General features: G+C 34.7%; 1 protein-coding gene across 1 annotated transcript; it reads right to left on the bottom strand.

The window, feature by feature from the left end:
- Window positions 1–36,469: 36,469 nt before the first annotated feature.
- On the bottom strand, window positions 36,470–113,752 carry ICE1 (interactor of little elongation complex ELL subunit 1). Its single transcript, XM_031946109.1, is given in 21 exon segments — window positions 36,470–37,590; window positions 38,823–38,921; window positions 41,672–41,681; window positions 41,683–41,720; window positions 50,899–51,005; window positions 51,691–51,881; window positions 60,338–60,498; window positions 63,984–64,152; window positions 68,148–73,088; window positions 81,732–82,171; window positions 83,911–84,000; window positions 86,058–86,117; window positions 86,209–86,248; window positions 86,552–86,634; window positions 88,724–88,761; window positions 90,476–90,552; window positions 96,133–96,244; window positions 97,495–97,513; window positions 98,705–98,739; window positions 101,216–101,274; window positions 113,570–113,752. Coding segments are annotated over 21 exon segments (7,035 nt in total). The 5' UTR covers window positions 113,654–113,752; the 3' UTR covers window positions 36,470–37,408.
- Between the last annotated feature and the right edge of the window lie 30,427 nt (window positions 113,753–144,179).

The raw sequence follows: 144,179 nt of genomic DNA, 5'->3' as shown, positions 1-144,179 counted from the left end.
TGTCATCAAATAATTGAAAGATTCTTATTTGGAGGAAAGGTTAGCTTGATTTTCCTTGGCCCAAAAGATAGAATTAGAAATAGTAAGGGAAATATTGGTATAAGGGAAAGAAACTTAAGTTGAGTCCCAAATTGAGATACTTTTTCATACTTTCTGGGTTGTGACATGGACAAGTCACTTAATTTCAAAGATATCAATTTTCTTATTTATAAAATAGGAGTAACACAAATTTTTAAGAAATCATAAAATGCAAAAATAAAAAAATTATAATAATTAGCACTATCTAAAGATAGAATAATAAGTGGAGGTCTTCAAGCAAAGGAAGCATGGCTAATTATTGGAGGTGTTATAAGAGTTTAGTTCCTGTTTAGGACATGGGTTGACTAGATGGCCTGTACAATTCCTTTCCATTCTAAGAGTCTGTGCTTCTGGGGCAAAACTGGCCCCTGAATTAGACTTTGCAGAAAGAATGGGACATTAACAGATAGAGATGCAGGGTTTGGTAGAGACCATATAGGTGGAATGGTCTGAGAAAAGACGAGCAGAGAAGAGAGAGACTGGTGAGCAAAGAAAAGCCCTGCCTGCATAAGACATTGCTTCAGTATATGAAAGGAAGTGGTCACTGTGACTCAATACTGCAAAGGTAAGATGGAATTGCCACTCAGCTGCCAGTGTCTTTGATGACATTACCCTTCTTCATCTATTTTCATAACATGTTCAAATTCAAAAGTTTACTCTGTTGGCAGGAGAAAATTCCATTCCCTTTGCTTCTACCATAAACATTTTTGTACACTCAGATGAGAATTTCCAGGAGCAATAAAATGCGCAGACATTACAGAAGAGCTTTAACGTATTCCTCAGCCTACTTTAAAATGTATAAGTAACCATCAGGACAAATATTTATTCTTGGAAGGAGGAATGGTTTCTGAAACTACTTTGCTGCATATTGATTTTTATTATAGCACTGAGAGTTATTCAATTTTACTGCATTTGGCTCTTTTTGATTTATTGATTTTTCAAGCAAGTTATTGATCACAGGAAAATGCAGATAAATTAAATTAAACGCTTAGAGTCTAAGTAGCTTTTTAAAAAAAATTCAAAGATAATAGCATTTCCTTCCTTCACTTGGAAGCATTTGAAATGGTAGGCCTATATGTTCATGGCAACATGCCTCTGGAATCACAGGAAGGACCTGATTTCAAATTCTGCTTGATACTTGTATGATCTGAAGCAAACTATTTCACTTCTCTAAGGCCTCAGTTTCCTTATCTATTAAAGGAAAGGACAAGATGTAAAAGGAAAGGATTGGATTTGGTGGCTTCTACAGCTGCTTCCAGCTCTCATTCTGCTACCTTCTTCCTCTCTATCCTATTAGTTTTGAAAACCTACTCGCATTGAGAATGGGTTGAATAAGGAACAACACACACACACACACACACACACACACACACATACACACATATATAATATATATATATATATATATATATATATATATATATAATATGCATACATACACACACACTTCAAGAAGGGTATGGTTCTCTCCAAAATTTATAAAGAAATAAGGGGTAAGAGAACAGAAAAAGGTAGGGTAGAAGGATGTTTAGATCAACTGGAATGGGATAAGGTATGTATTATTAATAGGAATGGGATAAAGAGGGGAGAGAAAGGGCAGGAGAAGAAAATGAGGAAGGCATCCATGGGTGAGAGTCAGTTAGGTAACAGCAAGATAAGTTAATGAGTAGCACTAAAGTAGAAAAGATAGCCAGGATAGGAAATAAAAGATATTCATAAACACAGTAATAAGGATGAGTAGTAGAAATTGTTAGGAAAAAAACAAAAACTAAGGCTAGAAATCATTGATTTCAGACAAAGTCAAACTTAAAAGATTCAATCAAGAGAGAAATCGATGTTATATGTCAATTATATTAATAGTTTTAGATGCATATCAATGTGCATATGTATATGTACATGTGTATGCACGTATATATGTATTTGTATGTATGTATAAATATATCTGTAACTGTAGCTTGCTTGAGGAAGGGGGTTGAAAGGGAGGGGAAATAAAGTAAAAAGTGAACAGAAGAGAACAAAAGAATAACCTATAAATAAGTAAAGAAAAATGGATGGTCATGAATATAATGTCTTCTATTATTATATATGCTATCTTGTAATGAAAATTTATTGTTACATGTTTTGAATCTTCTATATATTTTGCTTGGCACATTACCATGATTTTTTTCTTTTTTTGTCTTTCTTTTTCAATTTTTTTTCTCATTTTGCATTTGTTATAAATACCAATTTTTTTTCCAAAAAAGATGAGATCCTCCTTTTTTTCCAATAAATAAACAGCCTATCCAAATTTGACTTAAACTTGAAAATCATATCCTCCAGACTAATAATCTTTAAGGGATCAGATTAATAGAATTCCAGCCCAGTCTCCTCTCTTTCCTCAGTTTCTGAGAAGAAACAAGTGGCCAAACTTCTGGCTCCCTACTTGCTTCCCTTTCTGGCAGGAAATAAAGCTTCTCTGAGAAAGGTGATAGAAAAAGAAGCTGTCTCCCCTCAAGCCAGGCAGAGATACCTCAATACTATATATGAGGAATAGCTCTCAGTACTATTTGAAAAGCACTTTATATACATTAATTCAGTTGATCCTTCTGTAAAGTAGAAGCAATTTCATCCCTATTTTACCAGTGAAAAAGATGAGAATGAAAGAAATTAAGCAATTTTTCCCAGTGCTACATGGCTAGCAAGTCTCTAAAGCATATTTCATTCCTGTGTCTTCCTCACACTAAGCCTACTCACTGTGCCCATTGTCTCCCATGTGGTATAATCTGAAGAATTCCAGGAAGCCTTCCATATGGTACAGCGGAGAAAGTACTATATTGAAAATCAGAAATCTTGGGTTCGAATGCCAGATCCTTACTTACAACCTATGTGACTTAACCCTTCTCAGTTTCAGTTCTCTCACTTTTAATATGAAACTAATAGACTGAAAGATCTCTTTCATTTCTAGACCTATGATTCAATGACAGGATTCTCTTCTTCACTATGATCCCAAATTAGTACTATTAACAATCCAATTACTTTGAAGACTGCCATTTCAAGACTCTATGAAAAAAAAAGCACACATTCTTGAGAAAAGCAATACATTAAGTCCTAAAAGATGTTTTGGAGGTAGAAATAAAAAAAAAATTGGCAAATGATTAGAATCTGAATAGATCTGAATAACTGATTTGAACTTAGTATTTAGGAAATACAAGAGATTTTTTTTCTTTTTTTTTTTTTCTTTCTTTTTTTTTATTTAATAGCCTTTTATTTACAGGATATATGCATGGGTAACTTTACAGCATTAACAATTGCCAAACCTCTTGTTCTAATTTTTTACCTCTTACTCCCCCACCCCCTCCCCTAGATGGCAGGATGACCAGTAGATGTTAAATATATTAAAATATAAATTAGATACACAATAAGTATACATGACCAAAACGTTATTTTGCTGTACAAAAAGAATCAGACTCTGAAATATTGTACAATTAGCTTGTGAAGGAAATCAAAAATGCAGGTGTGCATAAATATAGGGATTGGGAATTCAATGTAATGGTTTTTAGTCATCTCCCAGAGTTCTTTTTCTGGGCATAGCTGGTTCAGTTCATTACTGCTCCATACAAGAGATATTTCTAAAATAGACTTTGTTGCTAGGATTGTAAATCTCAGCTTACATCTCTGAAAGACAGGTAGACATAACACTAACTATCCTGTTGGATTAGTTGGATTAATTTAATCCAATTAAATTGATAGTTTAAATGCTCAGTATACTTAAACATAGGAGTAAATAGTGTTAAAGTCTTCCCTAAAATCTGGAGGAAAATATTTGTCCTCCTTATAGAGGATAAAACCTCAGGTCTGAGCATCTTCTTCGTAAAATGGATTAGTGAGACTAGGAAACGACCCAATGATTTCCCTCTAAAAGCAGCACCTGATCCACACGTGGTCCCTTGCTACTTCCCATTTCCAGCTCAGTCTTCCTATCAGTTGCCTCATGATATCTTAGGGACTCTTCATCAATGGCACCTTATGTCCCGAGATCCCAAGGTTTTTTCATGGTTTCCTCCATAAAATACATTTGCCTTGGTTGTCAGAATTGCCAATTATGACTTTATGACCAGAACCAAGAATAGGCTCTAAGTATTTCAGGGTTCTCAGGGAGATTGCTCCTTAGGAATTCAGGTTCCTCTTGCTCCATTCCTGATCACACATTTCCCAGTCTTGATCATGCCTTCTCCATCCATCATTTACCTAAGGAAAATGAAAGAAAGAAGAGAGATACTGGAGGAAAGAGTGTCATGATTTGAATATAAGGATTTATATGATCAATGGGGAAAAGGGGGAGAAGAAGGATAGCTGAGGTTCTGGAGCAGATGTGACAGCAGGATAAAAACCCCTGACAGGAGAATCACACTGTGACTTCCCCTCCCTCTCTGCCACCTTGAGCCCTGTAACAGTCCATTAAATATACTCTTCATTAGACCTTGTAGCCACTATCTTCAGTCTAGTTACCATTTTTCCCATTTAGCCCTGGGCTAATTACAGCCCAATATAATTACACATGCCGCACTGGGCATTTCCAGCTGCAGCTGGAAAACAATATGTGCCTTTTAGGATGAAAATGAAAGTCTACCCAATGAGATGTGTGCCATGGGGTAGAGGAAATGGAGTGATTACTTGAAACAGATATTGTGACCTGTTGTGGGAGTCAACAAAGGGCTCCCCTGGCTTACATCTTTGTGTGTGTGTGTATGTGTGTGTGTGTGTGAACAAAAAGTGTGGTTTCAAATGGGAAGGAGCAAGGAGTTCTATATTCCATGTAGCAATTTAGGGCTATGTTCACACTCGAACAATTAATCAGATAATTACTATAATGAGAACCTGGTCTTAATCATACTGCCTATGTTCACACTAGAGCAATTAACTAGGTAATTGTACTATAGGAGAGTTATACACATTATTATTAAAATGCACACAAGCCCAGAGATTGTGGTTTAATAATTTTGCAGCATACAACCATTCTTCATACCAAAATTAATGAACAGGGACATCAGGAAGAGTTATGTGATGAGCAATAAAGCACTGTATTTGGGGAAAGATGCATTAGCAAATCTAAATTTAGAACTGTGAATGCCAGAGCCCTCTATGTGCCAGCTGAAAGATACCTTCATCAATCATCTGGAAGGTTGTTTCACCTCTTCCCCTTTTTATCCCCTCCTAAGTGACCTTCCATATTAGACCACCTGCTCCCTCTGAGCTGGGATGCTTTGGTTGGTGCATAGGGAAATAAGAAGTATTGCATTTTTTTTCCTAGAGGATCATAAAGGGACAGTTTTCTTCTATCCCCAGAGAGGAAATAGGCTGATGGATCACATCATTCGAATATAGCATGCTTCTTTCCCTCAGGTAATTAATCAAGAGACTTGTTCTGAATCTAGACTGAATCCTTTAATCTTGATAGGCATTAATCAAAGGGGAGGTACCAGAAATGGAAAAGGGGAGTGAGTAGATAAAACAAGGGACAGACAAATAGTTTAATCTCCCAGCCTAGTGGTCGCATGTTTTTGATCATGCACCTCCATCTGTCAAATATTTTGGAGCATTCATCTCTAATGTGTTTATTTACTCATTTATGAATTATATACACATACCATTTTACTAATATACACTATGTAACTTATAAAAATGGAAATTTAAAAGAATAAGGTCATATTTGATCCTGACGTCAATATGAAGCTACTGGAATATACTCAATAAGGTAATATGACCAGACTTGCTACCTAAGAAGATCTTTCTGACAGCTGCAGAATGAATTAGAGTGGGCAGAAGTTTGTCAGGATGACCAATTAAAAAGCTATTTCTATAATCTAGGCAAGAGCTGATGAGAGCCTAAACAAGGGCTTTGGTAAATAGAAAGGAGACACATAAAAGATGTTTAGAGGTAGAAGAAACAAAATATGGCAAATGATTAGAGGTGAGGAGTAAATGAGAATGAAGAATCAAAAATTAGTCTGAGATTGCAAACCTGGGTTACCAGTTGGATAGTGGCTCCCTTGAGAGCAGACAGAAAGTTTGGAAGTGAGATGGGGAAAAGTTAATGAGATCAGATTAGAGATATAGATCAAAATGCATCTATATGCAGATGAACTCTGTCCTAGCCAAAATAGCAAAAGGTGGGAGGATATTAGATAGTATTCTATGCCTGGACCATAGAGTCTGCTGTTTGAGAGGCTTTTAAAACAACCACTGATCAGGAGGAGAGGGAAGAGTGTTTTTTTTTTGAGGAAAGGGGATTTTCACAAAAACACTCTTATGGCAACTGGCATGAGTGCCTGAGTAATGATTTATACCAATCCTGAGGAGGCGAAGAAAGGATGTAATAGGGAATGTAGGAGAGTAAGGATTGTGTGGTTACATTGGAGAGGGAACTCGTGATTAACTATGGCGGAAGTTGGATGGGATATTTCTTTCTATGCCTCAATAGATTGAGCATATATCTTGGGCTAAAATCAGTATTTTAGGGCATAATCTCCAAAAGTTGCTCTTTTTTGCAAATATGCTAATATAGTCATTTATTTCCAATTGGACCCATAACTATAGTAATAGGATAGAAGGGGTTGTTCCAAGATGGGTCATTTGATGTTATAAAAGGTTAGTGCCTGAAATCCTGTTGGTCAGCTTCCCCAAAGTTGAATAAATCCTTCATTAACTGGTCAATGTTATATAAAGTTACAGACTGTTATTTTAGTTGTTGTTCAGTCATTTCAATACTGACTCTTTTTCGTCCTATTTGGAGTTTTCTTGACAAAGATATTGAAGCAGTTTACCATTTAGTTTTCCAATGCCTTGAACATATTTGTCAAGTATAGTGGCTAGCTAGACATTATGCTAGCTGAGGTTAAATCTTCACCAATTCTATTTATCTGTCTTTGCATTTGCCCTGACTTCATTGCTATGAGATAATCTGTCTCTCCTATGGGGAGAATTAAAGGCCCCAGGGTTTCAATTCCACTCCCCACCTCAGATTCCTCAGAAAATAAAATAAAATTTTGACTTTCTTCTTTTCAAGCAGTGGATTTGAAGGGAGAGGACAAAGAAGTAAAGAAGGTGCCCAGAGTATAAAAATAAATCAGGAATGGAACATTATATTTTATTCTCACACAAGAAAAAGTCTTTGTCAAGATATTTTGACACCCTGTTTCCCAGCGCCAAGACCCAGCAAGCAGGCTATGCCTAAATCTGGCAGAATAACAAACCTTTGCATTCTGGATGATCTTACCCTCCGGCAAAGCATATTGCTTTAACCAAAACCAGGTTTTCACTGAAGAAGCTTTCCCTGTTTCTGGTTAAGCAGAGACCTGAAAACCAGAAGCAGGTGATTCAGTCCATCTTTTGACGTGCTCACAATCCCTATTTCTTGTAACATGTAAGTGAACCGAACCAGGTACTGCTCTCCTGTTTCCACCATGCTAACTCTGATTCTGTTTGTGACTGTGAGACTATCAATTTGGAGATTGTTCCTACAGGGCCCAGAAATGACAGCATTGCCCATCTAGGAGCCTGCCTTGGGAATAGCTAAGAATGATTATTCCACGGTCCAGATAACTTATGTATATAAAGCACTACTTTGCCCCAGCATGTTAAGCCCTCCTTCTCAGGAGAGCGGTTCTGTTTGCAAGCCCCTTCCTCACTTTGAAATTAATTAAACTTATGTTTTTATGCTGATAACCTGTCTCTAACCTGCTCTGTTCAGCTCTACTCATTCCCAGGCTAGACATATTCAAGAATAATCTCCTTAATAGACTGAAAGCCTTCTTCAGGGTCACTTAACATTTCATTTATGATAGTGCAACACTTAGGTCATTTGTTTCTTATACATCTATTAAAAGCAATATCTTTTATTTGGCTTTTCAATAAGTCATAGAATTTCAGAATCAACAGGAGCCTCCGTGGTCATACAGATCAGTCAATAATCTAAATGAGTTTTCATCAACATACCTGACAAGGGGTCATCTCTCTGGAAGACCTCCAAATGACAGGAAATCTGCCATCTTTTAAAGTGACCTATCCTGTTGTTGAAGAGACCTCATGTTAGGAACTTTTTCTTATTGTCATTTTTCTGGCAATCAAACCTAAATTGCTTCCTTGAAACTTCCATTTATTGTTCCTGGTTCTGCTCTCTGAGGCAAACAGATCAAATCTAATCCCTCCTCCCACATGTTAGTCCAGAACTCATTATTTGAATCTGGTCATCAGATACTTCTTTTGACAGACAAAACAGAATGGTTCCTTCAACTGTTACTAATATGACATGGACTCTTGGCCCTTCACCATCCTGCTTGTTTTTTTCTGAATCATCTCCAATACATCAATAACATTCAACTGTAGCATCCCAAAGAGAATAGAGTATTTTAGATATGGTATGGAGGAGCTGCCATCAGTTTATTTCTGGGAGTTGTGTCCTCTTAATGTAGCCACAAAAGGGTCACAAAAATTCAGATTCAATTTGAAAAATGACTACTCAGTAAACTCTCCAGTTTCAAATGTAAACTCCTCTAATGGCATTTAAAGTCCTTCACACTTATCTCCTTCCTACATTTCCAAAATTTTTATATTTTATTCCTTTCATCCATTCTATAATCCAATGACATTAGTCAATGTACTGTTCCTTACACATAGTCCTCCATCTCTGATCTGCCTTTTTTGTTGCTGTTCCCTGTACCTAAAATGTTTTCCCTTCTCACTTCTTTAATTTCCCTGCTTTCTTTTAAGACTCAGCTTGAATCCCACCTTCTTCCAGAGATCTTTGTCATTCACTCTAGCTGCTAGAATCCCCCCCCCCTTCCTTTGTGTCCACAAGCACATAACACAATGCCTTTATTAAGTATTTAACAAATGTCTCATCCCATTTAGACCCATCTCATATCTTTCCATTGTTTTTTTGGGCAACTGAACATCTTTATTCTTTAGAGATTATTGCAATTCTATGAATTATAGCTATCTAGAATGACTAAAAGAAGAACTGTATTTTTAAAAAGGAACTTTGTCTGTAGGCAGCTGTTGGGAATTCTTGAAAGGGCTATATAATTTCCTCAGTGTGATTTATTTTCTTCTTATCCTATTCAAGCTTAACATGGTCTACCTTAACTCTGTCCCCACCCAAATCTTCCATTTTTCAGTTCTTCTATTTCTTAAATGGTTCCCCCATTCTCAGGCTCTCATCTCTTTAATGAAGAGGATTCTTCAATGAAGAGTAGTCCATAAATTTGCTTTTTAAAATATTTTGATAATTTTATTTCAATATATTTTTTTTCTGTAATTTGATATGCTTTACTTGATAAATTAAAAAAAAAAAACATTATTCCAAGAAGGGCTCATACATAGGCTTTACTAATCTTCCAGAGGGGTCCATGAAACAAACAAACAAAAATGTTAAGAATTCTTTACCTAATTTATTCTTCATACAGTGATCAAAATATTCTTCCTAAAGCCCATGTGTGACTATGGTAATCCTCCACTAAATAACTAAACAGATAAATAAATAATGTGTGTATACATGAATATATACAAATGAGTGCCTCGTCATACATGTATGTATGTATATAGGAGTGCGTATGTGTATATATACATATATTATACACATACCAACATAGAGTAGTTGCTTAATAAGTATATAACAGGTTTTGAGGTTGATCTTTTATTACATGTAGCTTGAATATGGTGGTGACCCATTAGACTCCTCCTTGATTAATTACCATATTCATTCTCATCATTCCAAAATGTAAGGTAATCCAGAAATATCCTTGAATGTTTATTAGTTATTGAAATTTCTAACCTTTCTTATTAATCAATCACTATTTAGTCTTTGAAGACAGGAATTATTTTTGCTTCTTTTTGTATCCCTAGTATTTAGCACAGTGTTAGCACATAGTAGGTCCTTAATAAATGTTTATTGATTGGTCAATAAACTGAAGAAACTGTTTTTTCCCTTCATTAACAGTTAGTCATCTGTCTATATAATGTATTTCCTGATCTCCATGATTTAAAGTTACCAGCTATAAAATTTATTAACAATAAAATAAAGGTAGAAATAGTTATATTTCAGCTATGAGAAAAATCATTGCCAAAGTTGCTTTTAACTGACACAATAATTCATGACTTCTGATAACACAATCCTACAAAGTCTGTTTTTTCTCAAATAGTACTTAACATATTTCAATAATTCACCTAATAATATTTCTACATAAAATACTAGTTTAAAATACCCTCAAAAAAGAAATACTTTTCATTCTTTTTTTCTCTATATTTCACTCAATCTCTTTTTAGCCATGATGGGTTATATCTTTCCCAGTGCTCTAATCTCTCAAGATTGAATTGCCTCTTAGAAATATAGTAACAGTGTAACCAACAGGTAGCATTATCTGAAAAGACTGACTTTGGGGCTTTTTGGTTTCTTCCTAGGCATGGAAACTTTTCTCAGACCACACCTTCCTCTTCCCATTGGGCCACCCTTGTGGCATGGCATTCCCTTGGTTCACATTTCTACTCCACCTCATTCCTGAGGCTGGAAGTCACTGTCTAGGAAGAACTGGTACAATGTCATGTGGTTCATTGATATTTGTATTTTTGACATGTATAGGAGTTATAGAAAAATCAAAACTACATCTTTTTATTCAGCGCAACCTCAAGATAAAAGGAAAAATCCCTAGTGCCTCCCCCCTCCACACAAATCAAAACACAAATAAAATGAACAAATAAAAACTACTAAGCTTTGGGTTCAGTTTCTTTGATTCTTCTCAAATTTATGTGTCTGTGAATATACTTCTTTGAGAATCTCTCTCCCAGGGCAAGGAGAAAACGAGTTGTCCATTGGAAACCACAATTCCCAGAATTCACACAAGTAGCCAGCTGAGGGCAAAGTTTAATTGTTCAGTCATATACAGGTGCTTGTTTTGTTTTGATGGTGATTGTCGTAGTTGTGCTATAGGCCTTTTGGTTGTCTGATTAAAATCTATAGATCTCTTCTAAAAGCAATATATTTAAATTCATAAAACAGAATATGTAGGATTGGAAAGGAAACCAATTATACTGAAATTAGTATGTAAATTTTCCTCCTCCAAGTTCACAGAACCCAGAAATGTATCCATGGTCCCCTTAACTGTCTGTAGACTTTGGTTAAGATTCTTTTCCATTTAACTTTTGTTTAGGATTTCCTCCATGGCAATAGAAAATACGTTTGTATGTAGTAGAAATAAGAAATAAGAATACTGGATCCATGGTTTCATTATTATAGGAAACTCCCCCTACCCATGTAGGATAGTGCCTTCTCTTCACTTTATAGTCTTAAAGTTTTTTTAGGACACTGGGAAGTTAAATAACTTCCTCAATATGTGTCAGAGGTGGGAGCCAGGTGTTTTTGGCTCTGGGGCCAGCTTACTATCTACTATGTGATGCTATCTCTATAGGCTTCCCTAGCTTACTTCAAATACCAGTTTAAATTACATCTTGTTCAGGTCAGAACAAGACTTTCCCCGTCACTCTTATATTGCCTTCCCTCTGTTACCATTCCAATTTATCCCATCTATATTGTCTTTTCCATGAGAATATGAGCTCCCTGAGGGTAGGAACTGCTTTTTTGTCTTTTCTCATCTCTCCATGCCTAGAACAATGCCTACCACATATTAGTAAATACATATTGTTTCTGTGTAGTGTATGTACTGTATAAAAGTTTGTTGAATTGGTGAAACTGAATATTCCTGTGCTTTGAGCTAAATTTCAAAATTATAGTTACAGTAATATCCATGCTGTGAGCATGACAAAAAAGAATGCCTTTGAGCACTCCGAAGTTGTGAGTTCTTTGCAAAGATACATCATTCATTTTTTATCTTTTTTTTGTTTGTTTTTTAAATAGCTTTTTGTTTTCATAATATATCCAAAGACAGTTTTCAACATTCACTCTCGAAAATCCTTGTATTCCAAATTTTTCTCCCTCCCTTCCTCCCCATCCCCTCCTAGATGGCAAGAAATCCAATATGTGCTAAACATGTGCAATTCTTATATAAATATTTCCACATTTATCAATACATCATTCTCATAAACACTCTATATTTCTTATATCATCATTGCAGCTCCAAGACAGAAAGTCACAGAGACAAACCACTTCTAAATGACTATGTCAGCTTTCTAGATGAAAACTGTCTTTCTAACTAGATCAAGAGATTATATAACTACAATCTAGAGTCAAAAGAAACTAATATATTTTCAATATTTAATGCTAGAGTTGGCAAACTAAAAGTTACAATTATTTCAAAAGATCTGAATCTCTCCTTAATATTCCCACACTGTTCCTTTCTCCTCTTAAAAGAATAGAACTCTCTAAGGAATCTCATTTATAAAGTATTTTACAAAATACTTTGCTCAGTCACTAGACTGGACTAGGTAATTTCAAATGATCCCTTCAAACTCTAATAATGGCTCATATTTATATAGAACTTTAACATTTTCAACACATTTTGCCTACTTTATTTCACTTGAGACTCACAACCACACTGTTGGGCCAATTTGGTCTCATTTTATAGCTGAGTAGCCTGAGTCTGAGACAGATTGAGAGAGGATGGATCACACAGGAAGTCAATTTCTGAGGTGGAATTGACATCCAGGACTTTCTGATTTCATATCCAGTCTCATACCTACTATGTGATGCTGCTTACAACATTTTCTAAGAAAAAGTAGATGATACTAATATTATCCACATTTTACAGATGAAAAACAAAAGACTTAAAGAAGTTATGCAATTTAAAGTAAAAAACTCTTAAAAATAGAAGATTAGCATTTGTCCCCTAATCCACAGGGGATAAATTTCTGGTCTAGAATTTTCACTAAAGTGTTATGAGCTCAGAGTTGATGTTCTTTGAATTATATCACTTTGCATTTATAAGGACACTATCTACATATGGGTGTTGCTACTTTTACTGAATTATTTAACATAGGCAGTATGTAAACAGACATTGCCTTAGATCTTCATTGCTATGCACTAATTAAGCTTTGTCTGGTCACTGACGTTCTCTCCATATATAAAATACAAGGATCTAACTGACACTCCATGTTACCTCTGTGACTTTGCACTGAACCATTAGTTCATCCCTGTCACATATTCCTTCCTTCCCAGAACTTTGTAGAGCCTTTGATGACCTTAAAGCATTTCTTTTAACACAGTTTCTCTTTATTTTATATCTGTTATTGACTTCCACCCATTAAAAAACCTGTTTTTATTTTATACATAGATAGATAGATAGATAGATAGGAGACAGACAGATAGATACTTGTCTTCCTCAATAAAATGTAAGCTCCTTTGGGGTAAGAACTATTTCATTTTTATCTTTTTTATCTTTGAATTTATAGTACCTAGTATAGGGCCTGGCACAAAGAAGGTACTTAATGCTTGTTGATCAGTGAATTTAATAACAGTATCTGAGTACCTTTATATTAACACTCCTCATACATTATTCCTCATAAAAGACTCTCTTTTTCTTATTAGAAATGTTTTAGAAGGCATAGTTAGATGAGTTCACAATCAGATGGAAATTCATGATAAAATTACTTCTTGGGTCTCTTCCTACTCCAAGACTCCATTAGATTGAAGGCTCCTTGAGGATATGAACAGTCTTTTATCTCTTTTACACACACACACACACACACACACACACATATATATATATATATTACTAAGGCACTTTCTGAAGTCACTCATTTTACTGAATCAGGGACATTTTTTTTTCCTGAGGCAACTGGGGTTAAGTGACTTGCTCAGGGTCACACAGGTAGGATGTGTTAAGTGTCTGAGGCTATATTTGAATTCAGATCCTCCTGACTTTAGGGTTGGTGCCACCTTGCTGCCCCAGGGACATTAATTTAAAAAAAAATACATATATATATACAGTTAAAAACCAGTCAATAGGCATTTATTAAACACTAAATACCAGGCATTGTACTAGGTGCTAGGATATACAAAAAAAGTGTATTTCCTTCTTACTTATAGCTCTTAGACTGCTTAGCTTCCTTCAAGGCTAAAGGGAAGTATTACCTTTTATGGGAAAACATTCCTAATCCTAATTAGTGTTTTTATATACCTTGAATTATCTTGTATTAGTCCCCAATAGAATATAAACTATTTGAGGGTAGAAATTACTTCTTTTGTTTCTTTGTTGTCCTCCCTTCTTTCACCAAATCTCACCCCAGCACAGGGATTTCCATATGGTAGTAAATATTTTTTAATTGGGAGGAACTGAATCAATCCTGTGGCAAAAGGTTCCTATCCAATGTCCTAGATTCCAAGTAAAATTGCAATTGTTATCTAGAATTGCCTGTAACCCTCTGGCAAGTACACCAAAAATTGGAAGAAGAAAGCACAAATGAAAAAATAACTTGACACCATATTAATGAGAATGAAAACACTAACTGAAAGCAATATTCAATGAGTTTATAAATGATTCATTTCTTTCTGCCTTGCCCTTTTATAGAATTTTAATGATTTAAAGACAAGGAAAAAGAAGAAGAAAGCAAGTTCTGGTATTCATATAAGAAACCAAAATCTTAACTTAAGATTTACTACATACATCCAATTTATGCCAGCATAGGGGATTATGAAGATTAATGTAAATTAAAAGGAAAATACATGGAAAGGGTTTAGAGTTAAGTTCACATTAATGTTGTTTCTACAATGCTAGCATTTCAAAGTCATACCAAAATTAAAGTTATGCATTTCACAACTGCATTATGAACCAGAAAATCGATTTCTTCACCACTGAAAAAGCAGCTAAACTAGAAAGATGCATTTTAAAATATTCTTGATTATTCCCAAGATGGTACCAGTAGCAGATCAAAGTCTTAAAAAAAATAAAAAAGGTCAGTCAGGCTTTTAAAATTCCATTTTCTGCTCCATTGCAGATATAACAAACAGGTTTTCAATATGCAAACAAAAGATGGCCCCTGGTTATACAAATTCATAGTAAAAGTTGTTCCAACACTTCCTGAGACCTTAATCCACAATATATTTTCTTCATTGTAGGTACAGTAACTGCATTGCAGATGGCCTTTCATTCAACAGCATTTTTTGGGCCTATTTCTCCAGTAGAAGGAAAACTATGAAACTAATATGAAAAAATATCTCATGAGATAGATGATAATCACCTTTTGGAAGTTTTTTCCTCCCTTCTTAAATATTGAAACAGGGTTGAGTGTTTAATTTACTCCAATAGCATCTTCTTTAGCACATAGAACATTTCCAAGTGACAGAGACAATATTTTTTCCATGTTGTTTGCTGCTGCAACAACAGAATACAATTCAGCTTTTGTGAAACCATTTCCTCAGTAATGAGTCCTGAATACTACAAAGGCAGGACAACTTGATTGGTTTTTTTTTTCTCTGTTTTGACCTCTTCCTTCTCTGAATCTTCTTTATTTTAAAAATTAGTTTTATATTTTTTAATTTATGGAATAAAAACAAACATTTCCATAGCATAGTATAACAAAAAAGATAATTGCATATGAAACAGCGAAATAGAATTAAAAAAAAAATATAAGCCCTGATTTGTAAGATTTGCCAGTTTCTATGGTATAAATAATCACAATGGAAATTTAACAATTGGTTCCTGAGACTCTTATGAGCTAACTCTAGCATACTGCTGTGTGGGTAGAGGTGGGTACTGAAAGAGACCACAGAGGCCATTTAATTCAGCTTCTTCTTTTTATAGAAAAGAAAAAATTAGGTTGAGAATGTTAAATGATTTGCACAAATTAGCACAATATCAGAGGTACGGTTTGAACAACAATTTGAACTAAAGTACTTTAAGTCCAGAGTTAGGATTCTTTCCACTAAACTTAGTGTGATAGCCTTCAAGGTCCCTTCCAACAGGAATATGGACTTGTGTGATTGCTCAGTAAAAATCCAGGCCTCCCCTCCCAATAGGCACTCAAGCAGAAAGAACATTGCATTGGTTTCAGGGAAAATCATCACATACTAATGGAGTAGGAAAGTCATTTTATCTTACAAAACTTGTTTCCTCATTTGTAGAAAATGAAAAATTTAGCCATGCTAATAAATAATAATAATAATAGCTAACATTTATATATCCCCTTATATCTTGTAAAACTTTATATTTATTATCTCATTCAATCCATCTTTGTCAATATGCCAGATATAAGATGGAATGTCAGAATTTGCATATATCTTATTAGTATCAATTTGCATTTTTGGTATCAAAGTAATTTGAAGCATTTTAATATGGTTGTTGATATATTCATTTCTTTATTTGAAGTCTGATTCTTCATATTCTTTGACCACTAACTTATTAGAGAATGACTCTTGCATATATATATATATATATGTATATGTATATATCAAATTTCTATACAACGGATACCCAACTCTCCCATCATAAGGGATGAAAATATAACATACACATAGAATGTCAGACCATGAAGGAACCTTAGACATTATTTAGACCAAATCCCTGAGTTTGTAGATAAGGAAATTGAAGATAAGGAAGGTGAATGTGATCATGACTTACTTTTATTAGGAGTCTACAGATATTGACTTCTAATAAAGCATTTTTCCATTCTATGGAAATACTTCTATCCCTCAGTTCCAACATCCTACTACACTCCAATTCAAGTCAACCTTTGAAGCCATGTTAAAATAGATTGTGAATCTAGTGGCATAGTTTATAAATATATCACTCATTTCTAAAAGCTTACCTAGCAAAATGAAATGTTTCCACATTGGATTTAAAATAATCTGAAGACTTTCACTAAAATGGAAGGGACCTCAATTAAGTTTTAAAACATTTTCTAATTCATCTACTTTAAGGAAATTACACAGTTTTTAATTATAACACCATAGTGAATGGGTCTTATTCGAATGTGGGGGAAAAAATTAGACATTCCTTTTGTAAGATAGCTCTCTCTTGGGTTTTCTGATTTTCCATGTGCTACTGTTGCCTCCCCCAGAATCAATACTTCCTTGTTAATTCAGTGGCATAGTTCTGTTGCTGCCAAATAAACTGAGAATCAGGCCAATATTATGTCACTGAAAACAGACTTTTACAATCCACTGAAATTGAAGTCAGTTTTGGTTTCCATTTCATAGTGAAGTGAGTTTTGACAATCATGGCTTTTGGAAAACCTAGAAGGAGCAGTCTATACATGGCCATGTGAGCATGATTACCCAGGTAATATTGCTTACCACTGAGTCAGCTAGGAACCAGAAAATTAACAGACTGGATAATCAGCATTTTTGAATCATTTAAAAGATTCTTTTTGCTTTGGATAGACTACTTGTCATTAGAGATGAGAGTTGAAGCAGCTTCCCAAGGAGTGTGTACATGGGGATGGGAGAGTGGAAAAAAATTGTGACTCTAGTTTCTAAATCTAAATAGAATATCATTTATCTAATATGATAAAGAAGGATGGAGTAATGGGTTAAAGAGGATATCTTCAGTTTCCTAATAATTGTGTATAACATACCTCACATATGAGAGCACTACATTTCTTCTTAAAATCATAAAGCAAGATAAATCTTTTTAAAAATATTTTAAATATAACTTAAATAATCAACAAAAGATTCTAATCGAATGCCAATTCTTGATGAGTTATATATTGAGGTATCTCTGCAACTCCTGGTTTATGTTCTTATTTTAGAAAATGTAAATATAACTAAGAAGAAATATAGATTAAAATATAATTGCATAAATTTCCATCAGTCAGGGAGAAGAGCTGATTTCCCTAGTAAACTTCTACCAATACAGATTTGTACTTATTTTGTAATTTACAGAATTAGAGAATTGCCTACAACTCCACAACATTAAATGACACACAAGGTCACACACTCTGTATATGTCAGAGACAGGACCCTTAAACTCTAGGTCTTTCAGGTTTTGAAGCCAGATTTACATCTACTATACTAGGCTGACTTATCATGCAAATAGTTGATGTCAAATGGAGCATATGAACAAGGGTCCTCTGACCTTTGTGCTCTTTCTATTGTACATGCAGAGTGTTTTGGTGACTGCTAAATTTTGTTTACAAATATTTAACCAAAATAAATGCTTTCTCTGACTCTGATTCATAGAATGTTATTCTTGAAAATCAAAGTACTAATGGTCTCTGATAGATGAATAAATGAATGGATGGATAATGGATAGATGGATGCCCAATTTGCATAGCAATGGATCCCCAGAAAAGATGGTAACCACTGTCCTTGATGTTGTCATTTATAATTTCCCTGCCTCTTCCCTTTTTTCTCTCCTTCAGCCAATTTAGCCAACCTCATCTGCACTTTTTAACCTTAGGCCCAAGGTTAATAATGTCCAGAGGAAAGAGAGGGAAAAGTTCCCAAATATTTCTCCTTTATTCCCTTTATCCCCTCATTGTTATCTCAGCCTATTCCAGAAAGATTTGTTTCTTTGGCAGCATTGTCTCCAAGCAGTGTAGTATCATGGAAAAACAAAAACAAAAATACTAAACAATGGGTCTTGAGTCAGGGATGTGTTGGCTTTTGTAAATAGAGTGCTCTTATCTCTGTGAGTTCTTTGAGAGCAGAGATTCCTATCTTTCTCTATCCAGCATTTAACAAAGTATTTAACACACAATAGGTACATAACAATACTTGTTGGCTAAATGACTGCTACTGACTACCGGTATAATGTTGAATGTAAGATAAATTATCTTGAATTTAATTACTCTGCCTGTAAAATCAGAGAATTAGACTAGATAGCTTTAATAGTCCTTTCCAGTTCTATTTTTCTGTCTCATCTTCTCATTCCACCACCAAAAGGCCTTGCCTTGTATTTTTTCTTACAGGTCCCACTGTACTTCAATTTTAAAATTAGAGGTAATTTTAGAGAAGCTCCATGCAAAAGATAAATACTTTCTATAATATCCCTGACAAGTGATCATCCTTCTGCACTTCACCCCCAATTAAAGCGAACTTGTTATCTACCAAGGCAATCCTTTTCCATTTTGGACAGCTTTAATTATTAGGAAAATTGATCTTCTGTAACTTCTATGTACTGTTTCTAGTTCTAATTTCATTTGTGCATGGACATTCTATAACTGGTTTCAGTAAAGTTTCAGAGAAAATAAAAAAATGAAAAAATTGAGATAAAAAGACATATGAAAAGTAATCAAAAATAGATTTTAAAAGAAAAACTGAATTAGGAAAACCTAGAGTGGAAGCTTTTTAAAATAATTAATACATTTGAGATAATTCTCAAATAAGATTAAGAAACATGAAAGAAAAAGAAAATTAAAATTACCAAAATCAGAAATGAAATCAGTAAAATAACAAAATTAAAATTAAACAATATGTTTTGTTACATTGAATTAAAGTTAAGAAAACAGTGAGAAAACTCTTTGCATAACTAAATGCTAACAAAATTGAAAAAACTGTTAATGGTTGGTTACAGTTAAATGGGCAAGTATGAATGGAAGTTTATTGTCAGTCATTGCTGATTCACACCTAATAAGTGCCATCAATGAGAATATGTATGGGCAGAAAAGGAGGTTGGTTAGCCAGGTGGAAAGGACTTCTGACAGTGCTGCACTGGCATCCATGAAAATTGGACCTCCAACATATTGGGCAGATCTATGAAGCATTTATGCAAAGTCATAGATAAGCTTTTCCTAGAATGAAAAATCATGAAGAAGTTTCAAGTTATCTCAGTGCAGAGAGTATCCACCGCAACACAATATGCAATCAAGCATGACAATATATTTAGAAAATCCAAGAGCTTAAAAAACAATTGATGGATGATCTAAATGACTTGAATAAGAGCACAGAAAATCATCCATATTTTTATATCTCAGTAACAGAAATGAAGATCATAGATTTAGAGTTGGGATAGGCCTTAGATTAATTCAAATCTTCTCAGTTTAAAAATGATTAAACTGAGAATTAGAGAGTTTAAGGAGAAAAAATAGCATTAATGATAATAAAAGATGTTAAGTGCTTGGACATTGAACTAGTAAAAGTGCACAAGATTTATTTTAAAATAATCATAAAATAATTTTGATAAACATAAAGGATGGATCAAAAAACTGGAAGAGCTTGAGTTAAGACAATTAAAAATGCTAACTGTACCCACATTAATCAATAGAGTTAATATAATTAAAATATGGTAGAGCTTATTGGTTCTATCTCTGTGACATTTCTTGCATCTGTTCCCTTCTTTTCATTTAAACAACTACTATCTAAATTTACATCTTTAACATCTTTCTCCTAGATTGTTTTAATAGCTTTTAATTGATCTATTTCTATTTGCTCTTCTCTGACATTCCAATTAAACAGGCATCTTGGTGTTCCTCAATATCTCCACTCCATCACTTTGCTTCTGTACAGGAAATGTTTGGAATTCAATCTCTCTCCATGTCCTCCTCTTGACATTCATAGATTCCTTCAAGGTTCAGCTCAGGTGGGAAGCCTTTCATTATTTCCCCACTTGTTAGTGCTCTCTTAATCCTCCAAGTATCAGGTATATACATTTAGGCTTATGTGGTCTTTGCTTCCATTCTACTCTTTTACTAAGACCTTTGAGTGCAATGACCTTTTTTTCCTACCTTCAACACCTAATACAGTATCTTGAATAGTACAAACTTAATAGATGCTTCATGATTCAAATGAATTGGTATTTCAGTGTGGAATATTACTGCAGTATGAGAAGTGGCAAATATGGAGAATACAAAGGAATATTGAAAAGCTTATAAAAAGTGTGATACAAAGTGAAGAAAGTGGAATAAGAACAATTATCATATTATGATTATATAAAACAACATCCTAGCAACAATATCTGATAGTATATACAAAAGAAAAGAGATCAGAAGAAAGAGAAACAAATATATTATCACTGTTGTTATTATACTAAAGCCAAGATGTACATTATCTTTATACGTCAACTTGCAATAATTTATGGTTTATATATGATTTAATTTTATTTGAATATTTGCTTATGCTGATGATTATTCTATTTACAATATACTTTTTTTTTTTTTAAAAAAAGTTAAATCTAATCAAGGAAAGCAATAAGTTGGGAAAACATTTTTGTATTTAAGGATTCTGATAGAGGACACATTTCTAAAATATATAGAGAATTGACTCAAATTTATAAGAATTCAAATCATTCTCCAATTAATAAATGGTCAAAGGATATGAACAGAGAATTTTCAGATGAAGAAATTAAAACCATTTTTAGTCATATGAAAAGATGCTCCATATCACTATTGATCAGAGAAATGTAAATTCAGACAACTCTGAAATACCCCTACACATCAGTCAGATTGGCTAAGATGACAGGAACTGATAATGATGAATGTTGGAGAGGATGTGGGAAAACTCAGAAATACATTATTAGTGGAATTGTGAATACATCCAGCCATTCTGGAGAGCAGTTTGGAACTATGTGCAAAGGGTCATCACACTGTGCATACCCTTTGATCCAGCAGTGCTACTACTGGGCTTATATCCCAAAGAGATCATAAAGAAGGGAAAGGGACCTGTATGTGTATGAATGTTTGTGGCAGCCCTTTTGTAGTGGCCAGAAACTAGAAACTGAGTGGATGCCCATCAATTGGGGAATGGTTGAATAAGTTATGGTATATGAATGCTATGGAATATTATTGTTCTGTAAGAAACAACCAACAACAGGATGATTTCAGAGAGGCCTGCAGAGACGTACATGAACTGATATTGAGTGAAATGAGCAGAAGTAGCAGATCATTGTAAATGGCAACAACAAGATTATATGATGATCAATTCTGATGCATGTGGCTCTTTCCAACAATGAGATGATTGAGGCCAGGTTCAATGATCTTGTGAGGAAGAGAGCCATCTACACCCAGGGAGAGGACTGTGGGAACTGAGGGTGGATCACAACATAACATTCTCATTCTTTTTTGTTGTTGTTCATTTGCATTTTGTTTTCTTATTCATTTTCTTTCCTTTTTGATCTGATCTTTCTTGTGCAAAAAGATAATTGTACAAATATGTTTACATATATTGGATTTAACATATATTTTAACATGTATATTGGATTACTTGCCATCTAGTGGAGAGGGTGGGAAGAAAATTTGGAATATAAGGCTATAAAAGGACTAATGTTGAAAAATTATCTCTGTAATTTTTTAATATATATTTTGAAAATAAAAATAAAATAAAATAAAAAAGTTAAATTTAAATTTAAGTTAACTTTAGCTATTGATATCCTTTCATACCTGGAATAACATACTTCATGTAAATTGTAAACTACTTAGGATTTGAGAAACTGGCTTGAGAATCTAGCCATTATTTCTAACATTACTTCAAAGGGAAATGGAGTTTCAAATATCTGACTTTACAATCACTTTTTGAAGTCCAAACTGTTTAATAAATTGAGGGCAGCCTTTAACTCAATTTACATTGTTCACCTTGTACATGAATGGGGAGGATGGGAAGAGGACATGTTGGAGGAAATGAACTATAATTATTCTGTTCAGTTTCTTTGTGTATTTGTGTATTCTTTGTGTCTTGCTTCCTTACTTTCTCCATCTGACCTCTCCATCCACCCACTTAAAAAATTCCAACTGAAACAAATTGCCATTACCCAAATGACCTTAAAATGGAAGAGAGGCAAGGATGGTGGAATTAATGACTACATAAAACTTTTATTTTGCCTGAATTGGGGTTTAAAGCATGTCTAGTTCCTTGCTAATTCTCTACACAGAGTTCTTTTAAATAGCTAATTTTGTAGATGGAAATTCTATGTTCAATTCAACTCTACTGTAAATGAATGGCTTTATACAAGTTGTTATCATTGGATTTTACACACACCACTACCCAATTCCAATCAATTTAACAAACATTTATTAAATACAAAATATGCACAAGATTATGCTAAGCTCTAGGGAAAATGAAGAGCATCCCTAAGACCTCTCTCACAATCTTCCAATATTGTAGAGGGTTATGACATACACAATAATATGCGATGAATATATTAGAGAGGTACAAAACATTATTTGAAGGCTTGAGAAGGGAAAGGTAACATTTTGCTCAATCAAAAAGTATTTACTAAATGCCTACTATGTTCTAGGCTCTGTGTTAGAAGCCCAAAATACAAATAAATAGTGAGATAGTCATTGATTTAAAGATAATTCATTTTGGAACAATATAAATCATTCACAAGTAAATGAATGCTGAGTGTAGACACATAACACAAGATGTTTTTAGGGTGGGAGCATTAACCGCAAAGGACCTCTTGAAGGATATCACTTGGGCTGAACTTTGAAGAAAGCTAGGGGTCCCAAAAGATAGAGATAAGAATGCTATTCCACTTACATTGGAAATGAATAGAAGTGGCAAATAGAATTTTATGAAGAAAACAAAAAGTAGGACAAGTTAACTGGCGTGTAGAATAAATGATGTAATTTATAGCCATCAGAAAAAGATGGGCTGAAGCCAGTTTGTGAAAGACTTTGAATGCCAAAAAGAAGCATTAGCATATTATCTTTCGGCAATATGGAGTCCTTGAAGCTTCTAGAGTAAGGGAATGAGATGGTCAGATTTGTGCTTTAGGGATTAAGCTTCAGAGGAGGAGCATTTTCTGAAAGTGAAAAGGAAAAAGGAGAATATTATATTAAGAAAGAACAATGTGAGTGAAAATAGAGGATAGGGGATGGCTAAAAGGGAGGGGGTGGAAATGGGCAAAGCATAATTGGAACATGGCAAATGTCATGAGTATAGCAAAACAGTAGAATTGTACCTAAAATGTATTAAGCACTTAGGAAATGTTTTTCAATTTCTTCCATGACTGATTAACTCAAATGTCACCTCCTCCATAAAGTGTAAGAAGGAGAATTGAATTATAAAGCAGTAGACTCTCACTTTGCATGCAGAGGGGGTGGGAAGGGATTGGTAATCACGTGAAATGTGCTTGAGTGAGTGAAGCCCTTTGTGGAAGAGGTTAGGGAGCCTGCTCCCTGATTTGGCTAATGCACAGACTTTCTGTAACTGGTTCAGGTTGACTGGCCTGCCGATGTGGAAACCAACTGTTAATTGTGTAGCTAGAAATGGGCGCTAGTTGGCCAAAATTAAAATAGTCCTCAAATAAAATAGTCCTCATATTTGCATGGTTATATTCCAATAAAGAGGTAAGAAATGTTGAGTGTTCTTAGTGCGAAGAGGCCTTGAGCATTTATCTCCCCACTATAGCTGCAGGGATGTGGCCTAAGGTTGGTTTAATTATGAATCCATTCTTTCCAAGAACCAAGGTCATACAGGAAATATAGGGAGGATATGTTTACAATTTATATTCTTGCTATTTCTTTGCAGTAAAAACTTAAAAAAAAAACTAATAGATGTTAATTGGTTAATGGGAACAGAATGCTGACCACTGGAGCTTAACAGAGAGAACACACTAAAAAGAGGCAAGAAAGCTATGCTGATCCCCAAGGGTACCCCTATCACTCTGAGGGAGAAATATAGCTGGTCTTATTCTATGACTATACATAGGAAAAAATACAGAGTTAGAAAAAGTTACTTAACCAGGGTTACATAATGAGTTAGACTCAGAGATAATACTGGAACATGTATTTCAGAGAACTTTATATTACGCTATGGTTTAGTAGTGAAAGGTACTGAATCCCAAGAAAAGGAGTTCAAACTATTCAGCTGGCAGTTTGGAGCTATTGAAAATTTCTGAGAAAGGAACTCTAGAAACAGTTGTATATCTAAAAAAAGTTCAGTTTGGCAGTGACATGAAGAATGGATTGGAATGGGGAGAGAACAGAAATATGAAGACCTGTTAGGCAGTCAATCCTGTTATCAAATTATCTTCATCAAAAATGATGAAAATGGTGCTCAGTAGGAGAGGGCAAAGGAGAGCATGGGTTAGAATAAGAGAAATGTACAGAAGGAACCCAGACCAGATGTCACCTTTCTGATTTCCCAGAAATTCAATTATAAGATAAAAGGGCATTTTCACAAATAATTTGTGTACAAGCCCACTAACAAGTACATTTCTAAGTTAAATCATTTGAATTTCCTTCTTGTAGCTATTTTTTGTTTTATAATTATAATATGTTTATTGCATTTATACAAGATAAATATAATCCTGGTGGTCAATTATCAAATTCTTGTCCTTGATAAGAAAAAAAAGCATGTTTTTACTCTCATCATACACAATAGAGATGGAAATTTACATTGGCTTAGGATCAGAGAATCCTCTTCTAGTCAGATTGAATTCCAAAGAATGACTTGAAATAAATTAGGAATGAGGAGAGCGGTCTCTTATTTATTGGGAGTATAAGAGTTTTGCCAAGAAAGAATATCATCTCCTCAAAAGGATTCATTGTTGCTTGAAATGTTTATGGTAATTTTATTATGAGATTTGCTGCATCTAGTAATACTATCTTTTTTTTTTTTTTGGTTCCAAATTATTTTTTTATTAAAACTTCTGATTTTCAAAACATATGCAAGGATAAATTTTCAATGCTGATCTTTGCAAAACCTTGTATTCTAAATTTCCCTCCCCTCCTCTAGAAAGCAAGTAATCTTATATATGATAAACATGATAAAACATATTTTAAATCCAATAAATATGTATACATATTTATACAATTATCTTGCTGCACAAGAAAAATCAGATCAAAAAGGAAAAAAAATGAGAAAGAAAATAAAACACAAGTAAGCAAAAAAAGAGTGAAAATGCTATGTTGTGATCTATACTCAGTTCCCACAGTGTTCTCTCTGGGTGGAGAGGGCTCTCTTCATCACAAGATCATTGGAATTGGCCTCAATCACCTCACTGATGAAAAGAGCCTCATCCAGTAGAATTGATCATTGAATAATCTATTACCATGTACAATGTTCTCCTAGTTCTTCTCACTTCACTCAGCATCAGTTCATTTAAGTCTCTCCAGCCTTTCTAAAATCATCTTGCTGATCATTTCTTACAGAACAATAATGTTCCATAACAATCACATACTATAACTTCTTCAGCCATTCTATTGAGTTTCCAGTTTCTTGTCACTACAAACAAGGCTGCCACAAACATTTTTGCACATTTGGGTCCCTTTCCCTCCTTTAAGATCTCTTTGGGATATAAACCCAGTAGAGACATTGCTGGATCAAAGGGTATGCACGTTTTTGATAGCCCTTCAGGCATAGTTTCAAATTGCCTTCCAGAATGGTTGGATCAGTTCACAACTCTACCAACAATATATCAGCATCCCAGTTTTCCCACATTCCTTCCAACATTTATCATCATCTTTTCCTGTCATTTTAGCCAATCTGAGAGGTGTGTAGTGGTACCTCAGAATTGTCTGAATTTGCATTTCTCTGATCAATAGTGATTTAGAGCACCTTATGACTACAAATGGTTTCAATTTCTTCATCTGAAAATTGTTCACATCCTTTGACCATTTATCAATTGGAGAAGAGCTTGAATATTTATACATTTGAGTCAATTCTCTATATATTTTAGAAATGAGGACTTTATTAGAACCCTTGAATGTAAATTTTTTCCCCCAGTTTATCTAGCAATACTATCTTGAACTTAGGTCAATCAGATAATTTTCCTCCTATTTCTTTTGTTTGGAATTCAAAGCCCTTCATAATTTGCCCTCTCCCACCCCTTTTCCATTCTTCTTACACCTTCTACCTTATAACTGTACTATAATCTAATGGCTCTTATTCTCTTATTCTTTGAACAAAATATTCTATCTCCTGAGTCCAGGAATTTTTACAGGATTTCCTCCATGATTAGACTACTCTTTCTCCTCATCTTTATCTCCTGGGTTCCCTCAAGTCCAACACTTTCCTGACTCCCCCTTAATTCTAATGTCTTCTCTTTTTTGATTATTTCCAATTCATCCTGAATATATCCTGTTTATATGTAATAGTCTGTATGTTGTCTCTCTCATGAGACTGTGAGTTCTTTAGAGCAGGGACTGACAGGCTTTGTCATTCTTTGTATCTCCATTGTATAATACGGTGTCTGGAACACAGTAAGTGCTTAAATATATGCATTACTTTAGATGTCAGAGCTACGATTTACTGACCTAAAAGAAAACTATGCTTGTCTGTGGGAAAAGACTATTTTCTTCCCAAGGAATTAAACTTCAGTTTCCATTTGAAAGTCCTGCCACTGTTTGCACTCATAGAAAATTTTCCTTTGTCCTCAGGGATTCCGGGTTTCTCCTAAACTAAAGTGGGTGAAGAGAGGGAGGGAGAAAGGTGGGGGAAAGGGAGGGAGGAAAGGAGAGAAAGAAAGGGAGGGAGAGAGGGAGGCAGGAAGAAAGGAAGAAAGGGAAGGAGGAAGGGAGGGAAAGAAGGAGGGAGGCAGGAAGAAAGGGAGGAAATGAAAGAGGAAAGAAGGGAGAGAGGAAGGAAAGGATAGAGGAAGAGAGGGAGAGGAGGGAGAGAAGAAGAAAAAGAGGGAGGGAGAAAAGGAGGAACAGAAAGGGGACAGACAGACAGACAGAGAGAGAGAGAAAGAGAGAGGCAGAAAGAGAGAGAAAAGGAGAGGGAGAGAATGAAGGGGTGTGTGTGTGTGTGTGTGTGTGTGTGTGTATCTTCTTGGTTGAGTGTTTTTGTTTCTTAGCCAAATCTGTTACCTAATTTCCAAAACAATGCTGTAAGATTTTTAAAAATTTGCTTTATGAAGACTTCCCTTCTCTAATAGCATGTATAGTTTAGAATGGACAGTAGATTATATAGTCTGGTATCAATTTGCCACTGAATACAAAACCAGTAAAAAAAAAAAAAAGTCATTTTTGGGGAGGAGAGGATTGTGAAAAGAGTGAAAATTCCACTTTTCTTTCATCAAATTCAATTGTACTTGTGCCTACAGGTTTCTCACCTACACAATTTTCTAACCTATATTATTAGTAGCTGTTTTGCTTCATTGAACAAAATGATCGGCAGATAGTGACAGCCATATACATGGCTCATGAAAATGTTTGAGTGTATTAAGAGGCAAATGTCAAGCTGAAAAGCAATTAAATATTACTGAAAGCTCATTTCACTGAGGCAGGAAACAACTTCTGTTTATAGCATTACCTTTCAACCTTAATTCTGGTGGGGGAGAGGGGGAAAGAAATCTCAAGATATTTTTTGACATTGGTTCTGGGGTAAGACGACCTGGGTTTGTATCCTAGCTTTGCCATTAGCTGTCAAACACCTAAACCTTGCTTGACTTGGAAGAAATTGGATGTGTCAAATGCAGCCTACAATATTCCCTAGTGCCAGTAGAAACATTTCTGATGAACTAATGTTCATCTGTTCTATTTGAGTCTGATCTATTGTTCAGTTGTGACCAACATTTTGTGACCCCATTTGGGTTTTTCTTGGCAAAGATACTTGAGTAACCTGCCATTTCTCCCTTCAGCTCATACAGTACAAAACTGTAATGTGTTTTACATAAAAAGATGTGTAAAAGTGTAGCAGAGTTAAGTGACTTAAGTGACTTTTAGTCCAAAAGCTAGTAGCTGAGGCTGGATTTGAACTCAGTTTCCTGGCTCCAGACCCAGTACTCTATTGACTATGCTACTAGCTGCCCTTTTGAGTTTGATACCATTGGACTACATGACTGATAAAGTTCTTCCATGTCACAATCTGATTCTGTGATTTTTCTGGAGAAACTTGGGACTGGGGTTGGGGTAGAGGATACATAAATCTAGTCAGTTCTTCCACATCACAAATATGTGTTGCCCAACATACTTTTCTATGCACAAGAGCACATTAAAAACCACAGAGCTTATGGGGAAAATGGGGCTAGGGAAACAATACTCAAAAACTTCAGTGACCAGGAAAAAAAATAACACAATAGGAACCTAATAGAAATGGAAACACAGTTTTATCCATGTTAAGCTTAGAACTACATAAACCTAAATAAATAGTATTCAGAGTCTGCAGCCTCTGGGTACTACTTGAGCTGCATTCCACAGTACAAGAATGAGCTGAGCAGGTTGCAACTTCAATACTTGGGCAGGAGGATCAAGGAGAAATGGAAGAAGGTGGGATGGTGGTGCAAAATAGGCCTTTGCTACCCACATTTTCTCTTGTGCCAAAATTTGACAATAAATCCAGCACTTTACCCTGAAGTTTACTTATGGAAGTGGGCATAGGAAGGGTTGCAGCTTTGAGTTATTGTGAAATGATGTAGTTTTCTGTATTCTTGAGAGAGAAGAAATATGAAAAAAAAACTAGAAATGTGCATTATGGTCAAAATAGTCCCTACTATATCAATTGCATTGGAACAAATTCCCATTTTACAAACAAAACAAATAACAAAAAAAGCTTTATAACAAAAATAACTATGTATATGTGTGAGAAAAAAGGCAGAGAGGAGAGTCCACAGGGGATAGCTGCTAGGGAATAACAATAAGAATGAATCTATTTGAATGAATATTATTACCTTATTTTAAAAAATCTGTTGTTTATTTTTTAAAACTTCTTTCATTGAATCAATATTGTAGTTGGAAAGATAACTGCTTATTCATTTTTATCATAATAAGTTTTTTTTTTTTTTTTTTTTTAACATTTACACATAAGACAGCAGCAACCCTGCTTCATTAATGCAGCATTGATCGATTCTTAAGGTCTTATTCATGTCATGGGAACCTTGGACAGCAACATCCCTCCCTCTTTTGACCACAGAAAGTAGGATTGAGGATATAGGTTATCTTATATCTCACTGGAATAGATTACTTTAAAAACGTTGGCACATTTCATGCCTCCTGTGGGTTTTTGACCACTAGTACTGAAGATACATTTACAATCCAGGACTGAAGCTTTTAAATAAGCCACAGCATAAGCAAAATGCCATGGCTTATTTTTTAAAAAAATATGTATGAGGTATATGAACTGATTTATTTTACATGTGGCCCATGTATATGTTCCTCTCTCCCTATAATTAAGAGTAATTAAAGGAATATTTTACTTAAATGTAAAATTTAACAGCATTGGTCCCAAAAGTAAATGGGCTGCCCTAAGGAGGTAATAATCTCCTTTTGAGGCAGCTAGGTGGTTTAGTGGATACAGTCCTAAGTTTAGCATTAGGAAGACCTTAGTTCAAACCTGATCTCAGATACTTACTAGCTGTGACACTAGGCAAGTCTTTTAATGCCCGTTTTCCTCAATTTTTTCAACTGTAAAATGGGAATAATAGCACCTACTTCCTAAAGCTAATGTGAGGATTCAGTAAGATAATATTTGTAAATAGTTTTTAGCATAAGTGCCAGTTGCATATTAGGAACTTTATTGTGTTTTTGTGTGAAGCAATTGGGTTTAAGTGACTTTCCGAGGTCACAGCTAGTAAATGTTAAATGTATATAGTCCCATTTGAATTTAGGTCCTCCTGACTCCAGGGCCAGTACTCTATCTACTGTGCCATTTCACTGCATGTTTATATTATTTATTTTCTTCATTCCCAATAATGGTCTAAACAAAATACTAATGAAAAATTATATATACATATATACATACATATGTTATGTTATATATATTTAACATAAATCGAGTATTTGAACATAAGAAGGTTTAATATTTATAGATATCCCTTTTCAAATCTTTACATAGAAAAGTAATCACCTTTTATTTAATATTTTTCATCTGGATCTTTACATAGTAGGGTTGTTTTAAAAGAGGCATAATTGTACTGATGTTTTTACTGAAGTGGAATTTCCTTGAAATAAGTAATCAAAAAGGGCTTAGATAGCTATCTTGTTGCAAGATTTTCATTTTAAAGATGTATTTATGACCTTGAGGAAATCACTTACTATATGCATGTCTGTATATTGATCTTCAAAGTGAGATGGTTGGACTGGAAAATTTTAAAGGTCCCTTTAAGCTGTATGTATTTTATTCAATGTTAGTATCTGAAGAAAGGTCCCGAGATGCCTAGCAGATTTCAACATCTTACCCTAATTAGACTCACATGACCAACCAATTTTATATACTGTATTTCCTTCTTTAAACACATGGAATAATTTATGAGGACCCAGAAATAGGATACTTAGGATTTATTAAAACAAACAAACAAACAAAAAGTGAAGACTACCACTCATATTTGCAGGGTCATTGGCCAAAACTTACAAAGAATGATTTTTAATGTCCTAAAATTGGTGCTAATAGATTTCTTTTTAAACAAAAATCTTTTCCAAAACAACTTTTTAAAGACCAGTTTAACTTGAGCTAAGGTGCCTCTAGTCATTTTGCAAGTATTTGTTTTGTATTTGGCGTGAGCACCCTCTACTGGCAAAACAGTTTTTGGCATCCTCCCCTTTTTCAATGTTAAAACAAATGAGCATTGATAATTATAGTGTATCATTTCAAGATTTTTTTTAATAGCTTTTTATTTACAAGTTATATGCATGGGCAATTTTACAGCATTGACAATTGCCAAACCTTTTGTTCCAATTTCTCCCCTCCTTCCCCCCACCCCCTCCAATGGCAGGGCCACATGTTAAATATATTAGAGTATAAATTAAATACAAAATAAGTATACATGTCCAAACCATTATTTTGGTGTACAAAAAGAATCAGACTCCGAAATATTGTACAGTTAGACAGGGATTGGGAATTCGATGGAATGGTTCTTAGTCATCTCTCAGAATTCTTTTGCTGGGCGTAGCTGGTTCAGTTCATTACTGCTCCATTAGAACTGATTTGCTTCAACAAGATTTTTTTTTAAAGAAGTAATTCTAAAGTAGTGTAACGAAGGGCAATTTCTACATCTGAAATAGAGACTTAAAAGATATAGTGTTAGAGACAAAAAATAAATTTCTGATCAATGTTCTAATTTTAAATGAAGTAGTTGCTTACTTCCATTTGTTCTTATTTTCTTGTAGCAGTTTCACTGGTACTGACCTGAATTTAAACTGTGCCCTTTGTGCCTACCTGAAATTATGAAATGACTGAAGCAGTCAACAATGTGTCTTCTTCTCTAACATATGACATTGAATGACATTAATTTGAACAGTTTTCAGACTCAAGATGTGCTTCCCTCTCCCTCCTTTTCTCCATCTTTCTTCCCCTATCTTTCCCTCTCCTTTTTTTTCCCTTTCCCTTTCCTCTTTACCCCTTTCTGTTTGAGGTCCTCTGGCTATCCTCAACCTGGTTGGCCCATCTGCTAAGAGGCTTTTATAAGGATGGCTGCTGTACATGCTACAGCTTCTTAGAGCCACAGGTGGGAGTGAGATGAAGATGAACATCAAAGGTGGATGAACAGCCCTGAAAAGGGCTCAGTCAGCTCTCACAGCAAAAGTTAGTCCTCATTGAACATCCCAAACACTTCCTGTGTATTTCAGCATCTTATCTTAGAGTTATATGATCAACTGATTTTATATACTGTATTTCCTCCTTTAAACATGGAAAAATTTAAGAGTCGTCAGAAACAGGCCATTTATGATTTATTGATACAAACAAAAACTAAAGACAAACACACGTCTTCAGTTATTGGCCAAAAATTACAAAGAATGATTTTTTAAAGTCCTTAAATTGGTTGAAATAGATTTCTTTTTAAATAAAAAACTTTCATAAAGCAACTTTTTAAAGAGCAGTTTAAGTCAAGCTAAGATGATACTTTTAGTCCCTGAAGGAGTGAGTACATTCCATAAATTAAGGTTAGCCTCTGCAAAGATGAAGTTGTAGGAAAAAGGATGTCACATACAGGAAACAGGAATCAAGCAGGACAATTTCGAAGAAGCATAAGAATGTTTGTAAAGATTTGAAAGGGGATATCTGTAAATATTAAGCCCTCTTATTATGTTCAAATACTCAATTTATGTTTGAAAGAGAGTAATATGTAATAAACCCGGGGAAAACCAATGGTACTTGAAGAGAGGAAGAATATCAAACAACAGTCATATAAGTGCTTGGTGTTAGGGATACAAAGAAGAAAGTCATATCAATCCTTTACAACTATCAGTTCATCAGCTGTGTGGAGGATTGATTGTAGAGAGAAGTTGCAAACATGGATGTCATCAAATAGAAAGGAAATACAATAATCCAGGAAAAAGATAATGAGAGCCTGAATTAGGGCAATGATTATATGAGCAGAGAAAAGGGGATGAATGTGAGACCTTTACATTATGAAGGTCATATGGACAAGACTTGGCTTAACTGGTTGTTGGGGAGGAAGGGGAAGAGCCAAGAACGACTCCCAAGTTGCAACCTGGATGACTGGAAGATGGAGCCCTTCACAGAAATATTGCTTAGGAAAACTGCCATACTGCAACAAAACATCTGATGTCTCAGTGATTCAATGGTGTTAGTTTCATCAGTTAATGAAATGAGCTCTGGTATGGAAGACATGAGTTCTAGTCCAGACTTAAAAGTTACTGGCTATGTGTCATTTGTCTGCCTCAGCTTTCTCATCTATAGTGGATGCAGTTAGTGGCAGTGCAGAGAGTTGTGGGAACCCCTTCTGGTCGCGCAGGTCCAGCGTGAAAAGAATTCATGAACCTGAAAAGTTTGACTGGCAAAAGGGAAATTTACTGTTGCACTGCCAAAGCCAGCTTTGCTGGGAAGACAGACTTCTGAGTAACAAGGTCCTGGCAGAGAAATAACAAAAGGTTTTCACTGAGAAGAGCGGGCAGGAGTCCTGGCAGGCAGCTATGCCAAGGAGAGAGGTTCCTTGACATGGCATAATTCTTACTCCTGACTTCTGCAAGTTATGTCTTTTTTTATAAAAAAATCAATTGAATGAGATTCTTTCAATGTAGCCACTGTACCCAAGCCTAGATTGCAGGTGAATGAGACCACTTAAGTTAAACTACTAGGAGTGGTCCGGGACCAATTTTCAGCTCAATAGAGGGTGCAGCTAGTCCCACCAAGATAACAGAATGAAGCCACTTTATCTTGATTGCCTGAGGCAGGCCTGTCCCAGAGAAGTTTCTCAGAGTTCACCTCATGGCTTCCCCACCATAGTCAGGGAGGACAGTTTTGGGTTCCCTCCATCATACCCACCTCCTATTTCCTTCTCTATTCTTCTATACTCTAGGTAAAATACATCACGGGCAGCAAGATGGTGCAGAGGAGTGTGCGCAGATATAGAGGACTGAAGTTAGGAAAACAAGAATTCATATCCAACCTGAGACACATCCTAACCTGTGATCCTAGGTAAGTCGCCTCCACCTGTTTACCTCAGTTTCCTCATCTGTAAAATGAGCTGGATAAGGAAATGGCAAACCACTTTAGTATCTTTGCCCCCCTCCCACCCCCCAAAAAAAGATCGCAAAGAGGACACAACTAGCAACAAAATAGAACTCCTCCAAGTGATATGGCATGAACTCAAAAGCCCTTCACTATCTGGGCTGTTGTCTTCTGGACAATTACACTTCTCTTAATCCAATGCCCAGAACTAAACCCTGTAGCACAGATAGGATCTAATAAAAGCAGAGTATGGTGGGACTATTTACTCCTTATTCATTAAAATTGGCTGTCATCAATGCAACCCAGAACATGTTTGTTTTCTTTGGCTCTCACATCAGTTTGTTGTTTCATAGCTTGCAATCCAGTGCAACCCTTTACAATGCTTTTTCAAAACAGTGCCTTATGCCTCTTGATTTTTGTAAGCAGGTTATCTCTACCAAACTGATAAATTTCATCTTATTAGATTTAGCCTAATGCTATATTGCCTATAAAGATCCTTTTGGCTCCTGTCATGCACTGTTAGCTATCCTCTAAGCTTTGTGTCATCTATAAATTGGATAAACATATCATCTCCTTTTAGTCTTATTATCACTTTAAGGAATTTAATTGGTTACTGCTAAGTTATCTCAAAATATATTGGTCAGGGAATGACTAAATGTCTGTGAAATATAATGGAATGTTCTCCAAATGATGAATTATGAATACAAAAAAGCATGGTAAGCTTACACTAAGATGTTAAGGGAAGTAAACAGAGCCAAGAAAATAATATACACAAAAGACTACAAAAATCTAAATGGAAAGAACTACAAAACAATTACCATTACAGAATTACAAAGAACAAAGATAGTCCCAGAGAAGGGACATAGGAAAATACCCTTGCACCCAAACACTCCTTTGCAAAGCTGGAAGATCTATAAGTATGGGATATTTCATATTATTTTAGACTTTTTCAATGTATTTATTGTTTTAGTTATTTTTTTCCTTTTATCTCTTAAAAATAATTTTACTTCTATGGGATGGGTCTCTAGAAGGAGGAAGGTGAGAGCTATGGGGAGGAATTTAAGAAATAGAAAATTGAAAGATACTAAAAAATTAGTTTTAAAAATGTATTACATTATATGGTGATACATTACATATAGGTATCAAAAGGGAAATTTTAAGTAACAGATTTGTAGTTTCACATGATTGTTTCCAGTTCTATTTGTATATAAAAATGTGCTTTTTTGGGGACATGCTTAATTTTAGAATTAAAAAAAATTAAGAAAAAAGTGCCCAGTTAAAAGTCTTGATATGTGTTGATAAATGTGAGATATAGCAATTTTTCCTTGACTTTTCAACTAAGTTTTTTTAAGTGTGTGTATGGAAATAAGGGGCCAGTTTTCACTGATGAAGTACCCACACCAATGAAATGTCACAGATTTCTTTAATTGCTTAATTAAATGGATATAAAAAGAATTATATCTCTTTTGTTTAAATACGTGTGTGTGTGTGTGTATGTATGTATGTACCTGTCTGCCTGTCTATATATCTCCATTTGATACCTAGTTGCCTAGTTGGCACAGTGGATAAAAACACCAGGCCTGGAAACAGGAAGACCTGAGTTCAAGAATGGCCTCAGACACTTATTAACTCTGTGACCCTGGGCAAATTACTTAATCCTGCTTACTTGAATTTTTTCATCTGTAATATGAACTAGAAAAGGAAACAACAAACCACTCTAATATCTCTGAAAGTTCAAATGGGGTCAAAAAGAGTAAGAACCAAAATAACAACATATGTGTGTATATATACATTTAACATATATATCATCTTACAAACCTTAAAGTGCTATATAGATGCAATACTGGGTCAGGAAGGGGAGCACAGTGGATAGAGCACTAACCCTGAAATCAGGAGCACCTGGGTTCAAATCTGGCCTCAGACTTTAACACTTCCCAGCTGTGTGACCCTGGACAATTCACTTAACCCCAACTGCCTCAGCAAAAAAAAAAAAATTAAAAATGCAATCTGAGAAATTAGTTGTTGGATTGTATTAGAAACTAGTAATAAAAAAAAATTAGTAGTAGTAGGATTAGAACTAATATTAGTTCTAATTAGTATTAAGTATCAAAAGCAACTGGTGTTCCATATAATGAATAAATGATTTTCTATAAAAGTTTCTGTGTTAACCACCTATTTTCAACATTTCTAGGAATAAAAGACAAGTATTTTTCTTTATTAATACAGACAGTTTGCATGGTTCATTTTGTTTTTATTATAAAAAACAACAAAGAACATGAACATGTACAGGCATTTTAAGAAATGAATACAAGACAAATCAGAACCATGGTGAGTTATTAAACCCCTTTTCTATATACAAACACTAAAATTCCCAAAGTGGGAACATCATCAAATGTGAAACACATTATAGCATTATACTGTACATATAAAACATACACAGAGATCTACTGGTTATCTCTGAATCTTTTATATACATGTAACTTAATACATAAAACTGCATTTGAAATTTAGTTTTGACTTCTCAGATGCCCTTTCCTACTACAATAGGATGAAACGGAACAGTTTTACCGAAGTTTACAAATGAGGAGAAAATAAGTTAAAATGAATTTCTGGCAAGAGCTTTGTCTTTTGTTCTCTCCAGAAGCCCACCACAAACAAAAAATACAGTTTTGTAGCCCATCTGTAGGCTCAGTAACGGAAGACTTTGCTATCCAAGTCTTTTTTAGCTATATAATTCTCTATCTTGAGTGCATAGTCCAGAAACTGTTTTGGTTCAAGAACCAATAGCATTTTCATTGTTTGATTAAATTTAAAATGTCACATATATATATTTTAAAAGCCAACACTAAAAAAGATACTTTCTGCAGCAAAAAGGGCAAAGTTCAAGTTTCTGTTATCTGATCATAATACAATACTTCAACCCATAATCATTTAAAACATGTCAAGCTTCTATGAAATGTATATTCAATAATATGATAATTTTAGGAAGGACATGCCTTCTAGAATAAAGTTATTTTAACTTTTTCTTTTTTGTCTATAGCAATAAGGAATGTCTGTCTTTTGCCTGGTTTTGTTGCTGATATTGCTTTGATCATTTCTGAATTGTATCAACCAACTCTTCTGATAAAGACAAAAAGGCACTTGGACAGATGCAGTGTCTTTCTTCTCAATGGTTTAGCTGAGTTCTGCTGCACACAACAAATTGATTTCAGCTAAGCAGCTCACAACAGCAGATGGGATGTTCTTTGTGGTCACTCTTGTCCAATTTTCTAGTACCTTGGATACTTCTGCGGGATTGCTGGGACTCAAGTCACAAAGAGCATATACAGCTGCTAACTGAATACTCCAGGGCACATCTGGAAAGAGTTTTAGTAATTATTATTTAGGCTCTGGAGGAAATGTATTAAGAATTTTCAGAAAATTTACATGACAGCCTATTCATATAATTTGGATACTATGAAATATAAATTCTTTCCATAAATGAAAATTAAATAAAAAGACTGAGGAAAAAAAAAATCACAATTAATGAAAGCAATAAGGGCTGCAACAATCCTAAGATGATGTGACAAAATCTAAGAGGCATTTAGGTACAGTTATCAGAATACTATTTTTGGAATCAGGGAAATATTTGAATCCCAGTTTACCCACAAAATAGCTGTGTGATTTGGGGCATTTATCTTTCATGTACTTTACTGTAAAAAGAAAGTAATTAGATGACCTCTAAGGGTCTTTGTTTGCAGCTCTAACTCTTATGACTTATCTATGCATAGTTAGAAAGTCTTGATCTTGGATATCTCAGACTCTACTCTTTTTGAGACTTAGTTCATTTAGTTCACTGTACTCTTACAAAGAGGAAGGAAATAAGTACTTGTTAAGTGGCTTAATATTATATGCCTAGAACATGCTAAGTGCTCTACAAACAGAGGCAGAAGTACATAATATCCTAAAAGAATCAGAGGGAATTACAGAGATATAGAAAACACCATGAAGCTATATCTAAACTCTTAATCTGATCATAACTTACATGTGAGACAATCATTGTTTCATGGAGAGGGAGTATAACTAAATGTCTGAGGACCAAATTCTACTTAGCTCCAAATTTGCTTAAGACCATGAACTTGTTTAATCTTTATGCTTCAATTTCTCTTTACTCAAAACAGATCATTTTGCACTGGCATCACAGAGTAGGCAAAAGGATTACTTTGAACTCTGAGTTCTTCCCATGAAAAACAAATACAAAATATAATATATATATATATATATATATATACACAAATACAAAATTATTTAAAGGATATCAGCAAAGAAAAATATATTTATAAAGATTCTGTAATATATGAGAGACTTTTGATTGATCAAGATTTGAGTTCTCATTCTTAAAATAAAAAGACATTTCTATGCTAAGAGAACAGTGGGAATTGAGTTTTTTAAGACTATGGTTTCAAAGAAAAATAAAATGTATTACAAAAATCCTATATGGTGATCTTGCTGTTTTTCTAGCCTAATTTCTCTTCTGTAAAATCACTGCTTATCAAGAGATAAGACTTAAGGTTAAGGAGTGTAATGATTTTTATAAAACCATGTTTACCTTCTTCATTTGAATGCTGTATAAACATACAAATCACAGAACTGATATTTTTCACAGCAGAAGAAAATCCTTCTTTCAAACCTAGTTGGCCTAAACGACCTGTAAGAAAAAAAAATGACATTAAAGATATCTTTAATTAAGTATTATTAGCTATTTTCATTAAGAATTCAAAACTGTTATCTTTATCTCTTTTTCCATCATTCCTTCAAGTCTTCCTTTGAAGTACTGTCACATAACAGCAAACAAACTAAAATGATCATATCCACAATTGCATTTACATTCTATAAGGAAAAAAAAGATCACATGATAGAAAGACAGTTGAAAATAATGCATCCATATGTCCCTTTCAATCCAGTTAAATCATTCATTACCAGCTTAAGCCTACCTCCTATTGGTAAAGAAGGAAGAAAACAGAAAAAGAGGACCAATCTCAGGCATCTGATAATGTGACCTACACTTCAAGACATCATTATCATTCTTCAGACTGCTTCCTTTTCTAATCCCTCGGTTACTCTTTAAATGAAGGTACTCTCCAAAGCCTTTATCTTTTTCTCTTCTCATATGGCTGTCACTTTACCATGGTGATCACATTCATTCCCAGGGTTTCAATTGTAATCTTAATGTAGTTAACTCCTAAATCTCTACCCAACACTTTCCTCCATAACTTATCTTTTTTTTTTTTCTCCTAACTGTATAATTCCCAACCAATGGTCTGTCTCCACATCAAAAACATATCCTAAACCGAACTTATTTTCTCTTCCAAAAATCTAACCTCCTACTTTTTCTTATTTCTCTTGATGGCACCACCTGCCTCCTAGGAACCTGTTCATTTGTATTCATTCTTGGTAATGAGCTCCCTTTCTCTTGTTCTGAAATACATATTCCTTCAATATCCAACTTAAGTATCACTTTGATTATTAAACCTTCCTTCACAATGCTAGGAATACTATTCTGTAACCTCTAACTAGAAGTGTTTTCTCTTTGAAAATATTCTATTTGCCTTTCATTGTAGCTTTTTGGATACATGTGCTTTCCTCCTATTAGAAATGTGAGCCTTAAACAAACAAAAAAACAGGATAGATATATGCTCAGTAACCTCAGAATTTAAAACCATTCCTTGAACACAAAAACTTAATGTCTGCTGAAATAAAAGTGCTTTAAGACACATTTAATACACATTTCTCTCTCATGTGGCAAGGAATGCTTACTAAAAGAGATTTGATTTATATTTCTTAAGTTGGAGGAAAATATGCTTCAGATATGCCAAAAAGAACAAAACTATCTTTTGTTCCATTTTATATTATAAAAATAAACTGAAGTATAATTTTTAAGATATGTTATAGCATTTCAGCAACTGTTTTGTTTATTGTATATTTGTTCCATAGAAAACTGCTTCAATCAAAGGTAAAATAATGTTTTCATCGACTTCCTCCAACAATTTGTACCCTTTGGTTTCTTCAGCCTGCTTTTTGCTGTTTGTTCTCAAAGGAGTCCTAACATGAGGGCAGAGGTAGATGTGTTTGCTCAACTTTGACAAATTTCTCTTTTTGGGGCTCCTCCTGTTTTCTTCAGGACCCACAAAAATATATCTAACTTGCATTAAAAATAAAAATACTTCTAAACATATCCAACTTATATTTTTAAAAAATTCCTTCTTTCAATTCTTACTGTACCTTAAGGTACTGTTTTAGTATGTATGAAACCCTGTATTGTCCTCTGTTTTGCATGTGTTACACCCATCTCTCCAAAAATAACTTCTTGAATATAGGGCACCTTTCTATTTCCTCAAGAATTAGAAAACGATTTCCTCACAAGACCAGAAAGTGTTGTTGTTGTTTTTTTTTTTTAAATATATAGTTCTTTTCATTTAAGGAACAATTAAGATAATAATCCTGTCATGCAATCTTTCCTGATGTTCTTTTTAGCCCCACCTCATATAAAAGTTATTGCTGCCTTCTCAAATTTTCTTTTATTTCTTTCTATTCTCAGCAGCCGTCTAATAAACATTTTGAACTAATTGTTCCAAAGGGATCCAAAATTCAACATGTCCAAAATAAAAACCATAAAGACTTTCCTCCAAATCTATTCATCTTCTGAACTTCTCTATTTTTGTTGAGTACTGATCTTTCCAATCATATATCCTCAATTTTTGACTCGATTATCCACATACTAAACCAGTTACCAAAGCCTGTCATTTCTATTTCCACAAATTTTTTCACATATCTACCCCTACTAGCATGTTGTCACTATCTTAATTCTCATCACTTATTACCTAGTCTACTGTAATAATAACTGTATCCTAATTGGTCCTACTCAAATGCCTTCCATCTTCAATCCAACTACATATAGTAGCCACTCAAGTGATTTACATAAGCACAGGTATGATCACTTCACACTTTCTATTCCTATTGAAATAGTCCCGTGGCACCTATTACATCTTGGAAAGGATACATATATTCTTTTTGAACTTAATAGTATTATTAAATGAAATTACACTATTAAGTTATTCATTTTTGCTACTCATCATAATACCTGACAAAAATTATCAAATAAATATCCAATTGATACTCAAAATGTATAAAGTTCAGATTACTATGAATACATAAAGTTGAAATAGAAATATAGTCTATTCAATTGTGGGTACTGTCAACTCCTTAATAATCTCATGTATTAAAAGAATGTTTTAAAAATAAATTAAAAGAATATTAAAAGATTTGTCTGCTTTTCTACTCTAATAAATACATTTAGAAAATGAGAGCAAAGAGATTAAGTATGAAACAGTGAATGAAAGCATAATTATGAGTTTGCAAATTTTCTAAGATAGTGTAGGACCAGAGGAAAATGATTACCTCTTTTCCAATTGGGTAATGCTTGCTGGAAGAGGCAGGATTTCATAAGCTGTTTGAATGAAGCAAAAGAAATGAATAATTGTGAAATGAGGTGTCTCTGAGCATCTGATGTAACCTGATATAAGGCTCAGAAACAAGATGAGATGACTGGATGGAAAATGAAAATGTGCCTGTGCTAAACAAAGTGAAAGAACGAAATATCAGAAAAGGAAGAAAGTTAATCTTGTGAGATGTGAGACCAAAAATAAAAAAATAAATAAAATAAATATATAAAATAAAAATAAAGAAATAAAATAAAGAAATGTGAGACCAAAGATAAAGTTCTTTAAACATCAGTTTGGTTGGATTTTACATTATGTAAAACAAAAATTTTAAGAATGACACAGCAAAAGTGATAGACCTTGGAAACAATAAAAAGGAAAGGCTAGTGGGCATTTGGGCATAAAGGTTTGGGGAGGAGGTGATAACCAACTTTGAGAAGAGAAAACCACAAATTTAATGATTCAATCCAGTGAATATCTATGAATTCATAAGTTAACAATGATGGCTGAATAAATTTCATTCTTGTAGGTTTGCAGTTTGATTTAGCTATTTAGCTAAGTTGAACAAAAGATAGGATTTTTCCAGTTTTTTTTGTTTTTTTTTAAAGAGCCATTTCCCTCTACCTGGTTTTTGGCAAAGCACAGTTTAAGTATTGCAGGGATGTCCCTCCATTTTCTCTTTATTTCCAATGACTCATGGCCCATTAGATATTATTTAGGTTATATTTTGATTTTAATTAAAGTATGTTTCTTATAAGCGGAGGTCATGGTTTATTTATATTTCTTCTATATCCCACGCTTTCCTAGTATATTAGCAGACAAAGAGACATTCAAGAAACAACTGTTGAATGAAATTGTTCTTTTTAAAAACTTTCATTCAATTTTCATTGTGTTCTATGTCTGTTGTTAACATAAGTTAGCAGTCTTGGGATCAGTCTTGGGATCTTTTTGATGCTCTACTATTAAACAGTCCCCCTATAAAATCTATAAAATAAGGGTAAAATGGATTAGATCTCCACCATCCCATGTAAATGCTCTGAAACTCTATGATGCAAATGTCAGTTAAAGCATTTCAAATGTTAATCTTCAACTGATATCAAAATTGAAAGTGTTCAAAAAGAATTTTTTAAATCAAATAATCTTATGTAGCAATTAATTAAAATGAATTTTATTGTTATTTCCACTATTTTGTGGTAAAATTCTGAATTATTTTCCATTAATATTAGTTTTTAAAAATGTCCAATCAGTACTCTACTGCTAAAATTACTAATTCAGAAATAAGATTTTTCAGTCAGTCAGTCAAGAGGAATTTATTAAGTATTTACTATGTGTCAAGCATCAGGCTAAGCATTGGAGATAGAAAAGCAAAAACACTATCCATATTTCTCCCTTAAAGGGGCTCATTTTAATTGAGGGTGACAAGTAGGGGGAAGAGAAGGGGAAAGAGAAAAGAGAAAGAGAGGGATGGGGAAAATGGGGGGATAGAATGAGGATAATTGAAGGGAAATCTTAGAGGGAAAGGAGGATAGAGAAGGGACCAAAGGTCTCCTATAGAAGGCTCAGTTTGAGCTCTCAAAAAAAGCCAAGGAAAGAAAAAAATAACTAAGAAGAATAGCATTCCAGATATGGGGCATAGTCAATACAAATATAACAGAAAAATTAACTGTGATGGATGCAAGGAGGCCAGATTTCATGGATTACAGTGTGTAGAAAGGAGTAAGGTATGAAAAGACTGGAAAGATAGAAAGGAACCAAATAATGCAGGTCTCTAAATATCAAAACAGAGCTATATGTTTGATCTTGAAAACATCTGAGAATCACTGATAGGTTAACATGGTAAGACATGTGCTTTAAGATCCTTTTCGCTGATGAATAGAGGATGGACTGAAGTGAGAAGAGAACTGAGGTATGTGACTATTAGAAAGTTATTGCAATAGTCTAAGCATAAAATGACAAGGGCAAGCACTAGGGTAGTACTGTGTGAATGAAGAAAAGAGTACATGTAGAAAAGATTTTGTGAAGGAAAAAGTAACAAGATATGACAACAGCTTGAATGTGTGTGTGTGTGTGAGAGAGAGAGAGAGAGAGAAGAATCCTGGATGACATGAAGATTGAAAGTCTGGGTGACTGGAAGGATAGTGGTGTCTTTGATAGTAATGGTAAACTTAAAAAGAGGGAAAAGTTTGAAGGAAAAGAGAATGAATTCTATTTAGGACACAATTAAGTTTGAGAAGTCTACATGATGTCCAAACAAAATATACAAAAGGTAATTGGTGACTTAAGTCTAAAGTTTGGAAGAAGGACTAGTGCCAGATATGTAGATATTAAATTCATCTACAAGAAAGGACAGTTAATCCTATGGAAGGCATTAAGATCACAAAGTGAGATAATGTAGAGATAGCAGAGAACATCCAGGCAGAAGCCCCAGGGAACATCTAGTTAGTATGACCTGAATGAAGATGTAGCAAAGGAGACTGAAAAGTAGCCACAGGGGTAGGACAACCAGAAGAAAGGTTGTGAAGACCTATAGAAATGAGAGTATTATGGTTAAGAGGATTATGAATAATGTTGAATATTGAAAACAATTTAAGAAAGATGAGGACTTAATTGTTATTAGATTTGGCAATTAAGAAATCAATGGTAACTTTAGAGAAAGCTATTATAGTTGAATGATTGGCTAAAAACTTTAGAGAGTAAGAGGAAATGAAGTTAAAGGAGAGATAGAAGATATAGCTAGATAACTTTAGCAGGAACAGACACCAATCAAGCAATAACCAGTAGGAGGTAAGATCACAAAAATCCAAATAATCTCTTTTTCTGAGAAAAGAAGGTGATTGACAGTTTTGGGATGCAGATAGGTTAAGAAAGACGACTAAGAAAATCAGTGGTGAAATTGGAGAGCAATTTTGGTTGAATGATAAGGAAAGAGATTGCAAAGTGTGTCAAAACAAGAGGGTCAACAGTTAATGGGACAAGGTGAAAATTTCTCAAAAAGCTGATGAGATGGAGTGGGTCAGACCCTAGGCCTGCAGGTCTATCACATGATCCCTATTCTCAGAGTTCTGTAAGGCAGAAAATTTCAGGCCTTAAGTCAGGAAGTTATGTGACTCACAGGAATTAGATATCATTGCTGACCACTGGTCAATGGTTACTTCCTTTTCAGTCCATTCAATGAAAGCAAGTCTTTTGCTATTTAACTAACTCACTATTTCTGGTTCGTCCCCAGACACCATGCTGGAAGATGGGCTGAAAGGTTCTGTACCTGCTCAGCTGGTCTGTGTGGACCTTTTCTTGTAAGGACTAAATAAATGCTTCCTGTTTGAAGTTCTGATAAACAGCACAGAGCAGGGGAACTCTGGATGGCTACTTGATGGGGAGAGATCCCTCTCGGTTTAGGAATCCGAGTTAAAAGGTCATCTCTGTGTATTACAGGATCCCAAACCATGAGATTGGAGCTGCTCTCCCCAGAGAGAGAGAGGGGAAGAAGCAGGGCAAACCTTATCTTTGGAGCAAAAAATCTCAACTACCACCAGGGAGTGCACTTGATGAAATATTGCTGTTTTGTGTGGAGAAGGGACAGTCCTCTTTCATATAATTTTTGTTCTATGTCTGTTTGTATCTTTGTGCAGTATGTTGGTGACATATCTTTTGTGAGCTAGATTTTGCTACCTGGAAAGATTTAAAATGCAGCCAGCAAAAAGAAGAACTTTTATGCTGCAGCTAGAATGCTGGGAAAGATTTCTTAATACCCTTGACTCCCACCTTAAAAGGGAGAGGAAAAAAAAGGGGAAAAAAAGCCTGAATTTTTCCTGTGGCCTCTAGCTCTGCCAAACCGGGGGGCAAGAAAATAAAGTTAGCTAATTTTTTAAAGCAATGATTGGAGAGTTTGGCAATTGGTCATTTCAAGATTACAAAAATGCTCAGCATAAAACAAAGGTTATATAAATGTTAACTTTATTAGATTTAATTACCTCACATTTGATGATTTTTATATAGGTTTTTAGGTGTGACTAACATATAATACCAATATTGAGATAAATTAATTTTGTATGTATATTAAGTAATTTGGAAGCAAATTCACCTAAATTAAGAGCTCCATGAGGAGGATAGTGCATAGTAAATGGGACTAGATGAAGCTTTCTCAAAAAATTCTAGAGTAGGTCAGATCTCAGGCTTAAGTCACATGATCCTTATTCCTACAGAATCTACAGAGACATAAGATCAGGTTTTGGGCCCAGATTGCACAAGTCACATGATCTCAAAGTCTAGAAGTCTCTAAAGGCCAAGACACTAGATCAATGACAGGAAGTGATGTGACCCACAGGGAGCAGAAAATATTGGTGACCATTGGTCAATGATGGTTTACTTCCTTTAGTTTATCCAATGAAAAGACTTGAGTCTTTTGCTATTTAAGCCCTGCAAGCTTCTGGCTTGTCAGGTAGAGCACATGTTGGAACCTGACATGCTTCCCAGGTGTGCTTGGACCTCTCCCTGCAGGGACTAAATAAATGCTTTCTTTTTGTACCTGAAGATGTCTCTGATTAATTAATTTGGGGAAGGGGGTCTAGTACCTGTCCCACACAATAGGATAAAGGGACATGTGGGAGGAAGGGTTAACTGAAAGAAAAAGAAAATAAGTCCTTTCAGTTCAGTGCAATTTGTTATTTGAGATATGATAATAAAAGCAAATGTATGTAAATTGTAATCTCTTTGCACAGTGTTAACATAAGATTTAAGAGTTTGGGAACTTTGGGAATATCACAAGGTAGAGTATTAATTTTTAAAATAACTTCTTAATTGATGCTGTTGTGCCATAGTTCCCTTTTAATATCCTGACCCAGTTTCCCTAATTGTCCTATTTAGTTACTCTGCCTCAGATTATAACCATTCCCTCTTAATGTTTAATGGGATAAAGGTCTTTATCCATTTTAGATGTCACTAGAATATCAGGAGCCTCTCCACCAGTACCTCCCATTATGTAATCCTAGGTGCCTCACCCCCATTTGGTCATCCCCATCCAGGTACCTCCCCCATTATGTCATTGTTCTTGTTACCTTATAAAAGAATCTTGTTATTCAGGGCTGGATTTTTTGAGATGATAATCTCATTCAGCCCTGGGACCAAACATGGATCCATTTGGTCCCAGTAAATCTCTCCATTTAATAAACTATTAAATTGTTCTCTAATCTCTGTCTTGCTCAGTTTCTCCAGCATCAATGCATACAATAAAATTGTAAGCAACTATAAATTATATGAGAATCCTATCCATTTTTGTGATAGGCTATGTTATTTGTTTATGTTTATTGTATATGTATTATGTTTATTTAGCTATCACTTATGAAAATTGTGAAACTGCTAGCAAGTAGGAGTTATTGTCATAATATTGAAACCTAAACTTGTTAAGGATTATTGATTTGATAAGTTGTTGTGAGAGAGAGGCAGAGAGAGAGACAGAGAGGAGATATGAGGGCCCAGAGGAGCAGGATGGAAGGAAAGGGCAAGTTCTTTAGTAGATAGAAGTTGCCATTTGCCAGGAGGAAGGGAGCACACCATGAAGTTGGGGCATGTCTTTAGCTGGAAACTAAATCCTGAAAGGGACTTGGCACCCTAAAAGAGTTAGATATAAGGACAAGACTTAGTGGAGTTAGGAGAATACCACATGGCAGGGGGAGAAAGAAAAAGATTCCATGAGGGGGAATACCTAGGCAGGCTGACCTAGGGGAGGGCAATAGCCATGGGATAGCCCAGGGGTAGTGGGATTTCTGGTTGGACAGGCAGGGGTAGACTTCTGCCCCCTGCTTTGTTAACTTGCCAGGTTTGGAAAAAGGTTGGTTCTGAGTGTAGAGTTCCAATCTCTTCATCTTTAGCTTTCTGAAGGTTTTTGATTGAGATTTTTAGTAGTTAATCTAAAATTTAAGATTGAAAACTGTATAGTAGTTATTTGTGATGCTATGTCAAAGATTCCAGTGTGCTCACTGGTTTAAGCAGCAATATCCTGTCACCCTATTGCTTATGCACTTAACCACCAGAATAGTTCAAGATTTCTTAGCTAAAATGGCTCCTGAAAGCTTCCACTGATGTGCGGGTGTTGGTTTTAAATGGTAGAGGGCAGGTTACAGTTGATATTGAAGAGATAGACCAGCCTGAAAGCCTAGATAACAAGGATGTCCTAATGGAAAAAATGTATCAGGATTGGTGTGAGAAATCTTCAAATGTGTGATATAAAGAGGAGGAACTAAATGAACCAGGTGAAGATTTCTCAAAAAGTCTATGAGATGGAGTAGTTCAGACCCTAGGCCTGCAGGTCTATCATGTGATCCTTATTCTCAGAGGTCTGTAGAGCACAAAAAGTCAGGTCCTAGGTCTAAGCTTCAGGAAGTTACATGTCCCACAGGAATTAGATGCTATTGCTGAACACTGGACAATGATTACTTCCTTTGCAATCCATCCAATGAACCCAAATTTTTTGCTATTTAACCAATTCACCAATTCCAACTCACACCACATACCATGCTGAGCTTGCTCAGCAGGTGTGTTTGGGCCTCTCCTTGCAAAGACTGACTAAATGCTTCCTTCTTGGGTATCTGAAGATGCCTCTGAGTAGCCAGTTTGGATAAAGGGGTCTAGCACCTGTCCTACACAAGAGGAAATAAAATCTAAATTTAGATAGTTTTTTCAAGCAATTTCAAACTTCAAGAAAAAAAAGAGAGAGAGACATGAAATTATCTAATGGGGATAATAGGATAAAGTGATACATTTAATTTTTTTTAAGGGTGGAAGAGAAATAGTTATATTTGTGTTTAGCAAAGAAGGAACCAAGAGAAAGAGAATAATATCAAGGATACATAAAGAAAAGTTTGCACTGACAAAGAAGAAGCTCATCTCTTCATGCAAGACAGGAAGAAATAGTGGGAAAAGGCTTTTGATTGATGTGATAATAAATGGAGGGGAAAAGAGGGAACACAATTCCATAATTTTCTCCAACTCTATTCAGCACCACACTATTCAGGAGTGAAAAATACAGATGATGGGAATAATCTCAAGGCTGCAGTTTACAAAGATAGCTAGTCAATAGGTCAAAGGGATGTGAAATAAAATGTAAAAGGATCTTAGTGATTATACAACCAATCCTTGTTTTACATATGAAGGAACAAACAGGTGATATAATTTAAGAGATGGCAAAAATAAAACCCATGTCTTAACTTCAAATTCAGTGTATTTTGTACCAAATAAAATGAATTTGTATTCTCTAAACTAATGTTGTTTGAATTCACAATCCTTAACAATTTCATCATTTGCTAACCAAGTTCTCTGGTCAATGTCAATCCACTCCGTGATGCAAAATTTAGACAGTGTTTCTTCTTTAAAAAATTAATTTAATAATTCTACTAAGTTCCCAAGATTGCTTTAAACTATTATTTGATGCTTAAGTCAAAACAACAAAACTGATCAATTTGACTCTTACGGGTCAATCTAGCTTCAGACTTCATTCTTTAAATGAAAGTGTTCTTTCAAAAATGACAAAAAATATATTTGGAATATTTACCAAATCTAATGGCATTTTCTGTTTTCTTAATTCCTCTGCAGGATTTGACAATGCTGACAGCCCTACCCTTCTAGATACTCACTTTATTCTTGTATTTTCAAGACATGGCTCTCTAATTACCTTCCTACCTGTCCCCCTGCCTGCTTCTGCTGTCTCTTTTGTTGGAACACCATACATATCACTTCCTCTAAGTGCATGCGTGTGTGTAATAAATATGTACCCAGCCCTATTCCTTCCACTAAATGACAAGCATACATGACCAAATGCAAGCTTGACATTTTTATCTAGAGGTCCTGTGACTACCCCAAACTCAACCAGTTTAAAACAATTCATTATTTTTCCTCTCAAATTCAGCCTTCTGATCATGTATATTTCTACTGGGGACATAATTTTCTTTCCAATTGCTGTGGTATACAGTAAATTTTGCTTTATCCCTGACTCTTCCCAAGTCAAATGATTTTGATCTGCACAACATTTCATATTTCTAACCTTACAAGGCCATCAAAACAATTCAAGGCCTACCTAGTCTCCTCTTCTTTCCCTCCCCAGTGCATCCACCCCACTTAGCTACCAAAATAATTTTTCTTAAAGCACATGTCATTTTCTTGTGCTATGTATGAACTACCAAGCTTCTAAAGTACAAACGCCTCTATTTGTACGTTAAAGCCCTTCATTCCTATTCCTAACATATCTTTCTAGCCCTAAAGTATTATCCTTCACACAATCCAGCCAAATTAACCTTACAAAAATTATCATAGATGACAATCCACTTTCCATTTCCATGCCTTTGCATAGGCTAAAGCCTAGAAAGAATTTCTGCCTCTGATTCAAAGAATCCTTAAAATATAGCTTTAACAATACTTTCTAGATTGTGGTGGGGAATGTGGATTGTATAGGATCCATGGAATAATTTCCTAAGGCAACTACAATGAGTTAAAAGCTAGTACAGTAAGCTTCCACTGCTTGAGCTCTGTAAGTAGAAAAATTTTTTTATGGCCCATGAATGATGTAACAAAAATCCAAATGGCCCTTCACAGAAAAAAGGTTCCCCAGCCCTGTTCTAGATGAAGACTTTCTTGACCTTTCCCTATCCTTCTAAATCTAATATTGTCCTCCTCAAACTTTCATACTTATTTGTATTTTCTTTATATTTATATCAGCTGTTTTCAGTAGTTCTGACTTATGTTTTCTTGAAGCAGTATGAATGAGTGATCTCTTTCAGTGCCTAATCCCTTATAATCCATAGTAAAGTACTCATTTCCCTTTATAACTCCCTTAATCGTATTCATAGATGTATCTCCTCTCATCACTGAAACAATGTTTGTCTTTTTTCTCCCTTTCTAAATTCCTCTCTTAGTTTCTTTATCCATGTTTCCCCTAAATTTTCTTCTTCTTGAGAAAACACAGGTGCTATTCTTTCATATATAGACAGGAAAATGAAGAAAGGAAAATAAAATGTTTCAGAAAAGTAAATATGTTAATTCCAAAACAATTTAAACATCTTAAAATAAGCCAATACAAAAGATAACCCCCCAAATGTAGGTTAAGCTTAGAAACAACTTACATTAATTAGAATTTTTGCTTTAGGAAAAAAAAAATCACATGAAAGAAGCCAAATGCCAACATGCACAAAAACTCACCAATTAGCCTGAGTATCAATGCCACAATAATATCTGGAGTGTATGCGATGTTCAAATGTCCTTTTCTATGCTTTATCCACTTATCCATGACAGGCCATAGCTCTTTACTATGAAATCAAGAGACAATGAAAGAATAGACACTCCAAAATTTACCAAATGAAGAACCCATCTTAAATAGATAATAAGTTAAGAATTACTCTAAAATACAATATTAAAGGGGAAAAAAAGTTATATTAGTTAGGAAAAGCACTCTTAAATCTAAGTTGGTCTCCCATTTCTAATGGCTAATAAATGATCTTCAATTACTATTCTTAGGTTATATTAGAAGCTGTTGCATGGCTGTCTAAAAGCACAAGCACATTTATACTATGAAACAAAATTATTTTCAGGAAGGCTAAAAAAAAGTAATTTTGCAATTCAAATAATTTGAAATAGATATAAAATCCTCACTATTCCAAAGCACAATAAGGTAAAACATAAGGTAAAGAAGTGCTTTTCCACTTCATTGGTTTTGTAATTTGAATTTCTATACATTAAGTGCATTATAAGCAAAATCCACCTGTATTATATGCCCTAGAAAAGAGTTTATCATTCACATGGAATAGTCAATAACAAATCAACAAGGATTTAGTAGGTGCCTATTATGTTTCAGGCACTAGGCTAATATTATACACAATAAGGATGACATTGCTACCTTAAAAAAAATTAATTTTGCCTATGAAGTAACTTTCAACTGAGAAAGAACTAATTTTATTATTTTTATTTCTATTATTTAGCAAAGCAATAACTTACCTTATGATATTATCATGTGTCCAAACCCATTTCTGATGACAGCAGAGTAGATCAAGGGCAAATATATATTCCCACGTGTCATCATTTAGATCTTCACCAAATTTCTCACTTAAGTGAAACTGCATTTTAGGACATAATTGCATTGTCGAAAGCAACTTGGAGATCATCATACTAACATCTAAGGAGGAAGTCTGAGAAACGGAAAAAAACAAAATTTCAAACTTGCAGAGATAGCACAATATACAACTCACTGTTTAGGATATTACTTCCAAACATCGAAATAATGGTCAGATGATTGATCAGTTATTTGATTAAGAGTCCCTACTTTCAACCTTTTCATAAACAGAATAATTTAAAAACAGGAATTATGTTTCTTACAATAAATTAACCTTAGTAGAAGTAAAAATTTTAGAGGCAGCAAGATGACACAGTGGATAGAGCACCAGCCCTTAAGTCAGGAGGACCTGAGTTCAAATCCAGCTTCAGACACTTAATACTTCTTATTTGTGTGACTCTGAGCAAGTCACTTAACCCCAATTGCCTCAGCAAAAAACAAAAAAGAAGTAGTAGTAATAAACAGTTTAATTTCCATCTCCAATCCCCACCATCTGCTATTAGAATGACAACAATATTTGCAGGAATCCAGTGAGACATTTAAGATGTTTTTTCCCCTACAAAGCAAGAGAGATTGATCTAGAAAAGATTGTGCCATAAAATGACTTGTACTCAATTTAAAACATACACTGAGACTTTAAACTATTTTATCTTATAGAATAATCCTTATAGATGCTAACCAACTATGGGGTCATTTTCAAGTAATTAGCCAGACAATCACTTAATATGGTAACCTAAAAAAAATTATTTTAAAGTTTAGTTTTGTCATGGTTGCATAATCAAGACTAAGTCTGGCAATGTCAACATCTTTTAATATTTCAAGTTAGAATGCTTTATTAAAAAATGAGAATGTAATATGTTGGTAGGAAAATCATGCTTGTGTTTTATAATGTTTTTCTAGTTCAGTATGATCTATATACATGGTTGTCCAAATCAACATCATTTAACTGCATTATCAACACATTATAAATTGCATAAGCCTGAAATAAACATGACTGTCTACTTAATACTTTTGTCCCTTTCAAACTAAGTGATCCTTCTCAAATAGTTTTGCTCAAAATAATATTTTTAAAATCTAATATTTTATATTATATTTATATTAATTCATAATTTAATAATATTTATAAAATTTTAAAATAAAAAACAATATTTTCAAAGCACCAAACAATAACAGTAATTGGAACAGGTCTAGTAGTGATCTAACCATACTTTTATAACAACATCTTCATGTGACATATTTTTAAGACAGTTGTTTTCAATAGGCATTCTCCAGTGGCCAGATCAGTGTGTTCTTCAGCACAGCTCTGGGATGCCCCATGAGTCATGGCAACATCAGTGCAGCACCAGGTAAATAGCCAGGGTAAACAAGCCTGACAAAGTACTCCTTTCACCTTGGGATAAAGGCTCAAATTTAAGAAAGGAAAAAGGCCAAAAAAGAAAGGATGGAAGGAGAAATGGACAAAAACCAACAAAAAAAGAATCTGCCAGGAAAAAATTAATATGGTAACAAGAAAGACCAAGACACAAATTCAGAAGAGAACAACAATGTCCAAATACCTGTGAGTAAAATCTGAAAGAAAAATGGAAAGTGATCTCAAAAGTAGAAAGAACTCATGGAAGAGCTAAAACAGGAGCTTAAAAATCACAAAAGAGAGAAAAGAAAAATTGGGAAAAGAAATGAGTGATGTAAGAGAATTATGAAAAGAGTCAACAGCTAGGAAAAGTACTTAAAAAGTAAAACTGATCAAATGGAAAAGGAGATATAAAAATCCATCGAAGAAAACAACCCTTAAAGAATATAACTGGCCAACTAGAAATGAAAACACAAAACCTAATTGAGGAAAACAACACCTTTAAAGTTACACCTGGGTAAGTGGAAGTTAATGACTGTATGAGACATCAAGAAACAAAAATTTGAAAGAATGGAAAAAATGGAAGAAAATATAAAATACCTCATAGGAAAAACAACTGACTTGGAAAAATTTTCCAGAAGAAACAGTAAACAATCACTGAATCTACCTGAATCACTGAACTACTTGAAAGCCATAAGAAAAAGGAGGACAATATCTTGCAAACAATTATCAAGGAAAATTGCTCTGATGACCTGGAATTACAGGGCAAAATAGATACTGAAAGAAATTCACCAATCACCTCAGGAAAGAGATACCAAAATAAAAATTCTAAGGAATTTATAGTCAAATTTCAGAGCTAACATGCCAAGGGAAAAAAAAATACAACTGCAAGTGGCCAGAAAGAAACAATTCAAATATCTGGGAGCCACAATCAGGATTACACAAGACCTGACAGATACAATATTAAAGGAGCTGAGGTTTTGGAACATGATATTCTGGAAAGCAAAGGTGTTAGGACTACAACCAAAGAATCATTTCCCAGCATAAGACGCTTAATACATCAAAGGAAAAAATGGCCATTCAATGAAATAAAAGGATTTCAAGCATTCACAAGGAGACCAGAAGTAAACCAACAACTTGACCTCTAATATTAAGATCCAAGAGAAGCATAAACAAAGTACAAAGGGAAAAAAAAAGAGATCCAATAGAAATAAACTGGTTATATTCTTACATGGGAAGAAGATATTTATATTTCTTAAAAATTATATTGCTACTAGTAGCTAGAAGCCACATACAAAATGTATGGGAATAAGATGAATTTTTAGAATGACAAAAACAATTAAGGGATGAGAAAGAGGAGTACACTGGATGCAGAAGAAAGGGAGAAGTGGACAGGTATAAATTACTTCACATGAATAAGTGCAAAAGACGTATTACAGTGGAGAGAAAGATGGAAGAGTGGGTGATGAGCATCGCTTGAATTTAATTCTAATCAGTATTGGCCCAAAGAGGTATACAATCAGTAGGATAAAGAAATCTATCTTACCAAACAGGGAAATACAGAGGAGGAGCTTAAGTAATGGAGATGGGGACTAACAGAAAGGCAGATCAGAGGAGATGGTAAAGAGAAGGAAAACAACTGATGAGGAAGAAAAAGGTAAGAAGGAATAAACAGGAAGAAGAATAGGATAGAGGGAAGCAGAGGTAGTAGTAATCATATGGTGAATGTGAATAGGAGAAAATCTCCCATAAAATGGAAGCTGACAGCAAAGTGGATCAAAACCCAGAATCCTACAATATGTTGTTTGTAAGAAATACACTTGAAGCAGAAAGACAAACTCAGAGAAAAGCTAAAGGGCTAGAATAAAATTTGTTATGCTTCAGCTGAAGTAAAAAAAAAAAAAACACGATACTAATGCACTACTGGTGATATTGTGAAATGATCCAACCCTTCTGGAGAGCAATTTGGAATTATCCAGCAATACCACTACTAGGTCTGTTTCCCAAAGAAATCATAAAAAAGGGGAAGACATACATGTGCAAAGATATTTATAGCAGCCCTTTTTGCATTGGCAAAATATTGGAAATTAAAAGGACATTCATCTATTGGGGAATGGCTTAATAGATTGTGATATATGAATATAATGGAATACTATTGTGCTATAAGAAATGATGAACAGGCATAATTCAGGGAAAAAAGAATAAAGACTTATATGAACTGATGCAAAGTGAAATGAGCAAAACCAGGCAAACACTGTGTACAGTATCAGCATCATCAAGCAATAATCAACTATGAATGACTCAGTTCTTTCAGCAAAACAATGATCCAAGATGAGCACAAAAGACTCTAAAAGGAAAATGCTATCCACGTCCACATAAAGAACTGATGGACTCTAAAGGCAGATAAATGCATTAAAAAAAAAAAAATTTATTCTTGGATTTTTTTTTTGGATCTATTTTTTCTTTCACAACTGTGACTAAATGGAAATACATATTACATAATAACACATGTATAAACTACATTAAACTTTCTACCATTTTTGTAAGAGGGAAGGGGAGGGGAGGGAAGGAGAGAAAGATTTGTAACTCTTGTAAAAATGAATGCTAAACAGTTTCTTGACATGTAACTGGGGAAAAAATAAAATAAGACAGCCAGTCTGGGCTTTCACCAATGACTATATTTTCTAATATTAGGACTGCTAGGAAATCAGAACATTTAACTTGGCAAAGCTGTTTATGTTTATCTTTGTTTCTAAGGCAGAATTTTATGCTAAACCTACATCAGATATATTAGGAACCTTAATGGGTCAATAAAATAAAATAGCAACCATTAAGATGTTAGCACATTTATCTAAATAGGCTAGCAAATGCATTTTTAGGCAGGAGGTATGTTATCTTCAAAATGCTCAGAGTAGCTCCTCATTAATAGGTTAGAGGCTTAGTGATGAATTTTTTGGTCATAAAAACCAATAAAACAAAAACAAAATACAAAATGGAGCTTAGGCTTATGTGAGAATGGCAAAATAGCAAGAAAGGAGAATAAAAGATGTTTAAGATCATAGTTTTATGATGATCTAAAAATATTAACTTAGTTGTTTTTTCTCCCCCCTAAATGTGAGTTATTTTTAAAGGCCAATGAATGGACACATTCCTGGAGGAACTCTTATTACTCTAGACATTCTCAAAATATACAAAAAATGAAGACAAAGAAAGTTGCAGCTAAACGAAAACATTATCTGTGGAGAGGAAAATGGAAGAATCGGCTGAACTGCTTCACAAGATCATAAATTTAGAGCTGGAAGATATCTTAGTTTTACTGTTTAAAGAAATATTTGTACTTCCTCAAAATGATCACACATATATGATTTGAAAAAATGACAAATGCTGGTGGAGATGTGAAGATGCTAATGAACTTAGTGGAGTTGTTAACTGATTCAACCATTCAGGAAAACAATTTGCGATTGTACCCAAAGGAGTATAAAATTATGTATACCCTATAATCTAGCAATATCACTACCATGTCTGTATCCTAAAAAAATAAAAGAAAAATGAAAAGAATTTACATAATCAAAAATATTTATATTAGCTCTTTTTATAATTACAAAAACTGGAAATTGAGAGACAGTCATCAGTTGAGGAATGGATGGAACAAAGTACAGTGCATGACTGTGATGGAATAAAATTTGTGCTATGACAAGCAGGAAGGGTTCAGAAAAACATGGAAACATGAACTGATGCAAATGAAATAAACAGAACTAGAACACTATACACTGTAGCAATATTATGATGATGATCAACTGTGAAAGACTTAGATACTGATCAAGACAGTAATCCAAGACAATAAAGAATTTAGGATGAAAAATACTTTCCAGAGAGAGAACTGGCAAACTCTGAATGCACAGTGAAGCACACTTGTTTTTTTCCCCTACTTTATTTTTCTTGAAGGGTGCAACATGGCTAACAGACATAGATTTGAAAAACTTTGCATGTTGATATAATATTGATTGCCTCCTCAATAAGTAGGAGAGAAGATGGAGAGAAAAGAATTTGGAACTCAAAGTTTTTATAAATATTTAAAATTCAGAAAAAAAAAATCACAGGAAACACGATTAGTTATATCAAAGACATTCAAATGATAAAACTTGGAAAACAAATGTTTGAAAAACGGAAGACATGTAAAGCTTTTTATAACCACCTCCTTTTACTATCAATGATCATCACAAATTAACTATTAATAGAATATCCCCAAATGTGTATAAGGAATCCTAGTGAGTAAGAAATCTTAACTGAGTCTCAGCCATGTTTTTTGTGTAACTCTTTGTGCTGAGAACATGAGAACTTACTTGTAGGTAACTGATGGAATGACAGGAAAGCACAAAGAATTTGGTAGAGCACTCTTCTGGTGAATTAATAATAAGAATCCTTTTTTTGTAGGCCTATTTACTCCAGAAATCCAGCCAGTTCCTTGAGTAAAACGTAATCTTTTTAAAGGAATGAACAAATATTCTCCTTGGTGGGCTTCCTATGATGGAGCCTTCTGTACCTGGGAGGCTTCTCCATCTCAAGAGACATGTATCCTAGGCTGTTTGACTCTGGGCAAGCTATTTAACCCCAATTGCCCCAGGAAAAAAATAAACAAACAAAAACAAATAAATAGCCAGACAAATAAATAAATAAATAAGTGCAGGAATCACGTATCAAATGAAAATACTTAGCATAGTGTTTTCTTTGTTCTCACCCTCTAAAAACCTTTTAGCGGAAAGGGATTTTGAAAACTCAGCTAGGAAGTACTTGTACAGCTTGCCTAGCAATGGCACCCATTCCAGACTCTGAAGACCTGTGACCATAGAGTCTCCCAGCCAAGAAATTCAGATGTTGGCACTTCCTCGACGTGGTTATGATGTATGTTGTTGCCTTTCTTGTTATAGTGTCTTTATTGTTATGGCAGCCACTTTGTTAATTGTATATTACTTTTATGCTTTGAATTTCTTCTTCCCTTATGTTTTATTTAAATCAAAGTTCTGAGCAGTAATAAACCTGTCCCTACTCCCTTTAAGACTATACCTACTGAATGTGAATTCCAAACCTAGATAGATTAATCTCACAATGTGACACAAGAAGTAGAAATGTTGCTGTGGAGTTGCCTCAGTCAGTTCTGACTGGGACCTCATTTGGGCTTTTCTTGGCAAAGATACTAAAGTGGTTTGTCATTTTCTTCTCATTTTATATTTGAGGAAACCGAGGCAATCAGGACTAAGTGACATGCCAAGGTCATGTCAAGTGACAGTAAGTATCTAAGCATCTATTAAGTTACCACCATGGATCATACACTATGCTGGCGGCTGGAGAAATAAAGACAAAAAAATGAAATAGTTTCTGACCTCAACAATCATATATGGGATCAGAAGAAATGACAGATAATAAATAATTAACATTAATAATTATAATAATAATAAATCATAGTATTATTGACAAAATAGCATGGGGGTCATGGGGAGAAGTGTTTGGGGAAGAGGAAATCAGACAAGATTTCATGAGTTCAATCTTTAAAGAAAGGTGTGTCTAAGATGGAGGTGATGGGGCAGAGAATTTCAAGCATGAAGAATGAGCATTTTAAAGGCACACAGAAGAGACATGGACCATCATGTGTAAGGAATAGCAAGAATACAAATAATGTAAAAAGACAATTAATGGGCTTGAAAATGAAAGATAAAATGGAGCCAAACTGAGGATTATGGGAAGAGGAAAAAAAATGATTATAATTTAAGCAACTTTATCCCCACATTACTGAAGAAAAACAAAAGAAGAGGAAAGGGATGAAGTACTGAAAAACTTCATTTCAAAAAGAATCTCCTTTTATTTTGACTTCATCTAGCATCTACCCTTAGAATAATTGACCTATTATATATCTTATCAAGAGATCTCTGTATAACTGAGATTTTATAAATGACTGAAGTTCATAATATACAGGATCAAATGATCTTATATTTTAAACAAGAAATACTTTAGAACTATCTACTTCAACTCCATTAATTTACAGATGACAAAACTAAAGATGAGAGAAGGTCACTGACATGCCCAGTCATACACCAGGTTGTCCTCAAGACATCTCAGTTAAAATCTGGTATTCCTTTTACTCTACATGTCTATTTCACTACATGTATTTCTAAGTGTATAAATGCAAAATCATTCAATAACAGCTTTCTAGCAATTCAGATATATATTATATTTTTGGCTGAGGTAATTGGGGTTAAGTGATTTGCACAGGGTCACATAGCCAGGAAGTGTTAAGTGTCTGAGACCAAATTTGAACTCAGATCCTCCTGACTTCGGGGCTGGTGCTCTATCCACTATAATATATTTTTAAAGAGAGAAATCTCTACTAATAAAACAATTTAAAAGATTATGTTTATAAATTTGTTCTGAATATCCCATGTGTGACAAATTTCCTTAAAACCAATAAAAAAAAAAAATCATGCAATGATGAGAAAGATCAAAATTAATACAGGATAGGGGAGACAATCTGCCAAGTTCAAATATTAATATAAAAACCAAAGATATTGAGATTGAGAGGTATGTGTATTATTAAAAAAAAACAAGAAAAAAGAAAGACATCATTAGTTTGTCAATAGAAAACCACAAAGTCATGAGATTTATGTAAAAACTAAGTTTGTTATAAGAGAAATTAACCACATGCAGAACCCACAAAATTCAAAGTTCACCCTTACAGAAGTTTGCATATTTATGACAAGGATACAAAAAGGAGGAAAAAAAATGAAGGGGCATGGGATGGGAGGGGAAAAATGGGAAAAAGGAAACATCTCCTAAATGGGAGGAGTAAGACAATGGCAAAAGCCACATTCTTTTGGGAACTGCTAGATTATGGAGAGGGACCTAAGTTAAGTAAGAAATTTCCCAATCTAGCACAGACTGGCTAGTGCTTGTCTTGCTTACCAAGGACACACAATGGATCCAGCTTGGGATGCAAATAGTAAATTATGTCAGCTGGCCACAGGGGGAGCAGGGGGCTTTGTCCTTGATGCATTCAGAGACTTCTACAATGCTCTAGACACAATATTCTGGCAAATATGACAACTCAAAAAGACCAGTTCAGGGAATCCTTATAGCTCTTCACAGAAGCAAGTTATGGAATTAAAGAGTGCAGTAAAAATACAGCATACCTTTTCCCAATTGAGATATGTAATCAAACAGTTCAGAACTTCTCCTTTAGCACGTTGTCGGACAACCAGCTGCATTGCTTTATTAATCACTCCTTGGAAGGCAAATATATCATGCCATATGTTTGCAATAAACAAAGTTAATTTATCAGATTCTGGAAAATCTAAAGGGGAGACATAAAAACAACAAGAAATCTTTATAACTTATCAATTATACAATAATTACAAACAATTTTCCTTTCTTTATTTTTCTTCTAGCACCCAGGATTTAGGGTTAAGACACCTTCCCCTCCCCAATCTTAGACAATCTTTTCTTTTAAATAAACTTTTCTCTTAAAAATGAAAAGAAATGTCAAAAAGTCAATTTGCTTAAATAAATTGATGCAGGGACTTAAACCACATTTAGACAAAGTAGAAGGCACCCTACCAATTCTTTTCCAAAAAGACTCTTTTGGAATGATGTACAGTAGGAAATAAAATTATTTGAAAGATAATTTACTTTAAAAAATCTGTCTTCAAAGTAGATCTGGTGCATACACAAGGGAAACATGAGTGAAAAGTAATTAAACTAGAGCATTTAATGTATTGTAATGTACTTAACACCATGAATCATACACTATGCTGGCCGCTGGAGAAACAAAGACAAAAAAATGAAATAGTTTCTGACCTCAACAATCATATATGCTGTCAAAAGAAATGACAGACACATAAATAATTAATGTTAATAATTATTATAATAATAAATCATAGTATTATTGCTAGAATAGCATGGGGGTGGCAGGGAGAAGTGTTTGGGGAAGAGGAAATCAGAAAAGATTTCAGGAGATGGAGGTGATGGGGCAGAGAAATTGATTTAATTATCTTCACCTTGAAGAAAGTTGGAAAATAAACTCTATATACTTATAAAAGCTAGATGTATTTTTTTTCTTTTGGCTGAGACAACTGAGGTCAAGTCACACAGGGTCACACAGCTAGGAAGAGTTAAGTGTCTGAGGCCAGATTTGGAACTCGGGTTCTCCTGACTTCAGGGCTGGTGCTCTATCCACTGCACCACCTAGCTGCCCCCAACCAGATGTATTTTTTAAGAGTTTCAGTTCATTACGATCAAACAAAGTCTCATTTTTAGATTATGTAAAATAAGCAGATTTAGAAATGGTGAAAGCAGAAGCAAAAATCTGAGGATTATTTTTAAAGTCTGACTTGTAAAGTCACAAAACAAAAATCATCATAACCAGTTTTTAAAAGACATGTCTTCTTTTAAGAAAATGGACATTGGGAAGTTTGTAATTATTTTCTGTATTTCTCAAAAGGTGTTCATAAACTAGGGATATACCTTTGTAAATTATCTAGTGCAACCCTATCATTTTAGAGATGAGGTAACATAGATGATAACTGACCCAAGTCACTTAGATAAACAGCTGAGAAGGGACTTGAATTTAAGCCCTGGACTTCAAAATTAGCATCATTTGCTGCTATACCACAAAATACCCAAAACCACTTTTCACAGATCATATTCTGTTCTAAAATGTCTAGTACAAAAATGCCTAACTTTCTCTTCAAAAATATGATTCAAACCTCAAAAAGATGAAAACCAAATTTTTCACAATACAAAAGGGAACCAAATTCTCATGCATCAATGTACTTCTATACAAAGGCCCAGATAATACAGAAGCTTTTCCAATTCTTTTCCAAAAAGACTCTTTTGGAATGTTTTTAGTACAGTAGGAAATAAAATTATTTGAAGGATAATTTGTTTTAAAAAAATCTGTCTCCAAAATAAATCTGGTGTATACACAGGGGAAGTTAAAAATCATTTAAATTTGCATTTAGATGGAGTAATTGGAAAAATTCATCTTAATTATCTTTCTTTAAAACAAAAGGAGAATTAGCTTGCCTTTCATAAGCATACATGTAGATTAAGTAAATATATCAGTATTCATACTAGGATGAAATTTTTGCTGCAAAAACAATCAAGATAAAATATAGTAGTCATTATTTATATTTTTAAGATTGAACCCAGGGATTTCCAACTTGGGTTCTTTTATGCTCAAGTTGTATACTAAAATTTACAAAACAAAATTTTAATTTACCTTAATGTTAAAAAAAATTTCCTAAGAACATTTTTAGAAAGGACAAAAGAAAAAATAAGAAGTAAAAAGGTATTATAATTCCAGAAAATATGAATATTATAAGTTTCATAGTGAACAGGTAACATATGCAAGCGTTCTTTATAAAACTCACACAAAACAAACAGAAAGAGCCTTGAGATGGACAACTTACATTGCATCTATAGCTAAAGCATTCAGATGTCTATTTTAATTCACACTGGCAGTCAGAAGCAGTTAAACACAGCAGCTTCATTCAAAGGGCTATTACAATCATGGACAAATGGTTTGGTTTCACCTGAATTTAAACTGGCCCAAGAGATTGCTTTGAGACATGAAGAAGATAAATCTTGGTAAAAAGAAATTATATTTTTGGAATAAAATACCCAAACCTTACATTCATATAGCATATTTTAGTTAGTTATCAAAAAACTTCTAGATACTTTACTGTAGATTATATGATTCAGGTTATCTTTAATAATCTGATAAATAACAAAACAATTATGGGTAGAGCAGGTGTCAAGCAATCATTGATGAAAGAATAACTCAAGGCCAGATCTCACGCTAATCATTTCTTTTCTTCATCACTGTGTAGGCATTTTTAATTTCTAATCTAAAATTTTCATTTTACTATATTATAAGATCACAGATTTAGAGCTGGAAAAATCCTAAGAGGCCATCTTGTTCAATTTTATAAATGTGGAAAATTGAAGACTGGGAAACTTAAGTGATTATGTGCTTCTCTCGATGAGTGATAAAACATTTTAATTTGACTTGTGCTTCAAATGGAGTATCATTACTTTAGGTCAAGCACACTGCTTCCTAAATGTACGAATAAAAGAAAGCTGAGTGGTCAGTAACATTCATCTAAATATAAACTGTGCTAATGTAGTATGTATGCATTTAAATGACATTATCTGCTAGGTAAAAATCTGGAATAATTTTATACCCCTTTACAAATATACAATATGAAAGTGGTATAAATAAATTATATAAATATATTCCTAGAACAAAGTAAAAAGCAAAATACAAATGTAAAGGAAGCTACCCCAGTTCCCACCAGCTACCCCACTTTTGAACTTCTCTGCACCTCTTTGTTCTGCTTTCCCTCCCTTGGAAACTCATCATTGGGGCATATCATTATTCTGCAAAACTGAAACTGCCTGATTTTTACATCTCATCAATGCCCTCTGCCTCAATGACTGCACTCTTGGATTGGAGAGCAGAGCCAGTTTCTAGGGCCTCCATTTAAAAAAGAGGTTCAGCACAGTTTTTTCCATATATTCCACCAGTTAACACTGCTGTTGGCCTTCACAAGAATTCTCTCTCTTGTCCCTTTGAGCCAAGTCTCTTCCACCCATCCTCTACCCTTGTCTTTTCTGCTCCCTTTTTGGTGTTATATTTGCCATTATATGATAAGCTCCTTGAGGGCACAGACTGCCTTTGTTTTTATTCGTATTTGTTTTTCTAGTACTTAGGAAGTAAGTTAATAACTGTTTGAGAGATTATTTCCAAGACAGTGTTACATAAATATATCAACATACCTTCCTTAAGTAAGTCATAGCAAAATAGTCGGGCTCTTTCCAAGTCTCCCAGTTGCCGACATATTCCGACATACACTCTGCAGAGAGCATGAATGTAAGTGTAATCCAAGGAAGTCTTGTGAATTTTCAATTCAGAGAGAATAGCATGAAGCAAAGGTTGTGCCAAGTGCTGTATTAAAAATGTAAAAGCAATTTATTATTTGCACATATATTCAGTAAAGACAAGAATAATTAAATGATAAAAAAAAAAATTAAACACTAAATCTCGAATGTAAATAAATTAGCCGAATGATATGTGAGCGGCAATTGAGAGAACCAAACCTATTCAATCTGTATCATTGCCAACATTGGTTCTAGCTGTTTGAATTAAGCTTTGTTTTCCCGAGTTAAACTTTAGTTTTCCTGAATATCATATCATTCAGCTATTACTGTACCTCTACCTGTTCTGAAGAGTGCAGGTGGTTATAATCAATCAGCATTCCCAAGAGCTGGAAAAGTCCTAGTCTTTACCACCAATAAGAAACAGGATGACACAATCCTATTCCTATTCTACTTTTATAAACTATGTAATTACAACCTATTCTATTTTTGTGCTGTATAATGCCTGTTCTATTTTTGTACTCTCATCATTATAAAATCTTCTGATTTCTTTGCTTGCTATCTTTTATGCTTATTAAGGCTCTGAACCAATGTTTTCCAACTGCATGTTTTGCCAATAAATTGCATCGTTTAGACTTTATTTCCTCAGTTATACTACATATGGGAGGCCAGGAAAAATCACTTCAATTTTCTGGTTTTATTTACACTGCGAAATTAAGGAGTTAAATTAGATCACATTTAAGGTCATTCCGGCTTTCTACCTGTGAATCCAAGTGATAAATAGTATCATGCCTTAGATTCTTGTAAATGATAATACTATTTAAGAAAAAAAATGTAAATATTTACACAAATGCCAAAAACATGGAGATAATGTATTTTCAGTGGTAAAGAACTGAAATATTTTTAAAGTTTTCATGTCTTTCAGAAAAACAGGTTCTAAATGGGCATTATAACAAAATTTTATCTAAAAATGCAAAAGCAAAATCAAGGATTATGGATTCTACTATTATTTGAGATGTCAGGTCTCAAAATTCTGGCTTTCCTACTACTTTTTTAAGTTAGTCATTTCTTACCTATCTACTTTTTATTCAGGCCTTTAGATTTTCTATTTCCTCAGTTTCCTTACTTTCTTAGGCAATGTCCTTCTTAGAGCACTTCATATACTATTAGGATAATTATTGTTAATAACAATAGACTTTGTATAGTGCTGGCAATTGTATATCTTATTTGATTCTCACAACAACTTTGTGAAATAGATCATACAAATATAATTATTACCAGAGGTTCCATGAACTGTCCATGGTCACAAAAGTACCTGTTAGGATTCACATTTGGATAGCTCATGACAACTCCTCTATCTCCAGAGTTCTGAATAGAAATCACACTATTTCATGATTATTTCATGAGATACGATTATCAAATACAATGACAATGACGTTATTAATAACTTACATTTAAAAAGAACCTTATAGGTCATGTAATTTTTTTTTTTACATATGATGACCTCATCTGGTTTGCCATTTTTATTCATTTTAAAATACTCTTAAAAGTTACACTGACAAATTTAATTGTCCTTTTTCATAAAGACATAAAAGAAAACTAATAAAATCTGTAACACAAAGGTGATATTTAAGTAATTTTTTGTTTTTTATTTAATCTCTAAAGCCTGTTATGATGCTGGTGATACAAATCTTCAACATGTCTGAAAAACATATTACTTTTAGAAACCATTTTATATCTTAGAATATATATATATATATTCAAAACTATTTTGCTTCTAGGAAATATTTTTGAAAAAAGAAAAAATATAAATGCTGGTGACTAATAAAATATCTTCAGTAAATCCCTTCCAAAGATCTCAAAGAAAACAATGCACTGGTCTCTTCCTACCTACTTTTCTGCTCCTTTTCAGTTTGCTCTGCTGTATTTTCATACAAGTTATACCACTTACCAACTAATGTTCCTTAAGAGTCTATTCTTTGCTTTCTCCTTTCCATCTATAATTATTACAATGGTGGTTCCTTTTTATCTTATGGACTTTATAACAATGCTTCTCAGATCTATTTGTCCAGCCCTAATGTCTTTATTGATCTCTATTCTCCCATTGATCATGTTAACTGGTGGTCTTGTAAAAATCTAAAAATCAAACATGTCTAAAACTGAATATGTATATTTCCCTTCAAATCCTCTGATCTTTTCAACTTTTCTACTACTGATGAAGGCAACAACAGCTTAGTAACCCAGGTTTGCAACCTTGTTGTCTCCCTGGACTTCTTATTAATACTCTGCTCATATACTTAAACTGCTGTGAAATTTTGGCATCCTCAGTTCTTCTTTCTTGTCTCCATGTCCAATCTGTTGGCAAAGCCTGTCAATTCTATGTTCACAACATACATATTAAGATGGAGAGTGAACTTTCTGTCTTCTATATGTATATACACATATATCATAAAGATCTATCTTATCTATCATCTCCCTGCTTCAAGTTTCTCTCCAGTCTAATTTATCCTCCATTAAGCTACAAAATTGGATTTTTCTAAAATGAAGGTCTGATTACATCATCCACCTATTCATAAAATTTAGCTATTAAAGTATCACAGCCTTGTCTTTTCCTACTTTCCAATCTTCTTATATTTTATTCCCCTCTACAGTCTGCATTACAATGCTAGTAGTCTCCTTGATGTTTACTGGTATTCTCGATGTTTCTCTCTTGAAAGATACTCTATCTTCTGACACCATACATCTCTCACTGATTGTCCCTAAGGACCAGAACCTTCCTTCCTCCTTATTTCTGTTTCCCTCCCCTCATCAAAGTCTTTGGTTTTCTGCCAACCAAACCAAACTAAACTTTTTTAATCTTAAAAGATTTCCTTAAGATTATCTCCAATTTATCCTATATATACCTTGTCTGTACATAGTTGCTTACATATTGTCTCCTTCATCTGTGAGGTCGTTGAGAACAGACTTTTTGCCTTTTTTTTTCATATCCCTAGCATTTAACATAAAGCCTGTAGTACAATAAGTACTTTAAAAAAATTGTTGACTTGAATTACCTTTACATCTCTCATACACATCCCTCTTCTTTCCATTCACACTTTTGAATCTTGATGCAGGGTCTAATCATAACATACAGATTACTGCAGTACCTACTGATTGGTTCCCCTCATCTTAAGAAGTCTCTCTCCATTCTAATTTATCTTCCACACAGCTCCCAAGTGATTTTCTTACAATTCAAGTTTAACTAAGTCTCCCCTCTACCTAATAAATGCGAATGCTTCACCTTTGCTTCCAGGATTAAATAAAAAGTTCTTTCCAAGCCTTTTAAAGCTATTCACAATCCTTTCTATCTTTGCAACATTTTTATATTTTAGTCTCCTTAACACACTTTGCATGCCAGCCACACTAGTATTCTTGCTTTGCCTCATGTAGGGCACAGCACCTCCTGACCCTAAAGCCTTTTCACTGGCTGACTCCAGGATTGAGATGTTCTCCCTTGGAAACTTCCCTTCCACTTGTCACTAATGCCTTCTCTTTGAGATTATCTCATGTTGACACTATGTGTGTGTGTGTGTATGTACTAATATAAAGAACCCCAAACTGAAGCAGATCAGCAAATCTATATTGTAGTTGTCTGGAATTCTGAAAAGCTGAAGTTACTTAATGGTTACATAATTAACATGTTTAAGAAAAAGAATGTGAACCTACTTTTTCTTACTTCCTTCATCTTCCTTTATCTACTATGTAACATTTTTATATTATGTAATTAATTATATAACAATATGTTACAATTAAATAAGCTCTCTAAACAAAGACTAGTTATTATAACAAAATGGTTTAAGATTAAATTTGAGATATTTTCCAAAAGAAGCTACTAGTCCTCCAAGATCTTACAGCAAAGTTGAATGTGTAGTAACTGCTAAATAAAGCTAAAAAAGGAATTGTGGTACCACATTTTATAGGGCTAGCAATTCTTTAAACAAAAAGTTTTAAAATACTTTTGCAACCTGTTGGTTTTAAGTACAAATATAATTATATACAATATATACAATAGATCAAACTACATACCTTCTTTGTGGTACTAAATTCACAAACAACTTCTTTTTCTTGATCTCTCATCACTGGCTTTTTTGAAACATTTCCTACATGCACATGACTTCGGATGACAGGTAACAAATCAAAAGATGACTCAGCAATCTTTTTCAGGACATTACTCATGATGCTATCATGTGACTCTTTATGTTCCTGTAAAGCTGAAGATAATTCTGCAACAGTGTTGTCTGTCAATTCCTGAACAGAAGAATTCTCATCATCATGTGTCATGACGTTTTCAGCTTGAGGAGAACTAGTCTTGATGATTTCTGGTACATCTACCTTAATCTCCAATTTTGGTGACTCACTGTCTAAACGTAACCTCTTTGCACTCCTTAATATGGTTGATGGTACCAAAGGTCTTTTCCCACCATGACTCTGGAAACTTGTAAGCTCAGGCTCAAAATCTTTTAGCTTACCTTGATCACATTCAGTATTAGAAGTGCTTCCTGTTTTAACAAAAGCAGTTGATGCAGAAGTGATTGCTTTGAATCCTGTAATATTATTTACAGGCCCTGGTAAATTTTTACAATCTGCTGGAGGACATCTATTCAGCTGAATATTCCCTTTAAGAATGTTAAGTGTTCTTGCCCTGGCAGACAGCTCTGGATACATGGTATCAAGGATTTTTACAGAGTTCTCCTGGGGTCCTCCTAGTGCAGTAGTGCCAACTGCCAATGGAGGAAGCCTTCCAGGCACAGGAAGTGCATGCTTTGGTGTGGCAGCACAAAATTGCAAAGGTGATGATAAGATTCTTTGACTGGCAGATGCATCTGAAGGAGATGGAGTACTATGCATAGGAGACTTGTACCGTGGATCATCAGACAGTGGAGACATAAGTGGAGGGACTGGTGTATCACGCAATGGGGAAATCAGATCATCAAGTGGTGAAGTTAGAGAAGACTGACTAGAGGTTGACATTAGAGGGGAAACTGGATGCAGAGTCCTTGGGGGTGTTGCTAGCAACGGTGCAAGCAAAGGAGGCAAAGGTGGCCCCATCTCTTGCCTTATTTTACTCAGAGTATCAGGAGAACATTTTGTTGGTGTAGAAGTATCAGCAGTTGCCAAAACTGGCTGAGCTAAATGACTGTGTTGAATTTTTGCTTTGCTTTTCACCCTTGAAGACTTTTTAGAAGTTTTGCACTGCTTAACTTCAACTTTAGATTTGGTTAAAGCCTTTGTCAGTTTATGTGATGATTCTTGGTTTGACATTTTTGACCCACGCTTACTTTGACTGATTAAATCAACAAATGGCTCAAGTTCTAAAGTATCCTGTGTGTTATCAAAGGAAATACTTGGAGATTCTGAAGTCTGATTATTTTCTTGAGAGTCAAAATTTACATCACACACAGATGGGTTCCACAACGTGTCTTTATCAAAGATACCATTTTGACCACTCTTTGAACCATCTTTCTGTTTGGATGAAGGACCATCATCATCATAACATTCGTTAGATGGGGAATCACTCTGATTTTGTTCAGCATTTGATGTGTATTCAGTAGAGGCAAGAGAATCAAGTGCATCTTCTAAGATATCTCCAGAAAGAATAGCTTGCACTCTAGAGACTGCCTCAGGAACTTCATGCGCTACAATTTGGTCCATGCTTGACTGGATATTTCCATCCTTTGTAATCATCCAATCTTCAGATTCTTTGATATTTAAATTCAAATTATCATGTTTTCCATACCCATTTACAATTTCTGGATTTATCCTAGATATATGATGAAGCAACATACCTCCTTTTGAATTTCCCGTATTTTGCTCAATGGTACTTTCCCCAACTTTTTCGATTTCTGTGGTGTCTTTACTATCATTTCTCCCTTTGGCTGCATCTGAATATTCTGTATGTTCTCTTCTTTGAGTGTTTTCATTAACAAACCTATCAGTGCACGACTTTGTTTCAGCATCAAAATCTAGAATCAGTGATGATTGTTTTATGTCTGACGAAGGCTTAGCTATTTCACAGGAAAGAGATTTTTCTTTCAAGCATCCAGCTGTAATACTGTTGCGTGTATTCAGAAAAGAAACATCAGGAGATTTAGTATGAGAATCTTTACAAATGTTTTCAATGCCAGGTATTTCTTTGGTGTAAGTCTTAGTGGTTTCCCCTAGTAAATAATAGGTAAATTGACTTGCATGCTTAACCTTTCTTAAACGATTGCTTTCTTCTTCTGAATCATTTGTTTCTTTGGAAACCTCATGAGATTTTACCCAAGAGTGTTTTCTCAAGTTTTCTTCAGATACTTTTCCTATTTTTAGTTTGTTTTTCATTTCCTTATTTGTCAATACTTTGTCAAAACATTCTGAAACAGAGTTCCCTGAAGTACAGTCCTGTGTGCTATTTTCGAGAATCTTAAATATCTCTGATGTAGAAAATCCATTTGTCTCAGAAACAGTACTTAAATTAAAATCTTTCAGAGCTGATGTCAAATACTCTATGTCTAAAGAACCTCTTCTTTTCATACATTCATGAGCATCTTTATAAGTATTAGATTTTCCCATTTGCATTTGTGGTTCTTTGTTGAAATTTTGCTCTTTGGTTTCGCGGTTAGTTTCAGTTTCATTTTTACTTTTACTATCATAACTAATTTGATCATACTTCTCATCTTCAGAACCATGTTTTGTGTCTTCTGGGCTACCCATGTAGCACTGCACAATGTCATTAAGTATATTCAGTCTAACTTGGGTGTCATTTTCATTTTTTTTACTTAGGGATAAAGGGAAAGCACATTCTTCTTTCATGTAAGAATTCAAACAAGTATTCCCAGGAGTTCTCTCTTTCTGAACTTGCTGAACTTTAAGAGACACAGAGTCCAAAGGTGTAACTAAGACTTCTAAATCTGATATGGAAGCATCTCCTGAGCAAATTTCTTCTGTGGCTAAATCATCTGGAAGTGAAATATTTGTGGATGGAGTGAATTCTCCCTTAGCACTCATGGTGCTAAGGTGACCTTGATTTTGCAGATCTTGTTTTTTATCTACTTCTGACACATTACTCTTCTGGCTCTCGAGGGATATCTCTTCAGATCTGGTTGATAATTTTCTAATTGTGTCATAATGAGAATTTTCTACTAATAAAGATTCACTAAAACAGTTTAAATCTGGTGTTATCCAGGAAGCAGAATCTTCTGCTGAGGGACAGTTTACAGTTGCTATTTGCTTGACTTTTAACAGCTGGCATTTCTCTTTGTCAATATATTCTGCTTCAGATAGCATATGTTGTTCAGGTTCAGTGTAAGTATTATCAGGTGTCAACGTGCTCTCTTTAACATGAGACGCAAGATCTTCCAAGTTGGTAACTTGGAGTTCTTCAGATTTCAACTGCTCAGAAATAATCGAAACTTGATTATTAAAAGTAAATGCTATTGGTTTAACTTCCTTTCCATGAGAATCCAATTTGGGTGATGACAGAACATTTTCTGTAACAAGAATTTCTGTCTGTAATTGCTTATTATCTTCTTGTTCACAGATGAGTTTAGCTTCTGGACTTCCTTCATTTTCTCTCTCTATAACCATACCAGCATCTATATTAGGACATGAAGTATTAAAGTCTAAATGATGATCTCTCTTTACCAAGTCACTCTGAAATGCTATGGAAATTAAATCACCTGATTTAGTTGTATTAAGTTCAACTCCTGGTTTTTCAGTTTCACATTGTTTATCTCCTGTGTCTTTTTCAAATGCTGCCTGATCAACCTCATAAGTATTAGCCACGCCTTTTGATTCATCAGAACATTTTATATCTCTGCTGTTTTGATCAGTAAGCATGGGTGTTGCTGAATTAGGGCTCAAAGCATGTATGTTTTCCTCTACATTATATTCTTCTTTAGAATAATCTGTAGGTTCAGAATGCTTATCTACTGTATCTGAAATATTATTATGCATTGTTTCACAGGATTTTTGTTCTGCGCAATGGAGTTGATTTGGAACAGTCTCATTTAAAAAGTCTGTATTTACAACTTCAATTAAAGTACACTGTCCATTGAATTTCCAAGAAACCTCATTATTATATTCTAAATCAAAGGAGAACTGAGGATTACTACAATTAGATGACATGACATGGGGAGAAGAGAGAACATCTGTCTTGACATCAAGCTCACTTGTATCCATCATAATGAGTACATCTTGTTTGGATTCAGAAGGATTCTGTTCATTAAATCCTTGCATTTCTTTTGCTTCTTTTCCAGGCAATTCTCCAATTATTTCTTGCAAATGTTCAGAAACCATGACCATTTTTTCATTTTCAGAGCTGAGTCCATTAACAGGTATTTGTTTAGAAAATTCTAATTTGTGTGATTCAGGTCCTGGCAATGAGATTTTTTCTTCAGATGTAACTTGTACAACTAACTTTTCCTGGCTATCCAAAGAATTACATATTTCTTCATTCAATTCAGCATTATCTGTCACTTGAATTAGGTCATCAGATATCTTACGTAAACACTCAGTTTCAGTGGGTATTTGAGGTATTCTAAAGGTTGCTCTTTTACTTTGCAGTGATATGACACTTCTTTCCTTGTTATCTTGTGATATACTATCTTCATCTAAGACATATTTATTTTCATCTTTTGTATTTTCATTTGACACTGCAAGATGTTCTTTATGGAGTAATGGGCTAGCACATGAAAAAGGCATCTCTATTTCTTTTGAATTAGGCTTACTACCTTTGAATTTTAATCCTGTTGGTAAAATATCACATCCAATAGAGGTTTCTTCATTCATTTCCAGATTCACTGGATCCTGACTTCCAAGATCTGGTTCAATTTGTTCTATAAGTTTACTACTTTCTTCTTTCTGTTCAGAAGAGTTAGAAGCATTCAGAAACTCAGATGTGCCATTTTCTAAAAGAGATTGCATAGTATGTTCTCTATCCACCAACTCTTCTTCACTGGAATCTGTAAAATCTCCAAAATAGTCCTCCTGGGAAGAAAAACAAAACAAAACAAAACAACAGCTTATGATTAGTTGCTTCAGCTTCCTTAAGTCAAATAAATTCAGGTTCAACAGATTCACTTGTTGCTTTCCCATTCTCACCAGCAAAACTTTTTCTTTTCTTTTTTTGGGGGAAGGTGGGAGAGAGGGCACAAAGAAATTAAATGGTTTTCTCAAAGTCACACAACTAGTAGATTTCAAATTCTGAAACCAGATATGAACTGAGGTCTTCCTGACTCACTGTACAACCTAACTGTTTCTTACTCCAAGACTTTTAATGAAGAATTCAGTTTACTCTCATCTTTATTAAAGACCTGATCTATTTATTAAAAAAAAAAAAATGTTCATTATTAACATATATCAACGTTACTACTGAATTACAGACCATTTAATCAAATATCAAGTTTATATCAGCACAGGCCATGTCTGGCACTGAGACAGTCATGTACTATGGTAATTTATTTTATATTATTAGAGGCAAATACTACAGTTATACAAATATTCAAATTTATTTTCTATCATGATAAAAGTTATATTATTTATAGTTATACAGATATTCATGTTTATTTTCTATCACGATAAAGATAGGATACATTATATATACCTAACATATTCTAGAACCCAAACTTTTGTGATCCTTTCAATAACTGTACATATATCTAATGCCACTAGTGAAGACTAATTGTTTCAAAAGCATTTAAAATCAGACTCATAAAATCTTAACAAGTGAAAGGAAGTTTAGAGGTAAGATTGACAAAAACAAAGACACAATCTCAGCATTAGAAAGGACTTGTAAAACCAATATTCTAAACAATAATCATTCTAAACAAAAGAGGTGTCATTTCCGAATCTGCTTGAAAACTTTTGAGGAAGAAGGGGTGGCTAGGTGGGGCAGTGGATAGAGCACCAGCCCTTAAGTCAGTAGCATCTGAGTTCAAATCTGATCTCAGACACTTAACACTTCCAAGCTGTGAGACCCTAGGCAAGTCACTTAACCCCCAATTGTCTCAGCAAAAAAGAAAATAAATAAATGGCTTTGGGAAAACCATTTTCTCCTAGAGTAGCTCATGGTACTTTTGGATAACTGGTACAATTTAAAAAACAAAAACAACAACAACAACAACAAAAAACCCTTACTCACTCCAACTTCAGCTCATTACACATACCTCAGCTCTCTAAGGCAGATCAAAATAAACCTAAACTAATGTGGTAAATATAAAGAAATATTTGACACAAGTTATCAGAGCTTCCACTAAGTCTTCCCTTTCTCAGATTTAACAAAGGCTTTCTCCTTTTCCTCCACCAAAGTATCTAATAGGCACTTAAGAAATTTTCATGATCTTACTCGGCCTCCTCTGGAAACTTCACAGCTTTAACTTTAGATCTTTCTAAAATTCAGCACAGAATACAAAACTCTATATGTCATCTGATTATGGAACAATACAATCATCACTATCTTTAAACTGGATGCCATGCCTCCCCTTAACTTATTATGGCTACCATAATCACACAAAGCACAAAGAGGATCATCATCTCACCACAGAGAGGTTTGCCACTTGAGTGATAAATTCTTTAGCCAAAAATATCCCTGAGACAAAGACAAATCCAAAATGAGATTTTTTTGGATTTTTACAGTGAAGATGGCAAAGTTGTAAAGAAAAAGGGCAGCAAACGTGAAGACTGAAGAGTATTTGATTAAGCAATCATTAACTTAGGTGTTAAATGTAAGTCCTTGGGTACTTATCAACAAGTGAACATACCACTTCAAGAAATGAATAACATAAATCTTCCAACTAGAAGACAAAAGTTGCAGCTAAAAAAAAAGAAGTTGGTAGAATTGGTATTATTGTGCATCCAAAGGCAACAATAAACATTACTGAATGAGACATTTATTATTTTTTTATTCATGTAATGTTTATAATAAGCATTTTAAGACCACTACTATGAAAATAACTGACACTCATGCATGAGTATTTATTGCCACTGAGGAGATAGTGAAATTTCATAAAAACCTCCAAAATCAATCAACATAAAACTTTAATTCCAAAGGATTTCAATGCATGTGGAAGTAATAGATAAGAAAGGTGAAAAATGTTTAAAAATAGGGTTCTTAAGAATTGAGACCAGATAAAGCTTAAAGAAAATTTTCATACCTACAAATCACAAATACTTTTAATTTTCATATACACAAATCCTAAATACTTTTCTTGAGAAAAAGGTTCTAATATAATATAAAACATATAAAGTAACTTCAAAACAAATAAAAATGGTTCAGATTTTAATGGGCAGGATATTAATGATGAAGAATTCCTTTCTGCATCAGCTATCATCTGAAGGAAAGGTCAAATTAGAAGAATGAAAATGAGATGGAAGATTTGCAAAGTGGAACAAGTCCAATCTGAATTAATCAAATAAATCTGTTACAGTAAACCCTAGGAAAATGATAAAACAGATATTGACATGAACTATTAATATTTCCTTAAGGAAGATTAGCCAATCACCATGATTAGCTCAAAAGAGCTTGGGAACCAATTAATTTTGTGCTGCAGAAAGAATTGGCAGTTAGGAGAAACAAAGATCATAAACATGTTTTTAAAATCTAACTAGAAAACAAAATGTAAGATTGTGAATATTGGTGATTATTTCACAAAATACAGAAGCAATAGTAGCAAAAAGCAACTTTAAAGAAATATTGGTATTAGTATGTTATACAGTTTATACATAAATATACTGAGAGTTAAGCATGCCTAAAAACTCTTTCCTGACAGTGGTGCATGATCAAAAAAAAAAAAAAAAAAAAATCTGAAGACAACTCACTGATCTAGATATCTAGACATCTCTTTACTAAAAGTAGACCTCACCCACCTTCATAAATTTCATTCTTCAGAAGGTGAATGAAGTGCAAAATATGGCCTTGATTCTGTCCAAGAGCTTACTAAAGTAGAAATTCTGAACACACTTATAAAAAAATGATCATTTCAAAGTTTGTGGTAAATAAAAATGGCCAAGTTAGGCATAATTGAAACAGCATCTAAGATTGTGGAAAAGAACACTGTACACAGTAATAAACATTGTAAGGATGATCAACTATGCAAATTTACCCACTCTTATCAAAGGACTCATAAAGAAAAAATACTATCTACCTCTCCACACTGACGAAAACTGAATAAGCACACTTTTAAAAAAACCTTTATTTTTGTCTGTGTTTTCTTTTGCAACATGGTCTTGCATGACTTAACATATTATTATTATCAAACTTCTTTCCTTCTCAATGAGGGGCGAAGGAGAAAGGGAAAAAGTTAAGTTAGAACTCAAAATTTTAAAAAATTAATGTCGTGAAGAGGATTCTGGAAAGAAGGTAGAATTTGATGGGAAATACTGGGGTTTCCTAAATTCTCCCACAAACATGATAAATATCACCTCAGAATCAACTTTGAGTAGCAGAAATCAGTAAAAGCTTGGTAAAGCAATTGTCTTACCAAGACAACTTGGTAGGACCTTAGGATAAAGTCCTGACCTGACCTCCTAGGGCTGAGGTCTGACCCCACTGAAGTGCAAAACTTCTTGGCAGACAGACTTGACTGAATCAACAAACAACAAGCCTTAAGTGTAGATGTGGTTTCTTGAACTTTCACATCATATTCAGTGTGGGGATTAAGTAGCTAAGCATGAGAAGGTTGAATGACCCATTATAAATGTTGGACTCCAAGTCCAGGTGGTTTTCACTCACTTATGGTCCTAAGTCATAAGTGAGGATGAGGGAAAGTGAGTACAAGCCCAAGTACAGAAGAAGGAGGGTAGGACCTTGCTGGCTGTGGGCACTTTCAGGAGAGTATAGTCCCTGGTTTCAGTTTCAGGGCAGAAAGATAAGCTGAATTTTACAGCTGTGGGAGGGATAGCAGGGAACCTTTTCAGTTAACAGCATAGCTAGGTGCCTAGGAATACCTGAAATTGCAACATCTGTAATGGTGATAAGCTAAAAGCCTTTCCATTAAGATCAGGGGGATGCAAGCCTACTGTCACCCGTATACATTCAATACATTCAATACTATATTAGAAATTCAAGTAACAGCAATGAAAATAAAAACTGAAGGAATCAGAATAAGCAATGAGGCATCAAACTTTCTCTTTTTGCATACAGTATTATATATTTGGAAAATCCTAAAGACTGAACTAGAAAATTAGTGGAAACAATTTTAGCAATATGTCACCAACAAAATATCCTACAAGAAGAGATCTCTTACTGAGATCCATCACTTAATAACTATAGGGCATAAAATACTTGTCAAAATAAACCCAGAAACTAAATAAACATAATTATAAAACACTTTTTACAAATAAAATCATATTTAAATAACTAGAGAAATGTTAATTATTCATGGGTAGGCACAATCAATATGACAAAATGACAAAAGTTATTAGTTAAAAAACTAAGTGAAACTAATCTATTTCTTCAATGACATCTTAAATTACCAAACATATTTTTATTGAATTAAAAAAAATAACAAAAATCATTTCAAAGTATAAAAGGTCAAGAATATCAAAGGAATTAATATTAAAAAAAATGTAAGGGAACATTTACCAGTACCACCTCTTAAACTATACTTATAGGACTGGCTAAGAAGAGTGATACAGCATAGCTCTAATATGCTGTATGATGTACAAAGGGGATGCAGAAATATTCCTGAGAGTCTTCATTGGGGAGAACTGTGTATGAGCGGCCATCCTTAGGGATTAACAGAGTGGCTAATTGTTCTAATTACCATGCTATAGTCTACAGTTTTTGGTTATTCAAAAAGGAATAATTGAACAAAATTAATAGAGCCAAAGGGGTTGTTATAAATACCTTCACATAAAGAGACAAATCAAGAAGAAAACACTGCATTTTATACCTAGTAGTTTTTCCATTAGGAGAAGGAGCTCCATAGATCTTTGTGAACCAAAAGACCTATAAAGACTGTAATCAGTGGATGGAAATTAGATGTAAGGTTGGCCTTAGGAATAGATTTTAGGAGCAGACAATTGTTAACAACTGGTTAGATTTCAGGCTTTAAGTTTAGGCATTAATACCTCCTTGAAGGGAAAAGCAATTCCCATCATTGATGCACGGGTGCATGCATGCATGCTTGTGCATGTGAGTGTGTGTGTGAGGGAGAGCTCTGAAATCAGTTGTTCTTAAAAGGGTGCATGCATGCGTGCTTGCATGCGTGTGCATGTGAAGGGTGTGAGAGAGAGAAAGAGAGAGAGAGAGAGAGAGAGAGGGAGAGAGAGAGCGCGCACTCTGGAATCAGTTGTTCTTAAAAGTTTCTCAGTTTTTTAGCTTTACATTGTTGTCAAGTTGTTCTCCTGGTTTTGCTCATTTTTTCGTCAGTTTATAAAAGTCTTCAAAAAATGTTCATTTTTATAATATTGATATAATTTGTAATTCTGCTTCTTCCAATGCATGTATATTTTGAATATTCGTAGAGAGAAAGAATTAGAACTCAGTGTGATCACTTCCTTCTTCAGAGAATTAGAAGTATCATTTCTAGTGTTCCCGTGTCTCTGATCTATAGAACAAGAATTCTAAGGTTTTTCTGATCTTTAGCCAAGCATTAAAGAATCCTGCCAGCCAATGTCTTGGAATTTTTCGAGTGATGGCAGCATGCCCAAGTATCTTGGCATAAGAAATTGTTAAAAAGTAAAATATCAATAAAGTATAGAAACTTTTGTCTCAGTCATCACTGTTAGATCATTGGTTCTCAGACTGTGGATGAAGGATCTCTAACATAAAAAAAAAAAACGTAAGGGAACATTTACCAGTGCCAGCTCTTAAACTATACTATATGGGACTAGCTAAGACTATTAGTACTAGCCAAGAAACAGAAAGGTAGATGAGTAGAACCAAGGAGACATACAATGCACAATAGCAAATTATTACAGTATCCTTGTGTTTGACAACTGTAAATATTTAAGTGTTAGAGAAAAGAATTCATTATTTGCTTAAAATTATTGGGAAAGTTCACAAGCAATTTAGCAGAAACTAGGTACAGATCAATAACTTGGGACACAGACCATTATTTTACATCATTTATCAAGACAAGGTCAAAATGGACACATGACCTAAAAAATGAAAGGGAAATATCATAAGTAAGTTAGAAAAATTTTATGGATAGAAGAATAATTTCAATTACACTGAATTTAATAAAGGTCTCATATCTCAAGTACATAAAGAACTTTGTCAAATTTATAGAAACGAATCACTCCCCAACTGATAAATGGTTAAAGAATATGAAAAAAGTTTTTCAATGAAGAAATCAAAACTATCTATGGTCCTATGAAAAAATGCTCTAAATCATTATTGATAAGATAAATGTAAATTAAAACTTTAAGATCATCTTACACTCGTCAGATTGGCTAAAACTACAGAAGGACAAAATCACAAATGTTGGAAGGATTGTGGAAAAACTGGGAAATTTTCCAGAAAAAGGAATGAAAACTAGATGTATACCATGGTTTCACATATATACATATAGTTGTATCTAAGGATAATCTTCTCTAAAGAGGGGAGGGACAGGAGAAAACAAAAAAGTACACAGTGGAGAGCAAAAGAAAATTTAGAAGTATAGAAAAGCAGAGTACCTTGGAAAACTATGTAAAGCACTTACTATATAGTTTTTTTAAAAATGTAAAAAGTACAAAATAGAAATTCATGGTCTTATGCTGAATCCTCTTTTATGTTGAGCTGTGTACATGGAAATATTCTTTTTGTTTTTGCTGAGGCAATTAAGGTTAAGTGACTTGCCCAGGGTTACACAACCAGGAAGTATTGAGTGTCTGAGGCCAAATTTAACTCAGGTCTTCTTGACTTCAGGACTGGTTCTCTATCCACTGCATCATGAAAAATCATCCCATTTTTATTTCTTATGGAACAAAAATATTCTATTACAATCATACAACCTTGTTCAATCATTACCCAATTGATGGGCATGCCCTCAAATTTCCAATTCTTTGCCACCACACAAAAAGAGCTGCTACAAATATTTTTATATAAATAGATTCTTCTCGCTTTTTAAAAAAATCTCTTTAGGATACAGACCTAGTAGCAGTATTGTTGAATCAAAGGAGATTGCAGCTTTACAGATCTTTGGGCATTATTCCAAATTGCTCTCCAAAATGTTGGGATCGATTCACAACTTCACCAAGCATGCATTAATATCCCATTAGACAAATAATAATAATAAGCACATGGGGGGGGGGGGGGGGGAAAGAAACTAGGTTTTTTCTTCCTTTTCTAGTTACTCATTTAAAGCTCAGCCTCTAAAGGACATTTCTGACCCTGACCAAAGAATTCACCCAACCAAGACCATCTTATCCAGGTGTAATTCTTACCATAACCCTACCATTGTTCTACTCAGGTAATAATGAATGGAGAACAGACTGCCCATAGATAGGTGTGTTCTGGGTTTGAAGATCAGTCTCTTGATCTAAGAGTGACAAGTAAAGAGTCTCTCATTAGAATCCCTCATTAGAGCCCCTCATTACAACAGGCCTATACCTCATTATAATATTCACTTTCTCATTAATTGTTAACCAATAAGAGTTGCTTTCCACCTATCAGGACCCACTCTTCCAAGAGTATGTACATGTACATGTACACACACACACACACACACAAATATTAAGCAGCCAATAAGTCCATCTTTGGTTTATAAGAAAAGCCAATAATCATAATTTTATTAATTATTTTTAGCCATAACCAGTAAAACTGATAATTGGCTGTAAATCATGTCTGACTTCATGTTTCACACCCATTTTTCCAAATCGTGTCCAACGTTTATCACTTTCCTTTTTTGCTCTATTAGCCCATCTGATGGGTATGAGGTGATATCTCAGAGTTGTTTTAACTTGCATTTCTCTAATCATTGGTGATTTAGAGAATTTTTTCATGACTACAGATAGATTGGACTGCTTTGTCTGAAAATTGCCTGTTCATATCGGTCGACCATTTACTGACTGGAAAAGGAATTTTACTTTTATAAATTTGGTTCAGTTCTCTATATATTTAAGAAATTTAAGACCTTTATCAAAGATACTTGCTGTAAAGTATCCCAGATTACTGCTTTCTTTCTAATTCTGACTGCAACGTTTCTGTTTACACAAAACCTTTTTCATTTTATATAATTAAAATTACCCATTTTACATTTTGTAAATCCTCTTTACTAATTTGCTTAATCCTAAACTCTTCCCTTATCCATATATCTGATAGGTAAACTCTTCCATGCTCTCCTAATTTGCTTATGTTATCACCCTTTATATGTAATTCATGTATCCATTTTGACTTACATTTGTATATGATATGAGATGTTGGTTTAAATCCAAGTTTCCGCTATATTGTTTTAGTGGTTTCTCAGTTTTTTTTTTTTTCTCCAAAAAATGAGTTTCTGTCCCCAAAGTTTAGCTCTTTAGGCTTATCAAATATTAAATTACTATAATCACTTACTACAATGAATTATGTACCTAATCTATTCTACTGATCTACCATTTTTCTAAAATCCAGTACCAGAAATCATCTTTTTTTCATAGATACCTTACATTAACATTACAGACAAATGTGTATTTAGTAACAAATGCAAATAATCTATAACTTACAGGTGCAAGTGGAGATGATGATGGCACCTGACATCTTAATGGTGTTGGAGGAGGCGTGGACACTGGGGACAGAAGTGGTGGGGGAAGTCTGAAGAGGTCAAAGATGGCTTCCAGGTCCTTCATGAGTGGTTTATCTTCCATATCTTCCGGATCAGAGGAATCAGAACTATTTTCCTCCCAACTGCTTGGCACAAAAACCTCAGGATTTCTGTCCTCATGAAAAGCTGAGTCATTACTGCAGTCTTGTACATTGACAGTGATGGGACCATCCTCCTCAATGGACCTACACCCTCCAAGGAGTTCCTGCTCTAACTGTGCAGAGAAGCTTCTTAGGCAAGTCTTCATTTCAGGAGATCTGAAGTTATTGCTCTGCACTCGAGGTAGCAGTCCATATTCTTCAACAGATTTCCTAGACTGTGTATTTTCTTTGGCAGCCTTTTCTATAAACAGATATTTGAAATTAAACTTTGGGATACTCTTGTACTCTTGCAGTACAATTTTACAAACAGGTCATTCTAAAGGAAAAAACTATAGTCAAAGGCAAAAATTTTTTAAATTATCTCCTCAAAAATTGAGTATTATGTAAATATAAAAAACTTGTCATCTTTCAGACATTAATACTAACTTACCAAGAAGATATATCATTTGAGATTTATGTCTACTGCTTTGATAGGCTCATGTCAAAATTCATCCACTTCTCTTGCCTTTGTACCAACAAAATACATGTAGCAGTTAGTTTCAGGAATGTGGTTTATGAAAAACTGCCTAGCCCATAAGGGAAATATACCTGCTACTGGAGCCATCTTATTGCAATGTTCTTACCAATAATGAGTTAGACAATAGAAATGATTTATAGCAGATACGAAAAAAGAACTTTCTGTTCTCAATTTTAATTAAATCAGATTGCCAATAATAAAAAAGACAGAATCTCTAGGTCAAAGGAAATTGTAATTGCCATTCTTGTCAAGTGAACATTTCCTAAGTATAATGAGAATATAAGAAACCCATTTCATTTCTACTACAGAAGAATATAAATAATAAATTTATTTTTCACCAACAAGTTTTAAAAATTTTGATGACAGATAACAGATTCTGTCCAATAGCTTCATATTCTCAAAACATTATCCAAAACACACTCATTTTCATAGGGCCAAATGTTTAAAACAGTATCATTCAGTGAAAGATAGGCCAAATTTATAAACAGGTAAAACATTGTGAACTGCAATGTTTATTTGAAAATCACATGTAACTTTATAAAAATGTGCAATTCTAAAACTGACCTATGGGTCAACAATATTCATGTTCTTGTCTTCTAGATTATTCTTAGTGATTTTGAACACTGCAAATACAAGACAATCTGTATATGTAAATTTTAAGTGGCCTAGAGCACATCAGCTAAGCTTGTTGCAATCATGACAGCTGCCAAAAGTCACAGTGAATGTCCTTTCCAAGTCCATGAACTGGGAAGGAAGGTGAGAGATAAGAGATGATAGAATGCCATTTTTGTTCAATTTTAAATTCAAAACAGGTATATATTCCATCTGTGGCATATTAAATATAACTTCATTGCCTACAACCCTAAAGACCAGAAAGAAAAGTAAGCCTATAAGGAATTGATCCTATTTCAAAATACTAAACCAAATTAGGGTTTTACCAATCAAATATAAGAAGCATGATATTATGGACAGCCCTCCAAGTTGGCTGCATGACTTTGTGTAAGTTCCTTAAATCTCAGTACTTCAGACAACTTTGTAAACTGAATGACAGTTGCCTATCTATAGCAGTAGAGAATATTTCTTTTTCTATACCTCTCTAGGGCCATGAAATAATGAATCTGAACAAAAACCAAATGGAAAAAAAAAAATCCAAATATTTTAAAAAACTTTTAGATTAGTGTGTCTAGAAGATGCCATCAGTTTGATGATAATGGGATTGGTTTACTAAATTGACAAATTTTGGTCAAATGATAATTCTCTTATAATATACTGAACCCAACCTTTCTTTGCATTCCATGGATTTTTTTTTTTCAGTTATCTCTGAACATTCATTGATAGAAGCTGTAGCAAATCAAAAGCCAAATATATTCTTTACCAATTACACAGTAGAAATCATGTTATGATGGAGGGAAAAAAACAAACAAAAAATTTTTGCTGATAATCTTTTATATAGCTCGCCTTACCGTAGACATCTTCATTGTCTTCATTCTGTAGCCTTTCTTTTGTAGAGTCAATGCACAACCAGAGCTCCTTCAAAAGCAGTTTTATTTTTTCTAAGAAAAATATGGAAAATATGGATAAATTTTCTTCATTTATCAAAATTTACTTTAAGCTAGCTGAGGTAAAACACACTGCTTTTAGAATAATAAAGTTCATTTGAAGGAGCCTGTGACTTAGGTGTGGTTTCATCTCAGGGCCTTAGTGCAAATTCCAAGGATATGGAAGACAAAAAAAGAGGAAGACTAAGGATTTAGAAGTCAGGTAAGTAGCAGGACCACAGTTATTGAGAAAAGATGAAGTTTTATGTACTTTGGACAGGATATAAGGTTAAAGGACGAAATTTTTCATCCTTGTCTGGATAAATATGGAGTTGAGGAAGATGGAGGTCTGAATTCCTAGAATGGACAAAGGAGGCCAGAGGCTTTTAGAGCTCACTGGTCTGAGTAAGAAGGTAAGGGGTAAAGAGAGCAGATAGATTTTCAAAGCAGTGATAGGGATGAGCAGCCGCAGCCGCAGGTAATCTGTTTCTTATGGTAGACCAGAATGGGCAAGGCATCCTATTGATTTCCTTGCTAAGTTACCAGGAAAACTCCAATCTTTCTTTTTTCCTACTAAATAGTATTTTATTTTTTCCAATTACATGTAAAGACAGTAAAATTCAATCTTTCTTAGCTATTCCATTAGGATCTGTACAAATAAGTGAAAAACAATAATATTGTGCATTATAATTATTACCGTGCACTGTAATTTAAACTAAAATTTGAAAAAGTCTCCATAGCAATATAATTCCATCTAACAAATGGGGAAACAGAGGTTAAGTGACTTATCCAGAGTCATAAATGTAGCAAAGGTATATATCTTGAAAGAAATCTATTTACTACCTCACAGAATTAGATCTGAAGGAGAACAGAGAGGTTATCTGGTCCAAATTATAGCTGTAGAGGAATCCCCTATTCAGCAAAGCTAACAAGAGGTCATACAATTGCACCTAATAATTCCTCATTATTGAATCACTGCAGACTCTATTATCTGGTTTTCACACTCAACAGTGCACTGAAACTACTTTTTAAGTTTCCCAACTGACCACATTACAGCCAAATTCAATGACATTTTATCAGTCTTTATCTTCCTTATCCACTTCACAATTTCCGAGGTCACTGTCCATCCAAGACATCCAAATAATTTCTATTTTTAATTTCTGCTCTCTTCTTCCTTCTCAAAGTATTCACTATCTCCTCCACAAACTCCTTTCCCTCTTCCTGGCTTCTAAACACTGTCATTTTTCATTATTTTCCTCTGTCTTTTTTTTTTTTTTTTTATAAATATATCCTCCTTTTTCAGGCTCAACTATAATCTATATGCAAGCAACTACCAATAGGGAAGCAAGATAGAGTAGTGGAAAGAACAAGTAACTAAGTCAGAAGATCAGTCTAATTCCAGTTCTACTACTTGTAGAACATCTTTTTCTATTGCCTCCTCTTTCATGCTCTAGATCTATTCCAACTCCTTGCTAATAATCTCCTGGATGCAATGAGACAAATTTTAAAATGCCCCAAACCAAACTCATTATTTTCACAAGCCCAAGAGTTCCCTATTTCTGTTAATAGTACAATTATCCTCCTTATCATCCATGGACATCAAGTAAATTACAAAATCTTATTCAACCTACCAATAAGACTTCTCACACCTAGAATAGAACAGAGATAACATCATTTCCCCACCCAGCTATTATTCTATGAAAATTAAAAATATCAACAATATAAAGATTTGAATATTCTTTGCAGGAGCAAATAATGCAGTGCACTTATTTTCTAACAGCAGCTAGGCAGTACAGTTGACAGAAAGGATAAGCCTAGAATCATGAAGACAAGTTAAGAACCATGATCCTGAAAAAGTCACTTAATGTTTATTTGTATCAGTTTCCTCATCTGTAAAATGGGGATAATAATAACACCAATCTCCTAAGGTTGTTAAGAGAATCAAATAATATTTTGTAAAGTTTCACATAGCGTCTGGTATACTGTATGTAAATATTAGTTACTATTATTATCATATACATATACTTTTAAATTTAAGCTAAAATAAAAATAGTAATTGAAAGACTACTCACTCTTGTCTAGGGTTTCAACTGGCTCATTACTGGAACTCTGAGTCCCCATATGTTTCAAAACTAAAAATATAGAGAAGAATGATTTTATAATGCAAAGTATATTATAAATCAAAAAAAAAAAATCAAATATAGTTACAAAGTCAATACTCACCTTTCTTACTATTTTGCTTAGGAAACTCATCAAGTTTTTCCTGTTAAATAACAAAATTTTGTTACAATAATCTGTTATCCATATATACAACCCTCACGCCCCACATCCATGAAATTCACCAAATAAACAATTCTTGGTTAGTACTTGGCACAATTTGCTAATTTTAAGTTAGCTTTGATTTTGATTTTGTTCTATAATTATTCTCATATAAATAAATGTTTCTATATGTAAAAGGTCTGAGAAGAATTCACTGTTATATAAGTAATATTTTGAGATTGACAAAGCATAATATGCAAACCTCTAAATTTTGAAACCAAAGATGTTGTAGATTATTATTTATTACCTGTGTCTTCTTGAGCTCTTTTTCAAGAATTTTTTTTTCAATTTTCAATTGCTTTAAGTCTTCAGTGTGTTTTACTGCAGCTTCTTTATTTAAAAAAATAAAAGAACATGGGAAGAAGAAAATAGTCATTAATTTAACTTTGGTTAAATTACATTCATGAAATATAGACAGGCATATGGTTGCTATGTGCATAAAACTTTTCTTTGTTTATTTACTGTATCTCAAAATGGAAAAAAGTAAAATAGCTTTCGTTCGATATTTTACCAGGATCTACAGAATTGTAGATAGTTTAATCCAATTTGTAAATACTCTTCAGGAATTTTCACAAAATTCTTTTATGCAATTTTGAAATTGTTTCAATTTATTTGGATTTCAGAGAATAGCTCAATGCTATTTTACATTCAAAGACTTCTGTTACTAATGAAACAGTTCTTATAATTCCTTCACCTTTCTTTTCCATAGCTTAAATAATCCCAGTTCCTGAAACACTTTTGGATAAATCTTTACTTATTCATCTTTAAAGTTCTTATCTGTACTTCTCCAAGTTCTTCCTTAGCTGTGGAGCTCCCAATTGGATATAATATTCTAGTAAGGGTCTGATCAGTAATGATTATAGTAGGAAGACACTACTGAATTTATGCCACGGCACCACTATAGAATTAAAAATTAAATTTACCTAAAAATAAAGATTGTCAAGTGCCCACTAAATAAATAAAAATACTCTTCCACTGATTCCTCTAGCACTCCCTAGTCTTTTTATACCAAAAGTTAATAAATGTAGGTCCTATGCTATTTGTCAAAAAATGCAATACATAACAAATTCAAACAACTTATACAAAAAAAACCACTATCTTTCTCCTTATGCTTCAAAGGAAAATTTTAAGATATGCTTGTAACAGTGACAAAAAACAAAAGGTGAACTGCAGAGCAGTTCCCTCAATAAAAACCAGGTCTCCTTAAATTCACTATTAAATGTTGACACAGCACATGGGAATTCTCTACTTATGCCTTTTACTGACAATGTTTAATATAAGTGCAAAGTAAGATGAAATCATTATTATTTGGTTTTTAAAGAATTCAAATCTAAATTTCAAATCTAATCAATATAACATATTTATGTCTGAACCTATGTCAGTTCTTAGCTATTACAATGTAACTTTATCCTATGTTAATCTAGAATATACTTCATTCCAAACCTGAAGTAAATGCAATTTTTTTTTAACAGAATTTTATCAAATTACTGAACTATGAAGGAACAGATATAGTAATTGAGAACACAAAAGATAATCTTTGGTGGTCAGATTGGAATTCTGGAGAGTACTATGTCAGCCTTAGTCAAAATTATGAAAGTGTCCAAAAAAGAAAATCAGAAGATTATAGACTTAGAGCCAGAAGGCATTAAATGGGCTATAAAGTCCAAACACCTCATTTTATAGAGGGGGAAACTAAATGCTGAGAAAGGTTACATAACACATACAACATTAAGGGATGCCTTGAGTTTTAAGTTTTTCACAATACTCCAATTTTCAATCCAGTTGTGCCCTCAACTGTCTAAGCCTTTCCACCTTCCATAACAAATTTACTTTACTTTTTCCTGATTCCATCCCATTCCACAAATGCCCCACAACTCCAGGTCTATTTTTTCTAAACAACATTGACATGTTAATTAACAAAATAAAATAATTGTTGAGGAGGTATACCATCCCAGTATAACAGTATTTTAATGAGTGTAGCATTAGACTAAAAAGTTAATTTTTCCTCTAAACAAAGAAAGGAAAAATAATTGAACATCAGCACCAAATATGCTTATTTCTGATCCAAAGTATCAATTTTTCCTGACAAAGAAAACAATATCCAGGTTTTATTATTATTTTCCTATCACACATATCATAATTTGCTTGCTTCTAAAAATATCTTTTCTTAATAGTGACTTTCCTTAAGGAAATGAGTACAAAAGACCCATCCCTTTCAACTTTCTAAAATAAATCCATTACTCAATTGTTATCAATTATAGCAAACTATAGTACTCCTATTATTTGGACTGTAACATTTCGATAACTTGTCTTGTTACAGTCAGACATTACTGTCTAGTAATTATGGATATAAGTACAGTGTCAGAACAAAGTAGAAATGATTTACTTTATTATCATCATGATCATCAGTGCTAATTACCTTCTAGCTTTTTCACTTTGGCTTCGAGTTTCTTCTTCCTGATTAAAATTTCAAGTTAGATAATAAGTTAACAGGATACAATATATTATTCTGCTTCTGCAATTGGATAGCATAATATGCAGGACACAATTTTTGTTCTATAAATAGCTAAAAAAATTGGTAGACACTACATGGTAATGTCAAATTATACTATAAAGAAATCAAGAAAACATATGAAAAGACTTGTTATTGTTTATGTGGATTTATCCCTTAATTTTTTGTGAAGTTTTATTATCTTCTTGTCAAAAGTATTAGCAAAGTTAATTCAAAAGAAAACAAGAATAATGTGAAAGAGATATGGAAGGGAGGGAGTTTATAATGTAACACAGCAGATGTACCAATAAAAAGAGAGAAATGGTATCAAAAAGGAGGGGAAAAATGAAATGAACCAAGTGTATACTCATACTCTAATATGAGTTCTATGTTGGAGATGATACAATTATGAAGATATCAAAGGCTGATATATAAGGTGTTGAACAGAGATAAAACTATTAAAAGTATGGGGGAAATCTCTTATTACTTCGGGGGGGGGGGAGGGGAGAAGGAAGGTAAAATAGAAAGTATAATTACTACCTACTTTCCTACCTATGCAAAATTTTTATAAGAATTTTCTGTAACCAAGCTGAATGGACTTATAATGAGTATATTTATAGGAAACAAGCAGCCTTTCCCAAGCAATAGTCAAAAATAAACACATTTTTACTATTTAAAAATTAACTTTAAAAAGTGTAAAACATGGATAACATTGTGCTTATGATGTTGTGATTATAAAAAGACATATATATGATTTTATAGCACAAAACAGGGTTCTTCATTATAAAGTATCTCCCATCAATACTCATTCAAGAGCCTCCTCTTTAAGATGTAAAGACAATAACATTAACATTGTTTAATGATCCACTGATAATGAACATGATGTGAGTCATGAAATAAGGAGAAATATGCTCACCCAAAGCATTCCCCACTGTGACCAAGGAGATTTCTACAGATGGTGAGGTCACTTTGGTGGGTGGCATAGTGATATATATTGGGCCCAGAATAAGAAAGGTCAAATATGACCTCAGATACTTATTAATATCCAAATAAGTTTAATTATCATATGGCTCTGTTTCCTCAACTACAAAAAGAGGATAATAAAACCCTTCCCTCATAAAATTGCTGTGTAAATAATAAGATAATATTTATAAATTATTTAGCACAAGCCTGGCATTTGGTGGGCATTTAATAAATGCTTCCTCAATTATTCCCTCCTTTAATCCTTTCCCCCCCATCCCTCATTTGTAGATATCATTGTGCTTAGCATATCAAGTTTCAGGACAATAATTACACATCCTCCCTGAATAAATTTGCAAACACTTTAAAGGATTCAGACTGTTTATTTTTACAAGAGGAAGCAATTAGTTAAAAAATTATTTATCGCTAAAATTTCAATAAGTATCTGTATGTACATACTAGAGTTCACAACAAGACAAGCTATGCTCAGAGAAGACCAGAAAAACAGAAGGCTGGATTGTTTTGGGAAAATAGAAAAACTCGTTTTCCCAGCTTTATGCTTCCCATGAAAGAAATATTTTTTTAAAGTCAATATTCCATAAATATTTTTATACAATTTTCAGAAACAAAAAGTCTAAAACAAAGACTCTGAAATTAACAACCATAAACTACATATGGTCATTTTTCTTTAAATAAGATAAAATAAAATAAAAAACTTACCGAGCATCACTTTTTAGGCATTCTTCTTTCACACGAGTATATTCATGATAAGAATCCTGATATATCTTGAGAGAACTCTAACAAGGAAAAAAAAAAAAAAAAGGCCTGAAAATTATCAAAAACCCCCCCAAAATAGAAGATGACTTTCTTTTTATGACTATAAATGAATGTAGTTAAGTTTCATATATGGTCATCAAAGGAAAAAACTCATTATTTAATCCTTCTGCATTATTATTATTTTAAAATTTAATATGATAGGCAATCTGGGGTGATTAATGAGGAAGCTGTGTTTTGACATTCAAAAACCCGAGTTCAGGTACTGCCTCAGAGACATACTGTGATAATTCACTTGCTCTTAACAAGAAATTTTCAAAGATTATAGTAACAGTAAACTGTTGATCTTCATTGATAAAGAGGAATTTTCACACTGGGAAGGTTCACTTACAGTGGTGAAATCACAAGTTCAAGGGAAAAAAATGTAATGACCAATCATATGAAAATATAATACCAGTTTATGTATAGTTTATGTATTATATACAGATATAAGGTATAAAACAGAAAACCTAAATAAATGCACAATGTACAAGCAAATATCTAAAAAAGAGGTTTTTGCTAAAAAAAAAAAATATATATATATATATATATATATTTTTTTTTTGCTATAAATACTGAAATGAACATATAACATTAAATCTTAGCTATAAGAATGAGAGGTATTATAGTACAACATTATAGTACAATGAGAGGTATTGATGAAAAAATGAATCCTACCTAAAATGTATGTTTGTATGTATTTATGTGTGTGTGTGTGTGTGTGTGTGTATATATATATATATATATACACACATATATATATATATACACACACATATATGCATATAACTTCTCTAGGTCTCATTTTCCTCATCTACAATATTAGAGGTGTTGAATTCATGAGAGCTACAATTCCTTCTAGATCTTTAGAGGAATTAAGGCAAAAAAAATCTTGTGATTCTCTAACTCCAGTAATAGATCCTTTAAGTTACTACGACCAACTCCAATTATAAGAGGGAGACAAACATTTGGAAAATATACTAAATTACATTAAAAATACAAACACCCTTTATGGATGGTTACACTAAAAGATAAAATTAAAAAGTTTTCAACAAAGCATAATACTCATTTTTGATTAAAAAAAAAAAAACAGCCCTCAAAAGCAGAAGTGAGGGCCACTTTTCAATAAGATAAAAATTAAATTCACTTGAAGTAAAATGCCAAAATCGTTAATGAATTTAATAAGATAAAAATTCATTTACAATCAAATGTCAGCATTGCCAATCAGATTTTCCAATAAATACAGAAGCAGATCAAGGATACCCCATTCCCCACTATTTAAAGCATGTCTAGCTGACAATCTGAACACTGAGGTTTCATATCATCACAAGTAAATTGGTAATAATGACAAAAACAAAAAATGGCTCATGCTGGAGTGGCTGCAGGACACTATTATTCAGTTGGCAGAGTTGTCAATTGTTAGAGTCATTCTAGAAAGCAAATTGAAATTATGTCAGGAAGAAAAAAGTAACCAAAATATTTTTACCTGCCTAGATATTCCCTGGTTAAGAAAATTCAAGCAAGTCAAATTGTGGAAGAAAAGTTCCATTTATAGTAAACATTGCAATACCTAATGGAGTAGCAAGAAACTAGAAATAAAGAAAGCACTCAAAATTGTAATGGAATATTACTGTGTCATAAAAAATAATAACTATATGGAACTCAGAGAAATATGAGGTCTATATGAACTTATGCAGAGTAAGTTAGGAAATACTAAGGAATAAAATAATAAATTTTTTTTTAAAATAACAAAAGCATAGCAATGAAATGACACAGAATGTTGCATTATAATAATGACCAAAGAAGTTCAAAAAATAGCTGAGAAATGACATCTCTGGTTCATCGAAAAGTATGCACCCTAAGACAATGTCAATGTGCTATTGTTCTGTGTTGCTAAACTGCTTTTATTTCTTTTTCGATCTGTGTGCATAGGAGTATATTTGGAAAAAAATATATTTTTAAAAAGGTATTAGAGAATAATCATTTTGACAAAATTCAACATCCATTCCTAATAAAAAACACTAGAGAGCAGAGGAATAAATGGAGTTTTCCTTAAAATGACAAGTAGCATCTATCTAAAACCATCAGCAAGACATATATAATGGGGATAAACTAGAAGAACTACTAATGAGATCGGGGTTAAACAAGGTTGCTTACTATTACCAACACTATTCAACAATTGTACTAGAAATGTTAGCTGTATCAATAAGAGAAGAAAAAAGAAATTGAAGGAATTAGAGTATGTAATGAAGAAACCAAAAAATTATCACTCTTTGCAGATGACAATGATATACTTAAGAGAATCCTAGAGAATCCACTAAAAAATTCCTAGAAAAAATTAACAATTTTAGCAAAGTTGCAGGTTATAAAATAAATCCATATTATTCATTGGCATTTCTACATATTACCAACAAAGTCCAACAGCAAGAAACAGAAAAGAGAAATCCCATTTAAAATCACTATAGGTAATATAAAATATGTAGGTGTCTACCTACCAAGCTATATGAATAAATTACACAAATAAAGTTAGATCTGAACAACTGGCAGAGTATCAAGTGCTCATAGGTAGACCAAACTGATATAATAAAAATGAACCACCTAAATTAAGAAATTACGTTACAATGCTAGAAAAAACAATAACAAAATTCATCTGGAAAAACAAAAGATCAAGAATGTCAAGACAATTCATTGGGGGGGGGAGGGGCAGCGGGGGGGGGGGGGAGGGGAAGCAAAGGAAGGTGGCCTAACTATACCAAACCTAAAACTATTATAAAGCAGCAGTTATCAAAACCATCTGATGCTGAATAGGGTAGTGAATCATTAGAATAGGTGAGGTTCACAAGACACAATAGTCATTGACTATAGCAATCTAGTTTTTGATAAACCCAAAGACCTCAATTTCTGGGATAAGAACTCACTATCTGACAAAAATTTTCGGGAAAACTGGAAAACAGTATGGCAAAAATTAGGCATGCTAATTTCTAACACACATGCTATACCAAGATAAGGTCTAAAGGGGTTCATGACATAAAAGGTGATGCTATTAAGAGAATTAGAGAACAAGGATAGTCTATCTCTCAGATCTGTGAAAGAAGGAATGAATTTATGGCCAAAGAAGTAAAGAACATTATGAAAAGCAAAATGGATAATTTTGCTTACAAGAAATTAAAAAGATCAAACCAAAAGAGATAAGATTAAAAGAGAGGCAGAAAATTGGTCAGGGAGGGAAGGGGGATTTTACATCCAATAAAGGTCTCATTTCCAAAATATATAATTGACTCAAATTTCTAAGAATACAAGCCATTCCCATATGATCAGACAATTTTCAGATGAAGAAATTAAAGCCAGTTTTAGTTATATAAAAAAATGCTCTAAATCACTATTGATTTAGAGAAATTCAAATTAAAACAACTCACACCTCTTAGATTGGCTAAGATGACAGGAAAATATAAGGATAAATGTTGAAAGGGATGTGGGAAAACTGGGACACAATACATTATTGGTGGAGTTGTGAACTAATCCAACCATTCTGGAGAGCAATTTGGAACTAGGCCCAATATATGAATATCCTTTGATCCAGCAATGTCTGTACTGAGTCTGTATCCCAAAGACTTCATAAAAAAAGGAAAAGGACCCACGTATGCAAAAATGTTTGTAGCAGCTCTTTTTGTAGTGGCAAAGAACTGGAAACTGAGTGAATGCCCATCATTTGGGGAATGGTTGAATAAATTATGGTATAAGAATAAAATGGAATATTATTGTTCTATAAGAAACAAACAGCAGAATGATTTCAGAAAGGCCTGGAGAGACTTGCAAGAACTGATGCTAAGTGAAGTGAGTAAAACCAGGTGAACACTATTCCCAGCAACCCTAAGATTATGTGGTGATCAACTGTGACAGACCTGACTCTTTTCAACAATGAGGTGATTCAGACCAATTCCAATTGACTTGTGATGGCAAGGGCCATCTGCATCCATAGAGATAGTTATGGAGACTGAACAGGGACAAAAGCATATTATTTTCAACTTTTTTGTTGTTGTTATTGTTTGGTTTTTTCCCCTTTTGATCTCATTTTTCTCATGCAGTATGACAAATGTGGAAAAACGTTTAGAGGAATTGCACATATTTAACCTATACTGGACTGTTTGCTGTCTAGGGGAATAAGGGGAAAAAATTAGCAACACGAGGTTTTTCAAGGATATACGTTAAAAACTATCTTTTCTATATATTTTATAAAATAAAAAGGCATCAATAAAAAACTGTCTATGAACAGAATAATAATTTATTACCCAAAGGGACATAATGAAACTCATGATGTTATATTCTGTAAAATGAAAGATTTTTTTATAATACAAACCATTAACTTCTAATTAGCTGCTTTCCAAGTCTGAATTTTTACTAATTATGTTTTCTTTAAAGAAGGATGAATAAAGACATGGCTCTCTAGAACAATCAATATTAAAGATACATGGAATTATAGAATTTTAGAACTAGAAGAGATCTAAGAATCATTGATTTTTACATATGAAGAAACTGAAACCCACAGAAATTACAAGACTGTTCAAGATCAAAGTTAGCTATTTCCAAAGTTAATAACCAAGCAAGCACCAGTTCTCCTGATCCTCAGTCTTGGGAGGTAACAACTGGCACAGTGGATAAACAGAGCTGGGCCTGCAATGAGGAAAACTTGACTGAAACCAGTCTCAAATACTAGTTGTACATTCCTGGGAAAGTTTTTAAAGTTCTCTCAAGTTCAGTTTTCCTATCTCTAAAACAGGAATAATAATAGTGCCTATATCACAGGGTTGGAAGAATTAAATAAATTTGACAGATAAATTAATAAATTAAATAGAAATGACAGATTATGTATAATAGCAACCAAAACATAAGAATTTTAAAGCTACTTTTTTTAATTAGTAAAAGTGAAAAAACACCATAAACCTTAAAATACTCTGATTATTGAGCCTAGGTATATATATACTACTTTGTGGCTTACTTAAATGTGCCTTGAAGAATATGTACAATTTTAAGCATATAAAATCTTTTTTTCCCCTCATTTCACATTAGACCTTCAATTATTGAAAATTAATCAACTACTCAAAATTATAAACTTAAAAAGTTTTAAAATGAAGTTATTAGAAGCCAAGCTGTCAAAGGTTTTAGCAAGCCATGAGATATTAAAATTGCAAAATGAGTTTTCACTCAGTAAGACTTTAGCAAAAGAAAATTAAAATTAAAAAAAGTCCTTGTGAACATTGCTTTTTAAAGATAGCATATATTCTTCTCAGTGTGATATAAAATTTTAAGTGAAAAACCATTATTTCTAAACAAGTCTTCAAGTAGTCTGGAATTTTAAGATAGAAACCATGCTTAATCCGGCCAACTCCAAAGATCTAAGGTTAGTGATACCACAGAATGACGGAAAATAACAAAATGAAGATGATGAATTGTATCTGTTCAAGATAACATATTTACAACTTACTCCAAATGATTACACAGAGCAACGAATAAATGAGATTTGAGTAAGCTTCAGCCAAACAATACTGGCCTTTTCACTACTGTACCTTTTTTTCTTCTAGCTCTGCTTTCAAACATCCCAGTTCTTCCTGGCATTTCTCCAGAGGGGAAATTTTTTGCAACATTTGTTCCACCTGCTTACGAAGTGCAGCGTTTTCTCTAAAATAAACAGTTTAATAGTATGTAATTACTTGAGCCCAATTAATGTCCAATTCTTTATACAGTTTTACTTTTTCAAGTGAAAGGTTAAGTAATTCTCTGCTGTCTGTTATAACTGTTCCATAAACCTTATTAGCTACATTCACATGTCATCATCTACTCCTTGAAATTACTCTTTATCTTTTTTTCTTTTTATTGCCAAAAAAAGACTAAAGAATTTTTTAAAGAGGTAATTAATATAACCTTCCAATCTGACTACTGTCTCAGCAAACTTATCTTACAAAGTCTCCTTGGACTGAACCTGATTCATTGAGTCAAAAAGATTAGTTAACTCATTCCCATATTAAAATTTTAAATGCATGCTTTGTGTTTCAAGCAAGTAATTAACACAATTAGGTAACGGAACATCACTAAAAAATTATGTCTATTGGTAATTAATTCACATAGCTGAAATTAAACTAGTTAAGACAATCAAATTAGTCTAAATGATACAAAATAATTTGATGGTACAAAAATATCAATATAGACAGGTTCTAACATTGGCTAAACATCACTGATGAAAGAGAACTTAAAAGCTATGTGAATAGAAAAATCAATGCAAAAAAATTCTGCAGACCCTATTCCTTTTACTGATATCTGAGTAATTAACATAAAATATTTTGAACAAATCCCAATAAACAACCAGCTGAATTCTATTATAATGCTTAATAAAGTTGCAGTCTACCAAAGAGTCTTTTGGTCAATGAAGTTGAATTTAAATGATAATGTATAAAGTGTTTAAGGAGCAAGGTTATCTTCCATTAAGTAGATGTTCAGATAATCATGTGGTAAAGAAGAGAGGTTCAAACAAATGACGCTTTTTAAATGACACAATCTGCCAATTTTTCAGTAGTTTTAGTTGAGTCAGACTCATTGTGATCCTATTTGGGATTTTCAGGACAACGGCAGTAGAAGGGCTTTTTATTTCTTTTTCTAGATCATTTTATAGATAAAGAAACTGAGGCAAAAAGGGTCACATACTTATTTAGTATCTGAGTCCAAATTTGAATTTAGGAAGATGAATCTTTCTATTTCAGGCCTAGAACCTATTGGCTTCACTTCCTAGCTGCCTGAAAAAATGTCATTAAAGGGGGGCTAGTATTATTATTTTTAGTAAATATCATATGCTATTAGCTTCCTTACTATATAGCAAAGGATGTCCACTCAAAAATAAGGCCCATGTGCATTATATCAATTAAATTCATGCTTACCTTTCTGCGAATTGCAGCTGTAATCTTGAGTTAAAGAAAACTTAGAAAATTATGTATTGTAATATTATTTTTCTACAGCTAGTGATAGGTTTCCCCTGCAGTTATATTTTTGCAAGTGAGAGCTTAACACTCTGCTGTCCCAGTGATAACTGATGAATCTGATTAGCTTCATTGGCATGTCATCACATACTCCTTAATACTACTCTTTACTTTTTTTCTTTTACTGGCAAAAACCAGACTAAAGGATTTCTTTTTCATTTAAATGGAATATCTTATCAAACTTAGCTTTTTTCACAGGTCTCTATGAACAATTGTCTATAATAGAAGAATATGAAACTTAAATTTAATAAATGACAGTTAAACAGCACAATAATACCTTTCATGACTTCCTTACACATCATTTCCTTTCCCCACATTCTATGGTCCAGCCAAACAAGGCTCTTTTCTTTTCTAAACACATGACACTCTCTTTCGCCTTTGTATGCTTTGTACTAGCTGTCATTTCCATGTGTGGAAAGCACCACCTCATAAACTCTGCCTTCTACTTGAACCTTTTCCTAATTCAATTGCTAACTACCTTGGATTTTGTCTATATGTGGCTATAACATGTATAATACTCTAATACTCAATATATATACACGCTATCTCCCTCAATGAACTATGCTCCTTAAGGAGGAATTGTCTAATTCTTGCATTTTTATTCCTCATGGGAAGTAGTTTATAAATACTTGTTGACTGACAGAATAAATTCCTACTTATCCATAATAAAAGTTAGAAAACAAAAACCATATGTATTTGTGCTAATATAACTATTTAATCCAAATATTCCATGTCCCAAATATCTTTTATCATAATTTCCTATGCTATAGCAGATTTCTTCTAAAGTTCTAGTTCTCACAATGTTTGTTACTTTCAGGTAAATGAAGAATATATAGTAATTCAATTTTAAAGATAAGGTAAACTATATACAAAATGTCTTAAATCTTTTCTAAGATTTAGAGTCAACAGCAGTCAACTGAGTAATTAGAATATTAAATACATTGATAATGAAATAAGACATGTTCTTTATCAGAGTCTATGTCTTTGATTTTACAGATAATTAAGAAAGTATTAAAGAATTCTTTCAAAACATTAGACATAAAAGAGATCATTTTAAAGAAATAAATACCAAGCAAATATATTGAAAAGTAAAAAGCTATAAAAAGGATATTATCACATTTCTTCTGATATTCTGTCAGCAAATTACTGTGAGGGAAAAAAAGAGAAAACAAAACAAATTATTTACAATGGAAATATAAAGAAAATCACCAGTTTACATTTTTTACTTGAAAAATCTCAACAATTATATTTAATTACTAATGTTGTACAATACATAACCCTTAAACTAAATGACCTTATATAGCAAACAGCTTAGTAAATATATTCTAAGATAAACAAGTTACAAAATATGACTATTCTAAAAATACAGCATTAATTATCATTATTATCATCTAAAACTACTGAATTATGAATTTAGTGAGGGAAAAGTCTCTCACTAAAAATTCATCTGATCTGACTAAAATCTATGCCTGGTATAATATTAGACTTTTCACAGAGTTTAATGAATTTTAATTGAACTTCCCAGAATGACTGGAAATTACAGTATTCCATCTTTTTTTTTAACTATGAGGAAAATAAGAGAACAGTAAGAAATTCAAAACCCAGCAAAACACTTCCATATAAGTAGATTTCTTTGACAAAGAGACCTAATTCAGTTTCAACTGATCAATGATGGACAGAAGCAGCTACACCCAAAGAAAGAACACTGGGAAATGAATTAAACTGTTTGCATTTTTGTTTTTCTTCCTGGGTTATTTTTACCTTTTGAATCCAATTCTCCCTGTGCAACAAGAGAACTGTTTGGTTCTGCACACATATATTGTATCTAGGTTATACTGTGACATATTTAACATATATAGGACTGCTTGCCATCTGGGGGAGGGAATGGAGGGAGAGAGGGGAAAAATCGAAACAGAAGTGAGTGCAAGGGATAATATTGTAAAAAATTACCTTGGCATGGGTTCTGTCAATAAAAAGTTATTATAATAAAAAAAAAAAAAAAAAAAACACACACACACTTCCATATAAGAAAACAGAATGGTAGCAGACCAAAGTCTACTTAACTTGGAGAGTCTAAAACAGGGGTCCTCAAACTATGGCCAGCAGGCCAGATGCAGCAGCTGAGGACGTTTATCCCCTCATCCAGGGCTATGAAGTTTCTTTATTTAAAGGCCCACAAAACAAAGCTTTTGTTTTTACTATAGTCCGGCCCTCCAACAATCTGAGGGACAGTGAACTGGCCCCCTATTTAAAAAGTTTGAGGAACCCTGGTCTAAAACTATTTTTCGGTTTGGATCCTGAGATATCATTTTATTCTAAGTCAATCTCACCCTGCAACACAGATACCAGTCTTGGAAATAGCCATTCCTTCTAAGCTAATTTAATACTACAGATTAGTTAAGAAAAAAATGCTGGAAATTAGTTAGCAAATTTTATCATACACTTTTCTCCTTTCCCATGTCCTTAATCTTTTTTTTTTTTTTTTGGAAGGAGATGGGGAGTCTTGTTTAAAGTTAACACTGTGTAGAAACTTTCATTTATTACACTAGAAAAATTAAAATTATCTATCCAATATATGTTGCTAGTATGTTCTAGCATATTCTAATGTGCTTATTCATCCCATAAAGAGAATGTGGATTAATTCTAAAATCCTGGTTATAAATTTTTAATTTTGATCCATTACGTGAAGCTTTAAAATTATCCAATTATTCTGGAAAGAAATTAGAAACTATGCCCAAAAAGTTGCTAAATTTTGACCATTAAAAAATCCATTTATAGGTCTATATCCTAAAGAAATCAAAGGAAGAGAAAAAAGAAGAGAAAAATGATCCACATGTATAAAAAAAATATTCATAGCACCTCTTTTTGTAATGACAAAGAACTAGAAACTCAATGGAGCAATGGATAAACAAATTTATTGTAAATGAATGTAAGGGAATACTACTATTCTAAAAGAAATGATTAAAGAATGAGTTTTGGAGGAACTTAAGAACAATTTTACGAACTAACAAAGTGTACTTGAAGTGAATAGAATCAAAAAAACAATTTAGCTATAACGTTGTAAAGACAAACTTTGAGCAGTAAAGAAGTTTGACACAGATCCCATGGTAAAAGATACTATCCATTTCCCAATAGAGAAACAAAGGTCTCAGTGCAGATTGAGATAGAGGGGGTGTCCCAAAAATCTTAATACAATTTTAAGTTTTAATAGCACCTTCTGTATTTCCTAGAAATAGTTAAAATGGAAATTTGCTTTTCAATGCATAAACATACATACAAGGGTTATAGGGTTGTTTTTGTTATTGGGTTTTTTTTTTTCCCCCTACTGGGGTGAGAAAGGGAAAGGAAGATTTTTTTATTAATTGAAAAAAAATTAAAATCTGCCTAATAAAGTATCTTAAAATTATACAGACTGTCACTATATAGACATTCTCCAATGCTAATCTGGTTAGTGAAAAAGAAAACTGATATGGGCTTGGCTCCACTGACACTGAGATCAAGATCACTGTATTAACACAAGTAATTTGTATATATCTGCCTATTTTCCCCAGACCCACTAAAGTAAAACCAAATAACAAAACTTTTGCTCACTTAAAAAAACCCACAAAACATTTGTACTTACTCTGTATCAATTATTTTTTGTTTTAGTGTGATTAGTGCAGCAACATATTCATTTAAATTCTGAAAGAAAAAAAAAATCGATCAGTTCTATTTCCATTTTCTGGGGAGGCAGTTCTAACAAAATCACTGGATAGTCATTATCTACATAATAATAACTGTACAAGATTGATAGGGAGAGCTAAATGGTTCATATTTCTTTTTATTTGAATATAGTAGGTCCTCAATCTCTTGAATTTAATCCTCAGTACTTCAGAGAGTCCAAAATTATCAAATATAAAATTCATTCCCAAACTATTTATGAAAACAAAACTAAACACATAAAACACTTTCAAAGCAAAAAGTGAAAGGGGCATGTTCCTAAGTCTTCCTTCTCTTATTTTTTCAGGCACAATGTAGTAGTGTCTAATTTTGTCTAGTGCAGTAATACTACAGAAATGGTTTCTATGAAATATAAATGGCTACATAGAAGCCAAACATGAAGAGTTCTATATACAATAGCTTTCCAAATCACATGTAGTCCCTCTAAGCAAAATCATGCTACACAAAAATTTTAGATGCTTTTCTGGAGCATCTAAATTTTTTTTTTTCAATGTGATTTTTTTTTATGTTATACTATAATTTATTTGATAGACTCCTAGAACTTTAGCCTGATTTGATTCACAATATAGATGATTCAAAGACATAATAAATAATCATATGGAGGAATTTTTTAAAATTTAAATGTTTTTCGTTTATTTTACATTGTGCCAGAAATGGGAAATGGTATGTGGCTTCAACACTTTTGTATCAAATATAAAAATGTTAAGTATTTCCTTACTCAACATGAAAAGATCAAAACCATATACTAAATATGAAACAAGGCTTATGATGCTTTTATTTGCAACTTTAAAATTATCAGTAACCAATGATTAATAATGCTAGGCCTACTAAATTAACATCTTAATTTCCACAGAGTTTCCCTGTTCTAGCCCAATTCAACAAGTTGACTAAGAGTCAGAAGATCTGGGTATTACTCCTGGATATGACACTTAGACACTACAAAATCGTAGACAAATTATTCAACCCCAGTTTCAATTTCTTTTTCTGTAAAAATAGGGCTGAGCATCTGACTACAATGAAAATCAAATGATATTACATGAGAAAGTACCTTGTAAACTACTTAAGCACTAAAGAATCAGAGGAAGACTCCACTGCATAGTGAACATCTTCTATGAACAATTCATGAAAAGATGGCCAAGTTATCACACAAGATAAAAAGAAATGAAAGAGTTGTAATTTGTACTGGAATGAGTTATTTATATAAGTAAGATTACAGATACATCAAAGTACATGAGAACTAAGAACAGATACATTTGATAGAGAAGTATGCAAAGATTTTAATACACATCTCATTTAAGCCACACAATAAATCTATGAATTAGGTACCGTTTTTTCCTTTTAGCGAAAAGAAACTGAGGCTCTAAGAGGTTCAATGAATTCTAGCCCATGGTCACTGCACTCCTATATGTAGTGGAATCTGAACTCTGGTTTTCCTAACTCTAAGTCAAATATCACATATTCTATTATATCATTTGCAAACATTGTCTCCATCATGAAGACCAGATTTCTGTGGAAAAACAAGATACCTGAATTCCAACTGGGGAAGTTCAAATCTTAAGTTTCCATTTGAAAAGGAAATCAGCTTTTATTGATTACCTGATTTATTTTTAGTTTGATTAGGCTCCCTTCTTTAAGAACTAGTCCTTTTTAAAAAATTGTTTTTCCTCAATTATATTAAAACAATTTTTTACATTTGTTTTTAAAACTTTGGATTCTCTTCTCTCCCCCTCGCCCCCATTGAGAAGGTACATATGAAGTTATGCAAAATATATGAAATCTTAAGAGCTAAGCCACACTAACAAGAGATAGTCTAGGTTACCTACAGATCTGGGTGAATAGACTGAGAATACATCTTTTCACCATTTAGTAGCAGATACTTTTAGAAAAATAAAATAATCATAAGATTATAAAGTTTTTCAAAAAGCTATCTCCTTTTCTAGGAAGGGAAGAGGATAGGGGAGGAGAGAGAGGAGATATGACCAAATGCTAAGCAGAAAGCAGGGGTTGATCAGAAGCCAAGTTCCCTTATCTGGCAGCTGGAGAAAAGTTTATCAGCCATTACAATGTAAAGCACCCTTTTCTTTTTCTTTAGCTAGAATCTAAGTTGAGTAAAAGTCTCTGCGCTAAGGAAGATGGGAAGTGATTGCTAACCACTGACCACAAGTTCCTCTTTCTTAGCATATTTTCTGGTTACAAAAGATAGCACCTAGAGAGAAAGGATGTCAGATAACCAGCAAATAATTAAGAAAGTCTGGAAGAAGCGAATTAACCAGGGGCCTTGCCCTTGTCCAAATGAATTATGTTCAAAACAGTTTCTATAATTTTTCCAATTTGCTTTTCTACAGCAACAATAATAGGTATAAAAAAGAGATAACTGAAATGAAGGCAGTCATGGCATTTTGTCAAAAAGTCTTTAAGATTTGAAGTTGCAAGATCTATGCTTTAAGCCTGATTACTTACTACTTTTGTAACCTTCAGAAAATTACTTTACCTCTCTGGACTTGTTTCTCCCTCTAAGCAAAAAAACTGGGCTATATGATTTTGGTGGTCTTCATTGCTGCTGCCCTTCTAACTCTAAATCTTATAATGCTAATAACATAATGAAACCTCAGCTATCAAGAACCTTGAGGACTATGACAGCATGGAATTCATACTAGAAATGTAGGGTAGGTTGCATATTTGGAAAACTATCAGCATCACTGATCCTATTAATAACTAAAACAACAGAATTTTTATGATTATCTCAACAGATGCAGAAAAAGCTTTAAAAAAATACAATATCTATTCCTACTAAAAACATTATTTATCTAAAACCATCAGGAAGCATTATCTGTAATGATAATAAATTAAGAGCCTTCCCAATAAGATCCAAGAGTGAAGCAAGGTTGCCCATTATAACTCCATTATCTGATATTATACTAGAAATGCTAGCTATAGGTATAAAAGAAAAAAAAAAATCAGAAGGAATTAGAATGGGTAAAGAGGAAACAAAACTCTTACTCCTTGCAGAAGACATGATACTATGCTTAGAAAATCCTAGAGAATCAGCTTAAAAAAATCCAGGAAAAATGATGAACAACCTCACCAAAATTATAGAATATAAAATAAATCCATATAAATCATCAGCATTTTGATATATTACCAACAAGATTCTGGAGACATGAGAATCCTTGCGAGTCTGTCTGCCAAGACAAGTACTCAGGAACTATATGAACACAATTACAAAACAGTTTTCATAAAAGATAAAGTCACATTTAAACAATTCAAGAAATATTAATTGCAGAATCATTAAAAAAAATGACAATTCTACCTGAATTAATTTGCTTATACCAATCAAACTACCAAAAAGGTCGTTTTATAGAACAAGAAAAAATAATAGCAACTTTATCTGGAAGAGCAAAAGGTCAAATATAACAAGGAAATCAAATTTAAAAAAACATGCAAAAGAAGGGGGAGGGGGGGTCTAGCTGGATATCAAACTGCACTACATAGTGGTAAACATCAAAACAATTTTGTACTGGTTAAGAAATAGGGTGGATTGGGTGGATTGATCAGTAGAATAGATGAACACCAGACAAGGTAGTAAATGGCCAAAATAATCTAGTGTTTGATAAACCCCAAGATCTAAGCTTTGGATTCAAGAATTCACTATTTGACAAATTGCTCAGAAACCAGAAAGTAATCTGGCAGAAACTAGGTATAGACAATACATCTTACATACATACCACGATAGGTCAAAATAGGTACATTAAACACACACACACACACACACACACACACACACACACACACAATCTTTTTTCCTCCATTTGGCTCAGTGACTTAAGATGTAAAGGGTGGTATAAGCAAATTAGGGGGGAGCATGGGAAATTTTACTTGTCAGATCTATGGATAAGGAAAGAATTTATGACCAAATAAGAGACAGAGAACATTAGGAGATACAAAATGGATAATTTTGATCACATTAAACAAAATCAATGCTACCAACATTGGAAGGAAAGCAGAAAAAAAAAATTATGGTAGAAAAAAAAATAATAAAGGTTTTATATATATATATATATCAGAAATGAGTCAAATTTATAAGAAAAATGAGTCAATCTCCAATTCAAAAATGATCAAAGGTTATGAACAAGCAGTTTACAGAGGAAGAAATCAAAGCTACTTACAGTCGCATTAAAAAATGCTTTAAATCACTCAAAAGAAATGTAAATTAAAATGATTGAGGTTCAATGTCATACACCTACTGGACTGGTTAATATGACATGAAAGGAAGATAATAAATGTTGTAGGGCATGTGGAAAAACTGGGACACTAATTATTCACTAATAGCAGAATTGTGAACTGAACAAAATATTTTGGAGAAAAATTCAGAATTACTCTCAAAGAGCTTTATAAAGCTGGGCATATTCTTTTTTGACTCAAAAAGAATCAAAGGAGAAGAAAAAGAATCTTTATGTAAAAAAAAAATGTTTACAGCAGCTTGTTTTGTGATGGCAAAGAATTTGAAATTGAGAGAACATCCAATAATTGGGCAATGGCTGAACTAATCGTGATATATAACTGTGATGGAACACTATCGTACTATCAGAAATGACGAGCAGAATGCTTTCAGAAAAACCTGGAAAGATTTATATGAAATGATAAAAAAAGTGAAGTGAGTTTCAGAAGCAAAACATTATATACAGTATCAATATTAAATGGTGATCAACTATGAACACTTTAGGTATTCTCAGCAATACAATAATTCCAAAGGACTTATGAAAAATGCTGTTTCCATCTATAGAAGTGACAAACTCTGAATGCAGACTGACGCACACTTTTTATTTATTTTCTTTTTCTAGAGTTTTTTCTTTTAGTTGGTGATTTGGACTTTTTGGGGGGTAACAAGGATAATATGGAAATGTTTTTCATGCCTTCACATGCATAATTTGTATCAAAATGTTTGTCTTCTCAAGGAGTATGGAGGTTGACCTTCACAATCTTTTATTATAAAATATTTAATTCTTGGGAATTAAGATGTTGATATAATTCTGGAAAATGGGGGTAACAGGTGATGACCACAAGATGTTCTATCTTGTGATATGCTTTTGTAATAACTACAGAATGTACCAGGATATTCTTGAAGTAACCATAAAATCTGTAAAACTCTGGCTGGCTAATCAGAAAGAGAATGTCCACATTGCTCAAGATTGTGCAAGCTGACTGGTTTCTCATTATTGACTATAAGCTTTGTTAACTGCAAAATAGTGTCTTTGAACCTACAAAGGGATTTTGGATCTGATTTGTTATGCAACTGTATGCCTTGCTAATAAATTGTTTTGCTGGAATTTAACTGCCTCAGTTTTATTAATTTCACTTCTCAAAATATATACAGCTCCATCAACCACATTTGAGTATCTCTTTAATTAGCATTTAGACAAAGATACAGATTACCCCTTCAGAGGTTTTCATTAAAAATCTGTTACTACCTTAAACAATTGGAAAAATATCAAGTGGTCCTGGTTAGGTCGAGCGAATATAATAAAGATGACAATACTCCCTAAACTAATCTATTTATTTAGTGCAATACCAATCAGACTTCCAAGAAAATATTTTAATGATCTAGAAAAAATAACAACAAAATTCTTATGGAATAATAAAAAGTCAAGAATCTCAAAAGAATTAATGAAAAAAAAAAATCAAATGAAGGTAGCCTAGTTGTACCTGATCTAAAACTATATTATAAAGCAGCAGTCACCAAAACCATTTGGTATTGGCTAAGAAACAGATTAGTTGATCAGTGGAACAGGTTAGGTTCACAAGACAGAATAGTCAATTATAGCAATTTAGTGTTTGACAAACCCAAAGATCCTCACTTTTGGGATAAGAACTCATTATTTGACAAAAACTGTTGGGATAACTGGAAATTAGTATGGCAAAAATTAGGCATGGACCCATACTTAACACCGTATACCAAGATAAGATCAAAATGGGTCCATGATTTAGACATAAAGAACGAGATTATAAACAAATTGGAGGAATATAGGATAGTTTATCTCTCAGACTTGTGGAAGAGTAAGAAATTTGTGACTAAAGACGAACTAGAGACCATTATTGATCACAAAATAGAAAATTATGATTACATCAAATTAAAAAGCTTCTGTACAAACAAAACTAATGAAAACAAGATTAGAAGGGAAGCAACAAACTGGGAAAACATCTTCACAGTTAAAGGTTCTGATAAAGGCCTCATTTCCAAAATATATAGAGAGCTGACTCTAATTTATAAGAAACCAAGCCATTCTCCAATTGATAAATGGTCAAAGGATATGAACAGACAATTTTCAGATGATGAAATTGAAATAATTACCACTCATATGAAAGTGTTCCAAATCATTATTAATCAGAGAAATGCAAATTAAGACAACTCTGAGATACCACTACACACCTGTCAGATTGGCTAAGATGACAGGAAAAAATAATGATGAGTGTTGGAGGGGATGCGGGAAAACTGGGACACTGATACATTGTTGGTGGAGCTGTGAACGAATCCAACCATTCTGGAGAGCAATTTGGAATTATGCCCAAAAAGTTATCAAACTGTGCATACCCTTTGATCCAGCAGTGTTTCTACTGGGCTTATACCCCAAGGAGATACTAAAGAAGGGAAAGGGACCAATATGTGCCAAAATGTTTGTGGCAGCCCTGTTTGTAGTGGCTAGAAGCTGGAAAATGAGTGGATGCCCATCAATTGGAGAATAGTTGGGTAAATTGTGGTATATGAATGTTATGGAATATTATTGTTCTGTAAGAAATGACCAGCAAGATGAATACAGAGAAGCTTGGAGAGAATTACATGAACTGATGCTAAGTGAAATGAGCAGAACCAAGAGATCATTATATACGTCAACAACGATACTGTATGAAGATGTAATCTGATGGAAGTGGATTTCTTTGACAAAGAGACCTAATTCAGTTTCAAATGATCAATGATGGGCAGAAGCAGCTATACCCAAAGAAAAAAACACTGGGAAATGAATGTAAACTGTTTGCATTTTTGTTTTTCTTCCCGGGTTAATTCTACCTTCTGAATCCAATTCTCCCTGTGCAACAAGAAAACTGTTTGGATCTGCACACATACATTGTATCTAGGATATACTAGGACATATTCAACATATATAGGACTGCTTGCCATCTAGGGGAGGGGGTGGAGGGTGGGAGGGAAAAATCGTTGGATCGTCCTATGAGTTTACATTGTTGATCCAAGTCCTTTCTATATAGTGAACAACAAACTTAAATTTAAATTTTCATACTCCGCTGTTGAATGGAGCTGAAAGAAACTGGAGTGAACCTCCTAAAATTTATGTTTTCTAATCTTAACTGGGCCCTTCCCTAATATATTTGCTATCCCATTCTCCTCAGTTGTTATTCCAAATTTTCTTAATTCACATATAAAACAGGGAGAGGAATAAAGAGACAGAGAGGGATCATCCCTACTTCTCATCTCATTATTCTTACATTGTGTTCTACTCTCTTGTCAAAAGAATAGAAAGACCTTCTCCTTGCCTAGGCAAACTTTTCTATAGGTACTCTTGATGCCAAATCCTCTTCATTTCTCCAGGACATTTCCCCCACTATCATTCCCACTCTCACCTTCCATCATTTCCTTTCTACTAATTCCTAATTTACTGTCTACAAACACAATCAAGCTTATTCTCAGTTGATCTGACCATATCCAACAGCCATCATCCTATATGTCTCCTAACTTCTCATCTAAAATCTTTGAGAAATTTATTTACAATCTACGCTTCTACATCCTCTTCTCTACACACATGGAAGACTAGCTAGCTGATATAAATGAAGCACCAAAGTACCCTGAGGAAAACCGAAAGTGACATATTGGAGCCAAGCAAATGACCCTGTCACTACTTTTCCTTCAGGCCCTGATGAGGATAGATTAGAACCCGGAATCCAAGTGGTTTGGGTATAGAGTAGCAAAAGACACCACCCACCACCACCACCACCACCACCACCACCACAACAAAACCAAACCATTAGACCTGCTTTAGGCCCATTCTCCATAGCTTTCATTGTAGGAATAAATAACTACAGAGAGAAGGCCATCTTTCTCATCACCACTGCCAAAAATTGTTGACCAACAACCACTAAAAAGAAGATAGACACAGGTTTCTGAATGTGCAATATCCCCCAAAGAACCATTATGGCCAAATTCCAGAGTTTCCAGGTCAAGGAGAAAATATTATATGCAACTAGAAAGAAACAAATAAATATTGTGGAGTTACAATCAAGATACCCAAACACAAGACTTAGCAACTTCTACAGTAAAGAATCCAAAGGCTTGGAATCGGATATTCTGGAGGGCAAAGGAGCTAGAATTACAACTAGTAATTAACCTACCCAGCAACACTGTATGTTCTTTCAGGAAAAAAAGTAGATGTTTAATGAAATAGAGGACTTTCAAGATTCCAGCCGACATTGTACCTCTCTCTGTCCGGGCTCTCCTTAACTACAATTTTTCTTTCTTAGCTTCCTTCCTTGGTTTTCATCCATATTATACTATCATCCATGCCAAAATGTGCCCCTAAAGATTCCACTCTGGGCCTTCTTATCTTTTTTACTCTATATTATTGATAGTTTTGCCTAAGTATTTTAAGCTCAAATATTTCTCTTTGCTGTTTTCAAGTATTTAAAAGACTGTCAATGATTCTCTGGGGGATACTGCATACTCCGGACAACTGTGTCTAGTTTCTTTTTGCTGGTTGTTAGTCAACAATTTTTGCTGGTTGGTGATGAGAAAGGTGGCCCTCTCTCTGTAGTTATTTCTTTCTACAAAAATGATCAAAAATAACAAAACAAAGTATATCATTGGAAATACTATGCTGTGTAAAGATTTTATATGCAGAGTATTCCTAAAAAAATAAATATTATACTATCTTGATATTGCAGTGAGAAATACTGAAAAATTAGGTTTCCAAAGAATGTTCTAAGCTTCAAGGTAATTGTAAGATACTTCCCCTAAGTACCACTGACCAGTAGGTCAGAATATGAGAAATTAAGGAAAGGTAGGTTTCCACAGAACAATTAAGACTTCTTGATTGGGAGGGAATTGAATTAATTTTTTTTTTAAAATGAAAAATTGTTAATCTGATAGGGCTTTTTAATGTGAAATTAGGACAACCCCACCCATGAATCTCTTATTGTTATCAATGTAAGATTACACTCAAAACTTGTTTAGGATACGTGATCTTTGAGAGCTAAATTGACCCGAGGCTTCAATTAATCCAATTTACAATACCAAGAGAGTTTAACTCAAATAGTAATTGATGTTGTCTAGAGTTTTGAATTTAGGCATAATTGTCTAATGAAATCCTCAAGTCAGAAACCCACCATTCGAGAGAAATGACATAAACTACTCTGAGGAATGTGATCCTGAATTGTTACAGGTGAAGGTCAGTATCTAGACAAGAGTAGGAAGGACAACCCTCACCTCTGCTTAAGATGGGATCTTTCTGACTCAGTTTCCCAATGGTGTTCCTTTGAATAAGAACCCACATGATTCTGAGTCTAAAGATGGAATTGTTACTGCATAATTGATTGTCAACTGTGAAAAAGAGCTATGGAAGCTTTATCCTTTCATGTATGTGCTCTCAAGCTGAAACCTAAAGGACCAGTTTAGATACTATTATAATCATGTTCCCACTTTTTTCTCTTATAGCAAATTTCTATAATCAGAGCAAGTAATCAATAGAAGCCATGAGCATAATTAAAGTATGTAAGATCTTGCAGTTTTAAATCTGAAAATATGTAGTCATTATCTCCTAAGTAGATAAATGAACATTTAGACCAGTCATCTATCTGTCGGTAGATACAATTTTGAACATTGGATATATGACAAAGGAAATGGGGCATGCTTTTACATATTTAAGGGGTATAAAGTGGGCATATTAGAAAGATTGTAATCCAAAACAGAATGGACCAATCACGATCTCTGAGAGGAGGGACTATGACGAGCTAACAAGTATAAAGCTTCTCTTGCATAGTACATAGTCTTCCCTCTTCCACAAGAGAAGCTGAGCCCACTTCTGGCCAGAAAGGTTAAGACAATTCCTTAAAGTTTTTCTTTAATAAATTTTCCTCATATCTGAGGATGTGTCAAGTGTGTTTCTAACAATGCTAAGCATGCACACAAATTTAACAGTAACACAGTTTTCTTAAACTCAAAATTTAGAGTTAGTACAAACTGCTATAGCCATAATAGGTAGCTTATGTCCCCAATGCTACCTGAGTAATGAATTCTGGGGCTATTTCAGTTATGTCTTTATACTGCTAGTCTTTAAAGTTAGAAGAGAACATAAAGTTCAACTAGAATGTACAGCATTTGACTAATGAAGAACCAAAGCTGGCAGCATGGAACAATGGAAAGGAGCCCTGGAACTGGAGTCAGAGGTCTTGGTTTCAAATGCAGCCTGGCATATTTACTCGACCTTGGTCGGCACTTAACCTTTCTGGGTCTCAATTTTCTCATCTGTAAAATGAGGGAGTTGAATTAGATGGCCCCTAAGATTTCTTCCAGTTACGATAAAAACAATCGTTAAAAGATGATTCACAGACTTAACAAAATTTGGGGCTTTTAAATGGGAAAAACAAAACACTTCTTCGTTCACATTTTTATGTATCAAATATTAAAAGGTAGTACAGCACCTATTTGTCTATATTACTCCCAAATGCTCCGTAACACCTTACACACACACTTTATTTGGGATCAAATGTTCAAATTCCTCTAGTTGCAATATGTGAAAAGTCATTTACATTTATTGACATAGTATCATAAAAATACAGCACACCCCCATCCCAACAAGGTTGACATCATCAGGGAAAGGAAACAAGAATTCGCAAATAGCATTTTTCAAAAGTCCTCACAATCAGTTCCTAACAATAATTACACATTGGGCAGCAAACTGGCTACCTTGATGTTATTCACTCACATTTCATCTCAATTCCAGGTGCCTCTGCACAAGTTGAATTCCAGGGTGCCTCCCTCCTCACCTCTTCCTCTTAGAAACACTAGCTTTTTTTGCAAAATTCAGTTCCAGGATCTTCTCCATCTCTCAAAGTCCCACTTATTTATTTTGTATATTTTAAAAACTGTTGACGTTGTCTTACTCCTCACACCCTTCTCTCCTTTCCTCCACCCAAATAATGGAAAAACAAAAATTACTAAATAAGATGGGACGAGTCTCTTTGGTCTTTGCACCCCCAGTAGCATGCATAGTGTTTGGCACAGAATAGGTGCTTCGCAAATAGTTGCAGATAACAAGAGAACTGTTCGGTTCTGCACACATATATTGTATCCAAGATCTACTGTAACCTATTTAACATGTTTAGGACTGCTTTCCATCTGGAGGAGGGGAAAAATCCGAACAGATGTGAGTGCAAGGGATAATGCTGTAAAAAATTACCCTGGCATGGGTTCTCTCAATAAAAAGTTATTTAAAAATAAATTAACAAATAGTTGCAGATAGGCTGACGCTATCCAAGTCAACCTTTAAAGTGATTTTCTCTAGAGATTTCCACTTCCTAAGAGCTGAACAGTCAGGGAAAAAAAAAACAAAATACAAAAAACTAAAACACTATCTTCTGCAACTTCTAGCAATTCAAGGCGTGACCACACCTCCCCGGGGGAGTGCTTCGGGTAGGAGGGAGCTTTAAAACAAACACAGAGGCATGGGGGCGTGAGGGGGGAGAAGGAACCCTTTCAATTCTACAAGAACAGCACTGCAAAGCCAGCTTTCAGCAGCCATCCCCATCCCCAAGGCAAAGAGCCAAAGCTCCACGCGAAACTCTAACCCAGACCGAGAAAGAGAGCGTCTACGCGCGCAGTCAGTCCGCGGGCAAAGCAAGAGCAAGAATCCGTCATGTTCCTAAAGGCTGGTCGGCCTGCAAACTTCATCCACAAGCCCTAGGACCCAACTTCCCCTACACTCCACGACGTACTCCCCCCAAAAGAACACGCGGCTTCTAAAACGAGATAACTCCTTTTCCAAAATGCTCCAGGAGCGGGGGCGGGAGTGCGAACCCCAAATGCACAGAGATGACAAAAGGGGATGGGGTGGGACCTGCGGCAGCGGTTCCGCCAGCTCACAGACCCTAGCCTCGAAAGGGGCGGGTCCCAGGGAGGAACCTGGGGGGGGAGGGCGCGTTTGGAGTGGGAAGGTGGAAGGAGCCGGGCCCTCCCCTCTCGGCGCCCAGTCCATACCTGTTGGAGCGCGGAGCAGCCCTGACAACCCGAGGCATCCGCTGCCGTTCCCGCAGCCTTGGAGTGAGTCTCCCCGGGCATCATGGTGCCGCAAGAAGCCGGGCTCCTCTGCCTCAGGGACCGATCGCCTCCACCGCCGCTTCGTCCGACCGCCGCGGCCGCCGCCGCCGCCTGCCCGGCCGGAGCCTGCGGAGCCACTTCCCGCCGGGACCGGGTGAGTCCATCCGGACACCGATGTCCCCGCGGAGCGAGCGAGCGACACCCCGAGCCCGTGGTAGTCGCCACCCCGGGTACCGTGGGGAAAACGCTGCGCCGGGCACCGCCCTAGAGAGCGACGCGACCCAGTTAGGACCCCGCCTTTCCCTGCCGGGGCGAGGGTATCCGGGGTACAGCCTGAAAGAAACGAGCTAAAGCTACGTCTTGCAGGGATCTGAAGATCTGCCGATCTAGACGTCCTAATGAAAAATAAATTAAAGTGTTGGCGGCGTCTGGCTGGGGTCTGTACCCCAGAGATCTAACTATGGAGATTCCTGAGCAGGCACTTGTTCAGGCTCCTAAATCGGCAGACGATGGGAGGCCGCGCCCTCTTCTCGGAGGGAGAAGGCGGGGCCTCGCCTGGAGCGTAATATTTCTGCGACGGTGGAGGTCGAAGGCCCCCAGGGCGGGGAAAGTGACTACCCGGAGTTACAGAAAGATGCCTGTGAAATTCACTACTTTCCCGCGCCGTTCCCAGCCCTTAGCGGAGCGCCGTTCCCGGCGTGCCGCGCGACAGACGAAGCCGGCAGCTACTGGGCCCGTTCCCGAGGCGTGCCCGCTGATGTGAGCGTGAGGGCAGAGTGGTCCAGGGCCCTGGGTAGGTCCTGGTACCCGGCCGCCCGACTCCAGACTTTTTCCCTATTTGCTGGAGTTGGCTCCGACTTTCCTAACTATATCACTCCGTAGTCACGCGTATGTGATCTGGCCCTTTAAGGTTTGCCAGTGCTTTCCTTTTAAAAGATCTGATTTGACACCATCTTCCCACCCATCCAGTGACGTAGGGCTCTCGTTATCCTCATTTTACTGAAGAGGACATTCTGGATCAAAAACGCAATCTGTTCAGGCTTCTTGGCCTCTCAAAGCACGCAAATAATCAGTTTTTTTCCTTCAGTTTTTTAATAACAGCTGATAATTTGCATGCGGTTTCTCTTTAGAGCCTCCCGGAACCACTGGGTATTTGTCTTCCCATTTTACAGAGCAGGAAACTCGCAGCTGGTGCAAATCCAAGGCTTGCTGACCCAGAGTCCAGCACCTTGTGTGGCTCCGACTTGGGAAAACCGTGTTTCTCTAGCATTGGCAATGTCTAGTCAGAGCCTGAACTCAGGGTTAAAACCTCCACGCAGGATGAATGAACCATCTGAGAAGGATTTCCTTGGAATCATTCAAATATAGTATATTTACTCTGCTAACAAATAGTGTAATATTTCCAGCTAATTTACCTGATTGGTGTGACCTTGCTGCAAATTAATCTCTGGATAAGTTTTCTTCGTCCATAAATATATATGTAATAATATATATAAATAAATATAAATATCTTATATAAATAAGATTAAATGATAAATAACAAGATGCTTCCCACACTAGGAGTTGAAATACAAACCTCATTCAGAGCCTTTTATATATAGGCATCTCTGATCTCAACTTAAGGTCTTCTCGACAATAGAGGCAATGTATCATATAAAAATTGGTAAGAAAGCATTTATCAATTACTGTACCTGGCATCGTATTAAATGCTAGTTATTATTATTAGATGCTCTCAAGGTACTTGACTTCTAATAGAGAATATTTACATTTTTATAGAAGAGGAAGACATTTGGGAGTGGTGGCTAGGAAGGAGAGTTGGGGAATAGTAAACTGATCTATAGGACTTTACATCTTTCCACAAGGAACTATGGTAGTGTGGTCATATGGATTTTATTACTGAGCAAGGGATAGAATTAGGGTTAGGGTTGCAGGGAATTAGTAGTATGTGTATCAGCTGGGTAAATTAAAGAGTAGCTAGATGGGATGAAAAGCATTTTTGTGGTCTGAGATTATACACACATAGATATGTGTACAGTTATGTATGTATATACATATGTTTATGTATATATTATGTGTATGCACTATGCATATATACCCATGTATAGGGACTCGATATAGAGATTTTACTATTGAACAGGGTGGGAATACCCTGAATCCCAGCTTCTTAAACTGGTTCACAACCCCATCTTGTAATAATGGTTTATTATCAGTAAATGTTTGTTTTGTATACCTATTTTATATACCACTATAACCAGGGTTGTTTCTTAGGCAAAGGAGGGTCACAAAGTTTGGGAAAAAGGGGGAAATAGTTTATGAAGCCCTGCCCTAGATAAATCAGATCACAGGGTAAGAGTTATAAACTAAGTGAATTAACTACAAATATCATCTCATATGTATATTGTATATGTGTGTGTGTATGTGTGTGTATATATATAAATAGTTTCTCCAACTAGATTTTAAGTGCTTGAGGGTAAGAATTATATCTCAATTATCTTACCTCTAACGCCTAGCACATTGTACTAGGTATTAACTACAACACACACACACACACGAACACACAGGGTTCTTTATAATGGTGACCATAATGAGGGACAGCTAGGTGGATAGTGTGTCTAGAAATAGGAAGAGTCATCTTCCCAAGTTCAAATATGGCTTTTGACACTAACCATGTCATTTAACCTTGTCTGCCTCAGTTCCCTTATCCCTACAGTAACCCTATATCTGGAAAAGGAAAGAGCAAACTACTCCAGTATGTTTGCCTGTTGGAATTTTTACAAACTGTTAAGCCATTAGAGTTGATAGGGACAATAATTATCTAATTTAGCATGGTTCAATATGATTGATTTGATCTTAGAAGGAGATATTTGGGGCCCGGAACTTGAAACAAGGTACTAAGTACAACTGACAGAAACAATGCTTGTGTTCACACCTTTAGAGAGCTCATAGAAGCAAGAAATATTTAAATACTCATTGGAGTTCACACTTTCAGGGAGATTAGAAAGAGATATCTGAATTCACACCTCCCTTAGGACCAGAGAGCACTCTGGGAGATAACCTATAATCCCATTCTCTCAGAGGAGGAGTTAATCTTTGGGAGATCATATATATAGAGGAAGCTTTTAGAGCTTGGAGAGAGTTTCTTGGGAACATTCCCAGGAGTCGGAAAGGAGCACTCTGGGAGGAAGCCTACAAGCCCTCTAGAAGGCAAGAGAGATTCATTGCATCTTCCATCTTGGTGCTGGCTGGAGGCTGGAGGCTGGAGGCTGAAGGACAAACTTGGATTTGGAGACATTCGGAGAGAGTTCTTGGAACCAAGCAGAGATAGGCCTCTGAGCTAACCAGGCTATATTGAAGGACACAATAAAAGATTTGAACTTTTATTAGCTGGCTGCGATTTTGGGTGATTATTTACTTGTAACTGAAACTAAAGCTGCCTCCAGAAAACCTCCCTGAGAAACCTCTCTCCCAGAGAGAACCATCTTATATTCTAAAGAAGAAAAAACACCAACATTTCCCAAGAAAATTCCAAATGGAGTCACAAAGAATTGGACATAACTGAAAACCACTATAATGATATGTGTGTAAGGAAAGAAATATAAGGCAATCTTGTCTATCATTTTAGATAAAAAGGGAAAAGAAGCAGCATGTGTTAAGTGTCTATTGTGTTTCAAAAACTATGTCAAGCCTTTTACAGATATATAATTCTATAACTCTGGAGGTAGGTGCTATCATAAATATCTATATTTTATAGCTAAGGAACCCGAGGAAGAAATAAAATCACTTTGCCCACGATCATGAAGCTAGTGAGTCTTTGAACTCGCCTCTTCTTGACTTCAGAATCTAATACACATATTTATGTGTTAAGGCCACCTAGCAGAATTAACAATATCTGAAGCATGCTGACCTCACTGGTCATTAAGAAAAGCTAGTCCCTTCTGACAGGGCACTAGGAAATAAGTGGTTTTTGTACCTATGAATCTAGAAATCTGTAGGAATAGCTGAACTCCATAGTCCTCAAAGCCAATTAGATCTTCTGGACAGTTCATCTAACAATAACTATATATGTATACACACACACACACACACAAAATCTTCATTCATATGCAAATCTCAAGATTACAATTGTAAGTACCTTCTTGAGAATTACTTGAGAGAACCACTTACCCAAAACCTTATTCCAGACTACCTGGAGGAACGACAAGGCAGTAGTCCTGGGAAAAGCTCTTACCCACATTAATTGTTTACTATCCAGCAAAGTTTTAGTTTCTTAGGGTTTTTTGGTTTATTTTTGTTTTAGGGTTTATTTTATTTTATTTTTGTCTTGTTTTCATCCATAAAACCAGTGGGAAAGGCCTTCATTTCTCCAGTTATAAATTTATATATAAATGTCCATTTGGACCTCATGAGGTATAAAAGACAGTTTCCAAGAAGGAAATGAGAGGTTGTGGTTTCTCAGAGAAGAGAGGGTTTTGCTGCTTCCAATTGAACAGATTGCTGGTGGAGAAGGGAACATATACCATAAAGGAGCCAGGCTCTTCCCCACTGGGAGGAATCTGTCACAGGGGAAAAAGTATGGTGTGGGACAGACCTGCAGGGGGAGTGGAATGGGTGGAGGGATGTTCAGAGGTAGAATTTGTGGCTTCCAACACTCCATATGTAGACCCTCCCCTAGTATGGGGAGGGGATAACACAGAAGCAAAAGAGGAGGCTCCGGGCAGTGCATAAGGTGGGGGAGCAGAAACAGTGACCCCAGGGGAGGAATCAAAAGGGGACAGAGAGAGAGGGTCCATCGGGTCTAGGGTCTCTGAAGGGGGAGGCAGGACAGGGTACAGAGTATTTTTGGAAGCTTGGGTGTCTGTACCATATGGGTTTACAGATTTTGTAGCATTTTCCTTTCTCCTGGGGCCCCCATACTAGGACGGTCCAGAACTTGTATCTGAACTTTGCCAGAAGAGAGTCTGAATTCCAACCAAGTCAATATATACAGGATTTGGTCAAGATGACCCGGTTCCCCAAAGATAATGTGCTTTATGTGCCGTCCAACAGATGAGTCGAATGTCCCCTCAAGGGGGCATCCCATGGCAGAGGTGGGCCATTTTAGACAGCAAAGTGTCTGTAATTGGCTAGAACTGACCTTTGAACTATATCCCCGTGCTATGGTGCGAAATTGTTTAAAGTTTGCAAGAACCTCCTGGAGAGGAGTTGGGGATAAGGTCTGAGAGGCTCCTTGGCCCATGAGAGCTGAGAGGACAAAGACAAAACACAGACCAACAAGATACAAACACAAGACAAGGGCGGCAATGTACCACTGGAAAGCAACAATCAAAACCGCCTCCCGGTGCCTCGTGGAGGTTGTCTGCTCAATGGAAGGCTTATCTGCTGGAGCCGAATCAGGTAGGTTTTCATTACCCTTGTTCTTTAATAACCCTAGCAGCGTTTGAAAACTTTGACAATCCCCTGATTTCTCAGGGCAAAGTCTTTCGGCCAGTTTGTCTTGTGGCTTTTGCTTATGAATTAATGCAATAGGTTGAAATTACAGGCAATTTTATCTCAAAACTTTAACAGAGCTTTTTGACCAGCAGACAAACAATCACACAAGACACACAATGCACAGAACAGCACTGGCAGACAAATCACACAGAACACACAGAACACAGACCACAACCAACAGAACACACAGACAAATCACACCTACACAGAACACAGAACACATAGTACAAGAAGAAAAAAAATGCCCCCCAAAAGGTGCTCAGAATCAGATCAGATGTGTCTTAGACACCCAGGAGTATCACGTGGTATCCCACAGAGGTCAGCAAGGGCGTTTAGTGCTGTGTCCAGCTTCGCCACTTGCTACAGATACAGGAGTACTCACCAGATCAGACAGGCAGCTGCAAAAATGACCAGGCAGCTACAGGAGCCCCTCAAACCCTGAACACTCTAGGCCAATTTTGAACCAAAGTCAAAAATTTGGGTCTCACTCTCTTGGACCGCAGAAAGAGATTACTGGAAACTGGGGCCAAGGAACATCTCTTGGTGGCCACTCCCTAGGATCCATAACCTCTTTTGCCCTCCAGGGAGAGGGACTGGCTGTCAGTCCAGGCCAAAGGTTATCTCGGTGGAACCTCCAAATGAAATAGCCCCAGCAATAAAATTCAGGACAGCCAAGGTGTTGGTAATTTTGAAAGCGTTTATTACTGGCCAGGACAGACCTCTCAGTAGAGTTCCACCCCGAACAGAGGTATAGACAGCCTTATAAGCATTCTTGTTCAGTCTTGTTGATATTAAATATTGACTTGACTTCCCGCTCAGCAGGGGCATGTGGGGGAGCTTACAGGATGTAGGGAGAATACACAATGGCAGATGTTGACATAGATTAATGAAAATAGATCAGGGTTATCGAATATTGTTAGGCAAGCATCCTATAGAATGAACACTTCTCAGAGCTTGGTTGAGCAAGCACTTCATAGAGCAAAACATTTCCCTTAATCTAGTTGAGCAAACATTTCTCTGTGAGCCCGAGACCCCTTGACCCAAGACTGAAGGAGAGGAAGGGGCCCATCTTTTGTCCATTTCACCTGAAGGGCACCAACTTTGTTTTCACTTTTTTTTTTTTTTTTTTACTACCATAAAAAATGCTTTTGCTATTTCTTTAATTCATGAGACTCTTCCCTCTGTTTTGACCCTCCCAAGATTTATGTCTAATACTACTATACTTAGTCAAAGGCTATATGAAAATGACAGATTTTTCTAATATGGTTCCCAGTAGTTTTGCAGAACAGTTGAAGTAAGTCACAGCTCTATACAACACTATCTGAATGCCTTTTTATAGAGATTGTTTTACATATCACATTTAACATTTTTCAATTCGACTTTATTTTAATATTTGTGATGATGGTATTCTTTCACATAGTTTTGGAGAGCATGTATTTTCTTTCTTGAAATTCATTAGAGGATGGTTATTATATATTTCAGTCAATCATTCAACAAGCATTTATTATACAACTACTATACTCCAGGCATTGATTTAGGGCTCAGGGAATACAAAGAGACAACTGTTGAATTGTGACAGACTCTTCCCTCTTCTCTCTGATGCCTATCAATTACTAAACACTATTTATTCTGTCTTTATAGCTCTCACATCAGTACCTTAGTTCTATATTTATTTTGGATATCAGATCTTTAACAGTGATACTAGATTGAGATATGAAGGGTATTTTTTCCTCCCAAATGATAGTCTTCTTTATTCTAATTCATTCACTTTTATTGTATAAAATGTTTTAAATACATATTTTAAATTAGTGATCACTTCAACCCCTTTTTGGATAAGTAATTTCACTTAGAGTTATAGTTATGAAAGGTAACACCTTGTATGATACTCCAAATTTTAAAAATTATGTTACCATTTAAATATAGTTGAATATCCATTTTGGAATTTATAATGATATATAGTATAAGATGTTAGTCCAAATCTAATATCTGCCAAACTGGTTTCCAGTTTTTCTAGCAGCTCTTATCAAATATGGACTCCTTATTCCAGCTTGTGTTCTTGGATTTAGTAACAAATAGGCTACTATGCTTATTTCCTTCAAGATCTTGCTTACTTAGGTGGTTTCATTGATCATTTTTTCCTTTGTTTTAATAAGGAATTTCTTATACCAACAAATTCCTGAATAACAATCTGTGGGGTCAGTAATAAAGTTTCTGAGACAATTATAAGGTGCATATCAGACCACTCCTCAAATCTATCTAAGCCATAAAATTAGCCTATCAGTGGCATGAAGCACCAAATATATTTCTTTCTATAGATTTATTTATTTGCTCCTGGTTTTTTTTTTTTTTTTTTTTTTTTTGCTAATCCTTTTGGAACTTAACCTGTTTCCATTGGCATTACAATTATAATAAACTTTGCCCCTGACTTAGAGATAGGTTCAAGCCTACAAATTCTTTTGCAGCACCAGAAAAACCTCAACAGATCCATGTCCTGGGGTGCCACAAAAGAATTTGCAGGCTTTGGGGGTCTCATTTGAACCTCAATGATGATAGCACTGTTAGGTGCCTGGGTAGGCGCTAAGTTCGATTGTTGTGCTCTGAAATAAGATAATCATAGCAAGTATTAGTCTGAGAATAGCAGACATGAAAACAGCCTTTAGGAATTGTAGTTTGAAGATATTCTGAAAAGGTAGGTTTTACAAGACTGGCAAAGGTTAATGTTTTATATTCTAATCTAGTGAGAACTGCTCATTTTACAAATGACAAAACTGAGACCTGGAGAGATTATTGTGTTAGTGCTGAACAGGACTTTAGAAATCATGTAGCCTAATTTTCTCATTTTACAGATGAGAATGCTAAGGTCCAAGGAAGTCATATAGCATAATTAAATCACACAAGTCATATATAGCAGGGGAGACATTTGAATCTGCGCCCTCTCAATCCAATTCCAATGAATTTTCCATTGTAACATGCTACCACTTAAATACTTGTTAAATTAAACTAAATTCATTATATTGAAGCCCATACTGAGATTTGTCACTTATGGTCTCTGTCTTCATGGATCTTATGATCAAATCAAATAAACAGATGAAATGAATGGTCCAGAGTCACAGTGGGTTCATGGCAGAAATGGAACTCAAACTCAGGTCCCTGAATTCCTAGACCAGTTTGCTTTTCATAACATTTCATATGTTTCCTTGAGATTTTATCTGTATAAAGAAGACTCAATTCCTCCCTTCTCTGAGACTTCAGCTGCTATTTAACCAGATCAGTAAGTACATCAGCCTTCCAGGCTAAGCTGAATGACAAATGCAAAGACAGATCACAACTTCCTGGCAACAGATTAGGACCAAAAGAAGTTAAAATAGAGCTCCAGGATTTCTCAAAGGGACTATGGAATGGGTCCTAGAAGTTAAGAAAGTAGATGGAACAGTACAATAAATAAAACCAGAGAAAGCAGATAAACATTCTGTCTCAAAGGATATCCTATACTAATACTAATGATACTAAAGATACTAATGAGCATCTGGCAACATTAATGTTCATATTTATGTGGGACTTAAAAGCTCATACAGTGAGCTTTTTTTCCCACAACTACCTTTGAAGTGGAGTAGTGAGAGCATTATTTCCCTAATTTTACAGATGAGAAAATGAGGCAAAGCATGGGCAAATGCTATGTCTCACGGAATGGGCATCTTGGGGTACCATGGTCCCTGATACCAAGCTAGAATTTAATTGTTTATCATTCCTTCCCAATGTGGCTCTCTTCCTGTTCTAATTCATTATGGCAGGCAGTGATATTTATATTTAATAACATATCCAGTGTTGGTATCATTAATAGACGAGACTATTCTCACTTTTTTGAGGGAAATATATAAAAATTTGACTTTTGGGGTTTCATTTAGTTTTTTTTTTCTTTTATTCTCTTCTTTCTTTTATTTGTAGTTGAGTGTCACAGTGGATAGAGCCCTAAAATACCCGAGTTCCCCTATTGCCTCACATATCTGTGGAGTAATCTATTCAGCCTCAGTTTTCTCATCTGAGGCCTTTACAGTAAGATCAAGGATAAAATAAGGATGTCAATTGTCACTGTTATTTGATATAACATTAGAAATTAAAATATATAATTGTATCTAGGATATACTATAACATATTTAACATGTATAAGACTGCCTGTCATCTAGGGGAAAGGGTGGAGGGAAGAAAGGGAAAAATCGGAACAGAAGTGAGTGCAAGGGATAATGTTGTAAAAAAATTACCCATGTATATGTACTGTCAATAAAATTTTATTATTATAAAAAAAGAATTAAAAAAGAAATTAAAATATATAGCAAATATATATCAAAAAGAAGAGAAAAAGAAATTGAGGTAATAAATATAGGTAAAGAGGAAACAAAATTATCACTTTGGGCCGGTAAAATAATGGTTACTTAAACAACCTCTAAGGAATCAATTAAGATAGTAATTGAAACAATACTTTTAACAAAGTTGCATGATATAATATTAATACAAATCATCAGCATTTCTGTATATTACCAACAAAGCCTAGTAGTAAGAGATAGAAAATTAATTTCCATCTAAAATAACAATTGTATTAATGAAATATTTGTAAGTATGATATACACAGGAATTATGTGAATATAACCACAAAATACTGTTTAGAAAAATAAAAACAGACCTAAATAATTGAAGAAATAATAATTGTTCATAGAGATGCCAAGCCAATATCATAACAAATGACAATGCTAAAAATTTACATATTCAATACCACTTCAATGAAACTACCAACAGATTACCTCTTTAGAGATAGCCAAAAAAAATAATAAAATTAATTTGCAAGGAAAAGTCTCAAGAATCTTATGGTAAATAATGAAAAAAAAAATGCTAAAGGAGGGCCTACCAATCCTGAATTTTGAACTACAATGCAAAGCAACAAACATCAAAATAATTTGGTACTTGGAGGTATTTAATTAAGGACTACATGACCACTTGTAGAAGATGTTGCAGAGAAGATCTATGTTTCATGTAAATGTAGAAGATGACCTGAGAAAGTCTTTTCTAACTCTAACATTATATGATTCTATAAATGCCAACTCATAAATGTCTTTCTGCTTCTATTCCTGTTGTAGTCATTCTGGAATGATATTATAGCATGCTGTTAAAAATTTGACAGCTTTTGTGGGTATCATATTCCACCAGAACTCCTATTTCTCTGCTCTTGGTTAAGAGGTGTAACTCCTTAATATGACTTCTCTGCCCTTGGTTAAAAGGTGCAACACCTTATTATGACTACCTAGTTAAGCCTCTTGATTAATTATATGCACATGTGACAGTCAGTTAATCAACAAATACAGATAACTTTTTTGATACTTGGCAGTTTCATTAGTCTCATCATTAAATATTGCCTAAATTCATGTTCTACCTCATTCTTCAATTCTCACAGTTTTAATTTGCATACATTTGTCATTTTCTGGAAATCAATGATGTAAAAATGAGGAGTACAAGAGAGTAGAACAGTCTGACTCTGACATAAGGACTCCAGCAAAGATCACAAAAGGCCAAATAATGATCAAGGAAACCAAAGAGATCCAGACAGAAAATCCAGGAAGAGCAAAATGCTCAGAAATCATCTTGTTCTAGGCACCTGGACCTGGAATTTGCATCATTGTGCACACTGAGAATAATGAAGTGAGACAATGATGAAGCCTCAGCTAGACATTCATAGATCCCGGACATTGGACAATAAGAAATAGTAGAACGAAATCAAAATCACAAGACAAGGGGGAAAAAAAAGCAAATGACTTGGAAAACAGGTCAAAGAGAGATAATAAATATTATCTAGCTTAACTCTCTGAAAGTGATTTGGGTTCTTAGGAGTTTTTTTTTGTTTGTTTGTTTGCTTTTGTTTTTTTGTCAGATACCTCTAATGTTATCAATTCAAGCTCTCATTTCAGTTTTACTTAAACAATTAACATCAGTTAGCTTTTTTTTTTTTTTTTAAAAGGATAATACTTCAAACATATAGCAAGGGTACAAGTATAAACATTTGAGCCCTTTTCTCCCTAGATCTCAGAGGCTTATTCTTCATCTTAATCTCTGAGAAGAGTGGACTCTGACTTAATCCAGTATATAAATAATATCAGTCCCTCCAAGTTCTAATCTAACTGCAGCATTTCTGAGTGAGCCTTTATTTTACTTTCTACAGGTCTTTCTCCTGAAGGATATATCTTCTTCTCTGAGCCTCAAAAGCTGGAGGGGTTAGCTACAAATTGTGGAAGGTAGTCAATTCCCATACCTTAAAAAAATTCACAATGTTATAATCTCTATTTCTTTAACTTAAAGTGAAAGAACAAATAGAAGGCAAAAAATCTAAGGCCTCTCCTCCTGAAAACATTGTTTCTCTTTTTTCATTTGAGCATCACCAGGCAGAAAGAATTCATTCAAAAAGAAAAACAGTGTTCTTATAGGTTAGTACCTTTTGAATGCAGTCTCAATTTTGGCTAGGAAGCTAGCCAAAACTGTTTATCTTTACCATGTAGTCAACCAACTGGAACTAGTTATAGAATGCCTTATACATGCTGCTCCTGAATATATTTCTATACATCAGGCAGGCTGTTCGGTTTCTTCCATTTGAGAACTGTATCAGGTGAACATACTCTAAATACCTGGATTCATTGGCTAAGCCTTTGTACAATAAAAGCAATCCTTGCTCTTCCTGAAAAACATGAACCAATCTTTCTTGACCCCCGAAATTGGTAAAATATTTCAAGAAATCATAAATGAAAACTGACCAGGTTTATTAGAATCAGAGATCAAAATGAAATTAGAGACTGTATCGTATTAGCTTCTTGAATGAAGAAAATTGTCATAAGAACGCAAAGAACACAAAAAAAGTGCATGAGTACTTTCTTTTTTTTTTTTTTAATAATTATAACATTTAATTGACAGAACTCATGCCTGGATAATTTTTTTACAACATTATCCCTTGCACTCATTTCTGTTCCGACTTTTCCCCTCCCTCCCTCCCTCCACCCCCTCCCCCAGATGGCAAGCAGTCCAATACATGTTAAATATGTCACAGTATATCCTAGATACAGTATATGTATGCATAACCGAATAGTTCTCTTGTTGCACAGGAAGAATTTGATTCAGAAAGTAAAAGTAGCCCGGGAAGAAAAACAAAAATGCAAACAGTTTATATTCATTTCCCAGTATTCTTTCTTTGGGTGTAGCTGCTTCTGTCCATCATTGATCAATTAAAACTGAATTAGATCTCTTTACCAAAGAAATTCACTTCATCAGAATACATCCTCATATAGTATTGTTGTTGAAGTATATAATGATCTCCTGTTCTGCTCATTTCACTTAGCATCAGTTCATGTAAATCTCTCCAAGCCTCTCTGTATTCATCCTGCTGGTCATTTCTTACAAAACAATAATATTCCATAACATTCATATACCACAATTTACCCAACCATTCTCCAATTGATGGGCATCCATTCATTTTCCAGTTTCTAGCCACTACAAAAAGGGCTGCCACAAACATTTTGGCACATACAGGTCCCTTTCCCTTCTTTAGTATCTCATGAGTACTTTTTGATGTTGAAGACAGGTGAATAGCTACATATTCACACTAATTTATTCTTAAGTATAGAGACTAAAGTTATTTGTTTGTTTGGAATTATTCTGATGTCTGACATTGTAGGACTGTTTGTGATCTAAATGAGGAATATAGTTATCTTTTCTTTACTGCCTATGGTGTATCCAAGTTCATAGCATGTGGTAGAGAAAAAAAAAATTGTTTGGTCATAATTTTATTTAAAAAAAAAACTGAATTTAAGATACTTTAGAAAGTCTATGACTGATAATCCACCCAAAGTCAGTGAAGCTGGATGAGAAAAAATAGGTAGACATGTATGGTCCTGAAATCTTTGGAGACTTAATCCTGAGATTTCAAGTCTTGTTCTAACACTAATTTGAAAGTCTTTTAGAATTTATGTAAAATCCAAGAGGATGCTACTCTTTGGAGGGAACTGAGTTTGACTATTAAAAAGTACTAGGTGACAGCCTTTTGTAACTAAAAAATCTGATACTTGTCAATTTTTTGACTGACCAATAATCAATTCTATCAGAAAAATTAGTGGATCCTATTTCCATCAAGCTTCTAAAATGATATGGACTGGTATCCTAAGACAATTCATGGGAAAATAGAATAATTTATAGATTACACAAAGGAGAGTCCATTTAAAACGAATAGAAAAGAGTTTTTTTAAAACCCTTTTGATAATTTGGGGGAAAGTCTGAGCAAATGATGATATGTAAAAATGTAATAAGAATGATGAGAAGGTTGGATTTAGAGAAACTTAGGAAGAAATGCATGAATTGATTCTAAGTGGAGTGAGCAAAATCAAACCTATTTGTGCAATGACCACATTATGAAAAAAAACACCAACTACAAAAGATGTAAGAACCCTGATAAATGCAGTGACCAATCATAATTCCAGAAGATTGATATCTCCCTCCTTTTCATAGAGAAGTGATAGAAGTTTTCATGCCGAAATAGATGTACATTTTCTTACAGGGTAAGAAGGCAAAATTACAGCAAAAAATTTGTCCTGGTTGATTGTATTTTTATTTGAGGGGGGAAATGGTGAGGAAAGTAGTGAAAATGATACAAAAAGTAGAAGAAAGTCAAGCATGTCAATAAAACAGTTAAAAATATACAAAAGAAATCAGAGAGGGCAATGTTGATACTACCATCTTAAAATTAATTTATATTAAAAGGAACAATATTTAGGTAATGGATCTGAAGTATTATGTATAACTTGTTTTTATTTAGCTTTAGTGTATGGAAATGTTCTTGTTTGATAATTAAAATTTTATTAAAGAGGGAAAAGAAATTGTAAGACCTTCGTGAATCATCCAGGGCCTTGCCTGAGTTTGGAAATATTTTGAGTTTTATTTGTTTGTCTTTTAAAGTGTGGATAGGAAACAAAAATTAAAACAATGTGTATTTTCTAACTCTTTAAGTTTTGTTATATGGTGGAGTTGGAAAAGAACACTGACCTGGGAATTTAGATACCTAGGTTTTAGTCCTGGGGTTGCCACTAATTAAATGTATGCCTTTCACAAATCACTTAATTTTTGAGCATAATTATGGTCATCTTTAAAATGATAGGTTTGTCCCTGTCCTTGCCAGGTGTGACAGTTTATAATTTTATATTTTAAACTGAAGAGTGATCAGCTGGATCCATGTTATAATGTGTAACCATGACCACCAGATGTCCCTCTTTGCTCATTGGTGTTTGGGAATGTAAGTGCCTTTATACAAGTCCTTTAGCACATAATGTGCTTATCAATTCGCAAGTTAATAGTGAAGTTAATATAACCAAATTTTCCTCTAAGGAACAGGAAATGGAGATTTCCGGTTCAAATTCAGTTTCAATATTTTCATTAGTCCTTGGGTAACAGGACTAAATTAAAGTCAATAAAGAAGTGAAGCCATCAGTTAGTGGCTTACATTTAATTCCTTTATATATTAATCTTTCATTCAATAATTCCTTCATTTAGAAAAAAACCGTTTATGGAGCACCTAGTGAAAGTTCTCATGGGATAGATAGCAAGCTGGCCTCAGAATTATGAAGTCCTGGGTTTGAGTCCTGCCTCTGATACAGACTGGCTTTGACTATTTGTTGCAAATGTATTTTGGTAGAGAGATTCCCTTATTAGGAGCTTTCTAAACCAATGAAATCATAGGCCTATTTTAAGAAAAAAGTGCCTTGTGGTCCCATTAGGGTCTTCTTAAAAGTGGTGTTTTCCATGCTGTGTGACTCTGCCATCTTGTGTGTGTTTATCTACTGCTGTAGGTCCCATTTGTGTATTCTGATTCTGTCTGTCTGTCTGTCTCTCTCAATTGCTCTCTCTCTCTTTCTTTCTCTTTAATGCTAATATGTTGTTTTTTTGTCCAAGAGGAGCAGAATTAGACCTCTGCCCTTTGTTTTATTGGTCAGTGAATTGGACCCCCTTATTTGCTTAACTTTTTGGCTTATGTGAAACCCACCCATTTTTCATGGCCTAGGTCAGGTCCTCACTCCTCTATGAAGTTTTTCTGACCATTTTTCTTTTTCTGAATAATTAACATTTAGGGTCTTCCTTCAATTGGCACGTATTTTGAACTGCTCCCTCTTGTTAGTTATCTTATATGCATAATGTATGTGTATAACTATATCTGACAAACTAAATTGCAAGCATCTTGTAAACTGGGTCCATGTTTGACCTGCTCCCCCACATCCTGGCTTGGAGACTGTAATGGCTGCTGAATAAACAAGTTAAATGATATTTTGAGTGAAAAGAAATGTGCTTAAAGAATCTTGACATTTATCGCTATATAGGACCTCAGAAATCATTTAATCCAAAATTACAGATAAGAAAAGATCAACCAGAAAATTCTTACGTGTCCTGCCCAATATACACAAACAATAAGTAGAAGGACTAGCATTTGAATCCAGGCCATAGGGTCATAGAATCCAAAAATCAGGTGACCTTCAAAGGTCATCTCGTTCAACCCATATATTTTCTAATAAAGTTTAATATTTTTTTTCCCAATTGGGTGACATCCAACTAATTTAATAATCCATTTTAATAATATTATTTCAATTAATCCTTACTAAACTCCTGGAAAGTCGGAGCTATTAATATCCTTATTTTATAGTTTAAAAAATTGAGGCTGAGGGAAGTGGCTTGGGTCAGTAACTTCCAATTGTTAAGACTGAGTCTGGATTTGAAATTAGTCTTCCCTGACTCCAAACCACTACTCTATTTACTGTATCACTTTGCTGTAAAAACAAACCTTTGGGTTTAAATAGTAAACTTCTTTGAAAATAATGATCTTTTTGTGGCATATAATTTAAGTCTTTAATATATCAAAACCTAATGTTAATGACTGTTTTCTTTTCTCCAACCTCAAGTTCACTTTAAACAAAAAAAAAATATCTTTTTGGTCTGACATTCCTGTAAAACTCAGGCATTATCAACCATGATGACTCATTTCCATAGCACTTCAAAGTATTCAAAATACTTTCCATACAACAGTCCTATGATCTATATTATACAAATATCATTATTCCAGTTTTATCAGTAGGAAACTGGGGCATAGAAAGGTAAAATCTATCATCATACAGCTAATACCTCTTGAAGGTAGGATTTGAACCCAGGTTCCTAGAATTTAGAATCAATGTTGTTTCCAATATACCATTCTATATCTTACTTAAATACTAATAAATATCTATTGTTATTCACACTGAGTTATTTTCAGATTGTTTTGCCAAAAGAACTAACTCTAGCATAATTGGTCAGATCATCTATGTAATTGATTTAATTCAATTATTGAGATGACTGAAGATGCTGACTGAATCTATTTTAGTCACTTTTTCTCCCAAAATATATGATCATAGTATTTAATTATGGAGTGTGTCATTTAAAATAATATTTTAAAGCCCAAGGAAAGAAATCTGAACCTTAAATTTCCATCAAATTATGTGATAGCATTTCCTTTTTGGCTGCCTTGAGAGGGACTATTAGAACTAATTATTGAAAAACTAACAATTTAGAACTAAAAAACCTGTTATCTTTTGTTGGAATCTTTTACAAAGTGTTAAGACATTTCTTTACAAAGTGTGAAGACATTGGAGTTGATTTGATCTGATTTTGGGCCAGAACTTGAAGCAAGGTATTAGGTGGAACTGATTGAACAATGTTTGTGTTCACACCTTTAGAGAGCTCAAGTATCTAAGTACTCAATGGAGTTCACTCGAGAATTCAGGGCTAGCTTAGTCTGAATTCACGCCTCTCTCAGGACCAAAGAGTATTATGGGAGAAAACCCAGAATCCCTCTCCCTCCAGAAGGTGGAGTTAACCTTTGGGAGATCACATAAATGTAGGGAGCTTTTGAAGCTTGTAGTTACTCCCCAGGTGGGACAGACTGGAGATTGAGAAGCCACGAGTCGGAGCTGGCTGGAGGCTGAAGAAAACAGAGGCAGAAGCCAAGGACAAAGCTACAAGATCTCTTGGAGCCGGGCAGAGAGATAGGCCTCAACTAACCGGGCTGAATTTGTAAGGAGAAATAAACGTTTGCATTTTTAGCAGCTGGCTGCGATTTTGGAATAATTATTTATCACAACTGAGACTAAGGCTGCTTCTCCAAGAAAACCCACCAACATCTTTCACTCAAGCTTCATTCTCATACTCCCAGCTGTGTATTGCCTGCTTACTGTCAAAGTAATATCTTGCTCCCTAAGTTTTTGCTGTTCTGTTCTAGTTTACTCATTTAGGATATTTCTGTACTTAAGAAGGAGCAATCTGTGGGTTTGTGGTTCATAAAAAGTTCTGTTTAGTATCAAAGTCATTTTTTTCCATAGGTATCCAGTATCTGTGTTACTCAACTTTCTTACATAGATTTTGACTGACTTTTTGTTTGAACTCTTTAGCATGGTTTGCTGATTCTTCATTGCCCCCATCTTCTCTCTGGATCTATTACTTTGCCTTCCATTTCTTATGGTTCCTGATCCACATTGCCTCTTCTCCTGGACTCTTCTACCTCCAGTCCACATATAAACTTTTACATAATAAATCACTGATAAGCTTAATATTCTTTATATAGAACTTTCATTATATCTCTCCTTTTCCTCCAAAGTTTTCAATCACTTTGTATCTCACCACAGAAGTCTTATCTCTTTTTCAAGTTCTTCTGCAATCTGCCTCCATTCCTAACTTTGTAGATCCATTTTCCACTGCTCTCAATTTGTCTATACCACAATCAATTTGACTGTGTCAGTCTTCATAATGCTATGAATATACTGTGATCATTCTGTCCATTGGGTCTTTATTTGTATAAGTTCTCTTTACATTTCTACTTATTCTGCCTATCCAAATCTGTTCCCTTGGTGAAAAACAATCATTTTCTGTATATCATCATTCTACAAGAACTTAATCAAGCCTATGAATCTTATTAGTACCATGCAAGTTAGCACTGAATCATACACTGCCTTGTATTTGTTCTTATTTCATGCATGTAATAATATCTACCAAGTGAAACATATACTTCTTCATGGAAGGTATCACGTGTTCTAGTTGTATATTTTCTGTGAGTACTCAATATTCAATATTCTCTCTCTCTCTCAATATTCTCTCTCTCTCAATATTCAGTTTATCAAAATTCAATATCCATATTTATTAATGAAAGTCACTTGGCTCTTCTACTTTGCAGTTAAATCATATATATTATTTTAGTCACGCTCCAAATTTTACACACAGGTTTTTAAAAAAATGCTTAAACCTAGGCAGTCACTTCATTTGCGAATGTCCTAGTACTATTCTTCATTTCTTTACATTGTCAGGCTCTCCTAATTTCCAGGGCTTCAGAGAATCCTCTGAGACTGACTTTTGCAGTGTATAAACCAATTTTACCCAGCTTACTTTGTTCTGAGGTCTTCAGAGGTCTCTGGCTACAGTTTCACAAACTGTAGTTTTTAAATCAGTAGCATGCTCAAGAACAGCCATGTGCAAGCTTAAAAGCTTAAAGTCTTTTATTCACTTGCTCATTCTGCCTTGACCTCTTGCTGACTACCACATAACATCAGCTCTGCGAGAGACCCACATGTTCACAACCTGTCTTCAACCTCTTGGCTACTCCAGGTTAAAGAGACAGACTTCCTCCTACAACGAGCTTGAGTAGGGTCTGTGAGGTCACATGCACAGCCAATCAGAGAAGGAGACACTCCCATTAATGAAGCTATCTCAATATGACCAGAGTTCCTGTCCACTAGGAGGTCTCTGTTCACAGAAATTATTTTTGGATATCTCAAGCATTTCTCATTTGTTTACTTCCTGCTTGAACTGTCTTGACCTTTGTCCTTTGACTCTAACACAGGTCTCCATTAAAGATAACTCGGCTATTACATAATTGGCAATGGATTTTTGAAGAAAACGCTTCTAAGGTTCCTCTTAAAGGACTATGTTTACAGATGCATCCAAACATAATATCTGCGCTGTATACTCTCTTGTTAACTATAAAGAGAGTAGTCAGAACTCCTTTTCAGTCCACTCAGCAGAATGAATTGTATGCAATCATTCTAGCTCTTACTTATTATCTGTTGGGGATCTCATCTGGTACAGGCCTGATGATACCAGCTAGATTCTAAACACTTACCCATACTTATCATTGCCTCTACGACCCTCAGACATCTCTAGATTTGACGGAGTAGACAGACACCACCACGCAGTTAAGAAGCTTTATTGATTGGTTACATTCTCCTCTTTCTCGTCCTTTCCTGTCCTGTACTTACACTCCTCACATCTGCCCTTGCCCACATATCCCAGCAACAAGTATCTGAACGGCTTGTGCATCTAAGGCCCCAATTCCTGAGATGGTGGGGGCTATCTCGATCTGGTGCGTGCTCAATGCTTGTGCTGATGTGTCAACAGGATGTACCCCGGACCTTTAGTCAGCCAGGCAGAACATACATCTGAGGGCCTCAACATCTGTTCCCAATAATATGCTAACTGAGATCTAACCAGCCACAAATATCAGATTGTGCAAGTCTTGTATTGGGCACATGTTTACACAAATGGGACATTGTATGCAAGGTACACAGTGAAAGGTCACAGGATTGATGTAGACTCTTGTTAATCTGTTCCCTAACATCTCCCCCTTTTTGTTTTCTATGGAGGGAGTGCCACTCAGCCACCATCCCCACAAGAGACTGTTGTAAGAGAGAAAGGAAGCATCACAGAATACAGGATAAAAGCAAGAGCAATACAACAAAAAGGCAATTAATAGCAAAATGTGAGATAACCATGAGGGTATCGCAACTGTATGTTGATATATCCAATCAATAGAGTCATGAGAAGCATCATTAGGGAGGCTGAAATTCTTTCCTAATACATTGATGTCAGCAAAAAGCTTTGCTAATTCTTGTATTTGATTAGACACATTTGCAGCTAACAGAGCACCCCTAAGATGATCTCTGACTTGTTCCCAAGTATAATTCAGTGAGGTGGTATTCCATTGCAACAGAGTTACACAAACAGGTTGACAATCAAAGTGGCAATGGGAGAGCCCGTAACAAGTTTTACAATATCAATTCATACTTTTCATGAGCAGAAGAGAGAGAGAGATTCTTTCTACCAATGAAGAATATAGCAGACTATACATGGCATACATGGGAACATCTTTTTGTATAAGCATCTTTCAATAAGCTTAATTGGAAGGGTGCAATCTAACCATGTGAGCCGGTTTTACGATAATTGTTGAATAGAGTGAAGACTATCTCTGGCTGCTGGGATCCACTGACAGGGGGGGGAGCGGGGGACGAGAATAGTGAGGGATCACCGGGTAGAATATCTTATAGAGGCTTCATTAGTGAAGGTGAAATAGGCAATACTGATCTCATCCATTGTATTAGTCCAATAATCTTTTGAAATTCATTCAAAGTTTTTACCTTGGTCATATCTAATTAGGGAGGCTGTAGAGAGACATCTATCCTATCTACTACATAACCTAGGTAGGAGAAAGGGGCTGAGTCTGAATCTAATCAGAGGCAGGATATAGGCCGTTAAGTTGTAGTACTGTAAAAAATGCACATGTTATAGCTGTGATTCATTGCTAGAGGCCAGCAGTAAGTCATCCACAATCAAAGCACTGGGGTATTCTTGTTTGACCAGCTGTATTACTTTTTTTTTTTTTTTTTAATAGCCTTTTATTTACAGGATATATACATGGGTAACTTTACAGCATTAACAATTGCCAAACCTCTTGTTCCAATTTTTCACCTCTTACCCCCCACCCTCCCTAAATGGCAGGATGACCAGTAGATGTTAAATATATTAAAATATAACTTAGATACATAATAAGTATACATGACCAAAACATTATTTTGCTGTACAAAAAGAATCAGACTCTGAATTATTGTACAATTAGCTTGTGAAGGAAATCAAAAATGCAGGTGTGCATAAATATAGGGATTAGAATTCAATGTAATGGTTTTAGTCATCTCCCAGAGTTCTTTTTCTGGGTATAGCTAGTTCAGTTCATTACTGCTCCATTAGAAATGATTTGGTTGATCTCGTTGCTGAGGATGGTCTGATCCATCAGAACTGGTCATCATCTAGTATTGTTGTTGAAGTATATAATGATCTCCTGGTCCTGCTCATTTCACTCAGCATCAGTTCGTGTAAGTCTCTCCAGGCCTTTCTGAAATCATCCTGTTGGTCATTTCTTACAGAACAGTAATATTCCATAATTTTCATATACCACAATTTATTCAGGCATTCTCCAACTGATGGACATCCATTCAGTTTCCAGTTTCTAGCCACTACAAAAAGGGCTGCCACAAACATTCGTGCACATACAGGTCCCTTTCCCTTCTTTATAATCTCTTTGGGATATAATCCCAGTAGTAACACTACTGGATCAAAGGTATGCACAGTTTGATAACTTTTTGAGCATAGTTCCAAACTACTCTCAAAATGGTTGGATTGTTCACAACTCCACCAACAATGAATCAATGTCCCAGTTTTCCCATCCCCTCAACAATCATCATTATTTTTCCTGTCATCTTAGCCAATCTGACAGGTGTGTAGTGGTATCTTAGAGTTGTCTTAATTTGCATTTCTCTGATTAATAATGACTTGGAGCATCTTTTCATATGACTAGAAATAGTTTCAATTTCTTCATCTTAGAATTGTCTGTTCATATCCTTTGACCATTTTCAATTGGAGAATGGCTTGATTTTTATAAAGTAGAGTTAATTCTCTATATATTTTGGAAATGAGGCCTTTATCAGAACCTTTGACTGTAAAAATATTTTCCCAGTTTATTGCTTCCCTTCTAATTTTGTCTGCATTAGTTTTGTTTGTACAAAAACTTTTCAGTTTGGTATAATCAAATTTTCTATTTTGTGATCAGTAATGATCTCTAGTTCTGCTTTGGTCATAAAGACCTTCCCATTCCACAGGTCTGAGAGGTAAACTATCCTATGTTCCTCTAATTTATTAATAATTTCATTCTTTATGCCTAGGTCATGAACCCATTTTGACCTTATCTTGGTGTCTGGCGTTAAGTATGGATCAATGCCTAGTTTCTGCCATATTAGTTTCCAGTTTTCCAGCAATTTTATCAAACAGTAAGTTCTTATCCCAAAAGCTGGGATCTTTGGGTTTATCAAAGAACTAGGTTGCTATATTTGTTGACTGTTTTATCCTTGAACCCAATCTATTCCACTGATCAACTAATCTATTCCTTAGCCAATACCAAATAGTTTTGGTAACTGCTGCTCTATAATATAATTTTAGATCTGGTACAGCTAAGCCACCATCATTTGATTTTTTCATTAATTCCCTTGAAATTCTTGACCTTTTGTTTTCCATATGAACTTTGTTGTTATTTTTCTAGGTCATTAAAATAGTTTTTGGGAGTCTGATTGGTATAGCGCTAAATAAATAGATTAGTTGAGGTAATATTGTCATCTTTATTATATTTGCTCGCCCTATCAAGAGCATTTAATATTTTCAATTGGTTAGATCAGACTTAATTTGTGTGAAAAGTGGTCTGTAATTTTGCTCATAAAGTTTCTGATTTTCCCTTGGCAGATAGATTCCTAAATATTTTATATTATCAGTAGTTACTTTAAATGGAATTTCTCTTTGTAACTCTGACTGTTGGATTTTATTAGTGATATATAAGAATGCTGATGACTTATGTGGGTTTATTTTATAACCAAGCAACTTTGCTAAAGTTGTGGATTATTTCTAATAATTTTTAGCAGAATCTCTGGGGTTCTCTAAGTATACCATCATGTCATCGGCAAAGAGTGATAATTTGGCTTCCTCATTGCCTATTCTTATTCCTTTAATCTCTTTCTCAGCTCTTATTGCTATAGCTAGCGTTTCTAATACAATATTAAATAGTAACGGTGATAGTAGGCAACCTTGTTTCCTCCAGATCTTATTGGGAATGGTTGCAGTTTGTCTCCATTACATATGATGCTTACTGATGGTTTTAAATAGATGCTGCTGATTATTTTAAGGAAAAGTCCATTTATTCCTATACTCTCAAGTGTTTTTAATAGGAATGGATGTTGGATTTTATCAAATGCTTTTTCTGCATCTATTGAGATGATCATATGGTTTTTATTAATTTGGTTATTAACATGGCCAATTATATTGATAGTTTTCCTAATATTGAACCAGCCCTGCATTCCTGGTATAAATCCTACTTGATCATAGTGTATTATCTTGGAGATGATTTTCTGTAGTCTTTTGCTAATATCTTATTTAAGATTTTAGCATCAATATTCATTAGGGAGATTGGTCTATAATTTTCTTTCTCTGTTTTCAGCCTACCTGGTTTAGGTATCATTACCATGTCTGTGTCATAGAAGGAATTTGGTAGGACTCCTTCATTCCTATTTTATCAAATAATTTATATAGCATTGGGGCCAATTGTTCTTTAAATGTTTGGTAAAATTCACATGTAAATCCATCTGGTCCTGGGGATTTTTCTTAGGGAGTTGTTTAATTGCCTGTTCTATTTCTTTTTCTGAAATGGGACTATTCAAACAATTTACTTCTTCCTCTGTTAGTCTGGGAAGTCTGTATTTTTGGAGGTAGTCATCCATTTCACTTAGGTTATCAAATTTATTGGCATAAAGTTGAGCAAAATAACTCCTTATTATTTCTCTAATTTCCTCTTCATTGGTGGAAAGTTCTCCTTTTCATTTTAAGACTACTAATTTCATTTTCCTCCCTCCTTTTTCTAATCAGATTTACCAAAGGACTATCTATTTTATTGGCTTTTCATAGAACCAACTCTTAGTTTTATTAATTAGTTCAATAGTTTTTTTACTTTCAATATTTTAATTTCTCCTTTTAATTTTAAATTTCCAATTTAGTATTTGATTGGGGTTTTTAATTTGGTCTTTTTTAGTTTTTTAGTTGCAAGCCCAATTCATTAATCTTTTCTTTCTCTGTTTTACTCAAGTAAGCCTCTAAGGATATAAAATTCCCTCTTATTACCCTTTGGCTGCATCCCACAAATTTTGGTATGATGTCTCATCATTGTCATTATCTTGAGTGAAATTATTAATTGTATCTATAATTTGCTGCTTCACCCAATCATTTTTAAGATGAGATTGTTTAGTTTCCAATTACTTTTGGTCTATTTCCCCTAACTTTTTGTTGAATGTAGTTTTTATTGCATCATGATCTGAAAAGAAAGCATTTACTATTTCTGCTTTCTTGCATTTAATTTAGGTCTTTATGTCCTAATATATGGTCAATTTTTGAATAGGTTCCATGAACTGCTGAGAAGAAAGTATATTCCCTTCTATCTCCATTCAATTTTCTCCAAAGATCCAACATACCTAATTTTTCTAATATTCTATTTACTTCTTTAATTTCTTTCTTATTTGTTTTGTGGTTTGGATTTGTCTAATTCTGAAGAGTGCAAGGTTGAGATCTCCTACTATTACAGTTTTGTTGTCTATTTCTTCTTGCAACTCTCTTAACTTCTCCTTTAGGAAGTTGAGTGCCATACCACTTGGTGCATATATGTTTAATATTGATATTGCTTCGTTGTTTATGCTACCCTTTAGCAGGATGTAGTTACCTTCCTTATCTCTTTTAATTAGATCAATTTTTACTTTTGCTTGATCTGAGATAAGGATGGCTACCCTACTTTTTGACTTCACTTGAAGCATAATAGATTTTGCTCCAGCCTTTTTACTTTTACTCTATATGTATCCCCCTGCTTTAAATGTGTTTCTTGTAAACAACATATTGTAGGGTTCTGACTTTTGATCCAGTCTGCTATCTGCCTCCTCTTTATGGGGGAGTTCATCCCATTCACATTTACGGTTAGAATTACTAAATCTGTATTTCCTGCCATCCTAATAACCCCAGATTGTGCTTTACTTATTCTTGCCTACCCCAACCCTCTTTCCCCCTTTTAAACTTATGTACCCCTCTTGTATCACGATGCTTATCCTCTTTATAATCCCTCCCTCCCCCCTTTGAGGTCTTTCCCCTTCCTTCCCTTTTACTCTTTTTCTTTTCCTTTTCCTCTCCCCGTTTTTAATGGGCGAGAGAGAATTTTCTCTAAAACAAATGTCAATTATTTTTCTTTTGAGCCAACTCTGATGGAGTAAGATTCACACATGTTCCTCCCCTCTCTAAATTCCCTCAGATATGATAAGTTTCCTTAGCCTCTTTGTGGGATGTGGTTTCCCTCTTTTATCCCTCCTTCCCACCTTGTTCTGCCATCATCCCTTTTCCATATCTACTTCCCTTTTTATGTTATATCAGTACAATCAAATTATACATGTATTCTTTTTGTATATCCACAACAGAAATACAATTCTCAAGAGTTATTTTACCTTTTCTGCATCTCTTGAGTTCTATTCTTGGAGATCAAATTTTTGTTTAGTTCTGGTTTTCTTCAGAAACAAATGGAATTCATTTGTTTCATTAAATGTCCATCTTCTTCCCTGGAAGAAAATGCTCAGCTTAGCTGGGTAGTTTATTCTTGGCTGCATCCCAAGTTCTTGTGCCTTTGGGATATCATATTCAGGCCCTTCTTTCCTTTAATGTAGGGCAGCCAGATCTTGGGTGATCCTTATTGTGGCACCTCGTATTTAAATGGTTTTTGGCTGCTTGTAAAATTTTTCCTTAATCTGATAGTTCTGAAATTTTGCCACAATATTCCTTGGGGTTTTATTTTAGGGTTTCTTTCAGAAGGTGTTCGATAGATTCTTTCAATGCCTATTTTACCTTCTGATTCTATTACATCTGGGCAGTTCTCTTTGATGATTTCTTGTAAAATAGTATCTAGGCTCTTTTTTTCATCATAGTTTTCAGAAAGTCCAATAATCCTCAGATTATCTCTCCTAGATCTATTTTCCAAGTCTATCGTTTTTGCAAGTAGAAAATTCGTGGTTTTCAGTTTGTCATTTTTTGTTTTGCTTGACTGATTCTTGCTGTCTCAATGAATCATTAGTTTCAATTTGTTCAGTTCTAATTTTAAAGATTATTTTCTTCAATAGCTTTTTTACTTCTTTCTGTATATGTCCAATTGGTTTTTGAATGTATTGTTTTGGTCTGTGGAATTTTTTCCATTTCACTAATTTTTTTTTAGTGAATTATTTTCTTTTCAATTCACAGATCCTACTTTCTTCGTGTTCTTTGTCTTTTCAATTCACGGATCCTACTTTCTTGCAGTTCTTTGTCTTTTCAATTCACAAATCCTACTTTCTAGTGAATTCTTTATTTTTCAATTCACAATTCTTACTTTCCTGAGATTTTTTATTTTTCCAATTCACCAATTTTGTTTCCCTGCACTTCCTGGGAATTTTTAACTTTTCAATTCGTATTTCAGGAAGTTGTTGCTCTCTTGTAAGGCTTCTCTTTCCTTTCCCCATTTATCTTCTAACTCTCTTTTGAGACTTTTAATGGTCTCTTCTAGGAAGCATTATGTAAGGAGGACAGTCTGATGCATTTTTGCTGTTTGAGGTCTCTTCAGGTTTGCTGACCTGCTCTTTTTCTGCATAGAAGCTGTCGATTGTTCTTTTCATCTTTTTATTCATGTTTTAAAGCCTTTAGGGTAGGTCTCCTAGGCAAGGGGTTACCAGCTTCCTCTGCAGAGCAGGGAAAGATGTAAACCGATTTCGCTCCGAGGTATGGGAGTGCTCTGGTGAGAGTCTTCCCTTCCCCAACAGGAAGGGATTCAGCACTGGCCAAGCTATCAAACTGCTTAGTAGGGCTGAGTGGATTATCGATTGCCCTCGGCTAGAGACTAAGTGGTGAAAGTGTCACCGCCCCAGGCCGGAGCCTCTTGTGGGACTGTGAGTATTAGCAGCTGACCACAGAACGCAGACAGCCACAAACTCTGCCCAGAGTCTCTGCCTGATGCAAATCGGCCCTGGAAAGCTCTATGGCTAAGCCGAGGCTCCCCACTGCGCAGATTGGAGGCTAACCCGGCTGCGATCCTCCTGCTGTGCAGGATCACAACTGCCCAAGGAAAAGCCCTTACTGCGGGTTGGGGCTCTGGCGCTATGTGCTGAGATCTGTGCCTTCACCCTCGGTTTGAGACTCTCCTCGGAACCTAATTTCTCTCCCGTCTGCGATCTCCCCTGGCCCCGGAACCAACCTTTTTGGCGAGACTGCAGATTTTCTTGACCAGTGGTTATTCTACTTCTTATCTTTACGAATTGTAGCAGTCAAGACTATTTTTGAGGCTCGATATAATATTGATAAAGAGGGTAAGAGAAGAGCTTAGAAAGTCGCGTGTGTCTTCTCCGCCATCTTGGCTCCCAGCTGTATTACTTTATTAACATACCACTGACACAAGGTTGGACTATTTTGCATGCCCTGTGGCAGTACTTTCCAATGAAACTGCAGGGAAGGTGAGTTACAGTTGAGAGCAGGTATAGTAAAAGCAAATTTTTCTATAAGTTTGGAAAGTTTTGAGAAAATAGAAGACCAGTGGCTTCCCACTGCCTGTACAGGATAAGTACTGCGGGTTGAGGCCCGCAAGGGACCCCCCCACCCTGTTTCCCAACGGTGTATGGGCCTTGGTATGGCATTGTTTGGCAAAATGCTTAGATTTCCCACAAGGGAAACATCCCTTAACCCCCTTTGGGCAATTCTTCTGAAAATGTCCCTGTTGTTTGCAAATAAAGCAACTGGTGCAAAAGATAAGCTTTAAACCTGGCCATTCCTTTCACTATGCCCTGCCCTATAGCAGCAGATAAGGCCTTGTTGTTGGTTGTTACCCCTGACACAATGGCTGCAGCTACATCTCTCTTTCGCATTTATTATAGTCCACCAAGAGACAGGCATTAAGCAGGTCCAGTAAAGGAACCTCAGGAGGGAGGAAGGCAGTGGTAGCGTGGCAATCTTGTTCTTCCCTTCTTGTATTAATCTTAGGAGCAATAAGTGCGTACCAGGATCAGTGCCTAGCAATTTATCACAGGCACTTCTGACACGAGCTACAAAATCAGAGAGGTTCTCATTTAGTTTAAGCCCGCCTAATTTCAGGTAAACTGACCCAGGAGGTTCAAGGGCCTTCCAAGCCTTAATAGCGCAAGACGCTGTGACCACAAAAACATTTGTCTCTGACTGAAGCTGCATTTCTGTAGCACCATGCTCATCCAACTCCAACAATGCCTTTTTTTGCTATGATAGGGTTGGGCCGAGGGTATTCCTTTAGCCCAATTTCCTACCTCTTTAGCCCACAAGGCTTCCCAAATCACCAGTTGCCCAGGGGTCAGACAAGCATCTGCTACAGTTTTCCAATCATTGGGGATGAAAGCCATTGCCCTTGTCACTTGATCCAACAACTGAATACCATAGGAGGAATTAGGGCCATATGTAGTTCAAGCCTGTTTTACTTCTTTCAAAAGTTTTAAAGGCACTGTGTTGTATCTCCTTTGTTCTGAGATGGAATCGGTCCCTACTGGGTAACACTGGGCACCCCATTCAGACGCTGCCTCAATTCTGTTTAGCAAATTTATATACCTGTTTACTATACACATCAACATTCAAAAGTATCACCAAGGAGAAACTGAATTCAGACCCCATCTCAGAAGGCTTATAGCACTCTCCTGTCCTCATCCACTCTGCTTGGCTAAGGCTGCGTGGTTACTCTATCTCTGAGTGCTCAAAACCTTGATTCCCCTAGCTTCCGTCTTACTCAAGTCCCTGTTCAGGTGCCTGTTGTTGGGGATCTCATCTGGTATAGGCCTGCTGATATCAGCTAAATTCTGAACACTTACCCACACTTATCATTGCCTCTATGATCCTCGGATGTCTCCACATTTGACAGAGTAGACAGATACCACCACGCATTTAGGAGGCTTTATTGCTTGGTTACATTCTCCTCTCTCTCATCCTCTCCTGTCCTGTACTTACTTACACCCCTCTTATCTGCCCTTGCTAACATGTCCCAGCAACAAGTATCTGAATGGCTCGTGTATCCAGGGGCCCAATTCCTGAGATGGTGGGGGCTATCTCGATCTGGTGTGTGCTCAATGCTTGTGCTGATGTGTCAACAGGATATACTCTAGACCTTTAGTCAGCCAGGCAGAACATACACCCAAGGGCCTCAGCAACATCTGTTCCCAAGAATGTGCTAACCAAGATCCAACCAGCCACAGACCACAAGGGTCAGATTGCACAAGGCTTGTATTGTGCACATAATGTTTACGCAAATGGGACATTGTATATGCAAGGTACACAGTGAAAGATCACAGGATTGATGCAGACTCTTGTTATTTTGTCTCCTAACAATTATCCAGGAGTTGTAAATATATCTGATTCGGCCTATTCAGTAAGTGTGGTACAAAGAATTGCCACAGCCCAAAAAAATTTGTATCTTCTAATATATATCAGCTCTTTAAGGAACTTCAAGAGGAAATGGAGAAAGCATCCTGGTAAGATTTATATCTTGCATGTCCACTGTCATAATGGACTTACAGGTCCTATTTTTGATGGTAATTCCAAGGCAGATACACCTTCTAACCATGTTGGCCAGTACTCCTTTATTTCAGGCAGGACAAGAATCTCATTTTAAATATCGTCAGACTGCTCGAGCTTTATGTTTGTAATTTGGGTTAACAAAAGAGGAAGATAGGAGTATAGTAAAAGCCTGTACAGTTTGCCTTCCTTTCCACGCTCCTACACTGCCTCCAGGGAAGAACCCTCATGTTTTGAGACCCAATGAAATTTGGCAAATGGATGTGACCCATTATAAATCTTTTGGCTGTCTGTCTTTTATCCATGTTGTGATAGATACCTTTTCAGGATTTACTTTTGCAATACCAGCAGCAAAAAGACAGCCCAAGTGGTCACTGAATTCCTTATACAAGCCTTTGCAATTATGGGTGTGCCACAAACAATAAAAACAGACAATGGACCTGCATATACTTATAAACATTTTGCATACTTTTGTGCACAGTATCAGATTTTACACACCACTGGCATACCCTTTAATCCTCAAGAACAGGCAGTA

This window comes from Sarcophilus harrisii, chromosome 1, assembly GCF_902635505.1.
Source record: "Sarcophilus harrisii chromosome 1, mSarHar1.11, whole genome shotgun sequence".
Lineage (NCBI taxonomy): Eukaryota > Metazoa > Chordata > Mammalia > Dasyuromorphia > Dasyuridae > Sarcophilus > Sarcophilus harrisii.
This window is presented reverse-complemented; position numbering and strand designations above follow the sequence as displayed.